General features: G+C 43.7%; 1 protein-coding gene across 1 annotated transcript; it reads right to left on the bottom strand.

Annotated features, from left to right (window-relative positions):
• Positions 1-79,945: 79,945 nt before the first annotated feature.
• On the bottom strand, positions 79,946-135,050 carry SEC16B (SEC16 homolog B, endoplasmic reticulum export factor). The gene is made up of 26 exons (XM_060142169.1): positions 135,029-135,050; positions 117,227-117,580; positions 115,809-115,921; positions 114,606-114,726; positions 113,738-113,846; positions 112,376-112,520; positions 111,569-111,720; positions 111,079-111,140; positions 109,524-109,659; positions 108,800-109,034; positions 103,431-103,524; positions 101,215-101,296; positions 97,145-97,262; positions 95,816-95,927; positions 94,097-94,202; positions 92,053-92,193; positions 90,742-90,864; positions 89,883-89,955; positions 88,042-88,341; positions 87,141-87,208; positions 84,502-84,657; positions 84,233-84,331; positions 83,765-83,873; positions 83,552-83,631; positions 81,875-81,973; positions 79,946-81,226 (listed from the first exon to the last, which is right to left on the bottom strand). Exons 2-26 carry the CDS (start codon positions 117,520-117,522, stop codon positions 81,158-81,160), a joined length of 3,198 nt encoding a protein of 1,065 aa, XP_059998152.1. The 5' UTR covers positions 117,523-117,580; positions 135,029-135,050; the 3' UTR covers positions 79,946-81,157.
• Between the last annotated feature and the right edge of the window lie 9,129 nt (positions 135,051-144,179).

Below are 144,179 nucleotides of genomic sequence, written 5' to 3'. Positions count from 1 at the left end.
ACAGATCACATCTTGGGTCACAAATCAAGCCTTGGTAAATTTAAGAAACCTGAAATCATATAAAGCATCTTTTCTGACCACAACACTATGAGATTAGAAAAAAATTATAAGAAAAAATGTAAAAAAACACAAACACATGGAGGCTAAACAATATATTACTAAATAACAAAGATATCACGGAAGAAATCAAAGAGGAAATCAAAAAATACCTAGAGACAAATGACAATGGAAACACGATGATCCAAAAACTATGGGATGCAACAAAACGGTTCTAAAAGGGAAGTTTACAGCAATACAAGCCTACCTCTAGAAACAAGAAAAATCTCAAATAAACAATCTAAACTTACACCTAAAGGAACTACAGAAAGAAGAACAAACAAAACCTAAGGTTAGTAGAAGGAAAGAAATCATAAAAATCAGAGCAGAAATAAATAAACTAGAAACAAAGAAAACAATAGCAAAGATCAATAAAACTAAAAGCTGGTTCTTTGAGAAGATAAACAAAATTGACAAACCATTAGCCAGACTCATCAAGAAAAAGGAGAGGACTAAAATCAATAAAATTAGAAATGAAAATGGACAAGTTACAACAGACACTGCAGAAATACAAGCATCATAAGAGACTATAGCAAGCAACTCTATGCCAATAAAATGGACAGACATGAAGAAATGGACAAATTCTTGGAAAGGTACAATTTTCCAAGACTAAACCAGGAAGACTTAGAAAATATAAACAGACCTGTCACAAGTAATGAAATTGAAACCATAACTAAAAATCTTCCAACAAACAAAAGTCCAGGACCAGATGGCTTCACAGGTAAAATTTAGCAAACATTTAGAGAAGAGCTAACACTCATTCTTCTCAAACTCGTCCAAAAAAATTGCAGAGGAAGGAACACTCCCAAACTCATCTATGAGGCTACCGTTGCCCTGATACCAAAACCAGACAAACATACTAAATAAAGAGAAAATTACAGACCAATATTACTGATGAATATAGATGTAACAATCCTCAACAAAATACTAGCAAGCAGAATCCAACAACACATTAAAAGGATCATACACCATGATCAAGTGGGATTTATCCCAGGGATGCAAGGATTCTTCAATATACTCGATACACCATATTAACAAATTGAAGAATAAAAACCATATGATCATCTCAATAGATGCAAAAAAAGCTTTTGACAAATTTCAACACCCATTTTTGATAAAACCTCTCCAGAAAGTGGGCATAGAGGGAACTGCCTCAACATAATAAAGGCCATATACAACAAACCCACAGCAAACATCATTCTCAATGGTGGAAAACTGAAAGCATTTTCTCTAAGATCAGGAACAAGACAAGGATGTCCCCTCTCGCCACTATTATTCAACATAGTTTTGGAAGTCCTAGCCCCAACAATCAGAGAAGAAGAAGAAATAAAAGGAATACAAATTGGAAAAGAAGAAGTAAAACTGTCACTGTTTGCAGATGACATGATACTTACACATAGAGAATCCTCAAGATAACACCAGAAAACTACTAGAGGTAATCAATGAATCTGGTAAAGTTGCAGGATACAAAATTAATGCAAAGAAATCTCTTGCATTCCTATACACTAATGATGAAAAATCTGAAGGAGAAATAAAGGAAACACTCCCATTTACCATTGCAACAAAAAGAATAAAATATCTAGGTATAAACCTACCTAGGGGAAAAAAGACCTGTATGCAGAAAACTATAAGACACTGATGAAAGAAAGTAATGATATAAACAGATGGAGAGATATACCATGTTCTTGAATTAGAAGAATCAATACTGTGAAAATGACTATACTACCCAAAGCAATCTACAGATTCAATGCAATCCCTATCAAATTACCAATGGCATTTTTTACAGAAATAGAACAAAAAAAATCTTAAAATTTGTATGGAGACACAAAAGACCCCGAATAGCCAAAACAGTCTTGAGGGAAAAAAACGGAGCTGGAGGAAACAAACTTCCTGACTTCAGACTACACTACAAAGTAATCAAGACAATATGGTACTAGCACAAAAACAGAAATATAGATCAATGTAACAGGAACAAAAGCCCAGAGGTAAACCCACGCATCTATGGTCAACTAATCTATGACAAAGGAGGCAAGGATATACAGTGGAGAAAAGACAGTCTCTTCAATAAGTGGTGCTGGGAAAACTGGACAGCTACATGTAAAAGAATGAAATTAGAACACTCCTTAACACCATACACAAAAATAAACTCAAAATGGATTAGAGACCTAAATGTAAGACCAGACACCATAAAACTCTTAGAGGATAACATAGGAAGAACACTCTTTGACATAAATCACAGCAAGATCTTTTTTGATCCACCTCCTAGAGTAATGGAAATAAAAACAAAAATAAACAAATGGGACCTAATGAAACTTAAAAGCCTTTGCAAATCAAAGGAATCTACAAACAAGATGAAAAGACCACCCTCAAAATGGGAGAAAATATTTGCAAATGAATCAACGGACAAAGGATTAGTCTCCAAAATATATAAACAACTCTTGTAGCTCAATATTAAAAAAACAAACAACCCAATCCAAAAATGGGCAGAAGACCTAAATAGACATTTCTCCAAAGAAGACATACAGATGGCCAAGAGGCACATGAAAAGCTGCTCAACATCACTAATTGCTAGAGAAATTCAAATCAAAATGGCAACTAGGTATCACCTCACAACAGTTAGAATGGGCATCATCAAAAATCTACAAAAACAAATGCTGGAGAGGGTGTGGAGAAATGGGAACCCTCTTGCACTGTTGGTGGGAATGTAAATTGATACAGCCATTGTGGAGAACAGTATGGAGGTTCCTTAAAAAACTAAAAATAGAATTACCATATGACCCAGCAATCCCACTACTGGGCATATACCCTGAGAAAACCATAATTCAAAAAGACACATGCACCCCAATGTTCATTGCAGCACTATTTACAATAGCCAGGTCATGGAAGCAACCTAAATGCCCATCGACAGATGAATGGATAAAGAAGATGTGGTACATACATAAAATGGAATATTACTCAGCCATAAAAAGGAACAAAATTGGGTCATTTGTAGAGATGTGGAGGGACCTAGGAACTGTCACACAGAGTGAAGTAAGTCAGAAAGAGAAAAACTAATATATTAATGCATATATGTCGAACCTAGAAAAATGGTACAGATGAACCGGTTTGCAGGGCAGAAATAAAGACACAGATGTAGAGAAAAAGTGTATGGACACCAAGGGGGGAAAGTGGCAGTGGGGGGTGGGGTTGGGGGGTGGTATGATGAATTGGGAGATTTTTATTGACATGTATACACTAATATGTATAAAATGGATAACTAATTAGAACCTGCTGTATAAAAAATAAATAAAATTAAATTTAAAAATTAAAAAAAAATAATAAAGCTTACAAATCCTCTAAGGACTCATCCCCACATTGCCTCTGTCAGGAACAAAAACTAAGAGCCTCCATCATCTGAAGCATCACTGGGCACCATGACAAGGGAAAGGATATGTAGCAACTTATACACTAGCTCTTACTGACTCTTATCCAGAGGTAATGCACATCATTTCCACTTACATTTCATTGGCTGAAGTCAGTCACATGGCCAGTCTTCTATAACACAGATCAGGAGATTCAATCCTACATGTGCCTAGAGGGAAGAAAACCAGAAATACCTGTGAACAGAACCAATATTTACTACCCCCAAAATCTTCATTTTTTTCTTAAGAATTAATTATATGTCAAACTGAAAGTCTTTCTTCATTAGTAGTCAAGATACGACATTATGCATCATTTGCATAACCCTAAACAACTTGGTTCTGCTTCTCAATTCAGTTTTTAGAACCTAAGCTATTTGGGACATGCCACCACTGCAGGCAAGAGGTTATTTGAAAAGGTAAAAGGCTATGGACATACCATCACTACACTAAAGAAGCACCCCTTCTTTCCAGTGTCTATGGAGTAGCCAGAGGAATGCCAGCATTTCTCAGCCACGATTCTGAACATAGAACAATCAAAATAAGCAATACTGGAATGTCTCCCACTTTCTAACAGTGTTGGAAAACAGGGCCCAGGCATATATCCAAGGTCCTTAACTTAACCCCCTAGGAACGTTTTTCTAGTCAGTATAATCTGCTCTCTTTTACAATCTGTATTATGCATACAAAAGATTAGAACACACCAATCCCAAAATATAACTATTAATGTTAAAAAGAAAGCACCATCACGTTCCCATGCACATTCAAACAGTTCATCACACTCACTTTATTAAGTACCATTTTAAATGTTTTTGTATTAACGAAAAACTAATATGACTTTATGAATGACAGGCAGCATTGTCTGAACATTAAATCGATTCCCATTTTTCATTGTAAAATAAAATATAACTTGAACCATGTTAAAAGTAAAAGTTAATTACATGAAGTGCTGGTTTGTAGCTTGCATTGATAGACCTCTCCTAAGGGATACAGGTAATTATAGAAAATCCTATCCAAGTCAGAACCCTCAGGGTTATCATAGAATCTTTTTCATCACCTACTATGTCTGACAGGTCTTCAAATCTTATGGATTCTAAACTTCCTAAATACCCATTTCATCTGATTCTCTCTCTCCATTCCCAATTGCTATATTCAGGACTTTATCATCTTTCACCTAGGCTACTTCAATCACCTATTCACTTGTCTTCTTCCTTCAGACTCCCCCCCCCACCCCCCGCCAAAACCACCTTCCACACTGCCACAAAAATATACCATCCTGTTACTTCTCTTAAAACCCGTCAGTGGCCCTCCCACCACCTAGGAGATAAAGTCCAAATTCCTTAGCAGAACATGGAAAGTTCCTCTCCTTAGGGCCCTAGGCTACCTCCCAAGCCTAACGTGGCCTTCTCAAAAATCTATTCAATAGAACAGCAATTCCACAGGTACACAGAGGGAAAGTGTGCTCCGCAGTCAAATAAATTGGGAAAAGAGACGTTCAACCTCTTTCTTTCCTTCAGGGATTGTCAGAGTTGAGAACTCAAGCGTGACTCTAAATGAATCTCATAGCTCAAGTACTTGGTTCTCTTTTCTTGACCTACCGTTGTATTCTGGGTGACCTCACTTAGTTTCCTAGCTTTAAACACTATGGACATGCTGACAACTCCTCAGTTTGCATCTCCAGCCCACACTTCCCCACTGAGCACCAGACTGCCTGCTCACAATCTCCAGCGAGATATCTAAGAGATATCTGAATTTTAATATTCCCTCAACCTCCTCCCTTGGGCTTCCTCAGCTCAGTTCATGGCAACTTCATTCTTCAGGTTACTCAGGACAAAAATCTTAATGCCATTCATGATTCCTCTATTTCTCCCACATCTCATATTTAGTCCATCAGCAAATTCAAATCAGCTCTACATCCAAAATATATTCAGAATTTGACCACTTCTCATAACCCCAACCCACCACCCTGATCCAGGCCACCATCATCCCTCACCTGAATTATTTAAAGGGCCACCTAACTGGTGTCCCTGCTCCTGTCCTTCCCCGATGCTATTCTCAACCCAACACCTAGGTTGAGTGCTACACTTACTTTAACAGGTCACAGCACCCCTTTCCTCAAAACCCTGCTGTGGACTCGCTCTTGTGAGAGTACCAGAATCACAATTAACTGCTGAACAATCATTGAAAGGAAGACACTGGAAGTCACTAAAAAAGGTACCCCACATCCAAAGACAAAGGAGAAGCCACAAAGAGATGGTAGGAGGGGTGCAATCACAATAAAAGCAAATCCCATAACTGCTGGGTGGGTGACTCACAAACTGGAGAACACTTATACCACAGAAGTCCATGCACTGGAGTGAAGGTTCTGAACCCCACGTCAGGCTTCCATCCTGGGGGTCCAGCAATGGGAGGAGGAATTCCTAGAGAATCAGATTTTGAAGGCTAACGGGATTTGATTGCAGGACTTTGACAGGACTGGGGAAAACAGAGACTCCACTCTTGGAGGGCACACACAAAGTAGTGTGAGCATTAGGACCCAGGAGAAGGAGCAGTGACCGCATGGGAGACTGAGCCAGACTTACCTGCTAGTGTTGGAGGGGCTCCTGCAGAGGCAGGGGGTGGCTGTGGCTCACTGTGGGGACAAGGACACTGGCAGCAGAAGTTCTTGGAAGTACTCCCTGGCATGAGCCCTCCAAGAGTCCACCATTAACCCCACCAAAGAGTTTGTAGCCTCCAGTTCTGGGCCACTTCAGGCCAAACAACCAACAGGGAGGGAACTCAACCCCACCCATCAGCAGACAAGCAAATTAAAGTTTTACTGAGTTCAGCCCACTAGAGCACACCCAGTTCTACCCACTGCCAGTCCCTCTCATCAGGAAGCTTGCACAGGCCTCTTAGCCTCACCACCAGAGGGCAGCCAGCAGAAACAAGAAGAACCAGAATCCTGCAGCCTATGGAAGGAAAAGCACATTAACAGAAATATAGACAAAATGAAAAGGCAGGGGACTATGTACCAGGTGAATGAACAAGATAAAACCCCAGAAAAACAACTAAATGAAGTGAAAATAGGCAACCTTCCAGAAAAAGAATTCAGAATAAAAATAGAGAAGATGGTCCAGGACCTTGGAAAAAGAATGAAGGCAAAGATTGAAAAGATGCAAGAAATCTTTAACAAAGACCTGAAAGAATTAAAGAACACCTAGAAGAATTAAAGAACAAACAGAGATGAACAATATAATGACGGAAATGAAAAATACACTAGAAGGAATCAATAGCAGAATAACTGAGGCAGAAGAATGGATAAGTGACCTGGAAGACAGAATGGTGGAACTCACTCCCATGGAACAGAATAAACAAAAGAGAATGAAAAGGAACTAGGACAGCCTAGGAGACCTCTGGGACAACATTAAATGCACCAACATTTGCAGTATACGGGTCCCAGAGGGAGAAGAGAGAGAGAAAGGGCCCGAGAAAATATTTGAAGGGATTATAGTCGAAAACTTCCCTAACATGGGAAATGAAACAGCTACCCAAGTCCAGGAAGCACACAGATTCACAGGCAGAATAAACCCAAGGAGAAACAGAGCAAGACACATAGTACTCAAATTGACAAAAATTAAAGACAAAGAAAAATTATTAAAAGCAATAAGGGAAAAATGACAAATAACATACAAAGGAACTCCCATAAGGTTAACAGCTGATTTCTCAGCAGAAACTCTACAAGCCAGAAGGGAGTGGCATGATATATTTAAAGTGATGAAAGGGAAGAACCTACAACCAAGATTACTCTACCTGGAAAGGATCTGATTCAGATTTCACAGAGAAATTAAAAACTTTACAGACAAGCAAAAGCTAAGAGAATTCAGCACCACCAAACCAGCTCTACAACAAATGCTAAAGGAACTTCTCTAAGTGGGAAACACAAAAGAAGAAAAAGACCTACAAAAACAAACCCATAACAATTAAGAAACTGGTAATAGGAACATACACATCGATAAATACCTTAAACGTGAATGGATTAAATACTCCAACCAAAAGACACAGGCCCTCTGAATGGATACAAAAACAAGACCCATATATATGCTGTCTACAAGAGACCCACTTCAGACCTAGGGACACATACAGACTGAAAGTGAGGGGATGGAAAAAGATATTCCATGCAAATGGAAATCAAGAAAGTTGCAGTAGCGATACTCATATCAGAAAAGATAGACTTTAAAATAAAGAATGTTACAAGAGACAAGGATGGACACTACATAATCATCAAGGGATCAATCCAAGAAGAACATATAACAATTATAAATATATATGCACCCAACATAGGAGCACCTCAATACATAAGGCAAATACTAAGATCTATAAAAGAGGAAATTCCACAGGTACACAGGGGGAAAGTGTGCTCCACAGTCAAATAAATTGGGAAAAGAGACGTTCAACCTCTTTCTTTCCTTCAGGGATTGTCAGAGTTGAGAACTCAAGCGTGACTCTAAATGAATCTCATAGCTCAAGTACTTGGTTCTCTTTTCTTGACCTACCGTTGTATTCTGGGTGACCTCACTTAGTTTCCTAGCTTTAAACACTATGGACATGCTGACAACTCCTTAGTTTGCATCTCCAGCCCACACCTCCCCACTGAGCACCAGACTACCTGCTCACAATCTCCAGCGAGATATCTAAGAGATATCTGAATTTTAATATTCCCTCAACCTCCTCCCTTGGGCTTCCTCAGCTCAGTTCATGGCAACTTCATTCTTCAGAATGGATCCTGTATGTATTGTAATGTATTGTATTGTAATGTATTGTAATGACAGTAACACAATAATAGGGGGGGACTTTTAACACCTCACTTACACCAATGGACAGATCATCCAAACAGAAAATTAATAAGGAAACACAAGCTTTAAATGACACAATAGACAGATTTAATTGATATTTATAGGATATTCCAACCAAACACAGATTCTACTTTCTTCTCAAGTGCACACGGAACATTCTCCAGGGTAGATCACATCTTCGGTCAAAAACCAAGCCTTGGTAAATTTAAGAAACCTGAAATCATATAAAGCAACTTTTCCGACCACAACGCTATGAGATTAGAAATCAATTACAGAAAAAAATGTAAAGAAACACAAACACATGGAGGCTAAACAATATATTATTAAATAACAAAGATATCATGGAAGGAATCAAAGAGGAAATCAAAAAATACCTAGAGAAAAATGGCAATGAAAACACAACAATCCAATACCTATGGGATGCAGCAAAAGCAACTCTAAGAGGGAAGTTTATAGCAATACAATCCAACCTCAAGAAATAAGAAAAATCTCAAATAAAAAATCAAAGCTTACACCTAAAGGAACTAGAGAAAGAAGAACAAACAAAACCCAAAGTTAGTAGAAGAAAAGAAATCATAAAGATCAGAGCAGAAATAAATGAAACAGAAACAAAGAAAACAAGAGCAAAGGTCAATAAAACAAAAGACTGGTTCTATAAGAAGATAAAGAAAATCGATAAACATTTAGCCAGACTCATCAAGAAACAGAGGGAAAGGACTCAAATCAATAAAATTAGAGATGAAAAAGGAGAATTTAAAACAGACACCACAGAAATACAGAGCATCATAAAAGATTACTACAAGCAACTCTATGCCAATAAAATGGACAACCTGGAAGAAACGGATAAATTCTTAGAATGGTATAACCTTCCAAGACTGAACCAGGAAGAAATAGAAAATATGAACAGACAAATCACAAGTAATGAAATTGAAACTTGGATTAAAAATCTTCCAACAGGGCTTCCCTGGTGGTGCAGTGGTTGACAGTCCGCCTGCCAATGCAGGGGACACAGGTTCGTAACCCGGTCCGGGAAGATCCCACATGCCGCGGAGTGGCTCGGCCCGTGAGCCATGGCCGCTGAGCCTGCGCGTCCAGAGCCTGTGCTCCACAATGGGAGAGGCCACAACAGTGAGAGGCCCGCGTACCACACAAAAACAAACAAACAAAAAAAAAAAAACAAAAAAAAAATCTTCCAACAAACAAAAGCCCAGGACCAGATGGCTTCACAGGTGAATTCTATCAAACATTTAGAGAAGAGCTAACACCCATCCTTCTCAAACTCTTCCAAAAAATTGCAGAGGAAGGAACACTCCCAAACTCATTCTATGATACCACCATCACCCTAATACCAAAACCAGACAAAGATAATACAAAAAAAGAAAATTACAGAACAATATTACTGATGAATATAGATGCAAAAATCCTCAACAAAATACTAGCAAACAGGACTTAGCAACAGCGAGAGAGAGGGGGAAGATGGCGGAAGAGTGAGAAGTGGAGATCACCTTCCTCCCCACAGATACATCAGAAATACATCTACACGTGGAACAACTCCTACAGAACACCTACTGAATGCTGGCAGAAGACCTCAGACCTCCCAAAAGGCAAGAAACTCCCCACTTACCTGGGTAGTGCAAAAGAAAAAAGAATAAACAGAGACAAAAGAATAGGGACGGGACCTGCACCAGTGGGAGGGAGCCGTGAAGGAGGAAAGGTTTCCACACACTAGAAGCCCCTTCGTGGGTGGAGACTGTGGGTGGTGGAGCGGGGGAGCTTTGGGGCCACGTTGGAGAGCACAGCAACAGGGGTGCGGAGGGCAAAGCGGAGAGATTCCCGCATGGAGGACTGGCGCCAAACAGCACTCACCAGCATGAGAGGCTTGTCTGCTCACCCGCCAGGGAGGGGGCGATGGGAGCTGAGGCTTGGGCTTTGGTCGGAGCGCAGGGAGAGGACTGGCGCCATGAACACAGCCTGAAGGGGCTAGTGCACCACGACTAGCCGGGAGGGAGTCCGGGAAAAACTCTGGACCTGCCGAAGAGGCAAGAGACTTTTTCTTCCCTCTTTGTATCCTGGTGCACGAAGAGAGGGGATTAAGAGCGCTGCTTAAAGGAGCCCCAGAGATAGGCGCGAGCCATGGCTAACAGCGCGGACCCCAGAGACGGGCATGAGACGCTAAGGCTGCTGCTGCCGCCACCAAGAAGCCTGTGTGCGAGCACAGGTCACTACCCACACCTCCCTTCTGGGGAGCCTGTGCAGCCCGCCACTGCCAGGGTCCTTGGATCCAGGGACAACTTTGCAGGGAGAACACACGGCGCACCTCAGGCTGGTGCAACGTCACGCTGGCCTCTGCCGCAACGTCACGCTGGCCTCTGCCGCCGCACGCTCGCCCTGCACTCCATACCCCTCCCTCCCCCGGCCTGAGTGAGCCAGAGGCCCTGAATCAGCGGCTCCTTTAACCCCGCCCTGTCTGAGCGAAGAACAGATGCCCTCCGGCGACCTACATGCAAAGGCGGGACCAAATCCAAAGCTGAACCCCAAGAGCTGTGCGAAAAAAGAAGGGAAAGGGAAATCTCTCCCAGCAGACACAGGAGCAGCGGAATAAATCTCCACAATCAACTTGATGTACCCTTCATATGTGGAATACCTAAATAGGCAACAAATCATCCCAAATTGAGGAGGTAGACTTTGAGAGCAAGATTTATTATTTTTTCCCCTTTTCCCCTTTTTGTAAGTGTGTATGTGATGCTTCTGTGTGAGATTTTGTCTGTATAGCTTTGCTTTCACCATTTGTCCTAGGGTTCTATCTATCCATTTTTATTTTACTTTAAAAAATTTTTTTTTCTTAATAATTATTTTAATAACTTTATTTTATTTTACCTTTATTTTATTTTATCCCCTTTCTTTCTTTCTTTCTTTCTTTCTTTCTTTCTTTCTTTCTTTCTTTCTTTCTTTCTTTCTTTCTTTCTTTCTTTCTTTCTTTCTTTCTTTCTTTCTTTCTTTCTTTCTTTCTACTTTTTCTCCCTTTTATTCTGAGACATGTGGAAGACAGGCTCTTGGTGCTCCAGCCACGACTCAGTGCTGTGCCTCTGAGGTGGGAGAGCCAACTTCAGGACACTGGTCCACAAGAGACCTCCCAGCTCCACGTAATATCAAACGGCAAAAATCTCCCAGAGATTTCCATCTCAACACCAGCACCGAGCTTCACTCAATGACCAGCAAGCTACAGTGCTGGACACCCTATGCCAAACAACTAGCAAGACAGGAACACAACCCCACCCATTAGCAGAGAGGCTGCCCAAAATCATAATAAGTCTGCAGACACCCCAAAACACACCACCAGACGTGGACCTGCCCACCAGAAAGACAAGATCCAGCCTCATACACCAGAACACAGGCACTAGTCACCTCCACCAGGAAGCTTACACAACCCACTGAACCAACTTTAGCAACTGCGGACAGACCCAAGAAACAAAGGGAACTACAAACCTGCAGCCTGCAAAAAGGAGACCCCAAACACAGTAAGGTAAGCAAAATGAGAAGAAAGAAAAACACACAGCAGATGAAGGAGCAAGATAAAATCTCACCAGACCTAACAAATGAAGAGGAAATAGGCAGTCTACCTGAAAAAGAATTCAGAGTAATGATAGTAAAGATGATCCAAAATCTTGGAAATAGAAGAAAAATGCAAGAAACGTTTAACAAGGACCTAGAAGAACTGAAGATGAAACAAGCAACGATGAACAACACAATAAATGAAATGAAAAATACTCTAGAAGGGATCAATAGCAGAATAACTGAGGCAAAAGAACGGATAAGTGACCTGGAAGATAAAGTAGTGGAAATAACTACTGCAGAGCAGAATAAAGAAAAAAGAATGAAAAGAACTGAGGACAGTCTCAGAGACCTCTGGGACAACATTAAATGCACCAACATTCGAATTATAGGGTTTCCAGAAGAAGAAGAGAAAAAGAAAGGGACTGACAAAATATTTGAAGAGATTATAGTTAAAAACTTCCCTAATATGGGAAAGGAAATAGTTAATCAAGTCCAGGAAGCACAGAGAGTCCCACACAGGATAAATCCATGGAGGAACACGTCAAGACACATATTAATCAAATTGTCAAAAATTAAATACAAAGAAAACATATTAAAAGCAGCAGGGAAAAACAACAAATAACAAACAAGGGAATCCCCATAAGGTTAACAGCTGATCTTTCAGCAGAAACTCTGCAAGCCAGAAGGGAGTGGCAGGACATATTTAAAGTGATGAAGGAAAAAACCTGCAACCAAGATTACTCTACCCAGCAAGGATCTCATTCAGATTTGATGGAGAAATTAAAACCTTTACAAACAAGCAAAAGCTGAGAGAATTTAGCACCACCAAACCAGCTTTACAACAAATGTTAAAGGATCTTCTCTAGGCAAGAAACACAAGAGAAGGAAAAGACCTATAATAACAAACCCAAAACAATTAAGAAAATGGGAATAGGAACATACATATCGATAATTACCTTAAACGTAAATGGATTAAATGTTCCCACTAAAAGTCACAGACTGGCTGAATGGATACAAAAACAAGACCCATATATATGCTGTCTACAAGAGAACCACTTCAGACCTAGGGACACATGCAGACTGAAAGTGAGGGGATAGAAAAAGATATTCCATGCAAATGGAAACCAAAAGAAAGCTGGAGTAGCAATCCTCATATCAGACAAAATAGACTTTACAATAAAGACTATTAGAAGAGACAAAGAAGGACACTACATAATGATCAAGGGATTGATCCAGGAAGAAGATATAACAGTTGTAAATATTTATGCACCCAACATAAGAGCACCTCAATACATAAGGCAAATACTAACAGCCATCAAAGGGGAAATCGACAGTAACACATTCATAGTAGGGGACTTTAACACCCCACTTTCACCAATGGACAGATCATCCAAAATGAAAATAAATAAGGAAACACAAGCTTTAAATGATACATTAAACAAGATGGACTTAATTGATATTAATAGGACATTCCATCCAAAAACAACAGAATATACATTTTTCTCAAGTGCTCATGGAGCATTCTCCAGGATAGATCATATCTTGGGTAACAAATCAAGCCATGGAAAATTTAAGAAAATTGAAATTGTATCAAGTATCTTTTCCGACCACAATGCTATGCGACTAGATATCAATTACAGGAAAAGATCTTTAAAAAATACAAACAAATGGAGGCTAAACAATACACTACTTAATAACGAAGTTATCACTGAAGAAATCAAAGAGGAAATTACAAAATACCTAGAAACAAATGACAATGGAGACACCACGACCCAAAACCTATGGGATGCAACAAAACCAGTTATAAGAGGGAAGTTTACAGCAATACAATCCTACCTTAAGAAACAGGAAATCATGTCGAATAAACAACCTAACCTTGCACCTAAAGCAATTAGAGAAAGAAGAACAAAAAAACCCCAAGTTTAGCAGAAGGAGAGAAATCATAAAGATCAGATTAGAAATAAATGAAAAAGAAATGAAGGAAATGATAGCAAAGAACAATAAAACTAAAAGCTGGTTCTTGGAGAAGATAAACAAAATTGATAAACCGTTAGCCAGACTCATCAAGAAAAAAAGGGAGAAGACTCAAATCAATAGAATTAGAAATGAAAAAGGAGAAGTAACAACTGACACTGCAGAAATACAAAAGATTATGAGAGATTACTACAAGCAAATCTATGCCAATAAAATGGACAACCTGGAAGAAATGGACTAATTCTTAGAAGTGCACAACCTGACAAGACTGAATCAGGGAGAAATAGAAAATATGAACAGACCAATCACAAGCACTGAAATTGAAACTGTGATTAAAAATCTTCCAACAAACAAAAGCCAGGACCAGATGGCTTCACAGGGGAATCCTATCAAACATTTAGAGAAGAGCTAACACCTATCCTTCTCAAACTCTTCCAAAATATAGCAGAGGGAGGAACACTCCCAAACTCATTCTCCGAGACCACCATCACCTTGATACCAAAAGCAGACAAGTATGTCACAAAGAAAGAAAACTACAGGCCAATATCACTGATAAACACAGATGCAAAAATCCTCAACAAAATACTAGCAAACAGAATCCAACAACACATTAAAAGGATCATACACCATGATCAAGTGGGGTTTATTCCAGGAATGCAAGGATTCTTCAATATATGCAAATCAATCAATGTGATACACCATATTAACAAATTGAAGGAGAAAAACCATATGGTCATCTCAATAGATGCAGAGAAATCTTTCGACACAATTCAACACCCATTTATGATAAAAACTCTCCAGAACGTAGGCGTAGAGGGAAGTTGCCTCAACATAATAAAGGCCATATATGACAAACCCACAGCAAACTTCATTCTCAATGGTGAAAAACTGAAAGCATTTCCTCTAAGATCAGAAACAAGACAAGGATGTCCACTCTCGCCACTATTATTCAACATAGTTTTGGAAGTCCTAGCCACGGCAGTCAGAGAAGAAAGAGAAATAAAAGGAATACAAATTGGAAAAGAAGAAGTAAAACTGTCACTGTTTGCAGGTGACATGATACTATACATAGAGAATCCTAACGATGCCACCAGAAAACTACTAGAGGTAATCAATGAATTTTGTAAATTTGAAGGATTCAAAATTAATGCACAGAAATCTCTTGCATTCTTATACATTAACAACAAAAGATCAGAAAGAGAAATTAAGGAAACAATCCCATTCACCATTGCAACAACAAGAATAAAATACCTAGGAATAAACCTACCTAGGAAGGTAAAAACCTGTATTCAGAAAACTATAAGACACTGCTGAAAGAAATCAAAGATGACACAAACAGTTGGAGAGGTATACCATGTTCTTGGATTGGAAGAATCAATATTGTGAAAATGACCCTACTACCTAAAGCAATCTACAGATTCAATGCAATCCCCATCAAACTACCAGTGGCATTTTTACAGAACTAGAACAAAAAATCTTAACATTTGTATGGAGACACAAAAGACCCTGAATAGCCAAAGCAATCTTGAGGGAATAAAACGGAGGTGGAGGATTCAGACTTCCTGACCTCCGAGTATACTACAAAGCTACAGTAATCAAGACAATATGGTACTGGCACAAAAACAGAAATATAGATCAATGGAACAGGATAGAAAGCCCAGAGTAAAACCCATGCACCTATGGTCAACTAATCTATGACAAAGGAGGCAAGGATATACAATGGATAAAACACAGTCTCTTCAATAAGTGGTGCTGGGAAAAATGGACAGCTACATGTAAAAGAATGAAATTAGAACATTCCCTCACACCATACACAAAAATAAACTCAAAATGGATTAGAGACCTAAAAGTAAGACTGGACACCATAAAACTCTTAGAGGAAAACATAGGAAGAGCACTCTTTGACATAAATCACAGCAAGATCTTTTTTGATCCACCTCCTAAAGAAATGGAAATAAAATCAAAAATAAACAAATGGGACCTAATGAAACTTAAAAGCTTTTGCACAGCAAAGGAAACTATAAACAAGACCAAAAGACAACACTCGGAATCAGAGAAAATATTTGCAGACGATCAACGGACAAAGGATTAATCTCCAAAATATATAAACAGCTCATGCAGCTCAATATTAAAAAAACAAACAACCGAATCAGAAAATGGTCACAAGACCTAAATAGACATCTTTCCAAAGAAGACATACAGATGGCCAAGAGGCACATGAAAAGCTGCTCAACACCACTAATTAGAGAAATGCAAATCAGAACTACAATGAGGTATCATCTCACACCAGTTAGAATGGGCATCATCAAAAATCTACAAACAACAAATGCTGGAGAGGGTGTGGAGAAAAGGGAACCCTCTTGCACTGTTGGTGGGAATGTAGATTGATACAGCAACTATGGAGAACAGTATGGAGGTTCCTTAAAAAACTAAAAATAGAACTACCATATGACCCAGCAATCCCACTACTGGCCATATACTCAGAGAAAACCATAATTCAAAAACACACATGCACCCCAATGTCTACTGTAGCACTGTATACAATAGCCAGGTCATGGAAGCAATGTACATGCGCTTTGAGAGACGAATGGATAAAGAATATGTGGTACATATATACAGTGGAATATTACTCAGGCATAAAAGGAACTAAATTGGGTCATTTGTAGAGATGTGGATGGACTTAGATACTGTCATACAAAGTGAAGCAAATCAGAAAGAGAAAAACAAATATCATACAGTAATGCATATATGTGGAATCTGGAAAAACGGTACAGATGAACCAGTTTACCAGGCAGAAATAGAGACACAGATGTAGAGAACAAACGTATGGACATCAAGGGGGGAAAGTAGGGGATTAGGGGGGTAGTGGTGGTGGGATAAATTGGGAGATTGGGATTGACATATATACAGTAATATGTATAAAATAGATAACTAATAAGAACCTGCTGTATAAAAAAATAAAATTAAAAAAAAAAAGGAAACAAAAACCCTGTCATGGCTTCCCATTTTACTTAGAATGAAGCCAGAATCCTTGCAACATCCCAAGCCCTAATGACTGTTCCTCCATGACTTCTCTACCCACATCTCTCACCTTCTCCCCCGCTTCCTGTACTACTGGTACAGATGGGTCCCTAGTGCCCACTCTTCGTATTGAGCCATCTGGGCCATCACATATGCATATGCAGGCTCACATAGTACTGCTATGTGTGGCACGTCAGCCGTCCCGTCTGTTAATGGACATGATCTTTCTGGACAGTCCATCAGTGTGTTGCTTCTGGTCATGCTGCCACCTTACTATGCTGTAGATGAAGTCACCCACCATGGTTCTAGTAATGCTCAGAGTATATAGGAGAGGAAGATATCAATGAGGTTCTGGCTACAGCCCTTCCTGTACAGCCCTTCCGGACACCCCCAACCCTGACCATGTTCTAATTACACCACCTTCCACAATCATGCATACCACACATACGAAACACCCACTGTTAAGTCAGGCATTGAGCTTGACTTATATATACTTTTTTTTTTTTTTTTTTGGCTGCGTTGGTTTCGTTGCTGCATGCGGGCTCTCTCTAGTTGTGGCAAGTGGGGGCTACTCTTCGCTGTGGTTCGCAGGCTTCTCATTGCGGTGGCTTCTCTTGTTGCAGAGCACGGGCTGTAGGCACACAGGCCTCAGTAGTTGTGGCACGTGGGCTCAGCAGCTGTGCCTTGCAGGGTCTAGAGCGCAGGCTCAGTAGTTGTGGCACACAGGCTTAGTTGCTCCGCGGCATGTGGGATCTTCCCAGACCAGGGCTCGAACCCGTGTCCCCTACATTGGTAGGCGGATTCCCAACCGGTCCAGTACTAAGTCCTAATCCTCTTTGGCCACGCCACTACCCACATAGCACTTAAAATTCCTTGGATTTGTGGAGCTTCGCAGCGTCAGTTTTCCATTCTACTTACTCGTGTATATGTCTATCTTCCTCACAAAGTCAGAAGCTTCCTGAAATCAGGAACCATGTTTGAGGCTTCTGTGCACCTATCAGGTATCTTGCATGATGTCTGGCACACAGTGAATGTTCCATAAACATTTGCTGAATTGAAAGTAATTGGGCAAAGGCGGTCAATCAGAGGTGGTGGCTGTTGACAACTGACTTCTCTAAAACTGTTCAATGCACATATAAGCCTCACAACTGAGCTGGACTGGGTTCCAAAATGGAGCACTGAATCCAAAGGAAATTGGGATTCCCAGACTTCCAATAGAGGGCAGCACATTTATTACATCAAGACATAATCTGATGCCTAATCACTGGTCTATGATTACAGAAAATGTGTCCCAGCCCAATAGACAGAGGGAAAACTGCAAAGAAAGCATTTACGGCTCGAAACAATTTTTCTTTGTTCCTCATCTGGGTCCTGAGGCCTGTGATTTGGCTCCAATTTTTTATTTGTGGTTGTTTGTTTCAGATAATAAAACTGTTCCTTTAAAATAATGGAGACTATATTGAACCTAAAAATAAATATCAAAAGACCAAAGTCCCTGAGTGGGAGCGATTATTGAAAAAGGACCAGCCAAGCTCAAAAGAGCTGTGAAGGGATCCAGGCCCAGGCAAGAGGAGCCAGCCTCCTGGCTGATCTGGAATCAATGTGACAAACTGAAAGAGACAAAATGTTAAAATACAGAAAACAAACACACATGCAGCAACAGTAAACATTACTCTTATTTGATCATATTGATCACTACCTCTCTGCAGTATTGTTAGGACACTTCACAAAATGGATAGAAAATGAGCATTTGACATGTGGGGGGAAAAGAGCAGAAGGAAGAGCTACCTGTGAATTTCCAAGAGAAATAACACTAGGGTGCAATTTTGCTGTTAGTGTATAATAAGTCCCAGTAAGTAAGCAAATAAGAAGTAAGCCAAGGTGATGTGGTTTGATTTCAATACTGTGTGTGTTTGTTCCCTGATGCATTTAGAGAAAAAAGTGGTAAAATCATTCAGTAAATTCCAAACAGTTGTTACCATAAGTCCGTGGCAATTTCAGAACTGCCTTCCTCCACAAGATCTGGGCCTAGACAATCCACAAACACAACCTGGACTTATTTTTCAGAAACCTCTGTGTAAAGACAACTCTCTTAGAAAGTACAACATCCAGATACACACATTTTCCCCCTCTTGAATGGATATTTCAACATTTATGTTGTTCAAGGGATGTGTTCCAACCAGTAATTATTTGATCAATTATTTTTAAGTGTATAATAGATTCTCATCATTTATGTATCCAGTAAACATTTATTGAGCACCTACTACCAAACACTCTACCAAATGATACCAGTAAAAGCATTAGTTTCTGTCCTCAAAAAGCTCAGAGTCTGGTGGAAGAGTTATAAGGAGAGATACATGGAAAATCAAACAAGGTAAGTCCTATGATTCATTAACACAGAGGACTGGCACTGAACCCAGCCTGGTGGGCAAGGGCTGGGATCAGAAAGGCTTTCTGGAGAAAACTGAAGATGGGGAGTAAAGGAGATATCCCTCAGCGAGGTGGATATGCTAGGACTGATGGAGAAGATAAGAGACTTGTTGTCATCTGCGTATCAATAGCAAAAACTGAAACTAATATTTGTCAAGAGCTTCCTCTACGCCAGGCATCGAACTAGTATTGTGAATATTAGATCTTGTGGAGGAGACATTTTTAATACATATGAAGCGATAGGATATCAACATAGGGTTGTTGTAAGAAGAATAATGGCCCCCGAAGATGTCCATGTTCTTATCCCTGGTGCTTGTGAATGTGTTAAACTGACACAAAATGGTTACATAGCAAAAGGGGCCTACTTAAATTTACTGAACATAAAATAGGGCTGTGGATTATCCTGGATTATCTGGGTGGGCCCAACATAATCACTTGGGCTCTGAAAAGGGAAACAGAGAGGCAGAAGAGGAGGTCAGAATGATCTGAGGTAAGAAGGACTCCACTGGCCATTACTGGCTTTGAAGGGGGCCACAAGCCAAGCAATGTGGGCAGCCTCTGGAAGCTGAGAACAACACCCCAGCCACCAACCAGCAAGGATATAGGGACCTCAGTCCTACAACCACATGGAATTCAATTCTGCCAACAGTCTGAATGAGCCTAGAAGCCTGCCAACACACCTTCTTTTCAGTCAGGCAGGCTGAGAAACCAGCCAAGCCCACTGGACTTCTGACCTACAGATCAATAACAAATTTGTATTGTTCTAAGTCCCTAAATCTGTGACAATTTGTTATGACAGCAATGGAAAACTGATAGAATGGCATTATCTAAGTGACAAAGTAAAACCAATGGGAACATTATTGCTACTGCACCTACTAAATGCCAAGAGCTTCTCAAATATCATCCCCTTTAGCCCTCATAAATATGCAAAGTCGATATTATTCTTCCCATTTCACAGATGACAAAACGGAAACACAGAGATAACTGAAGTCACAGCTAATAAACAGTAGGACTGGGGTTTGAGCCCAAGTCTGTCAGATATCAATGCTCCTGCTCTTTCCACTCTGCCATGCTGCCTCCAGGATATTACTCTTTTTCTTAAGCCCAGGTAATTACTCTTTACATGTGTATATGCTGGGTCAGAAGCACCTCTCTGTGCATTATCTTAATGGAACCCAGCATCAGTCTGTGAAGCAGGCAGGGTACAAATTATTTACCGCTTTTTCCAAATGAGGACACCCAATCTCAAAATAAATTGTGAGCTACATATGTCCCAGGGTAAGAACAAAGGCCTTTCAACTCCAGCACTCCCCTCCCCCCAACCCCCGCTCCCTGCTCCAGGTGCATTACTCCCCTTCACATGAACTCAGCCCAGTCAAGTTTGCCTCGAATATGCAGCCTGTTCTCACAAAGGAGTGGGAGAGGGCTGCTCCTAGGAGAGAAAATGCTGATGGGCCCTGGGTGGGAAATCAATACTTTAAGTGAAATTGAAACCTGTAGCTACATTGTGAGAGCTTTAGTAGGGTTCTTTGCTCCACTTAGGATGATAATTATCAATAAACACTGTAATAAGATTTCAATGCAGGGAGTCACATCTTCAGTGTCCTCCACAGCTGTGCTGGGGACCAGCGATGATGCTCTAAGTGTCTCATTTTTACTCAATTATCTAAGATATGAGTTCCTAGAGTCATTTTGTGCCCTGCACTTAAAAAAAAAAATCTCATTTTTGAGAAGGCCCCAAAGAAATCTGCTTTATCTGTAGCAGATTCCATTCACCCAAAGGTCTTTCTGGAATGCCTCTGTAGTCCAGGCAGGGTGCTAGGCAGCAGCAACACTGGTCCCTGCCCTCACGGGGCTTACATTCTATCAGCAAGACAAACAGTGAGCAAATGAGTAAGAGAACTATATTTGAAAGATACAGCAAAGGTAATCAATAGAACATGAGATGGATGGGAGGTGCCTATTTTAAGGGCACATGGAACAGAGGTTCTGACCATGGAGAAGAAAAGCCTGGAGCAATAGGGCTTCTGCATGCTTGACTCAGAGAGCTTCCTTACATGTTAATCTCTGTGAGCTATGCCCTGTGAGGGGCAGGGTCTAAAACAATAGAGAGATCCCCAATATTAGAGCCCTGTGCTGTGTGGAGGTGGGGGATAGAAGGTGTAAATGATTCAGTTCCTACAAAATACACCTGATCTGCTTCTCACCCCTTACCGTGTGAAGCTGGGCTGTTTACTTAACCTCTCTGGGCCTCAGTTTCTTCATAAGATTGTATCAATGCATATAAATCATTTGAGTCCATAGTAAGTGCTCAAGAAATACAAACAGGGCCTTGTAACATAGCTATCACTTGATAAATATTAGCTGTCTTAAGGGTATGTCTGTCCTGAAAAGTGAAGTGAAGAAAAGAGAACTATTCCCCCACTCACTGGGTCCAAGTAAACATATATATACACCTCTTAGTATCATTATTGCCCCCATAAAATGGTGCCTACTTTATGGGCGAAATTGTGTCCTCGAAAAACAATATGTTGAAGTCCTAAACTCTGCCCCCTCAATATCTCAGAATCTGACTTTATTTGGAAATAGAGTCATTGCAGATGTAATTAGTTAAGATGAGGTCACACTGGAGCAGGGTGGGTCCCGAATCCAACATGATTGATGTCTTTATAAAAAGAGGAAATTCGGACACAGCCATAGGCATGTGTAAAGGGAAGACAATGTGAAGACACTGGGAGAAGATGATCTTCAGCAAGCCTAGGAAAGGGGTCTGGAACAGACTCTTCCTCACAACGCTCAGAAGAAATCAATCCTGCCAGTACCTTGATCTGAATCCTGCCAGCACCTTGATCTCAAAGTTTCAGCTTCCAGAACTGTGAGATGATAAATTTCTATTGTTAAGCCACCCAGTTTGTGGTACTTGGTTACAGCAGCCCTGGCAAACTAATCCATATTCCTTAAGGGTAAGATGTATATAGTGTCTAACTCTGAGTGCCCAGAATCCAGCAGAGGGCCTGGCACATACCAGGTGCTCAATAAACATGTAGTAAGTGAATGAATAAATGAATAAATATCTAGTATGGTGACTCATATTCCCAGCAAGACATGCCAGAAGAGAGATGTTTAAGGCCTATAACCAGACGACTGCTAGGGTGAAGATGTGGCTGACAGTGGGGGGGTCAGCCAAATATGGGATTGGCTGTCTCTAACCAAGACACTAACAAGTGCTTGACACTATGGTGAAAAGGAAGTCCCTGGAGGTGCAAGTGGGCAGGGGACCCAGCTGTTCTCAGAAAGTCTGCAGGGCCACATGCCCAGATCTGTGAGGTGTGTGCCTGGGAGCAGGCCCCCTCCTCACGCTGGGCTAGGGGCAGGCCTCAGTCCCTTGTGAAGGAAGCTGGCAAGAACAGGCAGCAGCTGCATCAATGAAAGAGTCCAAGGAACCGAGAGGGTGTGCAAAGAGAGTCTCAGACGAGGGAAGTTCTAGAAACCTGTGCCCACAATCTCAGGGGCCAAGGGGGATGTGGGTACGCACCTGGGAAATGTGAGAATTCAGGGGGCGCTCAGCTCTGAGTCCACTCAATTGGGGGAGGATGAAGGTAAGCCTCTCCCGAGAGGCTTGGAGATGAGGGCTAGGCTGCCGTGGGACCCAAGACCCTAACTGGAGAGGAGGATGAGAAGGAGCTGCGACGCAGGGCAGGTGGGGCAGCGAGCGTCAAGGTGATGCTCTATAGAGCAAAGAAGATGGGAGAGAAAAGGAGTTTCGTAAGTGAACTATTCTAATTGAGTGCTGACTCTACGCTGTTCAGATCCACCAGGTAATTGCTCAGTCCTCCTCTGTGTTTCATCTGTGGAGCTGCAGCTGGAGCAGTTCCTTGGAGGGGGGCGGGGGGGGCGGGGGAGGTGGGTTTAAGAACTGATTAGGGGAAATCACTCCTTGCAGGCCTTAGCTTATTCTTGCTAAAAATCATGCCAGGAAAAATCATAATTAAAATAGGAACATGGTGAATAACAACCGCCCCTTTCCTTGAATGTGAAATAAATTTTAACAGCTATCTTAGCTAAAGAACCCAACACAGTCGACCTTCCAATAAGGGTAAGCAGAGTTTTCTATCAGAGTGAAATAGAAACTATAAATCAAACGTATCATATCTGAAGTCCAAGCCGGCTCTAGTGAGTAAAATGCCACCCTCCAGCAGTCGTATTTTTTTTTCCTACCGGCTGGCTACCACATTCCTTGACTCCGGAACTCTATGGATACTGTTTCTTCATCTTAAATCTGTGAAACTACCTTCAAGAGCTATAGTCTTGACTACTTGTGACATACTATCCAAGATAAAGAAGCTTGTCAGTAATAAATGCGCCTTTGTGCCATAGTCTATCAAGTGGGTACAGCGGAGATGGAATCGTTGGGGGTGGGTTGCAGAGAGATGCTGGAGAAGGCGGCAGGATGCAGACAGCAATGTGTGCACAAACGCATTTTGGAGAAGGGTTGATGTTGATAATCTAATTCTCCTGATTCAAGTACAGTGCAAATTTTCCTTCTCTGAGCCTACATTTTTCCTGGTCTCCCCAAACTCAGCAGGGGACCCAACAACATCCTTTGCTGAGGGTAAGCTTAGATCTCAAAGGAGACACACCGCCTCTAAAAACCAGGTATCTTTTCTGGGACGCTGTTTGCTAAATAAAGGAGCTCTCAGAGCTATCTGGCTGACTGACAGCCTGGTCCTGTTGAAAATACAAGCGGATGGGTTGTGTTTTCGCCCTCAGCAGTTTCATCCAGGGCAAGATGCATATGCTCCCATGGCCACAGACACACCCCACGAGCTCTCCAGAGGCCCCCAGAACTCTCCAGTGACTCTTTGATCATCTGAAAGTCCTGGGGTGCCATGCAGCCAGCACTGCTGTGGGAGCCGGGTCTCCAGGGAACTCTGCAGCCCTCGCAACAGGCCATGGAGCCTTCCGCTGACCCAGCCCAGCACCTTCAGTAAGACCAGGTCTAGGGCTGCCCTTCCCCTCCCTCACATCCTCCCTCTGGTACCTAGCCTCAGGCTGTGGGAAATCTCAAAATGACAGCAGTTGAAAGTTCAGTGCCTATTCCTATTCCTACAGCTCACCTCCTTTCTGCGGCCATCCTTCCAGTGCCCTCGCTGCCCCTGGGCCGGGATATCTTCATTTCAAGTTCAGAGAGGTCTCCTGGAAAATGACCCTGGAAACGTAAAGGGTGACTGACACTTCCACACTCCTTCAGGCAAGACTTGTGGTTCACCTCTGGCCAACTACATGCCAAGATTTTGGGCAGATACCACCAGCCCTCCTATCTACAGACACCCTTCTCCGGTGTTTATCACCCCTGAATCCTATAAAAATCAGCTGGGGAGGATTTGAAAAGATAATTGCCAGTGCCCAGGCTCCGCCCCCAGGGATTCTGATTTGATTGGTCTGGGCTGAGGCCCAGCCTGGCAGGCACATGTTTCAAAATCTCCCCAGGTGATTCTAAGGTACAGCCAGGGTGGGCTAGCAGATCACCCTCCAAGTCCTCTGGGGCGATCTTAGCAAGGATGGGTGACTGCTCCGAGGGAATGCCTGACAAAGGTGATCTCACTTATCACTTGATTTTCGGAATAACTTCTCAGAGAGTAAACTTAAATTTGGAATCTGAAGGTCATAGAGGTCCTCAATGTATGAACTAGACTATAAACCGTCTATTTATTCAGATTGAACAAATATTTTTTGGATGCCTACTAGGCACCGGACGGTTGCACTGCTGGGAACTAAAACAGGAGCACGTGCATCAAACAGTTTCTCCGTTTACCTGGTTCTCCCTTCTACCCCTTCATACTTGGAAACCTAGTTTCCTGTTTTGAATTCATTCTCCCTCTCTCTCATTCTCTCCCTCTCAACTTGTATACATAACATATACATAGACTCATTTACTTATAAATCTTACAGTTCATGCTCATCCATAAATAGCTAACCTCCAACATATTCCTAAGGTTCATGTAATTGGAATATGAGGAAACACCCACATCGAGGATGAACACACCTCACGCACTCTCCTTTTGTGACTCTTCCTCTCCTGATCAAGGTTCTATTATATTAGCCTAAGGATCTACCTAATGGTAAATATTCAGGAAGCCCAAATAAAAGACCTTTTCTACTCTCTCTGCTCTACCCTTTTTTTTAAACAAGCTGTCAGGAAAAACGCAATCATGAAACTCCCCCACCAGATTTCATAATTCTTACATGTGCCTGGAACCTTGAGGGAAAGGGAGGAAAATTGTGCTGCTGCTAACACTCATACCAGAGCCAAGAAGACGAAAGATCTAGGACCACAGGCAGAGTGGCCCTCGTGCCTCATTAGTCACTCTGCCTCTGTGCCTCCTGCCTGCTCTCACCACTCTCCCCGACTTCAGTTATGTCCACATCTGCCTTCCCCACTAGCCTGGAGCTGAGCCACAAGCTGTGACTTGTTCATTCCCGTCCTCCCATCCCCCAATGGAGACTATATAGAATAATAGTTCACCCGTATTGAGCACTTACTATGTGCCAGGCCCAGTCCTAGATGCCTCCTACATATTATATCATTTATCCTCCAACCTTATGTGTTTAGTACTTTTACTATCCCATTATACAGAGGAAAAACTGGAATACAGAGTTTAAGCACCTTGCTCACACGTACACAGGACCCAGGAAGCAGATGCTGAGTCATAGCCAGGCCTTCTAGCTGCTGATCCTTTTCTCTTGGCCACTGCTATACAATACTGGGACTTAGACAAATCAACACAGTTGTTTCCAAGGTCTTTGTTCAGTAGAGGCATCCGTAGTACTTAATAGATATGTGACCTTGAGAAAATTACTAAGCCTCTCTAAGCCTCAATTTCCTCCTACATAATGTGAATAAAAGCAACACAAAGCTGATGGGGTTCATCTGAGGATGAAATTAGATAACATATGTAAGGTGCTTAGCACAGTGCCAGGCATTTAGTAAATACTTTAAAAGCTACATGCTGCTGCTGCTTGTTATTTGGTACCTGGGTCTCTGTCATTAGAAACACCTCGGGTTACTCCCCAATCTGAGTGGTATTGCCTCTCCCTATAAGCACAGCGGGCAGTAGTCACGAATTTTTTTAACTTTATTTAGATGTTATTCACATCCATTCACCCATTTAAAGTGTACAATTCAATGGTTTTTAGTATATTCACAGTTGTACAACCATCATCACAATCAATTTTAAAGCCAGTTTAGAATTTAGAAACAAGCAGAATCAATTCCAGGGGATTTTTTCATCACCCAAAAATGAAACTCCGGGACCATTATCAGTCACTCTCCATTTCCCCCAAGCTCTCTCCCCACAGCCCCTGGCAACCACAAATCTATTTTCTCTACATTCAGGACATTTTGTATAAACAGAATTACACAATATGTGTTCCTTTGTGACTGACTTATTTTACTTAACATAATGTTTTCAAGGTTCATCCAGGCTCAGCATGTATCAATACTTCATTTCTCTTTACGGCCAAATAGATTCCATTATACGGATGGACCACATTTTATTTACCCATTCATTAGCCGATGGCTATTTGGGTTGTTTCTACTTTCTGGCTATTATAAATAATGCTGCTGTGAACATTGTTATACAAGTTTTTGTGTGGACATAACATTTTCACTTCTCTTAGGTGCATACTTAAGAATGGAATTGCTGAGTCATATGGTAACTTTATGTTTAACCTTTTGAGGAACTGCCAGACTGTTTTCTAAAGTAAATAGCCACTAATCTTGCACTTGCTTCTAGGTGACCTGAAATAAGTCACTTAACCTCACTAAGCTTTAATTTCCTTATCTGTAAAATGGGGATATTACAGTATCTCCCGGAGGAGCTATTGTAAGTACGGGGCCATCATTGCTTGATACCCAGTAGGTGCTTAGCAAAGGGCAGGTACTCTGTTGTCCCTGGCAAATGGTTCCCTGCCTGTTCCTCCCTCTCCAGGTTGGATTCAAAATGTAAAGCCTGTGCCACGTAAGGTTTGAAGGCAGCCTAATGAAGGTGTTAGGTAGAGAAAATCAGAATACAAAGTCATACCACCTCTCTGGATCATGTCCCCGGTCTCTAAAACAAAGAACAAATAAACAGACAACTAACTCTCAATCCAAGTGTGTGTATGTTCTCTTTGTTTCTATAAACTGGACTTTTGCCCAGAAACCACAACAAACAAAGAAGAAATCAATAATCCAAGTTTTATATGCTAATGTAATTTGGTGAAAAATGTACTACAGTGAGCTCGGTTAGAACAACATTCGCTAGATTGCTAGAGTTTCTTACAGGCCACGTCTCCAGAAGGACCTACAAAAACAAGACTCAGCAAAGCCGTTGTCCACGTGGGTCTGAGTGAAGTGGAGACGTTTGAGTCCTCGGTCCCATCATTGCTGAAGGCTTGATTAGCATTTCTGTTTCCCGCAGAGAAGACTGACAGTCCATCAGTCCCAAATAACAATAATATAGCTCTGCAAAAAGAAACTTCCGCTCTTAGGGGAGTTATTGTTATTCAGGGTAAAAAATAGCCCTTGGGCAGATTCATTCCACTGCAGAAGTTGGTTTCAGAGTTACTTTGCAAAACCTGGGGGGGGGGAGGAAAAAGAAAAAGGAAACCAGAAAAAGCTGTGCATGCAGTATTTCACATTGTGAGTAGATTTGCTTTGGGGACAACAGGCAGGCTGTTTGGAGAGACCTTTCCCAGCATATGAGAAAGTAGAAGGATTTCTATCTTTAGCTGCAAAGATAGTAAGAGGACAAGCGAGGCTGCCGCATTGTTGCCGGGTCCTGGTGGTGGTGAGGGTCACACACAGGATGAAGCCACCATCCCAGGCTTTCTTCCACTGGCTCCGGCTTCTGGCTCCCCCTGCAGTAATACTAATTATGGGGTAAGAAAAACGAATCTTTTCTTTTTCTAAAGACATTAATCAAACCTATCAAAGAAGTACTGAAAAAAAGAAGGAAAGACAAACTTCCAACTAGGGATTGCAATGAAAGATTTAAGAGAAAAAATTATACAGGATTTGCTTACTATTAGCCATGGGAAGACTAAGAGGAAACATGATAACTGAGTAAAAGCCACTTGGGATGTTCCTTATGCATCTTATACACCGAAAAAACCATGTAAACCGAGTATTATAGACTACTTCTAAGCACATACTTGTCACTGAGTAAAAAAATATGCCAGATAAAGACACTGACAGCTCTCAAATGTAATATTACTTGTTTTGAGGCTGACTTTTATATGAAGCAGGTGTGGCACAGAGCCCTTCAGTTACTAAAATGACCTCATACAGGAGTCCTGAGAGGCCTGGAACCCAGCAAACACCACCACAGGGGGGTTGGGGGAGGAGATGGCTCGTCTGATTTTCGAGCCAGAGAGTAAGTACAGTGGGCTTACTGAATGAAACTGGGGTATGGTGGAGGGAGGGGGATGAATTTTTTCCTAAAATATTGCAGCTATGGATCAAAAGAAAATAATGCAAAATTTAGTCTCTAAATGTAAAATGCTCTCTGTAGCCTCCGGGGCTTTATTTAGGTTGTTACCTCTGCCCTACCCCAGGCTAGCCTACTACTCATCCTGTGGTCCTTACACAGAGGCCACTTCCTGCAGCCTGCGTTCCCCAGCTCCCAAGGCTAAGTTATGTGACCCCGTGTACTTGTGCAGCTCCCTATAATTACCTCCTCATAGAAACTGCCTGTTTACTTCTCCATCACCCCAGCTATACTGTAAGCTCCTAGAAGAAACAGAAAAGCCACATCTTGTTCACAGGGTATACTCAGAGCCAATACAATGTGTGGCAGGTAAAAGGGCTCAATAATTTCACTGAAGTCTCTAGCTGAGTGCAAGAAAGGGAGCATCTGAACCCAGGAGTGAGGCAAACAGCCCACCAGCCAAGGTAAATCAAGTCGAGTACTGGGGGAGAGAGGAGCCCCAGAGGGATAGTTCTGGAGAAAAACATTCAAGGACAAGATTTTTTCCCCTTGCCAATTAGTGCCCATTGGATCTTCCTTTTCAAAATCTGTGGCTTCTTCTTACTGTGTCTTAGAGCAAAGAAGCATCTTGACTGTTACATTTAAAACCTCAAAAGCCCTTTGCAATTGTATTGTTATTAAATGTGGAGCATAGGTCCTGAATACAGATTAGTAGAACAAAGGTAGATGGACCTGAGTTCAAATCCTGACTTTGCTACCAACTAGCAAAGAGGTTAATCACTTAATCTCTCTATGCTTCAGGTTTCTTATCTGCAAAACAGTGATAATAGCTATGTTGCAGAATTGTGATGATTAGATTAAGTAATGAAAGGCATGTATTTGGCACTGTATTGAGTGATATTTGCTAGTGATGGATATGTGTGACAATGTGTTTCAGCAACATTTAAAGGTATGATTCCCAAATGTTTACTAAATTTGTCCATGTTATGTCAAGCACTATAAAAATACCCAAGCTATATTTCCTACCTTCAGGGAGGTCACAGTGTTCTGAGTTCAACAGACCCAGGACTGGCTGCAGCACAGACAGGTTAAGACACATGCCCAAGGCTCCCTTGTGGCAGAAGTGGGAAAAAAATACAGGCCTGGTAATACCCAGCTCTTTCCAATAGCTCACATTCCATGAAGAGGGGGAAAAAGCACATTTCTTTACTGCTGTGCCACCCCACATGCAAGATAAGTAAACGAAAAAGTAATACTATAGTCATCAGATGGTGCTTAAGTCCGTTCAGGCTGCCATAACAAAATACCATAGACTGGGCAGCTTGTAAACAACAGAAATTTATTTCTCACAGTTCTGAAAGCTGGGCAGTCCAAGATTAAGTTGCCAACAGATTCAGTATCTGGTGAGGGCCCACTTTCTGGTTCATAGACGGCTGTCTTTTGGCCGTGTCCCCATGTGGCAGAGAGATGAGGGATCACTCTGGGGTCTCTTGTAAAGGAGCACTAATCCCATTCATGAGGGCTCCACCTTCATGACCTAATCACCCCCCTAAGGCCCCGCCTCCAAATACCATCACCTTGGGGGTTAGGATTTCAACCTATGGATATTGAGGAGACAAAAATATTCAATTCACAGCAGATGGTAAATAGGGTGCTTCCTAGTAAGCATGCACTGAGCATTTTTACCAAAAAGATAAAAAATAAGTTCAAGAATTGCATTTAACCGTGTTGCTCCATGGGTCACCCAGAGCTGAAAGTCTGGACCAATGAAGGCCAAGGAGCTATTTTTTAGCAGTAGAAGGAAATGCAGATAGGCTTCCATTTTTCTAAGAATTAATTAATTTATTTATTTTTGGCTGTGTGGGGTCTTCGTTTCTGTGCGAGGGCTTTCTCTAGTTGCGGCACGCGGGGGCCACCCTTCATTGCGGTGCGTGGGCTTCTCACTATCGTGGCCTCTCTTGTTGCGGAGCACAGGCTCCAGATGTGCAGGCTCAGTAGTTGTGGTGCACGGGCTTAGTTTCTCCGCGGCATGTGGGATCTTCCCAGACCAGGGCTCGAACCTGTGTCCCCTGCATTGGCAGGCAGATTCTCAACCACTGCGCCACCAGGGAAGCCGCTAGGCTTCCTTTTTTTTTTCCCCTTTATCGCAATGACTCTTCTTGGGAAGGAAAAAAAAAAAAAAAAAAAAACTACCTGTTGCAAAAACTCTTCCACACTCTGACAGGGAAAACATTATGTGTGAAAGGAACAAAATTACTTATTAACATTCCCTCCCTATTCAACCTGCCACCCACTCAAAAGACTGATCCTGATAACCACAGGGTCCTCTGTTGAATGGTTAGAGCCGGGGTGCTCAGATATGGGTTTGGGGGGAATAAATTACTCTTCATAAGAAAGGAAGAACTATTGAGAGGGGTCTTGAGGAAAGTTCCCAGCCCACGATCCTCTTCATAAATACAGAGTGTCTACTTATTCTTAGGCATTGGCTCGATGGTGCTCCTTCCCTACAGGTCACAATATTCTAGGTGTCATTGATGTGTTTTGGTTTTTAAATGAGGAAGCATGCTGGGGGGGTGAGGTGAAACCACCACCTGTAAAGGCAATGGGGGAAATTAGTTTTTAGGGTGACAGAAGGCTTAGCGCAAAGCTCAGCAGAAATGGGAAAGGAGACTGATATGTTTTGATGAAGAATGGGGAGAATGCAGTGAAGTCAGGAAGGCCAGGCATCTGGGGAGCTGTATAAGGGCAGGAAGATGAGCTGAGAAAGGGCCCAGAAGAGGAAGAAGGGAGTTTTCTGGAGAGATAATAGGGCAGGCAGGTCTGGGCCTCCATCAGAATTTTACCAAAGGCAAACTGTGGGTGAGAAAGAGCCTGACCAGAATCAGAGGACATGAGCTTTCATCCTTGCTCGATTCCATGCTTGCTGTTGGACCTTAGTTGGAAAAGTCACCAAACCTCCTAGAGTTCTGTCATTTTCTCACCTGCAAAAATGGGTAATATTTGCTTCATAGCAATGATGAGTTAATATCACTGAAAGTGGCTTGAACACCATGCAGGGACCTTGGGAGCATGGCCTGGCATGACGCTTCCCAGTTTTCTCTCAACCACCATCTCCACTTTATCTGAGGCCCCACCCTCTTCAGGGGACATGATCTATATCTCAGGCTTTGTTTGCTCATGGTCCCATTATTTCATCTCTGTATTTAGAATCCTTTCAGAATTTGTATTTGAACACATTTATTGCCTTTCCTAGCTAAGAGAGATGCTGGGTAGAGAGGAGACCTGGCACTCGCACTGCAGAACTAATTGTCAAGTAACCCTTGTTCTAGCCCTGGTTTTGTGAAGTCATGGTCTCCTTTTGATTGAGTTTCCTTAACCTTAAATGAGAGGGTTGGAACTGAGAATCTTTAAGGTCGCTTCAGTCTCCAAAGTTCAATGGTCCCTTGGAAGACCCCTCCTGAGGCAGTCCTGCCAGCCCAGTGTTCCAGTACTTTCTATTGCCCAATTAGCAGCATTTATCCAACTTTTTTGTTAGGTATGTGCTTCTATTCCAGGCATTCTGAACCAATTCTGCAAATCAGACTTCTTGGAAGACTCAAACGCTTTAACCATCTTCAAACAAATGACATCAAACATGCCATTTTCCCTTCATCCACCAACTTTGTACTTTTATCCATTAAAAAAAAAAAGGTACTGCGTCCATCTGGCATGATTTGCCTTGAATAAAAGCCCATCTGCTTGTTATTTCTAATTTCATTGTCCTCTAGAATGTTTACAGAAGTTTCTTTCAATATTTATTGTGCTGTGTTTCTAATTACTGACCCAGACCATCCACTCAGACTTGGTTCCACGCTAGGATGGTAGGTGCCTTTGTCCTTTTCATCTCCACAGTTCTTTACTCTGGAGGCATAATGTGGCCCTCGGCCATCATTACACCGCCCTGGTGTAATGCTGCAGAGGCGGATTCTGACAATCAGGCCCTGGGGCTTGCAAGGCCGCCTCTGATGAATTTTTGCCTGCCTCAACACCATTACTGTCATAGGAAGGATGGAGATAATTACCTGGTTTATTATCCTGAGGCTGGCTTCATCCAGCCATGATCACTAGAAGCAGAAGTCTCACCTCTGTCTTCAGGAGTCCTGAAGAGATGGGTAAAAGATTCATATTTCCCAAATGACAATGGCTCTGAAAGGCAAGGATGGTCTCTGCAATGGAAGCATTTCCAACCAGAGCCTTTTCAAAATACTCTTAAAACTCCAAAATGCTAAAACTGTTTAAAATTAATCTTTTTCTCCCCAATGAGCTCCCATTTCTGATTTCCCCAGTTCATTCTCATCTCATGGCACTACCACTCCCCACAATCCAGCAAGTGCTGTTACTCCTTCTTTGCAGCATCGTAATGCCTCCCCATCTGTCCCTGACTTCCCATTCCCACTCCACTGTCTAATTTCAGCCCCATATCCCACCGTCTCCATTCCTACAGGACCTGCTATCTCTCAGTCTCTCCCCCACCCAACACACCATGCACCTGACTCCAGAATAATCCACATAAAATGTTGATGTTATCACTCTCCAACTCAACAATACGCTATGAGAGCCCTTTGCCTTCAGTATTCCATGCAGTCGAGCCTAACAGCCCCCAGCCAGCTGGCTGTGCATCCCACTGCTGCCCCATGAATCTAGCCTCACAGGGAGTGCTGGGCTCTGCGCGCTCAGCTTTTGCTCATACACTGACTTCCCAGGCATGGGAAAAAGTCAAAAAAGGACAAAGACAGAGGTGAATTCTGACTGTAGACACCTAGGGATTAAAAAAGAATTTGACGGTGCTTTTTATGGGGCATGTCATGAGACTCCCAGTTCTGATACTGCCCCAGATCCAGGGAAAATATTCCAGCTGCATAGACAGGCCACAACTCTCCTTCCATGATCCAGGAGGAAGTTCTGGAATGAAAGAGAGTTGGGGGGGGGGGGAGAAAGAAAGAAGGGAGGAAGGAAAGAAAGAGTGAAAAAAAAGGAAGGAAGAAAGAAAGAAAGGAAGAGGAAAAGAAAAGAATAGAAAAAGAGAATGAAAGAAAAGAATGCAGGCATTATATAAGAAAGGCAGTGAATATGGGTCAAAAAGATGGGCTTTGGAATCAAGTAGAACTGGATTCAAATCTCAGCTCAGAGACTAATGCTGCAACTTGGGTACATCATTTAACCTTCCTGAGACTGTTTTATCCACCTTGCAGGGTCAGTTTGAGAATTAGGGTCAATGTATGTAGATTCCCAGCCCAGATCTTGGCACTTAGCCCCCCAATTATGGATGAATTACTCCACTACCATCTCCAGCCCTAGCAGGTTCCACTGCAAGGGTGCTCACAGGGTGGGTTCACTCTACCAGCCCCCTGCAGACTTCTGACCAGGACTAGAGGGTGCAGTGGGAGGCTATCATCTGGCCAGTGATTACAGCTCTTCCTCCACAGATCACAGCTCTGCATACGCTCCCGTTGAGACTTCCCCACAGGCTGCAGCTCAGCTGCCCTGGTCCCCAAAAGCCCACAAGGTGGGGCTCCCTGCATCTCCTCAAAGATCAATACCCCCTTGTCATTCCTAGCAACCATCTGCAGACCTGGTCTCCCAGAAGTGAGCAGTACTGGCTCTGGCCCACGACAGCACATGAAGGGCAGGATAAAATAGTTGAGGCAGGTTAGCCTGGACCTGGGCTCCTGAGTCATGCTGCCTGGGATTGCTCCTGCCCTTGACATTTCTTAGCTGATTGATCTCGAACATATCACTTCAATTCTGTGAGCCATGGTTTCCCCATCTCTAAAATGAAGACAATGAGAGTACCTGCTTCCTGGGCTTGTTGTGAAGATTAAATGAGTTAATGCACAAAAATCACTTTGAATATTGCGTGGCACACAGTGGGTGATCGATAAAATATTAGCTGTTAGAAATAATAAAGTCCTCCATCATCAAGGTCTCAAGTGCCTTACAGTCAGGCTGATTGAGAAGGCTCCCTGTTCGCCCTGGGGCTTCTTCAAAACATCCTGCTTGTTGTCATGACCACCATGTGCCCACGTGTGGTACACACATACACACACACACACACACACACACACACGCACACACACACACACACACACACACACAGAGCCCTCAGCAGTACCTACCCCCAAGGCAAGAGAATACTGATTCCCTGGAGCCTTCAATAACAAGCACTGCTCTCCACCCTCTTCTGACAAAGCTAAGTCAGCCCTCAGCGGTATCCTAGATCTGTTTCACTCAGCGGCCTGCCTTTAATTCTACCAGGTTAGCAGGGGAGAGGTCAGAGGTCAAATGGAATCATCTGGTCTAATCCTTTGTTGAGAGATCATAAAAATTGGTGTCTTTTGGCCTAAAATGTCTGAATGGTCAGTATCACCTCAACTTCCCAGATGTTTCTCAACTTCACACTTTTCTTCGGCCTTACTCAGAAAGTTTACAAATTTGAATTCAACCTTTCAGAAAACATTTACTGAACATCAATTTTATGCCACACTGTGCTGGGGGCTGCAGATGTAGGGATGAATCAGAGACAGACTTTAGGTTCCAAGCTCCAGTCAAGAGAGGAAGACAGGCATCTGGACAGATCACTTCAATGCAGTGTGATATGTGCTAAGAGAGAGAATTGCACAGGCAGCTTACAGAGAACACAGAAGAGGCATGCAGCACAGACAGGTAGATCAGGAAAGGCTGCCAGGAGAGGGTGACTCCAGAGATGCCTTTTGTTTTTTTGCCACACCATGCAGCATGAGAGATCTTAGTTCCCCAACCAGGGATTGAACCCAAGCCCACTGAAGTGGAAGCGCAGAGTCTTAACCACTGGACCACCAGGGAAGTCCCCAAAGATGCATCATGAAGGATGAGTAGTCATTAACAAAGGAACAGCATTTTTTTTAAAAAAAAAGCATATAGGCATGAAAAAATGCAGTATGATTTTTGTAACTATGGTCATTTGGCACCACTAGAGGGCACAGGGTAAGGAGGAGGGGTAGGAAATGAGACAGGGAAGGTGAGCAGGTACTAGACCATGAAAGGACTAAAGTCTTTTAAATACTATCCTGGAACAAAAGAGGAAATATTGAAAGGTTCTAGCAGGGCAGTAACATGGTAAAAGTTGAATTTGGGTAGAAGTGAGAGGGTTTTCCCCAGGGTGGGGTGGGGGTGGGTAGGGGGAAGGAGGTGTCTAGAAGCAGAGACCGTTTAGTGATTATTTGTAATAAGCCAAGTGAGAGATGGTAAGAATCTGAACTAAGGACCTGTCAGTAGGATTGAAAGGAGTTTTGATTTCATTTCCAAACTATTTAGGAGGTTAGGTCATCAGGATATGGGACTGGTTAGGAAGAGAAGGGAGAGGAGACAGAGATGAATGAGTCCCAGATTTCTATCATAAATGAAATGTCAAGTTTCAATTTATGAGTTAGAAATCCTAAGAGTATTTGGATTCATACAATACTTTTTCTGTGCAATATTACAGATATCTTAATGCTAAAGAGAAGTTTTAAGCATACCAGCTAGATTACAAAGAAAACACTTCATTTCTGATCCTGAAGCCTCAAATGGACAATTTTTTCAGGTAGCAATAGATCTTGTAGCTAATTCAAGCATCTACTACTGAGGTTCAGTCCCCTGGAAATGACAGCCCGTACAAAGAAGACCAGATGGAAGAGGCAGGGAAACATACAGAAGTAAAGACGCAGGTACAGGACAAATGTCTGTGGTTCTGATAGAAGGACTGTGATCAGAACAACACCCGAGAGGTGATTTTAAGTTAGGAAACTGCAAAGGGAAAGATAAGTCCTGAGGATGCAACCTGAGGATGCTATTGTTAACAAACACCAACATCAGAGCAACAAGAATAAGCCTTGGTGTCAACCCCACTGGAAACTCTTCATTAAAATCTTCAGCCACAAAAGACTTCAACATTAATTCATTTCCCATCTTGATCATTCTGGATCATTCAAGTTTCTTTTGTTAGGCTCTATTAACTAGAACTGGAAAAGTCCACGTAAGAAAATGGAAGATGGGGGTTGGAATTGAGTTTTGAAGGGAAGGCAAATGTCAAGCCTGGGAATGTGGTCTACATTTATAAGCCATAGGGAGTCATTGAAGGCTTCAGAGCAGAGCCATGATGCAAGGAAAGCACATTTTTTTTTAACATCTTTATTGGAGTATAACTACTTTGCACTGTTGTGTTAGTTTCGGCTGTATAACAAAGTGAATCAGCTATATGCATACGTATATCCTCATATCCCCTCCTTCTTGTGTCTCCCTTCCAGCCTCCTTATCCCACCCCTCTAGGTGGTCACAAAGCACCGAGCTGATCTCCCTGTGCTATGCAGCTGCTTCCCACTAGCTATCTGTTTTACATTTGGTAGTGTATATATGTCAATGCTACTCTCTTACTTCATCCCAGCTTACCCTTCCCCCTCCCTCTGTCCTCAAGTCCATTCTCTACATCTGTGTCTTTATTCCTGTTTTAACCCTAGGTTCATCAGAACCATTTATTTTTTTTTAGATTCCATATATATGTGTTAGCATATGGTATTTGTTTTTCTCTTTCTGACTCACATGAATGGATAAAGAAGATGTGGCACATATATACAATGGAATGTTACTCAGCCATAAAAAGAAATGAAATTGAGTTATTTGTAGTGAGGTGGGTGGACCTAGAGTCTGTCATACAGAGTGAAAGCAAATTTTTAAGAATAGTCTGGGGGAGTTCCCTGGTGGCCTAGTGGTTACGATTTCGGGCTTTCACTGCCATGGCCCTGGGTTCAATCTCTGGTCAGGGATTTGAGATTCCCACAAGCTGCATGGCACGGCCCAAAAAAAAGAAAAAGAAAAAGAAAGAATAATCTGGAAGTCCTGTGCAAAATGGATTAACTTGACTGAAATCCACTCAAATACTAAAATATTGCTGCCATTCTTATCAAATCTTTCCATTTCTTCATTAGTTCCATCTTCAAACTCTGCTCCCTCTAAACCCCCTGGCAATATCATTTCCTAAGGGTTCCTAGCTCTCTGTCTCTGTGATGTTCAACCAGAGGAGATGCCAAATATCCTCAACACACCAGAAGTCCCGTACAACAAAGACTTGTCCTGTTCAAAATGCCTGCAGTGCCCCAGATGAGAAGCATGGTCCTTGATCTCTTTTGCTGCTCCTACTTTTGTCTTCTGTAAATTTTCTTCTTCCGTGTATCACCAGGCATCCCGCCAGTCACCTGAATAGCCGGTTAAATGGTCACTCAACTGTCATCGAACTCCTTCTCTCTTTCAGGAGCAACTGGAGGCAAGCCAACGTCCATACTGACCTAGTTCCACAGCACTTAAGGTTTCCACAGTGCTTTGCAATGGTTTCTACTAGCTAGTTCTCATGTCAACACATGCTTTGAGCTAGTTTTGTTATTAGTGATTTGTAAGTGGAGAGACTCCAATACAGATGTGGAAACCTGTTCATGTCTCTTCCATTTAATTCACAGAGTCAGATTGTGGGAAGCTATTTTCAAAGTCACAATAATTCTTTCAAACCTCTAGAAAATTCACGTAGTAGGGTGTCATTTGTGAAGAAATCTTAATATAAACATCCCTTGCTTTTGGAATTTAAATACTCTGGTGGCCTAGTGATGAAAAGTGAATCTCCCTCTCCACTGGTTTTTATTATATTATTGAAGATATATTCCTGTTTTTATAATCTCTTTAAAGAGCTGAATGCTTTATTGCCTTCTCTTTGGACCTCTCTTTTGATGTCTCTTACATTTTACCTTGTATTATTGGCCCTCTTTGGGGGACTGCTATATCTTCCTAATAAACTGAAAGTGTTTTGAGGGTAAACTGTCTTATTCTTTGTACTCCTCCAGCCACTATGACAGTGCTTGGCCTATGGTAATGACTTAGTAAATATTTGCTGATGAATTGGTGCTCAAGTTGATGGTTGTACCTATTGGGAATTTACTCTTTGAAAAAAATCTTCACAAAGCATTACTGTAGGGCTTCCCTGGTGGCACAGTGGTTGAGAGTCCGCCTGCTGATGCAGGGGACACGGGTTTGTGCCCCGGTCCGGGAAGATCCCACATACCGCGGAGCGGCTGGGCCCATAAGCCATGGCCGCTGAGCCTGCACGTCTGGAGCCTGTGCTCCACAACAGGAGAGGCCACAACAGTGAGAATCCCACAGACAGCAACAACAACAACAACAACAACAAAAAAGCATTACTGTATTTTTCAGTAGTCTGCCCCATGTTGCCCCTGTTGCAATTAAAAAAAATTAAAAGTTTCATTTCACCACACCCATCTCTAAGTCATGGATATTTTTCTCATGACTAAGTAGCCCCTGACTCCCCACCTGTCTTCCAACCAGAAATTTACTATGCTAAATACAGCTTATAACTTATCCAGTGGAAGTGTAGTGGATAGATCATCACAACAGTCACACTGGACAAAAATGGTGACAATTTTCCACTCATTACTATGTCCATAGCCTTTGCAATGTAACTTTGCCCCTACTCCTATCAAGATGTGCGGTCTATTTTCCCATCCCCTTGAATCAGGAATAGAAAAAGAAATTTCTTAAGTAGATAAAGGAGGAAGAAGATCTACTAAAAGACCCACGGGAGGGGCTTCTCTGGTGGTGCAGTGGTTGGGAGTCCGTCTGCCAATGAAGGGGACGTGGGTTCGAGCCCTGGTCCAGGAAGACCCCACATGCCGCGGAGCAACTAAGCCCAGGTGCCACACCTACTGAGCCTGCACTCTAGAGCCTGTGAGCCACAACTACTGAGCCCACGCATCACAACTACTGAAGCCCAAGCCCGCAGGCCTAGAGCCCATGCTCTGCAACAAGAGAAGCCACCGCAATGAGACACCCGCGTACCGCAACGAAGAGTAACCCCCACTCACTGCAACTAGAGAAAGCACGCACGCAGCAACAAAGACCCAACACAGCCAAAAGTAAATAAATAAATAATAAAATAAAAGACCCCCAGGAAACCTCACATGTAGTCAGTGCATTTTAAATGCATCCCCTTTTACACCAGAATAAGACAAAGATGCTCACTATTACTGCAACTGCTTTATATAGCCCTCAATGTCTTGGCCAATGCAATAGGACATGAAGATTGCAAGGGAAGAGCAAAACTGTCATGGTTTGAAAATAACAAAGAATACACAAGAATTTTACGGAGAAAATCTTAAAGCCCACTAAATCATATAAGTTCTGATTAATGGAGAAAAACCCAATGCTCCTGGATGAGATTATTTAACACTGTAAGGATGTAAATTCTCCCCCCAAATTAATTTATAAATTTAATGATATTACCAAAAAAAATTTCAGTAGGATTTTTTAACATCTCATCAAACTGTCTAAAATGAGGATGGAAGAATAAATGTCCATGAATAAAAGACAATTTTAAAAAATAAGGAACAGAAGCAGTTACTGCATTAGTTTCCTAGGACTGCAGTAACAAAATAGCACAAACTGGATGGCTTAAAACAACAGAAATATATTCTGTCAGTTTTGGAAGCTGGAAATCCAAAATCAATGTGTTGTCAGAGCCACATTCTCTCTGGGAACTCTAAGGTAGAATATGTTCCTTGCCTCTTCTAGCTTCTGTTGGTTGCTGGCAGTCCTTGGCTTTCTTGACCTATAGCTGTATCAGTGCAATCTGTCTTTGCCTTCACATCAACATTCTTTTCTGTATGTCTGTGTCTTTCCTTCTTCTGTTGCTTGCCATTAGATTTAGGACCTAGCCAGGTAATCAGGCTAATTTCATTTCAAATACCTTCATTTAATGACATATGTAATGACTTTTTTTCCAAATAAAGTGACATTCACGGGTTCTAGGGATTTGGATGTGGACAAATCTTTGTGGAGGCCACCATTCAACCCACAACATTTACCCTACCAGATATGAATGCATACTATAATGCCATAGTATAACTCTATTATGAACTGGCACAGTAACAGACTAATCGACCAATGGAACAAAATAGAGCCCAGAAAGAGTTCCCAGCTGGAAATTGGATATATGGCCAGCTGACATAATAAATCAGTGGGGGAAGGATCAGTTCAAGAAAGGAAGTTTAAAAAAAAAATAAGGATAAAATTTTAATTTAGACCCTACTTCACACCTTATATAAAGGTAAAATCTGGATGGATTAAAAACCTAAAGATTAAAGATGAATATTATATTGGTGTATGTGTGTATGTGTGTGTGTGTGTGTGTGTGTGTGTGTGAAGAAAGTATAAAAGAATATCTTTGTGGCCTTTGGGATAGGAGACAAGACCTCAAAGGCACAAGCCATATGGTGAAAATTTGGCAATTTTGATAACATTAAAATTAAGGATTTATTCTTCCTTATAGAATTCTAAATAGTATATGTAGATACTCCCTTGTCCAGAAGGCGAAGTTTGATTCCTCTCCCCTGTGGGCTGAACCTAGTGACTCATTTCCAAGAATAGAGGATGGAGAGGAAAATAATTTAACTTGACAGTGGAGAAAAGTGCCTGATATCACCTTAATCAAGTATTTAAGATTAAGTTAACATCACCAGTGATAAGTCATCTTGATATTATGTATCCCTTGACTTGATATGATAGGAAACATATTTTACCTCTGTGGTCTTCTTACAAAAAATGTATAAAGCGCAGTCTAATCATAAGAATACAGCAGTCAAACCCAATTTGAGAGACATTCTACAAAATACTTCTCAATACTGAGAAGGTCATGAAAAACAAGGAAAGACTAAGAAACTAGCATGGATCAAAAGAGACTAAGGACATGGCAACTAAATGCAATGCAGGATCCTGGAACAGTAAAAGGACATCAGTGGGAAAAAATGGTGAAATCTGAATAAACCTGTGATTTAGTTAATATTATTAAGCCAATGTTAATTTTTTGGTTTTGACATATGTGCCAAATTATGTAAGATGTTAACATTGGGGAGAAGGTAATATGGAAACAGTCTGTAGTATCTTTACAACTTTTCTGTAATCTCAAATTCTTCCAAAATAAAATATTTGTCATATAAAAAATAATTTCTCTTCAACAAAAGGTATCAGAAGAAAATTGCATCAACGAAAACTGACAAAAATTAATGTCTAAAATATACATGGAATTCCAACAAATTAATGAGAAAGACAAGAAACCCAATAGTAAAATGGACGAGGGCATGACTAGACAATTCCCAGAAGGGGAAATCCAAATGACTAATAAATATATGAAGAGATGTTCTACACCATTAATACCCAGAAATATGCTAATTTACATGGATGAGAATGTGGGGATATAGGAAGTCTAGTTCACTCCTACAGAAAAGGAAAATGGAACAGTCATCTGGGGAGTAAGTTGGCAGTAATATGTGAGATGAAACGTACAATTACCCTATAACCTATAATCTGACTCTAGGGCTATCACCCCAGGAACACTCACCCAGGACCATACAGGGGCACAGAAAAAGATGGACTTCATAGCATTGTATGTGGCAGCAATGCATTGAGCCAACAGCGGCGTCTGTAACTGGGACTGTAAGCAAACCATGGTGGACATATGCTCTGGAAGACAATGCAGTGGAAGAATTAACCACATGCACATTCACCAACATGGATAAATCCTGAAAAATTATGCTGAGTGGAAACAGTAAAAAAGAAAAGAAAAGACATATACCGAAGTACCATCATATAAATTTAAATGTCATACATTTCAGTAACATATCCTAAACACATTAGTATGCATGTTGCATGTTTACTAGATATGAAGGAGATAACAGGCATAGAGATAGGCATGAAGGCAGAAAATACTAAAACAAACTCATTGTGGCTCATTGTGAGCCACAGTGAGCAGGTAGATGCCATGAGCATCTTAGGATGATGACTTCAACTCTTTGCACCTGTGGTCGAATCTAAATCAAAAAGGGCAGAGGGTAGTTCTGGATGAGGGCTTGAGGAGATCACCTTTGAGCTAAGAGTATGAGTTTTAGTGTGGATAGATGTGGGAACATCTATATTGTCTTCTCAGCAGCGCTTTTTCTTTACTTATTGATTACAAAATAAATTATTTCTTAATGTCCAGATAAGTCATCCACAGACGAGAAAAGCATTGCTATACTCGGTTTCATTACAATAAGACAATAAGATATACCGACGGTACAGCCTGACACTCATGAGTAATTCTTTACAATATCTTTATGAATCCCCCCAATTCACAAAGAACCACTATATCACGTCATTTTCCTCATAATATGTATATACAATGAGTGAAAAACATTTTTTCTTTGAGTGGCAGAGGGCAGAGTGTTAGACCAGCAATGTAATCCACGGCTATGACCCAGCATCCCATCCAGCTAGTGCAACTCTAATTCATGTTTCAATAAGAATACAAATTATAATATATTTAGAACCTGGAGGGTCATTTGCAAATAATGGAAAATGCAAATTCTAAATCAATGAAAGTCCAGGGAGTACTATACCATGATGACTACTCCAGAGCCCTAGAAGAGTTACTGCAGCTTTTTTAAGTGTTTAATATAATCTCTGAAACAACAGAGGCCATGAGCAAACCCTGCTCATTGTGACTGACAATTCGACCTGTGGCTCAGACCACTGCAGCACGGACTCTAAGCAAATCACAGAAGATTGAAATCTAAAAGAAGCTGTATATTTCAAAGCTATTAATGATTCAAATTTTCAATCAGCAGATTTTTTTTCCCAGTTCATTACCCACAGGTTCTGTGGATCAACAGAATATGTGTGCAGCCCACCTCCTCCTTCATTCCTCCAGTAATACAATCCTGTCCATCACTTTACCTGGTCCTGGAAAATAAAGCCAAAATATACATGTTCATTTTACCTTCGTTTACTTTGGCAAGATTCCAAAAGCATGTGAAACAAAGTAAAAAATCCCAGCATCTCAGAAAGCTTCTAAAATGAAGCCAATCAAGCCGATGATGCCTTAACACAACTGATCTGACGGGAAATTGAACATGAGCTGGCAGCTCAGGCTGTGATGAACGAGAGATGCATGTGAATAAAGATGGGAAGAGGAGAGCATCTTCAGCCTCGGGTCGGGACTGTGTCCATCTCACAGTGTCATTCCACCTCGGGGGGTCTGGAGATGAAAATAACTTGGCTTTGAAACACACAGGCTATTCAAGGGAGTAGCCGACAATTACAAGTATGAAGGGGGATCTGGGAATAGGTTTCTACTGTGTAAAATTGCATGTTATTGAATTGATTGAGTTGTAATTCAGCAAAGGTGATTTTAGAAATGAAGTTAGCAAGGAAATAAATAAAGCAGAAATTCAGGTAAAATGCATTCAAGTCTTGCCACTGGTATCTGTGAAACTAAAGGATTGCAGCTTGTGAAGGTAATGTTATTAAACAAAGATGCTGAAGGTCATTCCTTGTCACCCTTTTCTATAAATTACCCAGTGTGGCTCATTGGCTGTCACTCAGCAGAGCCACTGGCTCCCAGACTCACCTGGAGCCAGGGCCAGCCAGGCCTTATTGATATTAAGAAATCCCCATGCTGTCTTAAAGCTCTCCTAGAACCCATTTCCCAAGTTCTGACCCCAACCATGACCCAGCCTCACCTCCAGCCTCCTCAGTGCCCATATTAAGCCATCAGTTCTTGTGGTTGACAGTGGACGTTCAGAGATTTAGGGAAAAAAAAAAACCCAGCTTTAAGGCATCTGGTGAGCTAGTCAACAGTAGCACTTACATAGTCTCTAAAGGTACGCGGCAAACTCACGTTTCATTAGGGTTACCTTGAGAGCCGAGGGGAGTTGACTCTGGACTGTGTCTTCCTGTCTGTTGTAGGTGCTCTATAAAAATGTCTTCAATGAATGAAGGAATAATGAACAACTGGCAGTTCCAGCAATAGAGAAAAAAACCCCAACAATCAGCATGCAATTCTGGCAGGTCTGTGCAGAGGAACAAAACCCCAGCTGAACCTTATGATCCAGCAATCCCACTCCTGGGTATATGTCCAGAGAAAACCGTAAATCAAAAAGATACATGCACCCCCGTGTTCACTGCAGCACTATTTACAATAGCCAGGACATGGAAGCAACCTAAATGTCCATCAACAGAGGAATGGATAAAGAAGATGTGGTACATATATATACAGTGGAATATTACTCAGCCATAAAATGAATGAAATAATGCCATTTGCAGCAACGTGGATGGACCTAGAGATTGTCATACTGAGTGAAGTAAGTCAGACAGAGAAAGACAAATACCATATGATATCGCTTAAATGTAGAATCTAAAAAAATGGTACAAATGAACTTATTTACAAAACAGAAGTAGAGTTACAGATGTAGAAAACAAACTTATGGTTACCAGTGGGGAAAGAGGGGAGGGATAAATTGGGAGATTGGGGTTGACATATACATGCTACTATATATAAAATAGATAACTAATAGTGACCTACCGTTTAGCATAGGGAACTCTACTCAATACTCTGTAATGACCTATATGGGAAAATAATCTTAAAAAATGTGGGTATATGTATATGTATAACTGAATCACTTTGCTGTACACCTGAAACTAACACATTATCAATCAACTATACTCCAATACAAATTTTTAAAAAAGGAAAAGAAACCAGCTGAGGGTAGAAGCAAAAGGGACACAGAGTAGCCTCCTGGGACAGAGAACCAGCAAGGAAGTAGCAAGTTTCCAGAACTTTAGCCAAGGAGACTGGGGATCAGAACAGGGCTCTAATCCCAGCAGGGAACACAAGTGTGGAATGGGATCAACTCGGCAAAGCTTAAAGGAAGTGTGTGCACACTCACCAGTCAGCTTGGGCAGGAACATCCCTGAAGCAGGCAGAGGCCACTGCAGAGAAGGAGATCTCTGGGCCTACCCCAGCTGATCAGGGCCCAGGAAGACTGCTGACCCAACTCTCTCATCCACATCTCCACCTTTCAAAACTGGCTCTCAGGATGGTATGAATTTAGGTCAAGAACTTCCTCTATAGGGTGTTTAATGAAAGAGCCTGCTCTTGTTGAAAGTGCACTAAGGAGGCATCCTCAGAAGCACCAGATTCCAGTCCAGGCTCTGCCATGACCCACATGTGCCCTTGGACAAGTCACTGAACTTCTCCAAGTCATGGGTCCTTCCTCATAATCGGAGGAAATGATTCATCTTACTGGAGTGTTGGAGGACAAAGAAGATTCCACGTGTGGAAGTGCTCGGTAAAGAACATAGCACTATAAATGTTGGCTATTTGTGCATTCCATGATACTTTATGTTGAATCCAATGTTGAACTTGTCAAATTGAATTTTCTGTAATTATAGAAATAGAGCTTTGATTTCAAGAAATTTTAAGCATCAAGCAGGCAAAATGCATTTTGGAGGGAGCCTGAGAGGCCGTCCCCAGGCCCCTGAAATCACATTGCAATTGGTGTCTACCCAATGCATCTCCACTTAATGCAGGCTCTGCTTGAAGCTGTGATCGGCAGCCCCATATGAAGTACATTTAAGTGTCTGCCAGAGGGCATGTAAATAAAACCTTCACCGAGGTAAACAGTTGTTCAGTTTTACAGCGTGTTTGCACGTAACTTTTATGGTCCATTATGATATATGGCTTCTGTGCGTTTTGAAGCGCTGGAACGTCATTCCATGTGGCATCCTCTAAGTGACTGGCTAATAAACGATTATTTACTCTCTAGTTTTCACAGCCCATGGAAGCCTTTAAACTGGAACGCTGTCCCTAACTACCCATTAGTGATTGTGGTAATTCTTCCTAACGGCATGTGAGCCAGTCATCCTGACGGCCTTAGTGGTGCAGGGAGGAAGGTTGGGTGAGCTAAGGAGGAGCCCACACTCGACCCAGAGGGCTCCACCTAAACGAAAGGTCGTGCCTGCCATTGGTTGTCGCATTGTGACTAAACATGGCACGCGTGCACTCTTAACACATGGTGCATGTCACAAACATGAAAAGATTCCAGGAAAGAACTTGGGTGCTATAAACAGCACCTGTTACTGAGTCAAGTGACTGAACCTGCACCTTCTGTTGGTTTCACACCCAAGTGACTGTTCAGTTGCTTCACATGATCTGAAGGCATAGACAAGAGAGTCAAGTATGTTTGTTCCACTTCCTGGTGACACCTGTGAATGCTTCTGGGATAGAAGACAGGTCACTTCTCTACGCTGGGAGAAGAAACAGCCTCAGCTCGAAAACGAAAAGGATCTGAATTTTGCCTGAAAGATTGCTGGCTGGAATTTACGAAGTATTTTTAATAACAGTATAAATAAGAGTTTGAAAATGTTACCATGGTTGTTATAATAACAATAGTCACCAAGTAAGGAGTAGTGCTTATTGCTCATCAGAAACTCTCCTGGGCGTTTTACACATAACAGTCATGCAATATTCACAGTAAGCCAGTGAGACAGGGTTTATCACTTCCATTTCACAGATGAGAATAGTAAGGCTCAGAGAGGCTAAGTAACTTGCCTGCGCTCTTGACCATTCCTCCACAGCTGGTGGAAACCCTTGTGCTCTTCATACTTTCCATATTTCCCAAGTCTAAAAAGAAACTATTTTAACTGTACAATCAGGAAGACATTTTTTCATTAGTTTTCTAGGCTAGACCTCAAAAATCAATGTTAGCTATACACAGCTGTTTTATGAGAACATGAGTCTGAGCAGGGGTCCAAGTGAAAGATGCTAAAGAAGAAGATAGAAAATGAGGAACCAGGGGTAGAGGAAGAATTCAAAGCCAGAGGAGAAAAGGGGCAAGCCAATGGAAACAGAAGAGAAGAGGTCTTCATGGAAGAGGATGATGGCATATAAAGACGAAGGGGGAGGACATTCCAGGCAAAGGGGACGGTTTGAGCACAAACATAGAGGAGAAAGCCTAAGGGTGGAGAACGTGGAAAGGAGCAGTGGCAGGAGGTTGGAGCTGGATGGTGAGAGGCTTTGAGTGTCAGATTAAGAACTTTGGACTCTGTTCCATCTCGGGAACCAGTGCCAGTTTTTATCTCATCTGGATTTTGTAACATAAAAATGTAATGAATATTCAAACTGCTATCTGTCAACTGGAAAAAGAAAGAAGCAATTGTTGACACCTGCAAGATCAAAATTTTTAATAAAGCATGAAATTACTTAAGTGTCATATTTATAATAAGCATCATCTTCTCCTTTGAAGTAATGAAAAAGGCGATTTTCACATTTTCAAAATACTAATGATAATTCAACACATTAAATTACTACAAACAGTCAAATGTATGTGATCACGGGCCAGTTCTTCTGGTGTGTTTATTTTTTATCTTTTACACCATCCTCCGCACCCTGACACTGTCTCAGGCACTCAGTAAACAGCGGGTACTGGAGTTTCTGGGCAGAACTCCAGTCTCAGCAGGTAACTGGAATATTAAGCAGGGAAACTGAGGCAGAAGTCCAATTATGAACTAACTCAGTGGTATTCAGAGACTGCTGCCTGGAGCCTTCTCAGGTGTTCAGGGCCCAATCCACCAGAAGAAAAACTGAATACCAGACATCCCTCCCAGCACAGCAGAAACACACACTCATTGAGCAGACTGGGTACCAGGCACTCAAGAACTCAGTCTCACAGCAGTTCCTTCACAGTCAGGAGTAACCCAGGGACCAGTGGAGCAGAGCTTGGAGGTGGAGGGAATACGTGAGTCCTCAGTCCAGAGGCTGGTGAGGGTAGAGGGGAGGCGACAGGTGCAGGGGTCTGGGCAGAGACCCTCCTAGACAAGATGCACAGGGTCTTCACCAGCTCTCTGAAACTGTGCAATGTGGCAGCCTCCTCTCCACACCTGTCGTTGGGAGAAAAGACAGGATGTTTGTTTTAGTTTTTATTTGTTTTGGCCATTGTGCCAGGGACACGTGTGGTCATGTTCCAGCCCAGGAGGGGCCTGACCTAACTCTTGGACTTCATCTCCGTCCTTGCTGCCACCATCTTGGACATTTTTCTGTTCCTCAAAAGCACCACATTCTCTCCACTTTGGATATTTTGGAGTCTTCTCCTTCTGACAGGCACATCCTTCTCTCCTTGTTCTCCTCTCCCCCTTCATCTAGTTTACTCAGTTCGGCACTCACCTATTGGCTTTGTTACCGAGTCCAAGCTCATACTGCTCACTGCACGACAGGTCAATATATCAAGAGACGAGCTATTGAGGCAAGGAATAGTGACTTCATTTGGAAAGCCAGCAGACCAAGAAGATGGTGGACTAGTTTCCCAAAGAACCATCTTCCCCAAGTTAGAATTCAGGCTCCTTTTATAGTAAAAGGGGAGGGGGTGAGGTTGGTTGTTGTAAACTTTTAGTGTCAGAATCCTTTGCTCCTACAGCTGTCCACATAGGTCAGGTCATGATGCCCCTGCCAACCTCTGAAAAGACAAATGTTATTCTCTGTTCTGCAACTTTTTTTCTCTATATGAATTGGAAAGTGTTATACCTTTAAAGGTCAGAGCCTTGAGAATGGGCTATCCTGTATATTTCAGGCTACAGGCAACAGTTCTTAACATGTAGCAAGCAATAGAGGATGGTGTAAAAGATAAAAAATAAACACACCAGAAGAACTGGCCCGTGATCACATACAGTTGAGTGTTTGTAGTAATTTAATGTGTTGAATTATCATTAGTATTTTGAAAATGTGAAAATCGTCTTTTTCATTACTTCAGAGAAGAAGATGATACTTATTATAAATATGACACTTAAGTAATTTCATGCTTTATTAATACAAAGGTTAAAGTAAAAGGAACATCCAATATGGAGTCAGATTTGTTCTTCCCTCTTACAGCTTAAACAGTACTACCCAAGGAAAGCCCTCTCTCCCAGATTAGATGAATATCTTCATACTCCCATAGCACCTGTTGCCCCCTTTTTATAATTCTTATCACACTGGTAATTATTTGTTTGTTGTTTCCCACACCTCTAGACCATGAACTTTATAAAGCAAGGCTTGAATCTGTCTTGTTTCCCACTGTATCATTAGCATCAAGAACAGGACCAGGCACACAACAGATGATCAGTAAATATTTGTTAAATGAGTGAGCAAGCGTCACATCTCTATGGAAGATCACATTTCTGGAAATTTGCATTAGTCCATTGTGAGTTCCTAGAGGCTGGGAGCAGGCCTGATTTGTCTTGCAGCTGTGGTACCTTGCATTGCTGCTGAAACATTGCAGGGAGTGAACTTTAAAAAGAGGACAGGGGACAGGAGAGCATGAGATGGGATTTCCTCACACCAGGCCCTTCCCCGCTCTCCAACCCCGGAAGACCGGCTTGAATTTCACCTATTCCAGGAGATCTTTCCTCTCACCCAGCCCCGCATCAGTTTCCTCTTCTCAACTCCTACAGGCCTTCATGGCTATGCCATTCCTTTGGCACTTGTTACCCCCTGTCTTTTTATGTCTCTCTCATGAGTTCCTTAAAAAGAGAAGCTGCCTTCTCTTTCCTTTAATCTCTTTGCTTCTAAATAATTCCTTGCACAGGATCAGTGCTCTATATAGGTCCATTGAGGGCTGATGAGAACCTGAATTTGTTTCCAAAAAGATTTTTATAAACTCCTTCCCTGGCAGACTTTGAAAAATAGGGTAGATTTTCAGGTGTGTGGGAAAGCTGAATGAAAGCCTTTCTGGAAACAGAAAAGTAAACTACGTGAGCCTCTCTCCTAACCTTCGATTCTATGAAAATAAGTGTCATGTTGACACTGTAAAAATGCGGAAATGCTCTTTTTGTCTTCCTTCATTTTAGACAAAGCCCGACTGTGTCAGATACGCTCTGGTTTCAGAGGGCTCTGGAAGAATGGGAAGCATTCTTCACTCTGACTTCAAGTAACACTGCAGGCCCTTGTACTACTAAAGACAGAATGAGCAGTTTGCTCAGGAAAGCTGAGGATGGATTCCCAGCATTAGCCCAGAAAGGATCAGCAGCACCACAGAGGTGACCTTGTCACATCATAGATGAGGCCTGGCTTCCAGAATGGACATCCCCACACTTACTGGCACGTTGCCCTGGCCGACAGATAATGCAAGAAATCTTGCTCTGTCTTTGCACCGGGATCCCTCTTGCAGGAGCTCTGCTAACCCTCTCTACACCTTACCTCATGGGCAGAGACAGGAAAGGCTGCCTCAGAGAGACCCCTGGGTGTGTCACTAATCCATGCGCCTGCTTCTGTGTCACATTACTCACTCAATACAGAGTTACCTGTACTGCAACTCCAGACTCATGAGATGCCGCAAAGCCTTCAAATTGGGGATTACAAAGTACAGCATGTCGGGCTTCCCTGGTGGCGCAGTGGTTGAGAGTCCGCCTGCCGATGCAGGAGACATGGGTTCGTGCCCCGGTCCGGGAAGATCCCCCGTGCCGCGTAGCGGCTGGGCCCATGAGCCATGGCCGCTGAGCCTGCGTGTCCGGAGCCTGTGCTCCGCAATGGGAGAGGCCACAGCAGTGAGAGGCCCGCGTACCACAAAAGAAAAAAAAAAAAAAAAAAAAAAAACAGCATGTTTCACCAAGGTCAGTTTGGATTGTTCTAAAGCTCTGATTACTACACGATCACCTTCTTTTTAACCTGAAACCCTTTATTTCTCATTTTTCAAAAGGGAAAATCTATAGCATGTTTTGGAAGAGGCAAATGGTTTTGCTTGGTTGTTTAACTACATGAAAGCCTTAGTGATCAATATCTAAACCCTCAGAGCTGCACTGAAGATACCTCTCTCTCTGTAATCTTCCCAATGGGGTATGGTAACTTTTGCCTTGAGGGAATAAGAAATTACCACCCCTTGATGACATTTTGCAGGGAAATAATGTAAGAGGCTGGATAGATGTTGCTTTGAATGTATCTGCATTCTTACCTAATTTAATGATCAAAGAGACCCTGTGCAACCCTTTTATCCCAATTCCTTATCATGCTGGTCTCACAAAGGTAGCAGGACTTTGCATCTCACCATATTTGCTGTGTCCAGGAAATTGGGGTCACAGAGAGCTTCCTGGACTCTGACTATACATTCCCTATGCCTGCGCTATAGCTGCTAGCCATACGTGGCATTCGAGCGGTTGAAACATGGTTGGCCTGAATTGAGATGTATTGCAAGTGTAAAATACACACCAGACTTTAAAACTTAGAAATTTAAAAAATATCAAATTAATGATTTTTTAATATTTGATTACATATTGAAATGAAATGTTCGGGATATACTGAGTTGAATCAGGATTTTTCAACCTCAGTACCATGGACATTTGGGGCTACATAGTTTTTTGTTGTGGGAAGCTGTCCCCTGTGCACTGTAGGATGTTTAGCTGCATCTCTGGCTTCCACCCATTAAATACCACTAGCACACTCCCAGTTATAACAACCAAAAATTGCCTAATGACATTGCCAAGTAACCTTGTTAGACACTGTCAAATGCCCCCAGGTGCAAAATCTCCCCTGGTTGAGAACCATTGGGATGAATAAAATATATTATTAGAATTAATAACACTGTTTCATTTTACTTTTTTTAATGTGGTTACTAGAGAACTTAAAACTACACATGTGGCTTGCATTGTATTTCTGCTGGACAGCGCTGCCCTAGACTGAGCATCCTGAGATCAAGGATATGCCTTTTCATTGTTGCGTCACCAATGCTGAGAACAGGGACCCTTGGGCCTGGCAATGAGCAGGAGAGAAGGGGCAGAACCACAGCAGGTAATGTTTGCAGGTAAGGTTGGTAGGTACCAGCCCATTGAAGACATTCGGGAGACTAATAGGAAGGAAATGGGACAAACACCAAAAGGTCACAGATCAGGCCCACAGGTGCTAGAAGAACACAGTTGCAACAGTCTTGGAGTCTGAGGAAAAGAGAGTTCTTAGTAATTATTGTGAAATCACTGGCTGCCCCCGATGGCATACAAACCACTGGATAAAGGAACCCATGTTGCCTTTTAACTGAGAATAGCTTTACTGGTGTCAAAACAATAGTAAATAAATGTCATTTGGGGACACACAATGTCTCAATCAGCACACAAGCTCCCAAGTCCCTTTGACATTTGTTTATTTTCTACTTCCAGTTCCAATCCCCTTAGCCTGCCTTTCCTCAGCCGTTCTTTCCAATCCTGGGCTCACCTTCCCACACATCAGACCACACAATCATCAAAATTTGCTATTCTTAAGGCACCCAGCATACCTTTCCACCCATCACATGCTCCCAACCTATTCTAATATGGTCACATCTCCCAGGTTGGGAACTCTTTACTCACACCCTGATTTGCTCACTACCTCCAGCCCTTCCTAAATTGGTCCTTTCCGAATCTTCTCCTGATAGACCTTGATGAAGGTTCATGGTTCATGGCTGAGTGCAATCTCTAATGCCAGGCATCTCCCATTGCCCTCAGTAAGGCTCAGGGATCCTGTCCCATAACCTACCCCATGTCCCCATGACAGAAAAGAAATTTTAACATCATCACTTTATCCACTAAGTTAACTTTGACTGAAAGTAACAGAGAACTCCAACTCAAAATGGCTTAACAAATACAAGGTAGGCAACTCCACAGTTAATTTTGTGACCCAAGGACATCATTAGGGACCCAGGTGCCTTACATCATTTTTACTTAGTCATTCTCAGAGCATCTGCTTTGTCTTCAGCGTTGCTCCCTTCACAGTACCAGAATACCTGCAGCAGTCCCAGGGGCTCTACCCAGAGACACTGTCCAGAGGTAGAAAAGGAGCCACCTCTTCCCTGTGTCTCTATTGAAGAGTGAGAAACCCTTTCCCATAAGCCCCCAGCACTTATCACATCTCATTGGGCAGAGCTGCTTCATGTATCTGTATCTAACCGGTAACTGGCAAGGAGGATGGGACCACCAGGAGTGGCTCAGACAGTGGCTGTCAAAGCGTATGGTCTTCAGACCAAAGTATCAGCATCACCTGATACATATTCTCTGACACCACCCAGACCAACTAAATTCGTGCGGGAGCCCAGCAACTGGAGTTTTAACAAGCCGTCCCGGTGATTCTGATGCATATGAAAGTTTAGGAACCATTGGCTTAGACCAATCTAGGCCTGCTTCTGGGTTAAAGCCCTTGAAACATGTGGTCATGATAACGGTAGGTATGTAACAAAATCAGGGTTCTTTTATTGGGTTGGCCAGCACAAACTTTTTGGCCAACCCAATACAAAGGAGAAAGGAGTGACGTAAGAACAGATGTTGAATAGATAGCCAACATTATCTGTTATAATCACCAAGTCAGCTTTTTTTCCTTTTTGACTGGAAAAGTAGCCTTCCTATAATATACGCTTTTATTGCACATGCCCGGCAATCACTTTACAATAGTTCAAAGAATGCTTTCGGATATTCTTTAAAAAAGTTTAACTAACTCTATTTCTATGCAATAGCCAACAAAAGCAACAACCTTTCAGTAATACAGTCTTTAAAACTACTTCCCATAAAAGGTTTCATATTATCCTCAGGATAATTTTATAAAGTAGAAAGAGCAGTTGTTATTTTAATTTTCATTTTATGGAAGGGAAAACTGAAGATCAGAAAGGGCAGAATCACACAGCTAGCAAATTTTAGAGCCAGGACTCACTCTGTAGATCTTCCGGCTTCAACTCTTTCACTCCTTCCGTGATGATACCAGGCTGCCTCCTGGGTAAACATTGCTGGGCAGAGGCCGCTGTGATCAACGCATCCTATGTCAGAACTCTGTGGGGGATTGGCCTCCTGCAATGAAGTATATTAGGAAGAAAGCTATGACTATTCCATGACTTTCACCTGCATGGCCTGCTCTGAGATGAAACACTGGCATGCCAACTACAGGAAAATCTGACAGCTAGAAGAACTGGCAGAGATTTCTCCACCACTGTTAATTGTACCGCAGAGAGATTCTGCATGCTGCTGCCCGAGAAAATGAGCATTTCCATTAACACCATAGATTTAATGATTGACCTAAAGTTCAGCAAAATAGATGCGACCTTGATCACATTGAAATTACCTAAGAAGATATTTTTCTCTAGAAAACCCAAAAGATTTTTATTTTATTTTTGTGAGCTAGAAATATGGATGATTTTTTAATCCCAAATTTAAAAAATGCACACACAATACCCATTAAAATAAATTTCAACAGTACTTTTCAACTATGGGACCCAGGCTTTAGTGTTCTTGAACAGCCATCAAACCAGGGGCTCAAACCCTAAAGATCACATGGGGTTCCTGGGGCAGCAGAACCCAAGAAACAGGGCCGTTACGTTCCCCAACCCCAGTCTCCTTGTAATCTATCCGATCTCCAGCTCAGCCAGGAATTCCCTTCAGATCCTGGGAGCACTACTTACTAGAACAGCGTTGCCTGAGATGGGAAACCTATGAGCTCTACCACAGCCTGAGTCAACCCTATGAGATCCTGAACAGGCATCTAGAGACCCAGGGAACATAAAATGGCATATACTTGAAGATTCCCTGGAGAAAAGGACTTTTTCTGAAAAAACGATGTCAGCAGACTTTAGTGGAAACCCTGATTGTAGAACAAGGGCAACATTATCCTTGCTCTAGGGTTCTCCAAAGGAACGGTCATCTCCAGATTCTCTACCCTTGGCCCTGCTGCTGACTTTTCTCCTGCCTCTTGTGGCCTCAGTGTACCCCAAATGATGATGGGTGAGCCCTGAAGTTCTACGAATTGGTGCTGGACCAGCTCTGGATTCTAGCATCATTCCAACTTGACTTGGCTTAGATCTAATGCACCTGCTCACCAAGATGCTGTCACCATGGAGAACTTTCTTCTCGATCAAAAGAAATCCCTGATGCAGCTCCACTGGGTCCTGATGCAGCTGCCAAGTCTTGTCCCTGACCAAAGTCAAACACCTTCCTGCCAAAACCCAGGTGGAAGGGAGCACATTCCCCACCTCAGTGCTGCAGGAGCACTGCAGTTCAAAGCCCCAGGAAGAACTCCGCCTAAGCTGGGTTCATGAATCCTTTATTTTTGTTCTACTGAGCAGACCAGAACAAGGTTTCTAAGCCGTGGTGATGGGTGTTTGCAGGAAACCCATGGGAGTTATTAATATTCATGTTCCCATCACACTTTTGCAAGTAATGGAAGCTTGTTTTCTGTAACACATCATTAGGTGAGGAAGACAAGTGACCGCCTAGGGTTTTGATGTACAAAGTGTGGTCACCCAAGACTCAGAAGGGACTATGGGGAGAACAGACAAGGTGAGAGGGGTGACAGTGTTAAACTCTTCTTTTGGAGACTCCCAAAAGACCCTTTTGGTGAGGGCAGACCTTCGTGGACCCTGCCCAGAGTCAGCAGTGGTGGAATCTGGGCCGGTCACAGTCTCTCCCCTCCTGCAGAGGATAGCGGGACCCAATGTGGAGTGTCTGAAGTCACAGCTTTGAGAGCACAGAGTGGGGAATTGGGACGTCCGGGCTGAGCCTCCCTGCTTTAGAGCACGGGAAGGGCCTGCAGACTCAGGAGCATAAGAACAGGGAGTCATGAGGGTCAGAAGGAGAGCATTTGCTGAGAGCTCAGGGGAGACCAGGTCTAGAGCAGCAAGGATTGAAGTGAGGGAGGTAGAAGTGTCCAGCAACTATAAGAACCGGTCAATGGGGATGGGGGCAGGAGAGTGATTATTATCCATAAGCCTCTCAGAGCTGCCCACCTGGCCCTCTCCACTCTAAGCAAGTGACCAGTTACAATGTAAGCTGTTTTCACACACCCCATTCACACCTCAGAATGTGTGGCCTCTTTGTACCTCTGTTTCCTCATCTACAAATTGGGCATAAGAGTCATACCTACCTTATTTTTTGTAAGAATTAGAAGAGTTAATAATGCATAAACATGCTTAGAACAGCACCTGGCCTGTAGTATGTTCCATTAAATGCAAGCCATCATCAGTATCACCATTAATATTATTTGGGGGTCCATTTCCCTCAACAGACTGAGTCCTCTAGAAGCAGAAACCATGTCTCATTACATTTGTTACCCCAAAGCCTAGCAGCACTATGCCAGGCACAATTTAATTGCACAGTAAATACCTAGTGAACGAATGAATCAATCAATGAATGGTACATTCCCTGATCCTGCCATTGTAGGAAAGGTCTCACTCCACCCTTAGGCTACACAGAGTCATTTCTTCCTAATAGCATCATGTCATTGATTCAGTCAACAAATATTTATTGATCACCTGCTCTGGGCCAGGTACTGTTCTGGGTGCTGAGAATACAGCAGGGAAACCTAAATGGCAAGACTCCCAGGCCTCCTAGAGCTCACCTTTTGTGGGGGGAAGGAGGAGACAAAGAAGAAAGAAGTAAAATGCGTTCTGTTTGATGACAATCTTTGCTACAGAGAAAAGTTCAACGACAAGAATGCCAGGGAGCAGGGGTACTCCGTGTAACTACAGTGCTGAGGGAGACTTGCTGGAGAAGGGGGTCCTGCAGGAAGTTGAGGAGGTTGGGGCACTGGCCAGGAGGATGGAGGGGAAGAACCTTCCAGTTAGAGGAAACCAAAGGTGCAAAGATCGGTTAATGTTCACTGTGCTCTGACCAGCGACACCTCAGTGACAGCTGTTACAGCCTTCCTAAGACGGAGAGAGTTTCCTTTGGCACCTGAGCAGACAAGGTCAGCTTCAAGGCACAATCAAGGAGCAACAGCCCTTTGTTAACTAATGTGTGTTTGTAGAGTGAAACTGGATCTCTCAATCTGATCAGGAAGGGACACTGCTGACAATTCCAGATCTGTTTCTATCTACATGTCAGAAACTGTTTCGTTCTGAATATACCAGTTAAATGAGATATGAGATATAAAATGCCTAGTTCTATACCTGGCACACTGCAATTGCTTTAAATTGTTATTCCTGTTATTCCAGTTTTAAATGGTTATTCCTGTTATTCCAGTCGTACTCCCCCACCCTCCCCAATTCCACCCTCCCAAAATGCCACAAAGGAGGAAAAATACTGGAGGCGGTTGTTGCTCTGTTGTCACTCGGGAAGCATGGATGGGGCAGGGGAGGAACAGGGTAACTATTAACGGACTTTTTTCTGCACCAGACTGTGAGCTGCTTGAAAGCAGCAATCTCCAGCTTTGTAACTTTGCACAATGCCCAGCAGACAACCTTCCACATAGTAGGTATCCATAACTGCTTGATGAAAAAATAAGTTGAAATACAGTGCAGCCCCAGGAGGTGGGCCCTGGGACTGTGATATGCTCATTTCCATGAGTCCTGCCTGCTTCTCAGCCAGCCTGAGCTGGCAACACCTACAGAGTGAGGCTGGACCAAGACCTAAAACCTCAGGAACTTTACTCTCTTCCCACGTGTACACTCCCTCAAATGCCACCTCGTATTTGGGGTGGTGAGTGGGTAGCAGCCCACAAAGGGAGTTTGGGTGATTTTGCTGCCTTTAGCTTTGTTGGCATTTAGATAAATCATTCCTTTCTGTAGTTTTAAACCTTAGCTCGGTGTTCTCAGAGAAGATATAAATTATTAAACAAAGGAAAGCAACTCTGGCTTCAGATCAGATGGCAATTAGCATCACCTAGCACTAGAAGAAAGTCCGTTCATGTGGTCCATGTGTCAGCCTAAGGAGCTCACATCTTGGCAATGATGCTCAAGTTCTGGCTGATATTAATCTCAGATGTGCCTGGAATCCAGATGGACTAATTGAAGTGATTCGGACATTCACTCCTACTACAAGAAAAAAGGAAATTAAAAGGAGAAGAAAAAAAGGAAAAGAAAATGTAAATCTTGGTATAAGAATAGAGGGAATTTACGTGAACTGCTCATTTTCTATGAACCATGTATGGTACATATATGATCTCACTTTAATTTTTACATCATGAGGTAGGTGCTACTGTCTCTGTTTTGCAGATGATCAAATTGAGGTTCAGAGAAGTTGAGTAACTCACCCCAAGGCACACAGCAGGTGGAGGAGCAGGGAGTGGAACCTGGATCTGCCTCGCACTAAGCTGCCTCCTCTCAGAAGAGGGCATAGGACCCCACAGGCAGCCACAAAGTACATCCCAAAGGGCTCATGGGCCATAAGCAACAATGCTCTGGGTAGAATTTAAGTGTGGACCACCCCCTTTGAACACACACCCTCAGGGGAGGGATGAATCTTCACACATTTCAGTGACATCAGAATTATTTCCTCCCTGTAAGAAAAAAAAAAGTTTCTTTATAACAAACTGAGCAAAAGTCATGAGGTCCTAAGCACTGTTTCTCAACTTTTTCTTCAGTATGGTCCCCCACTTTTGCATATGCTGTGTCCCCCCTAGTTAGAGTATAATGTACACCATATGTGTAGATAGATAGAAATGTATTATATATTTTATATTCCCCTTCAACGCTAGAACTGGGTTTTGCCCCAGCAGACACTTAGTAAATATTTGTTGAATGAATATTCGTGTGTAAACTCTATCACAGGAAATAAAAGATTATAACTGATCCAACTCAATAGGGTTCAAAAAAGAGAGACCTTTGAGCACTGATTTTTTTTTCTGATTGCAAAAGTAAATTCTCCTCTTGGAATTCAGAAAGTGACAGGAGTCATTGACACTGGAATATAGGGAGAGGGGAGGTTTAATTAATCAGGCAGCAAAACAAAAGTCTTTATTTACCTAAGAGTCCCTCTGCCCCTCCCAGACACCTCTTACCATCAAGAGTTTTCACTGCTCAAGGATGAGCCTCATAGAAATGGGGGGAAATGTAGTTTAAAAAGGTAAATAAAAAAGTTAAAAGGATACCATCAGAAAGGCATGTAGGATTCCCAGGTCACAGTTCTAACTGGTCAGACAAATATTAATAGGAGGGAGAAAAGAGCAGAAGGATGTACTGAAAAGATCCTCAAACCACCAAGACAAAAATGAAATTCTGAACAATGAAAGCCAGGAAAGTTGAAAAGAAAATACTGCTTCAGGGATTCCTAGTATGACCCTTTTTACCCATCTGGAGAGACACACACACACACACACACACACACACACACACACACACACACACACACACACACACACAACCAATGAGAATGTTCCCGGGCCTTGGTAACCTTCCAACAACCATTGCTGCCAATTACTGTCCCTTTGGTCCCGGACCACCTGCTTGGTGTGACACAAGCCAGAGATTCCAGCTGAGCATCCCAGGACCATTGAAGTTCACATTAGCAGGTGACTTCTGAGTCTGAGGGAAGAGCCAGCTCAAACATTTCACTTGGGATCATGCCAAAAGGCAGCTGCCTAAATATCAGCCCCATAACCAGCTCCAATAATGGTCGTCCCTCTGGATAAGAAGAGTCATGTTTGCTCCCAGGATATGGGCTGCATATTCAGGTAAAATATTCAGGTAAAAGAGACTGACAGCGTGATAAAAATCTAAATCTTTCTTCCTCAGAAATTTTAAACCTTTTTAGAACAAAGACCTAGAGACATCCTCTGACACACGACTCTCTGACATTCTATAGCTAACCCACACTTATAAAATAGCTAGAACATATCCAACATTCACTATGTGCCCAGCACTGTTATAAGTATTTACAAGTATTAACTCATTTAGTTAATTCAAAAAATTCTGAGGTGAGAAATATCATTACTCCCATTTTATGGATAAGGAAACTGAGGCCCTGGAAGGTTAACTTGTCCAAGATCACACAGCTCCAGAGCCCTCACTCTTACCCACTACACTATACTATGTCTTATACTAGGATTGCAGGAGAACCTTAGATTTCTATCACACTTGCTGTCATTGACACAGAGAAACCCCTAAGTCTTTCCGTTGGGAATACATGTGCATTCCTGAGGATTTATCCAATTTGGCAAATCCAATGAAAACTTATTCAGCACCTGCTAGGTGAAAATCAGGGCCAGATGCAGGGGCAGGCTCCATCTCGTGGTGGAATCAGGCTCTCCTCATTGCAGCTCATTGCCAAGGAGGAGGTGCACTGGTGTGGGACACTGCTTAGAGCACTACTGGACCATGATGCAGCACAGGAGATTCTGTGCAATAAGCAACAGGTCAAATGTTCTTGCATCTCTGCCTGGCTCTCTCCCCTCCTATCTAGTCCCTCAATTTCCAGACTATGTCCCTATATTTGGTTAGTGTGATAAGTTAAGCCTTCAACTTCCTACCACCCCCATCTCCCAATGCCTCAGAGGTTAACTTAGACCAGCTCTGCTCTAAGCTGTATTTCCCTGGACCGTCTCCCTATTAGATTCAATTGTCCTTGCCCTCTTGCCTTCACACACAGTGTTCAAGCCTTGGGTGTGAGAAAGGGACCAAGGAAGCCAGTTTTTAGTCTAATCCTTGAGCTCCTCAGGAGGCAAAGAAGAAACTGTGACTCACACCTGGTGAAGCGAGCTCCCTGGGCTATGGGTTCCACATGCGGGTTTTGGCCAACAACGTGTAGTCATCAATAGTGTACTCTTGTCTGGCCATGTCTTCATGCATTTCTACCTCAAAACCAGTAGTGGTAAACTGACAGACTGAGGATTCTGATTTTCAGGATCACACCCCTTTCTGTCTCCATCTTGGAGACATCTTCGAGATATAAGGACCAATGAACCATGGTCCTTCCCTACTCTCAAGGAACTCACAATTTAGTAGAGATATAGACAAACACAAGTAGTCAGATATAAGGTAGACGGAGAACACACCATCTGTCTACCTGGGAGCACAGAGGAGGGGATGATGGATTTCAACTAAAGCAATCAGAAGAGGCTCACAGGCCTTGAAGGATGAATAGGATTTTGGTGGCAAGGGAGGGATGCATACTCCAGGTGGAGGGAGCAACACAAGTAGAGACAATGAAGCATGAAAGGGCAAGGGGTTTTGAAAAATATCAGTGATTGAAACCTTGGGTGTAGGAGCTCAACGAGAGATGAGGCTAAAACCAACCCATAGAAAATCCTAGATGTCGTATTAAAGGGCTTCTCCTTCGTCCTTTAACAAGTAAGCAGGCTTTATAGGTTTTGAGTATTTATTTTCTGAAGATTTTCCCTACCTCTCCTATGAACCATAGACTAGCAAATCCAGCTGCATAGCTTAACACATCTCCACTTGTAATTCTCAAATCCTAATATGTCCATACCACACTCTCCATCTTCTTCCCACATCTCTCTCTTCCTGCAGTTTTTCCCCACTTTCCTGCTGCTAAAACCAAAAACCTAAGAGTCAAATTTTACTCCTATCTTTCTCTCACACCCCACAGCCAATTCATCAGCAAATTCTAACAGCTCAACCTTGAAAATATATCCAGAAATCCACCACTTCCCACCACCTTGATCCAACCACCATGACCTATTGCCTAGATTATTGCAAGAGCCTCCTGTCTCCACCCAGAAGCCAGAGAGGTCCTGGAAACATGCAAGTCAGATCATGTCAGTCATTCCTCTGCTCAAAATCCAACTGTAGTTTCCCTCTCACTTAGAGTACAGGTCAAAGTCCTGACCTTGGCCCATAATCCTATATGACCTTGCCCCCCCAACCCACCCCACCACCACACCCTTCAGCGAGCTCTTCTCCTACTGCCCCCTCCTCCTGCATCCCCCACAGCGTGCTGACCTCATGGCTGTTACTGTTCCCTTGGTCTGGATTTTGAGATGGGGAGATTATCCTGGATTATCCAGGTGGATCCAATGTAATCAAAAGGCTCCTTATAAGAGGGAGGAAGAGGGAGATTTGATAGAGAAGAGAAGGCCATGTGATGATGGGAGCAGAGATTGCAGTGATGTGGCAACAAGCCAAGGAATGTGGGCAGCCACCAGAGCTGAAAGAGGCAAAGAACAGAGTCTCCCCCGGATCCAGAAGGAACCAGCCCTGCGAACACCTTCATTTTAGCCCCTTAAGACTCTTTCAGACTTGTAGCTTCCAGAACTGCAAAATAATAAATCTGTGTTGCTTTAAGCCACTAGGATTGTGGTAATTTGTTACAGAAGCAATAGGAGACATACCACTGGGGATCCACCGATGCCTGTGACAAGTGGAAAGGACACTGAACAAGGATTTTTGGATCTCCAAGAATCCTTTCACTCTTGAAATTCTAAAAAAACTGTAGGGACTTTAAAAAATCATTGCAGTCTCTCCTGCTTCTGGGTCCTTCCATGGCAAGATGTTCAAGACTGAGGCCAGCTCTGTCTACTCAGCTTGGCCTCTTTTGTAGTAGAAGCTTTTAGGAAACACTATTTCTCTTCCTAAAGAGAAGCCTTCATGCCCTGAAGTAGAAATAGTTACCTTCAGGACTTCAAGACCGCATTCCCACTGCTTATGACATTCTGATCAAAGTCAGTCATGAATTAAGAACAAACTGTAGCCTTCTGTTCACTGTTTCTTTAAATAATCTTTCTGCCTCTCCTCTTCAAGGAAAAAAAACTTGAAAACCGAAGACTAGTATTAACCATAATGATAATGTTTCACGTTTATATTCTCAAAGAGCATTAGCATCATTACGCAGTTAATGCATATAGCACTTCGCTCCATGAGGCAGGTCAGTGCTGTTACTCCCTCTTAGTGACAGGGATCCAGGTGCTGTGAGAGTCAGTGCTCACTCATACACTGGTCATCCACCAGTCACAGAGCCAGGGCTGGAAACCAGGTCGACAGAATCTCTGATCTCCCTGACATATGTAGAACCGTGAGCGGCCAACAGCCTCCAAAAAAGATTGTGTTGACAAAAAGAAAATTTATCAATTAATAAGAGGATTCAAATAGAGTGTTCCCATTCTTTAGGGGAGATAAGACTTGTGAATAATAAACAGAGCACAGAAGACAATGTAAAAACCAAGGGCTATGCTGTGTGGCATAGATAGTAGGAGCTGAGGGGATTCGGAGAAAGGAGACGTGATTGTGCAGATGTGTCTATGCGGAGTCTTTTTTTTCCCACACCAACTAGAATTCTCATAGCTCAGAGAGGGGCTCTGTATTTACACAGTCGGAGCATATATATGTTTCACCTAAAGACAAAGCAGCAACTACGTCTGCAACAGAAGAAAATGTATGAGACATCAATGTATTGGCTTCTGTACTCCTGTTACAGGGACTGACCTGGATTTAGGAAATCTCCTATAGCCTAGTCATGGCATTACTGCAAGACTCATGTGGCCCAGCCTGGATCCCTGCTCTGAAGAGACAAGACAGAGAGGTGCCTGTAGGGCTTGAGGCATCTTATCATTGGCTGAAATGAGCTAATTCTTTTAAGCAGCCCAGTGTCTCACTTAAAACCAATAGGGTGATTTCAGTGAATTTTTTTCAAAAGACATAGATGAGTTAAACCATGGCTCCGGATTTTGGGATTTCACAGACTAATTAAACTTCCCCTCCCCAACCTCCCCAAATGTGGGGGACTTAGGATCTTTTCGTTTTGCCAAGGAAAGGCTAGCATCCACTATTACCATCATTTTATAAAAGAAAGGATGTTTTAATGCCAAATAAAGTAGAAAGACCTAATCTAAGAATTCTAGCAGAGAATTCATGTAGATCCATGAACACTCACTGTATTTTTAATTTTCTCATCTCACTGCAAACTGGTGAAAACTTTGCATTGTTCTGGCCCCAGCTGCAGACCTGTGTTTGGAAATCTCCAGGTTAAATGCTCTGTAAGTTCTCTGCTGGCTCTTAATTCAGAGATCTCATTTGCCATTTTACCATTTGTATGCAAATTCAAGGAAAACCATGCCTCATACCTATTTTGTTCCTTGAAGCCACAATGACAGGTAGACTGTGCCTGCAGAGGTTCGTCTCTGAGGAAACAAACACGTTCATCCATCCACCTACCCACTCATTCATTAAATATTTATGGAGTACCTATTAAACGCCAGGGACTATTTTAGAAAATGGAGAAGGAAAGAAGAATTTTCAAGCCCTATTGACACATAAATCATGAAACAATATTCATTGCAGCATTATTTACAATAGCCAAGACATGAAAGCAACCTAAGTATCCATCAATAGATGAATGGATAAAGAAGATGTGATATAGATATAGATATGTAATGGAATATTACTCACCATAAAAAAGAATGAAGTCTTGCCATTTGCAGCAACCTGGGTGGACCTAGAGGGCATTTTGCTAAGTGAGATAAGTCACACAGGGAAAGACAATTATGGATACCATCTGATTTCACTTTATGTGGAATCTAAAAAAGAAAACAAAGCAAAACAGAAACATACACAGAGAACAAACCAGTGATTGCCAGGGGGAGAGGAGGGGGGATGAGTGAAAATAGGTGAAGGAGTTTAAGAGGTACAGACTTCCAGTTATAAAATAAATAACTGGGATGTAAAGTACAGCATAGGAAAGATAGTCAATAATATCGGACTAACTTTGTATGGTGACAGGTGGTAACTAGACTTATCATGGTGATCATTTTATAATGTATAAAAATATTGAATCACTATTTTACACCTGAAACTAATATAATAAGACCATTCTACTTTGATTAAAATAAAAGAAAAAATGAAACAAAAAGACAAAGTTGCAAAATGCAGCAAGACCTGCAAATAACAGTGCCAGGGCCAATGCAGGTATGATCAGAGATGAGGGGGTTGAGGGCACCGGGAAGGAGAGGTCACGTGCATATGGTTCATCCACCAAAATTTCCATCTTCCGTGGTGCACACCCTGGTAATGATGCTGACAGCAGGCATATCTTGAGATAAGGCAGACAATGATACATCCCACTGTTCTAATTCTGGAATTGCTATGCCACCTCATTAATATGTGAAAATGTGTTAAAAGGCTGCTGATAAACAGCTGCACAGAGGCAGAAATAGTGGCTCCCATCACATTTGCAAGCTTTATCGGATCTCGAACATGGCAAGAGAAACGACGCTTCGCCTGCATGTATAAACTGGGTAATTTGCTGTAATACTCCACTTTATTGGTAGACATTTTGCCATATCATGTCTCCCCAACCACAGCGTAAGGACACTTCTGATTTACACAGCTCTGTAAACTGCCTCTTCCTTAGAAAGAACTGTCATGTTGGCGGGCATCGTTGTTTTAACATGCTGATTTATCAATAAAACGGAAGATTGAGTCGCTCTCATGCGCTGCACAATTTCTAATAACTGCATTCCTATTCAGTCAGAGAGCATTTGATTAAGGAATTAGATACAAGTTATATATAAATCAGTGCAAGCCTTGAGTCGGCTGAAGCATTGGAAAGTGCATTTCTCAGGCAAGGGGAGTAAAATTTTATCCCAATCCAAGACCAGATCAGGAGTAAGAAAAGAGGCTTGTCTGAAATGCGATAGAGCAGATTTTCATCTCTCCCAGGCACCACTCCCCAAGGCCAGGGGCAAGAGCCCCCATTTACCTTACCTTGGGGATGGCTCTGCTCCATATTTCTCTAGCGACACTTCCAGCTGGAGGAAAAGTCCCCAGTGATGCTCATTTCCAATTGCCTCCTATCTCCCCGCTCCTCTCCCCTTTCCGGTGACAGATTGATGGCCTCCTCAGGTGCCTCCTGAATGCACCCCGTGACAGGAGACAGCAACACTGAGCTCGCTGAATTGATTCCCATTATGTCCCTATTTAGACCCAGACCTTGGAGGTGATTCCCATCCCTGACCTCCCCTCAGCCGCCCCACCCCACAGAGGAATTACGGCCTGTTGGGGGACCTTCTATTCTGGATAAATATTAAACCGTTTTCTGCTTGGTACCAGCTGGCAGCTGCTCCTTCCCTTCTGGGTTGGGGATTATGTATTTGTGTAATTTTTATATTGTATTTGTTTTCTTGGCAGATGGCTTCCTTCTCGTTATTGGGGTGGCATGGTGGGGAGAGGAAAGGTGACTCTAGGGGCATGTTCTGCTTGATGAAAGGCAGATAATAAAAAGGTGGCTTTTTTGTAAAACCCACAGAGAGCAAAACTATACAATTTAACTAAACGCGAACAGCCTCGGATCCTGCAATTATCCAAGCAGCCTCCATCCAAGCAGCGCTTGGAGCAGGGTAACTTAGAGGTGGGTTTTTCTTTCTAGAAGCATTGAGATTATTCTCCTGACACACGTCTCCTTTTGCCTGGCTCCCCGGATCCTGTCCCCACCCCACCCCTCCTTGTGGAAGAATGCAAAAACAAGCTCTGGGTCAGCACGTCCCACATCTAGAAAATGTGTTTCCTGGCAGTGCCAAGAGTAGGGGTCTTAGAATTGCAAATGCAGCGTTAAGTTAAAGCCCTTGGTATAAAATTTGACATAATTAAGACACTACCAGGGCAAAGCATTCCAACAGCAATTACACAGGTTGTAAAGGGGTGAAGTACCTTCTAAAACCAAGAAATGCTTCTGCCAGAAATAAGCACCCCTGAGGGTCAAATGAGGAGCTGTCAGTGCAGAATATCACTGGCCTTGACTTCAAGCGGGCGCCTCCCTTCCATCAGCTGCCACGAAGGCTGCCTGCTGGGGGTCTCTGCAAGGAGCCTAGGCTCCCTCTCCCAGAGATTGCTATCACCTCTCCCATGGACAGTTTCCCAAAAGCTGCAATGATTCTCATTTGCACCTCTTGCCTCCCTTACTAAGCCATTCATTCATTCATGGATTTTTTTTTAATGTTTTCTATATACCAAGACCTGTCTCAAATTCTAAAGATGCAGAGATGGATCAAACCGTAGGATGACCCCACATGGCAATCTCTAGGCCAGAAATAATTAGCGGATATTTTCTTGCAAACAGTTTTCAAGTTCTCCTGATGGGAAATTATTCATTCAGGTCTGTTTTGAATACTGAGCCCTTATTAGGCATAAGACACTGTACAAGGTGCTGGAAATATAAAGATGAGTAAATTGTATCACCCCTGTCCCTGAGAAGTCACAAGTCTAATGGAAAAAATAGACATATGCATAAACACTTAAGATAATAAGTAATATTCCTCAGTTACAGAGGAGCAGAGAAGCAGAGGAGCAGAGATTCACCTTAGCTGAGATGGCAGTGTCAAACTGGAAATAAGTTTCAGTGGTCTTGCTTGGGTTTGCAGAACAGATTCAACTGCTTTAAACTAAGAGAACAGAAGGTAAGGGTCTAGGTTCTGGGGCCAGACTGCTTAGGTTCAAATCCCAGCTCCCCTAATTACTGTGTGATCTTGGGAAAGTTACTTAAACTCTCTGTGCCTTCATTTTCTCATCTGTGAAGTGAGGCTAATAAAGCTACCTGTTTGAGTTATTTTAAGGATTAAAGAAGACAACATATGTGAAGCACCAAGCACGATGCTTTCCCGGCTCCATCATTAGCTGTGCAATGCTATGCAAGTTATTTGAACTCTGTGCTTAATTTCTTCAAAATATCTACTTCATTGTATGTGAAGAGAGTTTAATGACTAAACACATGCAAACTCTGGGAACAATGCCTAGCACAAAATCTTAGTTATTATTATTGATGTTTTTTATTACTACAGACACACTCTCAACATAATAGTAAAAAGGCTTTACATTTTAAATTATGTTCTCATATTCAAAGGAAAAGACCATCAGCCTGGAAGCCAAAACTTTAATTAAGGGAATTTAGGAAAATTGACTAACCTGTCCGGTCCATGGTTTTTTCATCCATAAATTTACCTCCTCCAGAAACTTCCAATCACCTCCTTCCCTGGTAGGCAGCATCAGGGGCCTCTGGAGCACATCACTAGCTCCTTGGACCAACAGCTATCTTGGAATACACTTGGTCACCTGGTCTCTCATCTCATCTGTGAGCTCTTTGAGAGCTAGTCCTTATTTTCACCTGTCTATCATGGGAGGTCCTAACTCATTTGTTGAATGAGCAAATCCAAGTTTTTAGCTGAGAAGTTTGGGGACACAGAGAAATTCAATTAACTTACTTAAAGTCACCAGTTTAGCTCGTGGGAGATGTGAGCCTAGAAGTGGAAGTCTTCTCGCTCTTACTACAGTGCCTTCCCTGAGACTGCAAAGACAGCCTCTACAAAGTAAGAGATACATTTGGGGTGATTGTTTTCTTTGCAAATCATTTTTTTAATTTTAGGGGCTTAACATCAATTACCTTCAAATTGCAAGCCACTCCAGTTCATTTTAAAACTAATTTGATTTAGCAAATGTCAATGTATCTGCAGCTTGTCGTTCGAATACCTGTCGCACAAAGCAAGTGCAACTGGATCCCGACTTGAGATGTTAACTGAGGTGCATTATCAGGATGACTAACACCATCTGTGAGGTTGGGGGTCAGTTTGTTGTTGTCTTCAAGGAGAAGACACTGAAAATTTACATAAAGAAGTCATGAGTGTAAGGCTGTGATTTGTTCTCAATTCATGGGTAATTCATCCAAATACTCAGAGAAGTAGAAATAAAATCTAATAGCCCAAAACTCAAATTATTTCTCCTCCAGGACAAAGAGGTCTCCTCGTGATGTCAAATCATGATTGTAGAACACAAGGACAGTGAAAAAGAAACAGTCAGTGATCATCCTTTACATTGGCTCTTAGAACTCAAAGACATGTTTTAAAAGCCCAGGCCATTGATTTCTAAGAACCGAGACTGATGGAACATAATACCTGGCTAAAATTTTCTAGCCAAAAGTTCAGATTGATTGACCTACGATATGTCATACCCTGTTCTGGTAAATGGGACTCCATGGAGAGCTACACACTATCAGCCACAATACCAGCTTAATGGAGAGGCTGTCTTCCAGATAAAAAGTAACTGGGAAAAAGAAGAAATAAAGGTCTAGAAAAGTGAAAAGCTGAAAAGAGACCCATTGAGAATGGGTCCTCATGGGATGGCGTACATGTATGTGCAAACCCACATAATTCACACACACTCCTCACCTTGTAGCCTTCCCTCAGAGAGTTCCACTGCAATATTCAAACTTTTTCTGCCTCAGGATCTTGGACAAGGCAGAAGGAGCAAGCAGGGACTCTGTGATGGCAGGTTGGCATATGTAAATCAGATCATCCTCTTTGCCAAGGCCACGGCTCCATGCAATTTTCACCAAAATGCTCCATGCCCTTGTCATCACAATGCTTCACACACTTGTCATCAAAATGCTGCATGACCCTTGTCATCACAATGCTCCATGACCACTGTCATCACAATGCTCCATGCCCCTTGTCATCACAATGCTCCATGACATTGTCATCACAATGCTTCAGGCCCCTTCTGATCACAATGATCCATGACACTTGTCATCACAACGTTCCATGACGCTTGTCATCACAATGCTCCATGCCCTTGTCATCACAATGCTCCATGCCCTTGTCATCACAATCATCCATGCCCTTGTCATCACGATGCTCGATGACCCTTCCCATCACCATGCTCCATGCCCCTTTTCATCACCATGCTCCATGTCATTGTCATCACAATGCTCCATGACACTTGTCATCACAAGGCTCCCTGCCCTTGGGATCACAATGCTCCATGACTTTTGTCATGAAAATGCTCCATGCCCTTGTCATCACAATGCTCCATGACGCTTGTCATCACAATGCTCCATAATACATGTCATCACAATGAGCCATGACACTTGTCATCACAAGGCTCCATAATACATGTCATCACAATGAGCCATGACACTTGTCATCACACTTCTCCATGACCCTTGTCATCAAAATGCTCCATGACCCTTGTCATCACAATGCTCCATGACCGTTGTCATTACAATGTTCCATGACACTTGTCATCAAAATGCTCCATGCCTTTTTCATCACAATGCTCCATCCCCTTTTCATGACAATGCTCTATTCCCCTTGTCATCACAATGCTCCATGCCCTTGTCATCACCATTCTCCATGTCCTTGTCATCACAATGCTCCATGACACTTGTCATCAAAATGCTCCATTACCTTTTTCACAACAAGACTCCATGCCCTTATCATCACAATGCTCCATGGCGCTTATCACCACAATGCTCCATGCCCTTTTCATCACAATGCTTCATGACCCTTTTGATCAGAATGCTCCATAACCCCTGTCATCACAATGCTCCATTACCTTTTTCACAACAAGGCTCCATGCCCTTGTCATCACAATGCTCCATGACACTTGTCATCACAATGCTCCATGCCCTTTTCATTACAATGCTCCATGATCCTTCTCATCACAATGCTCCATGACCCTTGTCATCACAATGCTCCATGGCCTTTCTCATCACAAGGCTCCATGACCCTTCTCATCTCAATGCTCCATGACGCATGTCATCACAATGATCCAAGCCCCATTTTAACACAATGTTCAATGACGCTTGTCATCACAATGCTCCATGCCCTTGTCATCACCATGCTCCATGCCCCTTGTCATCACAATGCTGCATGACACTTCTCATCTCAATGCTCCATGACCCCTGTCATCACAAAATTCCATGCCCTATGTCATCACAATGCTCCATGCCACTTGTCATCACAATGCTCCATGGCCCTTATCATCACAATGCTCCATGCCCTTGCCATCACAATGCTCTATGACCCTTGTCATCACCATGCTCCATGCCCTTGCCATCACAATGCTCTATGACCCTTGTCATCACCATGATCCATGTCCTTGTCATCACAATGCTCCATGACGCTTTTCATCACAATGCTCCCGGCCCTTGGCATCACAATGCTCCATGACTTTTGTCATGCCAATGCTCCATGCCCTTGACAACACAATGCGCCATGACGCTTGTCATCACAATGCTCCATGACCCTTGTCATCACAAAGCTCCAGGACCCTTCTCATCACAATGCTCCATGACCATTCTCATCACAATGCTACATGCCCCTTATCATCACAATGCTCCATGACACTTGTCATCACAATACTCCATAACCCCTGTCATCAAAATGCTCCATGACCTTTTTCATTACAATGCTCCATGCCCTTGTCATCACAATGCTCCATGGCCCTTATCATCACAATGCTCCATGCCCTTGTCATCACAATGCTCCATTATCTTTGTCATCAGCAAGCTCCATGTCCTTGTCATCACAATGCTCCATGACCCTTGTCATAACAATGCTCCCTGCCCTTGGCAACACAATGCTCCATGACTTTTGTCATGATAATGCTCCTTGCCCTTGTCTTCACAATGCTCCATGATGCTTGTCATCACAATGCTGCATGATCCTTGTCATCACAATGCTGCATGATCCTTGTCATCACAATGAGCCATGACACTTTTCCTCACAGTTATCCATGATCCTTGTCAACACAATGCTCCATGACCCTTGTCATCACAATGCTCCATGACCCTAGTCACTACAAAGCTCCATGACCCTTGTCATCACAATGCTCCATGCACTTTTCATCAAAATGCTCCATGACCCTTGTCATCACAATTCTCCATGCCCTTTTCATCACAATGCTCCATCATCCTTTTGATCTCAATGCTCCATAAACCCTGTCAACACAATGCTCCATTACCTTTTTCATAACAATGCTCCATGCCCTTATCATCACAATGCTACATGGCCCTTATCATTACAATGCTTCATGCCCTTGTCATCACAATGCTCCATGACCCTTGTCATCACCATGGTCCATGCCATTGTCATCAAAATGCTCCATGGCCCTTCTCATCACAATGCTCCGTGACCCTTGTCTTCACAATGCTCCGTGACACTTGTCATCACAATGCTCCATGACCTTTTTCATCACAATGCTCCATGCCCTTTTCATCACAATGCTCCATGACCCTTGTCATCACAATGCTCCATGACCTTTTTCATCACAATGCTCCATGCCCTTTTCATCACAATGCTCCATGACCCTTGTCATCACAATACTCCATGACTCTTGTCATCACAATGATCCATGACTCTTGTCATTACAAGGCTCCATGACCCTTGTCATCACAAGGCTTCACAACCCTTGTCATCACAATGCTCCATGACCCTTGTCATCACAGTGCTACATGACCACTGTCTCCACAATGCTCCATGCCCTTTCCATCACAATGGTCCATGACCCTTGTCATAAAAATGTTCCATGATCCTTGTCATAAAAATATTCCATGATCCTTGTCATCACAATGCTCCATGAGAATTGTCATCACAATGCTCCATTCCCTTTTCATCACAATGCTCCAAGACCCTTGTCATCGCAATGCTCCATGACCCTTGTCATCGCAATGTTCCATGACACCTGTCATCACAATGCTCCAGGACCCTTGTCATCACAAAGCTCCATGGCCCTTGTCATCACAATGCTCCATGACACTTGTCATCAAAATGCTCCATGGCCTTGTCATCACCATGCTCCATGCCCCTTTTCATCACAATGCTACATGCCCCTTTTCACCACAATGCTGCATGACACTTCTCATCTCAATGCTCCATGACCCCTGTCATCACAATACTCCATGCCCTATGTCATCACAATGCTCCATGCCCTTGTCATCACAATGCTCAATGGCCCTTATCATCACAATGCTCCAGGCCCTTGTCATCACAATGCTCTATGACTCTTGTCATCACCATGTTCCATGTCCTTGTCATCACAATGCTCCATGATGCTTTTCATCACAACACTCCCTGCCCTTGGCATCACAATGCTCCATGACACTTCTCATCTCAGTGCTTCATGACCCCTGTCATCACACTGCTCCATGCCCCATGGCATCACAATGCTCCATAACCCCTGTCATCAAAATGCTCCATGAACTTTTTCATCACAATGCTCCATGATGCTTTTCATTACAATGCTCCCTGCCCTTGGCATCACAATGCTCCATGACTTTTGTCATGCCAATGCTCCATGCCCTTCACATCACAATGAGCCATGACGCTTGTCATCACAAAGCTCCATGACCCGTCATCACAATGCTCCAGGACCCTTGTCATCACAATGCTCCAGGACCCTTGTCATCACAATGCTCCATGACCCTTGTCATCACAACGCTCCAGGACCCTTGTCATCACAATGCTCCATGACCCTTGTCATCACAATGCTCCATGACCCTTGTCATCACAACGCTCCATGACCCTTGTCATCACAATGCTCCATGACCCTTGTTCCTTCAGTCTTCATGCTCACCCTCCACAACTTAATGCCTCTTTAAACTTTGGCTCGAATGTTTAAATTTGCTTTCCTACCCACTAGCAACAAACTTCACCTTGATTGTAACTAGCAGTATGTGGTATAATTTGAACATATTATATATTAGCCTGCAAATTATATAAATATATGACATCCCTACATTAGGAAGGATATCATGGTAACTAAGTTTTTTGAATATATTTTTAAGTACAACAGTTCTCACATTAGGCAGTAATTTCTGTGTTCATTTGTCTGTCTCCCTCACTAGACTTTGAGTGTTTTAAGTGTGAAGACCACCTTGTTGAGAAAGTTGTGCAATGCCTGACACATCATTGAATTAATATTTGATGAATTAGTGAACCAATAAATGTACATACGTCCAGGGACAATGTAGCTGAAAGCGGAGATTCTGAGGCCAGACTACCTGGATTCTAATCCCAGCTCCATCCTTACGAGCTGTGTGACCTTGCACAAATTTTTAATCTATCTCTTGAATTTTCAGATTCCTCATCTATAAACGTTGCAATAAGACTATATACTTCATAGAATGTATATCACAGCACCTGACACAAAGTAAGTGTTATCAAACACAAGTCCATGTGCCGGACGCACAGTGAGGCCAAACAATACCATAACGTCAGAGTTTGGAGCAGAGAAAGGTTTATTGCAGGGCCATGCAAGGAGACAGGTGACTCATGCATTAAAAACCCTGAACTCCCCAAAAGCTTTCAGCAAGCCCTTTATAGGAAAGGTGAGGGAGTGGCATGATTAGTTGTTGCAGACTTCTTGGTGTCAGATTCTTTGTTCTTGGGGTCAGGTCATGGTCAGGTCACCATGTTCCTGTAAACCTCCACCAAAATAAACATTATTCTTTCTTCTGACAAGAAAGGACAAGGTCCCAAGGCTCAACTCTCCCCCTCCGAGGTCCAGGCCTGGCTAAGAGGAGGGGTCCCTGCACAGGCCGGTTACCCTCCCGGGGAGCATTCATCCAGCACCCAGTCTGGGTCCTCCCACCAGTGCCCAGCCCCGGCTGAGGAGGCAGATGTCAGCTGGTGGCACCCTCAGGGCCAGACCCTGCCCAGCCATCATCACTGAGGAAGCCAGGCTCCCAGGACCCAGCTGGCCCTCAGGCTTTTCTTTTTTTTTTTTTTTTTTAAATATTTATGTATTTATTTAGGCTGCGCTGGGTCTTAGTTGCGGCACGCAGGATCCTCGTTGTGGCACGCGGACTCAGCTGCGGCATGCATGAGGGATCTAGCTCCCCGATCAGGGATTGAACCCAGGCCCCCTGCACTGGGAGCACAGAGTCTTACCCACTGGACCACCAGGGAAGTCCCTCAGGCTTTTCATTTAAACTGGAAAGAATCATTTGCTTAGGATCAATAGGAATATGTGTAGCAAATACCAGTAAGGTTAACTCCCAGCTCACAACTGCCCCTCTTTGGGAATAGCGCCAACCACAGAGGTGGACCCAAAGTAATAATGTGCAATGTCCTTGCAACTTAGCCCTGACCTCTGGCCCCCTCCTAGGGGTAGACAACTGATCCCAGCTGGACCAATTTTTGAAACTTGAACAGAGAGACTGAAGCTGGTTGAAGCTGTTACCTTAGTGGCAGTGTCCATATATTCCAGTTGCTGAAGCCTCCACGGACTGTGACCCATGGAGATGCCACCACCATTAGGTCGCAGAGGTGGGGATGTGGGAGAGGTTCGCTGCTGCTCTCTGGCCTGCTGCTTCCAGGCCTGGGCCTGGCCAGTGGGCGGCCGTGGAGAGGGCTCTAGAGCTCTGCGGGACACAGCCCTCAGCCTGTCCCCGGGCCTCCCATTTCACCCGCCAGGCCCGAAGCCAGAGGCCCTGGAGGGCCCGAGGGAGAAGGACGCGATCCGCCTCTCACCGCACCCTCTGCCTGGAGGACCACTGCGAGGCTGACTGCCGGCCGCGCTCGGGGTCTCGCGATAACTGTCTGGCTCTAACATCCGCGCTCGCACGGCCCCTATCACATAAGTACTCAATAAATATATTTCTATTGTTACTGCAATTCACAATGTCTGGTCACCATAGCTACCAAAAGATTCCAAGCATTTAGCTGGTTTAATCCCCAACTTTAGTCAAGAAAACCCCATTTTGCAAGCCTTCATTTCACAAGCTGAGACATGATTTAATGGGCTTACAGAACGTTGGAAGAGCTCCAGGCACAGGTGGTGGGGAGCTGCTGTTTTCCGTCTCTGCTGAGGACCAGGTGAGAGTCGTAAAGAGCCACATGAGTGATTTGGGTGGAAAGTACTAGGAATAGCTTCTTAATAATGTGTGAGAGTGTGAAACCCTAGCCTGAAACCTCAGGGGAATCCATGGACTCCTTCTCTCTTGAGATTCTTTAAAAATGGGATACTTAATCGGCTCTAAATTGGATAAACACCAGGAAGGCATCTCACATTAAAAGAACAACATTTGCATGGGTCAGTCAAGTCTGAGTTGCACTGCTGTTGACCTAGTTCCTGCAAAGTACCATTACCTGGAGACACATATAAAAAGGAAGAGAGTATGGGAAGCAGATTCCTCTACTTAGTGAGATTGCAATGAAAACAGTTTAATATGCTCTAAATCCTTATTCAAAATAACTTTAAATCTCATTAAGAAACGATTTCTGAAGGATCTGAATGAATGGTGCCTGGTATAAGTACTTCATTGAGAGCAGGCAGTGTTGAAGGCCGTGTTTGAGGCAAACCCAGGTAAGTACCTAATACCCTATTACGTACAGACCATGCCATATGCAATTTCCAGTTTAAGATGACAAAAACAAGAGGGGAAAAGGCACTTCCATGCCACTCTCTTGGTGGGGGAAGTGTCAGAGAAACCTCTGTGAGTGGAGAGACCCAAATTACACACCTATTATTCTTTTCACGTGCGAGAGTGCTTTGCATATTTCCTGTGGGAAGAAAATATTCTGATTTTAGTGAAGAGGTGGATGCAGTCTCCTGCCCTTCTTGGTTGCTCAGAGGAAGAAACCAAAGAGAAAGGAGATTTCTAGGGTAAAGAAAAAAGCTAGCAGAGACTTTGATCCTGAGCAACCTGAAGCTTGAGTTAGGGCTGAAAGAGGAGTATGTATAGGTGACTGAGGAAGCAGGCTTGTTTGCAGTTTTATAGCCATATAAGGGGATTAGACAGAAGGCAGGAATGGCGATATGTGATGAAGACACTTACATGGAATTTAACAGTTTATTCTCTTCCAAATTACGGAACATTAGGTTTAAATGTTTCCATATAAATATTAAATTATATGTATATAGCAGGATCGCAAATTTGCACATTACCACTCAGTTTTTTAAGAAAAATGTAGCTTCTTTATTTCCTATAACTATTCTTCCTCCAAGCTCATACCCCATTGAGGAGTAGGGGCACAAACAAACTTGCCAATTAACAATATATCAGTTTCTTCCCTTTTAAACAGTGTCTTTGGGTCATTCCTTTTTTAAAAGAGAGAGAATTTTGTTTATCTCCTCTCCCTAAAATGGCCTGTGGTGATGGGAAAGAAGGCCTATGGCTGACACGGTCATCCTTACGCCTTGCAGGTAGCTGGTCTGGCCCGACGCTGACCTGGCATCTGCAGGGGACAACTGGTCCCTTGTGGCCTTTTGGGACACTGTGCAATCATTGCCTGCAAGAGTCCACATACACCAGACTGCAGGGAGCTGGAGGCTCTGCCTCAGACCATGATCAAACCCAAGGCCAAGATGCTATGGCTCCCAAGCCAAAGCCAGCTTCTCCTTGGCCTGCAGAGGCTTGCAGCCTCTCGGGAGCTATAGATGAGGAAAGGGCCCAGTGTTCTCAGGCTCCCCGTTCCCAGCAGCATATTTCTAGCACAACCTGTTCTACTCCCCAAGCTTCCACCTTGTAAAGGAGGAACAGAGTATTTTCTTCTTACAGCTGCATTTGCTTTGTTTCACCACAACTGGTTTTAACCCCTAAAGCTCTAAAACAGTCATGACCTTTAGCAAACTCACCACCATCACGACCACTAAGAAAAGCTGATAAACAACTAAGAACTCTGAGAGACCCCAGTTCATCATACCCTTACTAGGCCCAACTGAGGGCTCTTTCCCGAGCCCTCAGGAAATGAACAACACGACTTGTTTTAACCAACCATGCTCCACGTTAATGGATGCATTCTGACTTTGCCAGAGTACAAGCTTCCAATCATGCATTAGCATAAGTACCATGGCCTCCTCCCTTTCTAGTGCATAAAACCCTCTGATTTTCCCCTCATAAAATGTGTCCACTGCTGCACATATTACTTCCTGTGCCTGGGAAGTAACTAATCTCAGTACCTGCTTTGCTGACACTGTAGTCACTCGTTTTCCATGAATAATCCCAACAGGAGGCAGAAGTGAGGACACAGGCATCCGATGTCTTTACCTTCCTCTTTGGTCCTCACTCTCCTCCTCTAAAGTGCTTCTTTTTATGGGGTAGGACTTCCCCTATGTCATTTTTCCTGGGGGCACTAAGCCACATGACCTAACATTGGTGGCAGGTGGGATTCAGGGAGAGAAACTGGCTTAGTCATAAGAACACCTATTGAGAAGTAATTTTAAATTATTCTTCCCATTACACACCTGTATCAAGAAAGAAAAATCTCATACAGATGACCAACAGGCACATGAAAAGATGCTCAACATTGCTAATTATTAGAGAAATGCAAATCAAAACTACAATGAGGTACCACCTCACACTGGTCAGAATGCTCAACATTAAAATGTCTACAAATAACAAATGCTGGAGAGGGTGTGGAGAAAAAGGAACCCTGCTACACTGTTGGTGAGAATGTAAATTGGTACAGCCACTATGGAGAACAGCACGGAGGTTCCTCAAAAAACTAAAAATAGAGTTGTGATTCCTGCAATCCTACTCCTGGGCATATATCCAGAGAAAACCATAATTTGAAAAGTTAAATGCACTCCAATATTCAGAGCAGCACTATTTACAATAGTCAAGACATAGAAGCAACCTACATGTCCATCAACAGATGAACGGATAAAGAAGATGTGGTACATATATACAATGGAATACTACTCAGCCATAAAAAAGAATTAAGTAATGCCATTTGCAGCAACATGGATGGACCTAGAGGTTACCATACTATGTGAAATAATTCAGAAAGACAAATACCATATATCACGTATACGTGGAATCTAAAATATGACGCAAATGAACTTATTTACGAAACAGAAACAGACTCACAGACACAGAAAACAGACTTGTGGTTGCCAAGGCGGAGGGGGAGTGGGGGAGGCATGGGTTGGGAATTTGGGATTAGCAGATGCAAACTATTATATACAGAATGGATAAACAACAAGGTCCTACTGTATAGCACAGGGAACTATATTCAATAGCCTGTGATAAACCACAATGGGAGAGAATATTAAAAAAGAATGTGTATATGTATAACTGAATCACTTTGCTGTGCAATAGGAATTAATCAACTATACTTCAAAAATATAATTTTTAAAAAAAAGAATGAAAAATCCACAGTTTAATATCATAGGCAACAAGATAAGGCAATTTTACTTATTAGATTATATACTAATAATTTTTTTAAAACACACACATAAAATGCTTAGCATGTACTAGGTACTTTTTTAAGAGCTTGACTCCTTTAATTCTTGCACTGTCCCTATATGGTAGGTACTATTGTAATTATCATCCTCATTTTATAGATGAGGGAACTAAAGCACAGGACAGTTAGATAACCCTGTCCAAGACTACAAGATGAACTGTGGATGAGCCAGGATTCAAGTCTAAACAATTTGGTGCCTATGAAACTCACAAACTACTGACATGGTACCGCCACTGGGTGTCAGCATACCAAACTGAAGGGGCTGCAGTCTTTTTTAGGGAAAAAGGGAACAGCACTTACTGAGGGCCTTCTAGATGCAAAACACTGGTGCACACATTTCCCAATTTAATCTGAGAGATGAATAAACTTTTTAGAGAACAGAATATGCAATATTTAGTTAACAGAGTAACCAATTTGCATCAGAGGAGTTTTTGTCCATATTTTTTTAACTGAAAAAATAGCGGTAGACTTAGAAGTTAAGAGGATCATTCCCTAGATTCTTCATTAACAAAGGGCTTTTACCAGCTGTTCGCACCTATCACACAATGAAACCATTATTAGAAAGACTTCAGGGAAGAGACCACTCAGTGTGCTCTCTCCCTCTGCAAAAACCAGCCAGAGACAAGCATCTGCTATAAAATTATGTGGTTTAATCGCTATCAACATCAGAACCATATTACGTTAAAGTACAAAACCTGTATGTACAATTACACATACAAAGAATGTTCTTTGTGAGGAACAATTTTCAGCAAATCTGACAAACAGCAAGAGTTACTCCTATTGTGGGTTTGAAAGGAGAAATGGAAATTTCCAAGATGTCCCCCTCCTCCCTCCGGCTCCTCTGACCCTCCGAACATCCATTTGCAAAGGCCCAAGGCAGGAAGGGAGGTATTAACAAACTTGGGCACTCATTCCTCCTCTCTTATGGAAGGAGTGAATTTTTAGGGAACATTTTCCATCCTTTATTACACTGATGTTCCATCCATCTGCATCATTAGGTTCAGTAGTTACCATGACAATATGATGCCTACAGCAATCTAACTTGATAGCCAGATGCCAGAATGTGGAAAAATAGGACCAGCTAAGAAAGTGAGAGAAATATAATTAATCTGAACCACATAAAAAATGTGCACAAAACTAAAACCAAGAGGGAAACTGCCAAAATGTCACCCAAGAGGGAATGATGACGGGAAACAATGATAAGTTTCCGAGATTCAAAACTCTTTTGCTAACTAGAGCCATGAATTGGTCTGTAACTAAGGCTGAGGAAGAAGTCAAAGTTAGTCTAGGGCTTCCCTGGTGGCGCAGTGGTTGACAGTCCGCCTGCCGATGCAGGGGACACGGGTTCGTGTCCCGGTCCGGGAAGATCCCACATGCCGTGGAGCGGCTGGGCCCGTGAGCCATGGCCGCTGAGCCTGCGCGTCCGGAGCCTGTGCAAGTTAGTCTAGAATATTGCCCTGAGTGCCTCTCCCCCAGTCATTTCCTGCTGCTGAGCCCAGTGGTGTCATCACTGATTCCAGCAGTGGGATTCTTAGGCCCTGAATCTCCCGAGGATCTCAAGCGACATTCTAAGTGCTGCCGCCACAGCATTCTGCTCACCTCCAGTCTGCTGTTATGCCCAGTTTTTCCATCCAATGAAGCCATCTGCACCATCATTCTGAAGCTAATCTTAAGACACTGAACTGAGCTATGTCCTGGGAGACCCTGTCCCCTTGCGTTCTCTATGTCCCATGGAGGCAACAGGCTAGCACAACCCTCTTGGGGGCCCTGATGTGGCAGAGGGGCTGGGAGATTAAGAAATGAGAACAACATAAAAGTTGTGCTTCAGGGAGACCAGCCTGGGATGGGTGGTCCTTCTCGTCACTGCTGGGTTGGATAGCGGCGCTGAGCTAGGCGATTTGGCCGGTTCAGGCTGGTAGCCATGGAGAGCTGGAAAACAACAAGCGTGGCACTAGATTATAGCCCCAAGCATGACTCCGACCAGGGCTGACTGGCTGGATTGAGCTTGGGCATCCTGAGGGTCTAGAAACCCTTCTGCTGTATTTGGCTTCCCATGGTGGTGTTCTCAGTATTTGCTTTCACCCAACACCTTCACCTCTTAAATAAGGAGAAAGAAATTCAACTTTATATAGAAGGGAGGCCAGTAATGCATCAGAACAAGCAGTCTGCCTCAGATCATGCAGAAGCAAGGAGTTTAGCTTCAATTAAACTTTGCAATGATCCCCTCGCCCCCAGGACACAGCCCTGGTGCAACCACACCATTGACACCAACACCAATTGTCTCTCCTGAGTCTCAAGACTTACGAAAGGTCAAGTGAAATATTAATAATAGTGACATTGACTGAGCATTTTCTGAGTGCCAGGCCCTTCACATACATGCTCCGGTTTAATCCTCACAACTACCCGCTGAGGTAGCTACTACTAACCCCATTTTACAGATGCAGAAACTGAGGCTTAGAGAGGTTAGTCATTGCTCAAGAACTCAGGCACAGTAATTTGTTATAAGTAAGATATAAACCTTGGTCTCCTTAATCCAGAACCCATGCTCCTAACCCCTCTCCCTCAGGGCCTCCTTACCTGGGGGACCTGGGATGGGTTGTAGAGAGGGACAGCCCCTTTCAAGGTGGGTGGGGGAAGCAGAACACCAGGGTTGAAGTAGAGCCCAGAGGAAACACCCTGTGATGGAAAATAATGGAAAATCCTCTTAGTCACCACTCCCCAGATTCCAGAACATCAAGGGCTTCCCTGAGCATCAACTTTGGTCAAGAGATGCAGATGTCATAGAGCTCAGGGAATCATGAACAAACAAACGGGGTTCAAGTGGGCACAGCCAACCCCTGGGTCAAGGGTGGCATTGCAGAGCCTTGGTGCTGCTGCATGAGAAGAAAAGGCCATAATAAATGTATTAATAGCATCATAAAAAGTAACCTCATATTCTTTGAAAGACCTGGAATACTACAAGAGTGCTGTAACCAGGCCACAAGAAATAAACATGTTTTCCTAGCAGTTGGCATGAAATCCATCCTGGTGTGGACAATTCATCAAGAGTTTATCACAGCCCTTGCCAAGGATACTGGTGAACTCTGGCTCCTACTGGGACAGGGACAGAGGCTGTTCTCTTTTTTTTTTTTTTTTTTTGGCCATGCCACATGGCATGCAGGATCTTAGTTTCCCAACCAGGGACTGAACCCACGACCCCTGCAGTGGAAGCACATAGTCTTAACCACTGGACCACCAGGGAAGTCCCAAGGCTGTTCTCTAGACATCACCTAAGGAAGCAGTTATGGGCTAACTCCTGTTCCCCGCAAACTTCATATGTTGAAGTCCTAACCCCAGCACCTCAGAATGTATTTGGAGACAGGGTCTTTACAGAGGTGATTAAGGGCTTCCCTGGTGGCGCAGTGTTTGAGAGTCCACCTGCTGATGCAGCGGACACGGGTTCATGCCCTGGTCCGGGAGGATCCCACATGCCGCGGAGCGGCTGGGCCCGTGAGCCATGGCTGCTGAGCCTGCGCGTCCGGAGCCTGTGCACTGCAGCGGGAGAGGCCACAGCTGTGAGAAGCCCGCGTACCGCAAAAAAAATAAATAATAATAAATAAATATTTAAAATAAATAAATAAAATTTTAAAAAGAGGTGATTAAAGGGGCTTCCCTGGTGGCGCGGTGGCTGAGAGTTCACCTGCCAATGCAGGGAACACGGGTTCGTGCCCCAGTCTGAGAAGATCTCACATGCCGTGGAGCGGCTGGGCCCGTGAGCCATGGCCGCTGAGCCTGCGTGTCTGGAGCCTCTGCTCCGCAGCGGGAGAGGCCACGGCGGTGAGAGGCCCACTTACCGCAAAAAAAAAAAAAAAAAAAGTTAAAGAGGTGATTAAGGTAACATGAAGCCATTAGAGTGGCCCTAACCCATTATGATTGGTGTTCTTATAAGAAGAGAAAATTTGGACATAGACACACACTGAGGTAAGACCATGTAAAGACTCAGGGAGAAGATGGCCAGCTGCAAGCCAAGGAGAGAAGCTGCGGGGGAAACCCACACGGCCAGCACCTTCATCTCAGATCTCCAGCCTCCAGAACCGGGAGGAAGTAAGTTTCTGGTGTTTAAATGGCACAGTCTCTGATACCTCGTTCTGGCAGCCCTAGCAAACTAATACAGAAGCTTTCTCCATATCCTCCACGAGTCAGGCCCTCACAGGGCGGCACCTGCAGCCCACGTGAAAGTTCAGTCCGCACAGAGGCGGCTGGTGGGCTGCTCACCTGAGGTCCCAACAAGCCTCCATTCCCCGTGCCCTTGGCTCTCCCCGCCCCGGACGCTGATCCTCGGGCTTCACTGCCACCTAGGAAGCAATGAGTCAGGGGTGTTCCCGCTGCTCGAGACAGAGGAGTCCCCACTCCCAGAAGGCACCCCCACGCCCCCGGGGAGTGCAGAGAGGACCACCGACAGCCCAGAGGACATGAGGTTGGCGGTACCTGTGTCCCTGGAGAAGGCGCCGGCGTCCGGCAGAGACTGGGGAGCTGGGGGCGGCGTCGGGGAGAGGCCTGGGCTGGGCCTGGGAGGAGCAGATGCTCGGGGGGCTTCCTGCTTAGTGCAGAAAGGAAGGTGTCGCTGACGGTAAATAAACCGGTGCTGCCTGCTTGTACTCCTGCAGGGCCCACATGGCGGCCAGATGCTGGCCTTCTCTCCCCCAAGTTCCATTTTCTTTATGCCGGTCCTCTGCTCTATGATCCAAGTTAACTCCTGGCCCTCGAAAGTTAAAATTCTTCATCCTGACTTCTAAGGCCTTTCATCATCTGCCTTTCTCCTCACTGGACCAATTTGTTTCCCACAATCTTCCATCACTAAACCTGTTTCACCTGGCCCAGGGTAGCGATGCCAGCTCCAGACCCTCCTAGGGCCCCTGGAAGGGGGAACTTCCGCGCCCTCCCTGCCCAGGTTACCTCAGAGTCAGGACTGTCAGATGCGTCCTCATCTCCAGAGGGGGGCGCGTCGCCGGTGGGCTTCGGGCGAAACCAGCTAAGCCAGCCAAACCCCAAGCCCTGGAGGGAGGAGGGCGAGTTCTGTAGCCTGCAGGGTTGCTTCTCCCTCTGAATGAGATTAGCCAGCCTCCCCCACCTGTGATGCTGGTGAGACAGGAGGGGCAGGGGCACCACCAAAGCCCAGATTCCCAGCTCTGCTCCGCCATCTGGGAACAGAAGAATCCCTCCACCTTTGTATTCTCCTTCGCGTCTCCGAGCTTTCCTCTCTGGGCGGTGTTTTCAGAAGACTTTTTCTTCTCTGCCTCATCGGAGGACTCCCCGTCATCCTCCTTGACTGATACAGTGGAACTCTCAGAAATATTTCGTGCTCTGGGAATCAGTGGCACCTGGGATTAAAGAAAACAGAAGTAGCATTTTTTTTTTTTTTTTTTTTTTTGCGGTACACGGGCCTCTCACTGTTGTGGCCTCTCCCGTTGCAGAGCACAGGCTCCGGACGCGCAGGCTCAGCGGCCATGGCTCACGGGCCCAGCCACTCCGCGGCATGTGGGATCTTCCCGGACCGGGGCACAAACCCATGTCCCCTGCATCGGCAGGCGGACTCTCAACCACTGCGCCACCAGGGAAGCCCAGAAGTAGCATTTTTATAGCACTTGACAGGTTGCAAAGGCACATTTACACATACTCCCTCACCTGACCTGCTCAGTAAAGCAGTGGGGAGAGCCCGTGCTCCGCAACAAGAGAAGCCACCGCTCGAAGCAACCAGAGAAAGCCCAAGTGCAGCAACGAAGACCCAACGCAGCCAAAAATAAATAAATTTATAAAAAAAAGAAAGGTTAAGCAACCTAAGGTCACATAACTAGTAAACGGCAGAGCAAGGATTTAAACTTAAGCAGTCTGACTCTCTTCTAGGAATTTCTCCTATTTGAATAAATTTGAGGAACAGACAAGGGCTTATATACTAGAATGTCCATCATTGTGTTTTACATAGGAGGGCAAGAGAAGGGAGGAGTAGTGAGAAAGAGTAGGAAAGAAAAGAGACACACCTGAAGTGTTTTAACAATAGGGGAAAGATGAATTAAAATCTGAGCTCCTTCCAGGGCCTACCAGGCCCTCCATGACCCAGTCTCTCTCTGCCTCTCTGGTCTTGCTTCTTAGCCCTCTCCCCTGTTGCTCCCCACTTTCTAGATACAGTGACTCCATGCTCTTCCTCGATTGCTCCAAGTCAGTCCCATTATAGGCCCTTTGCTCTCCCTATTCCCTCTGCCTGGAACACTTGTTCCCTGAATACTCACCCAGCTTCCGTCCACCCTCCATGCTGACCTCAGAGATGCCTTCCCTTCCACTCCGTGTAAGGTAACATCTCTCATGCACACAGTGGTTTATTTGCAGTCACCTCCACAGAACAGAAGCCCCAGGAGGGCAGGCTTTGTCTGCTTCCCTGGGTACCCCCAGCCCCTGTAACAGTGCCAGGTATGCTGTAGGAGCTCAGTATTTGTGAATGAATAAATGCATGAGTGATGGTATTTCCATACAATGGATTTTATCACACCAATATTAAAAATCCTATTTGGGAATGACATGGAAAATCTCAATTTTATCGTATTAAATAAATAGAAAATAAAGTTTCACCTACATATGTTCTTAACCATTTAAAAACACATGTGTGTATGTATACACATTTATAGACACACGTATATACACAGACAGGTCTCCCCCACTTTTTGAAAGTTGGCATTATGCCACTTCGCTTTTACCAAAGACCTACATTACTACCTGTTTTCCCTAACCAAAAAAGAGTCCAAAGAGGATTTTCACTTTTACAAAAAAAAGGCAGAAAGTGAAAAAAGCATTCAGCGTTTGTTTTGTAGGAGCCGTTATAGAGGCAGAGCGTACCCCAAGCAGCGAGAGTGGCCTGCCAAGCTCCTTCCCAGAAACTACGCTCAGCATCTCCGCATCAAGATGCCATAGCTTTGAGCTGTATCTGTGAGCACCTGTACTTCTTTTCGATTTATTTTGTGCGTTGTTGGCAAGATGTGTACTGAGGTAACTGCTTCTTCCCTTCATGCCATTGAGACGTACAAAAGGTTTCATGGAAAGGCTCTACATTCGGATAGCAGGAGAAACCCGTACATAGAAAAAATTTTAGAAGGAAATAACGAAAATATTTGACTATGGGCTTCTGAGTGATGTCTGTTTGACTCTTTATATGACACTTTTTCTGCATCTTTCAAGTTTTCTATAACAATAACGTACTAATTTTTCAGTTAGGAAAAAAAAAAAAGTAAAGTATAAAAGTGTTTTAAGCCTTGCAGCCCGGTTACGACTTGAGGAAGTTCGCCTCCAGCCAGGCACATTTGGGACCAGCAATGCCTGCTGTTGGAGGGAAGGGATTCATTCATTCAACAGCTGGCTGGATGATTACTTAGACGTGGTTCCCTCCAAGACTTGACGGCACACCTGGGCAGAAAAGATACAACTGCGGTAGGTCCTTCTTGGGAATAAAGGTAAAAATTAAAAGGTAAAAATTAAAAGGAAGAAAGAAATATCAAGAGTCTTCCATGGTGGGGCAGATCACAGCAAGTGTTCGGTGCAACAGTAAGAAGAGAGCAACAGAGGGAGCAGATGTGTGAGCTCAAAGCTACACCCAGCCCTGCCAGCCCTGCCCCCATGGATACAGGTTGGCAGGACTGAACATGAACCGGAACAAGCCTCCTCTCCACCTCGCAGGATCTGGTGTAGAAAGAAACAAGGTGAAACATGGAAGAGAGGGCTGGTGCAAGGCACAGGAAGGCATCTGTGAAACCATGGCAACTGAAGGAAACCCACAGCTCAGAGTGGGCACCGCATCTGCTGGGCTCTGTCCTCTCACCTGCGGTTTGGAAACAACCTTCTGCCCAACAGGATGCTGGAAGGTTTCTGGAGACACTGTGTTCTCTCCTATGGCACAAAACACAACAGAAATCGTGATGTGAAGTGGGGCCTTTCCTATCTATCCTGAGGAAGGGTAATGGGGACACAGTTGGCTTTCCTAACTGCAAAGCAGCCGGAGCTCTGAGCCCATAGCCCCAAGTGCATCGCAGTAAATGCAAAGTCCATTTGCACAAGCCTCTGAATTCCAGCCACCCCAGGACATGCTGCTCACCCAACCTTCACCCTGAACCAAGGTCATTCCTCAGGAACCCCGGAAATCAGGGCCACATCAAGCTGGATCGCAGGGATCCTCCCTGACCTTCCCCTCCATGTGAGTCTCCCATCTTGGACAGGACCTTGTCTTAGAAGCTCTAAGATCGGATCCTTCTGCATGGTTTCCCACACTTCCCTGGCATCACTCAGCAATGCTCACCCATACTCGGCCCCTGTTGTCCAAGGTCTGATGGGAGAAGACAGAAGCACGAGCCTCTGCCCACGGTCCCTGACACTGACGACTTCAGAAAGAGGACTTGGCCTAAACTACAGCTGCAGGCACAGGTGGCGTTTCCTTGCCTTCTCCAACTGAGATCCTAGAAACTACAGAATCCAAGGGGATGGCAGGAGTGGCTGCGGTTGGCTGTGCTATGCTTGTCCCAGTAGACACGTGGGCTGGACTGGGAGAGAGCCGTCTCCCTCAGAAGAACGTGAAGTACCAGGCCCTCAGTCGTGTGCACACCCACCACTCAGGGCTTTACCAGCTCCCACCCTACACCCTGCACTGGTCCCTGCACCTCCCTCTTCTGCTTGCTCCCCTAGGCACCTCGTCACCCAAGGTTCGCTGCCTCACTGGCAGGTCTTACCAGGGGGCGGGTGCATCTGCTGGGCTTCCTCCCAGGCCCTTCCTCCAGGAGTCCCTGTCACCGCCACGCTGCCACCAGTCCCTGGCAGATGGGCCTCAGGAACTGAGTAAAGAGGCACCGGGACCCCCGTCTGCCCGGAACCTCCTCCTGCTGGGTAGGAGCTGGGCTGGAGGGGAAAGGGCTGCTGTGGGCTGGGCTGGGCCGGGCCCATCGGCTCCAGTGTTGGCCACAGGGCTGAGCGGTCCCCAAGGGCTTCTGAGTTGCCTTGATGTCCAGAAAGATCCTGGTAGAAAGCGTCATCTAAGGACATAGGGCAAAGAGGAGGAAGTGAGACCTGTAACGTGGCACTTGTGTGGACTAATCACACCAGGAACAATCCCGCCCTTTGGAAAGCAGTGACAAGGACAGGCCACTTGGTGTGGCTGCCATCGATGTGATGACAAGTACAACACAGCAGTAATTGTAACACCTCTCACCGCTGATGACTCAGAGTTTACAAAACCATTTCCCTCACTACCTTGTATGATCTCTGAGCCTTAAGCCAGCGGGTTGGGAGGGCAGAAATTACCATCTCATTTAACTCCACAATTTTTTGCATTTGGATAAACGTTCTCTTTTAAGGATCTCCTAAGGGACTAGGTACTTGAAACTTAGAACGTTGCCAGTTAAAACCCAAATCAGACTACAGAAATGATGGCTTTGCTTTAAAGAAGCAGAACCTTGGCCCAGGAAGGGACCTTGGTGGTATTCATTCTGGCTCTGCCGTGTTGCTGAAGAGACAGACCAAGGTGTGGACGGGGACAATGGCTGCCCCAAGGTTATGGAACTGGTGTGGTCATCTGACCCACCTGCTCCATTGGGTGACAGGAGATACAGCTGCTTCCCAGCGGAAGTGGCCACTCAGAAACACCCAGCCTGCTCTCTTGCAGCCCTTCACCCTCCCAGATTCTGGGACACAGCAGCAAAGCTGGGAAACAGAAACCAAGGCCTGCCCTTCCTTGCTGCCCCCTCGCTTATCCCTGAAGGAAGCGAAAAAGGCTGGGAAACAGCCGGAAGTAAAAAGATGAGGCCCCGTCCTGACCTCACCAGGGAGTGCTGTTTGGGGAAAGGGCACAGAATTAACTGGGGTAACAACGTCTGCCCAACCCAACACTCAGAGGCATCCTGAAGGGAGAGGAGGGGTCTGTTGAAAACACTTTGAAACCTATTTCATGCGTGCGGCAACTGATGCTCAAACACCGTTCCTATGCGCTTCCTATGTCCCCACCGCTAACATGAAATACAGATAACCCACCACCTCAAAGAATGTATTCAGCTAGGGAGACAGTACTGACACAAGTGAAGCAATTAGATAACAACACAACATAACAAGATTAAAACCTGAATGTGAAGCAAAACCTCTAATAATGCAGAAACAGAAGTGTCAGGGACGGGGGCTTCCCTGGAGGCACAGTGGTTGAGAATCTGCCTGCCAATGCAGGGGACACGGGTTCAAGCCCTGGTCTGGGAAGATCCCACGTGCCGCGGAGCAGCTAAGCCCGTGTGCCACAACTACAGAGCCCACGTGCCACAACTACTGAAGCCCACGCACAACAACAAAGACCCAACGCAGTCAAAAATAAATCAATTAATTAATTTAAAAAAGGAAAAAGAAAGTGTCAGGGATGCCTGTGGTCAGCAGAGCTGTGTGGAGAGGGGGGGCCCAGACCACTGAGTCAGATCGACACAGGCAAGGAAGGCACTCCAGGAAGGGAAGGGGGAGAGTCTTTTAGGTTGCGTTATCTCGTCTAATCAGATCCTGAGAGTCAGCTATTACACATTCAGTTCATTGGTTTGGGTACCTGTTGTTTTTCTGGCTCCCAAAATATCCGAGTGAGCAGAGCAAGGATCCCCAATGTCTCCTGCTACCTTTTGCTATTAAGATAAAGTAAACACCTCTTAAGCAACACAAAGAAAAACAAAAACACTGAACCACGGTTTAAAATTAAGTCAGAAAAGAAACTTCAGGAGTGATAAGGTAAGGGAGTCGCAGGTGAATGCAGGGGCTGGAGGGGGAGAGGGAGGGGGAAGGGCAGCCTCAGCCCTTCCTACCTCCCAGCTCTGCCCAGAGCAGTCAGGGACCAGGGCAGCATCCTCTCCCAGGGGAAGGGGCAAGAGGAGGGAATGAAACCGTGGGCCCCAGAGCCCACAGCACATGTAGGAAGCAAGGGCCGTGTGTGCCTAAAAAAATCCCCCTGCCCTTTCTCAGCGACAGAGGGAGAGACAACATGGAGGAGGCCCTGTTCCAATTACTGTATAACAGTTACTACCTGCCGCTTTTGCAATTGTCAGAACAAAAAAAGGAAAGGCCCGGAAGTCTTTTAAGCAATTGCCCTACATTACATGAAAGTGACAAGGGCCACTGCGAGCCATTGTTCCTCACAGAGAGATGGAAGCTTTGATGGTCAGAAAATGTATTTTCTGGGACCACAGAGAAGGGTGGCTGGGTGCTTTGGAAGAGGGCCCCACTGTCTCCCACCAAACACAGGAAAATGTTTCCACCCGGGCGCAGCGGGGAAGCTGAGTGCCACCCCTTTCCCAATCAGGCTGTGCCTCATGGGTGACAGGAGACCCCCAGAGCCCTCCATGCCTACCTACTCTGGGTCTAGGGCAGACAAGAGGGAAACAGAGGCCCACCCCACTGACCTGCCCCCCACTTACCTGCAGCTCCTTGTGATGCCCCCGAAGGTGTACCAGCCAGTCCGGCTCCAGGTCCCTGTCTCCTCGGTGACGGCGGTGGCGTTCTAAAACCAGAGGATCTGACAGCTTCAGTCTCTCTGCAAGCTGTGCCAGGTTTCCAGACGGTAAGAGAGGGAAAAGGAGAGAGAGAAGTGAGTGAAATGGACAGACACGGGGAGAGGCAGTAAGAAGAAAGAAGGGAGCCTTGACTCGTAAACCAGATTACAAAGAATTGCCAAACAGCAAATTCAGCAGATATCTTCCCCGAATTGCAACATAAACCAACAGTTAACCCCTCCTGTTGCTAGACACTAAATAAACTAGCAACAGGGGAGGAGGAGAGCAACAGGGAAGAAACTGTCACTCTGCTTTATGTCTCTGCAAGGCTGCCCTCAGGAGCAGCGCTTCTCAAGCTTCAAGCCCGGTAGGAACCACCTGGGACCTTTGCTAAAATGCTGGTTCTGATCCCAGAAATCTGCGGGACCTGAGATCCTGCATTTCTAACAAGCTCCCTACAAGGAGACGCCTGTGCTGCTGGTCGAGGGACTGCCTGTATCGTAAGGCTATTCCATCATTAAGTTCCCAGACTTCCCTACTCCTCCATTCTGGGTCCTGAGCTGCCTACAACCATCATCCTGTTGGCAGAAATTCGCCATGAAGGGGGCTCAGTCCCGCAGATTTTATTGATTACAGAATCCAACACTGGGCCTGATCTAAAGCGAAGAAAAAATTGATGGTAGGCTGCCTTTTTACTCTCAGCTAATGGATTTTTCTTCAATTAATTGGAACAATTATTTGCCTGATGGTTTTCTTTCTCAGGAACTAAAGGTTGATATGTTTTTGTTTTCTCTTTTTGAATGTATCTCCCATGTGATAAAATATTCCATGCATTTAAAAGCATTTTAATAAGGATCATTTCCTGTTTTAACCCCTAAAATATATTTTCTAAGCCCAGCTTTTATCATTAGAACAGTTCACCGTAACAGGCAGTTTTACTGGACCAAAAAAGCAGATGCAAGAATGAATGTCCTGCATAGCACATGCCTGGTTTTCAGTCCCCCAATTTCACTGCATCCCTCCCCGCCGCCATCCCCGCCCATAGCATCCTTCTTTGTGCAGTGTCAGGCCTCTGCTTATCACATCTGGACATGCATATGTGGTCAAAGACAGCCACGGGCTCCAATTTTACAGCATGTGCAAAGAAGATGAAATGGGGTGTCTGAGCCACTTTACAATAGCTTCCTCTGAACGCTGAAGATAACACACCTGCAGAGAACCCTCTGAGAAGCTCACCTTGATGAGTTCCACTAATAGCACAGGGTGACTGTTCTCTCCCTGGCTCAGGAGGGCTGTGCCAATGGCTTCGCAGTAATGCAAGGCCTGGGATGCAAGGCCGTAATCTGCCAGACGGGAAGCATAAAGGAGCTTATACACCTGTGAAGAGGAGCAGGGCCAGTGATGAGCCCATCCAGGCAGGGACAGAAGGAGAGAAGTGGAGATAAGACTTCTTGGAAGTCAGCTGACTGCCAACTTCCTCTAACTCTGGATCCAAATATTAAAGAGGGCCTTGTGCCATTTGGGGCGTTCTATCTGTGTATGGGCACAATTCCAAATCCAGCCTGCAGTTCCGTCCTCATAGAGGAAGGGCTGGAAGGCACATCAGCTGAATCTCCCTAGGCTCCGGTCAACATGGAAATGCACTGGACTCTTATCAGGCAGCCCACATCTCTGGGAAGCCTGGTGTATGTGGGGCACAGGACCAGGCACCAGGAGGACGGATAAAAGAAGAAAAAATGACTGAGGTGCAAGGGACTTCAAGCCCAAGGGAGTGTACAGACAGAGACAGGTAAGGGCTCAGAGAAGCATGAGTGACAGAACTAAATGGAGCTTGAGGGCTGGAAATCAGACAGACCCAAGTTCAAATCCCAACTCCATGCTGGGTGTGGCACATTGAGCTAGTTACCCCACCTCCTCTCTGTGCCTTGGTTTCCTCACTATAATATGGGGATGATAATACGATCTACCCCTTGGCTGTTGTAAAGATTCAGTGAGATAATCCATGTAAAGTCCTTAGAACAAATGGTACCCAAGAGATGTGAGCCAATAGCACGTAACTCCTTGGAACCTGTCTTGTTAAAGGGGGGTAATCATGCCCGGATTACCACAGGATTAGAAATCATACAGTCAAAGCACCATAACACAGTTCCAGGCGTGTAGAACTCATTCCCTAAAAACAGCTAATCTCACTGCTATCAGCCCAAAGACAGCTGAGAGGTGGGATGACTACAGAACAGAAAGAAAGAGACTGAAGACCTGCATGGACCCAAAGGAGCTGTTCAGGCAGGGCTCTGCTGGAGAAGGTGGGTCTTTGGTAAAACTCTTAAAGAAGATACTAACTGGGTCATTGCCCTATAGGCAGTAATTCATTCATTTCCAAGCCTTTGTTTTGTGTTTGGTGGTGGTGGTGTGCATGTGTGTGTGTGTTGCTGCCACCGAGTGCACTCTCAATACAGGCACAGAAGGAGTCATTATGGATTTAAGGGGACAACAGGGCATCCAGTAGAGAGGTTGAGAAGAGAGGTTAGAACCTGTGTGGACACCACCTGCACAGCTGCAGCCCTGGGGGGAAGAGAGGAGGATGGGGGCCAAGGACAAAGCAGGGAGGAATTTCCAGAGTTAAAAACAGAGTCATCCAGGGCTTCCCTGGTGGCGCAGTGGTTGAGAGTCCGCCTGCCGATGCAGGGGACGCGGGTTCGTGCCCCGGTCCGGGAAGATCCCACATGCCGCGGAGCGGCTGGGCCCGTGAGCCATGGCCGCTGAGCCTGCGCGTCTTGTGCTCCGCAACGGGAGAGGCCGCAACAATGAGGCCCGCGTACCGCAATAATAAAAAACAAAACAGAGTCATCCAAAAGAGATGGGAGCGGCAGGTCAGAGGAGAGGAGGAAGGGTGAAGAGCCCCCAGTCGGGTCTTCTTGCTCCCGCTCCCAGCAGGATGACCGTGGGACTGAGGAGAAGTGGAGCGATCTGGAGACAGAAGAACAGAAGGAGCTACAGACAGCGGGGGAGCCCCAGGGCTGCTGGCACGATTCTCATTGTCAGCAGTGAGGCAGGAGCCCCCAGCACAGAGGCTGCTGCAGCGTTTGCTCTCCTATCTTAAAATGCAAACCTTTAGGGGACCTAGAAAGACATCCTAACCCTTCCCACATTCCAGCTAATGAGGAAAAGTCCAGTGGATGACTTAGCCCAGCCACTACGTGCCAGAGAGCAAGGCGGAAAACCCGGCGGCCCACAGCCATGTGACGCAGCTAAGGTGGTGGCCTCGTGAGGGTTCAGTTACCTGGAAAGAAGGGATGAAGGATTTGGGGCGGCCCAGCATCTGACAGTACTCGAAGATTTCCGTCCTCTGGATAGCCTCAGTTGTTGCAAATTTCAAAAACTCTTGACTAAAAACCAGGAAATAAGAATAAAAGGGATTGAGGTGGGGACAGATTTAAATCCTAGTAGATGGCCAAACACCAGCTGCATCCATTCATGGTAGAGTCTCTGTCCTGGGCTGATCCTTGGGGCAGCTCCAAGAATGGAAAGAGAATCTGCACCTCCAGAGGCTCTGGGGGAAGGCGAGGGGGAGAGACTGGGGGGAGGGGGAGATCGCTGCCATCTTTACTGGAGGGTCACGTAAGGCAAGCTGCTCTCACACCCAGCTCAGTGGGGCACTGGGTCCTCCCCGTAAGCACGCTGAGAGCCAGCCTTAGTGCCCTGAGAACCCAGAGCGGGCGTCTGTGAGAGGCCACCATAGCCTGAGCAGAAGAGCAGAAAAGAGGGAGTGATGTGATGTTCGGAAGCACTGAAGAAAGAAGGCCCGGCAGAGAGAGGGTAGCACTGTGGAGCCCCAAATCAGAAGACGGTCCCTGTGCTGGAGGTTCATTCCAGTGAGGAAGCAGGCTGGGTGAACGTGATCTGAGGGGCCCTCAGAGTCCTCACGGGTCCCAAAACAGCTGCTGTGAGGTTTGAAATCATAATCACAGGGGCTATGCCTGGGGTCAGGACTGTATCTCCAGAAACATCCTCGTACAATATAAACATAGGAGGGGGACACATTAAACTGTTTCACTTACTGTCCCATTTGGCCCAGACAGGCCTCTTTGACAAGCCAACTAGGTGCTATCAGAGACCATGACCTTGACAGACAGGCTATGAGAGGATGCGTTTCTACAAAGAAAAGCCTAACAGTCTGGATTCCAAGTCCAACCTGACCCCACACTAGCTGTCATCTTAGACAAGTTACTTAACCTCTCTGTGCCTTGGTTTCCCTCCTCTATAAAGTGAAGATTAAAAGCGTACCTTCTTCACAGGGTAAATGTGTAATGATTAAAGGAAATAGTGCAAATAAAACGGCTGGCACAATGTAAGAGCTTAGGAAATCTTAACTATTACAGGGAAAGAGAAAGAGAGATCTAGAATGTGGAGGGCAGCTAGAGAGCAAGCCGGTCTTTTTGTCCGTTTATTCATTGTCTGGGGGATTATTAAGGTCCTTCTGTGTGAAAAGCCTAATACTACGGCCAGCAGGGAATAAGTGACAGGCGGGACTCTGAGTAGCTTGTGCCCCAAGTCAGTGTAGGGTGTGGTGGCTAGACAAACGTCTTCCACTTTCGGGTTTTGCCCAAGGCAGGCTCTGAGAACTGGTCCAGAGCTGCCTGACGCAGAGGCTCAAGCCGCCGCGCTCCCGCTAAGCATTTTCTGAAGAGTCACTCTCTGATCACGGGGCCAGGGCGCCACCGAGTGGCCATAGGGGTACAATGCAACCCACAGGCACCAGTTCACAGCTTCCCCGGAGCAGGGCCTGGACCTGAGGCCCCCTGGCGGTGTGATGCGGCACCCACCCGGCATCTCCTCCGCCAGAGCCTACCTGTGCGGAAAACCATCCCAGAGGAGGGGACCAGCAGTGGCCGAAATTCACACAAGACAATGGAAAATGGAGCCATGAAGCCCAGCAAGGGCTAAACCAATCCCCTGGAAGATGTCCTTCCCACTCCCTTTCCCCCAAAAGATCGCATACCTGTGGCTACTGCCCAGCAAGGCCAGGTGGTCTGTCTTCACGGTATAGGAACCGAAGGGCACGTGAGCCATGAGGTAGCAGAAGTGAGCTGCTTCCACCAGCCCCTTCCCAGCTGCAGGAGGAGAACAAGCCCCGGTCACGGAACACGCCCACGTGAGGACCCACCATCTGGGAGGGATGGGAGAGGGCTGGAGAGGGGCTTGGGGGTCGGAGCGGAGAGCCTCATGGGGATAAAGGAACGAGCTTTTCACACTACGAGTCACAGACCCCAAACCCCACTCCCTCTCCTACCGCATTTTTGGCCTCCGACATTATTTCACTTCTCTTCAGCCAGAATAAGGCACTATTTCACGTTCCCCCAATGGATTTTCAATGAGGACGTTTCTAAGCATTTTAGTCCTTCTGGAGAGGGAGAAATGGGTAGAAATGCCTACACCCGAGCAGAGAAGCTGGCCGTTGGGAGTAGCAGTTTTTAAACTAGGCTTCTTGGGGCACTAATGCCTCCCCTGCTGAAGTCAAACAATAGAAGACCTTTCCCAGTGATCATAAAAATTACATTCATTACCAAATTGTTCCCAGTTTTAAAACGTTCTCCCATACATTTTCCATTACCTCAACATTGAATTAATTCAAATAGATAAAGTAACTAGCACGGGGCCCGGCACCCAAGAAGGTCCGGCAAAAGTTAGTTCTCTTTCTACCCCGGTGCTGAACAACCTGCCATTTGACTGGGCACAACCTTACGCGTAGCTATTTTAGGTTTAGCAGAGCGGTATTTCACAAAGTGCCACAAAGCAATGATTTCTAGACGTTCTGGCCCTTGACCAAATCTGAGAACCACTTATCTGGAACATTTAACAGCCCCTAAGTGTTTATGAGGCCACATTCACAGAGAGGTGATAGAAATAAAGATTATACGATTACCCAGGGTAGTTCAGGCAAAAATAGAATTTCCTATCTGGTTGAGCTGGGTCACCACGGGACTAACAACAACAGTAGGCGAGATGCCCCCATGTGTTAACTCCATCTGCACGGGAATCTGACCCAGGCATAGGAATCACCTACTCAGGGGAGCCTCCTACAGTGGCAGACCCCAGAGTCTCAGGGGCCTGGCCTGCACTGGCTCGCAGCGGAAAACAGAAACAGAAAGGCAAGAAGGACACCTCTCTCCCTGGAGTTTCTGTCCCCAAAGCACTGAGGCTCCTGGGTCAAAGGAAAGCCTGAGGCATAGACTCGGGCCCAACACAGAACCTAAGAATCTAAGCACAGAGTGGTTAAAGCTGGCCTGGAAATAGAGGAGAGGAGGGGATGGAACTGGTGTCTGCTTACCCAGGGTGTCCCCCATGGTGACAATCGTGCGCTGATACAGCTCCGGGTCCCCACCTTGATTCGACAGAATCACAGCCAAGTGCGGCCTCCAGTCTCCCCACTGCTCGTCCCCACAACACTGAAAAGCAGCAGAAAAATTGAAAATTGACTGAGCAATGTAGCCCTGACCAGAATATAGGTAAGTAAGGAAGGTTGTTGTCTATTTCCTGGTTTTCCGGGAACGCCCATTATGCTGCCGGCAATGTGGCCACTCATTGATTTTGCGTTCTCTTTTTAAAAAAGCAAAACTCTTAGAAGGATGAATAGGCAGGCAGACAGACACATTACACACATACATACACACACACACACAGGGATGTTGGGAGTAGATAAATGGAATGACACTCTTGGTCCATAATTTTCAGATTTCCTCCTGGTGCCCCTAACCCCAAAAGCTAGGGACAAAATAAAAAAAAAACCAACTGATGTTTCAGTGGGAGGCAGAGGATCAAATACCCTTGGTTCATGGGAAGAGTTAGAAGCCAGTTAGAAGACAGGGGAACACTGGGCTCCTTGATACCTATTACCAAATGGCTAATGTTTTCTGGTTTTACAAAGCCAAAGCCGTCTCTCACACATCACCTTCTTTAATCTTCACAACAACCCTGTGAACTCTAATTCCTATCGCCTCTTGAGGAGTGAGAAAACCAGGCCAAGTGGCCCAGCCAGCACTGTGTCCCCCTTCCTCTGGTGACCATGCAGAGGCAGCAGAGCTCCACGAGGGGGCGGTAGAGTATAATCAGAGAAGTGGGAGCAGGCAGAAGCCCCTCACGAATGATGGGCTGCGCTTCTCCTGAATGAAGGGGAATTTCAGAACAGGGAATATCAATAAGGAAACAACACAATGTCACAGAAATGACACGGGCCCTGGATTCACCTGGGGTCCTGCCTCTTGAGCAAGTTTCTTTATGTCTTTGAACCTTTGTTTCTTTATCTCTTAAATGGAGATCATGATGTCTACCTGCCAGGATTTTTTTTTTTTTACATCTTTATTGGAGTGTAATTGCTTTACAGTGTTGTGTTACTTTCTGCTGTATAACAAAGTGAGTCAGCTATATGTATACATATATCCCCATATCCCCTCCCTCTTGCGTCTCCCTCACTCCCACCCTCCCTATCCCACCCCTCTAGGTGGTCACAAAGCACCGAGCTGATCTCCCTGTGCTATGCAGCTGCTTCCCACTAGCCATCCATTTTACATTTGGTAGTGTATATATGTCCATGCTACTCTCTCACTTCATCCCAGGATAACTGTTGATAATAATATAGTTAGATGAAGCCCATAGCATAGTGCCTTACACTTGGTTTGCACATTATAAATTACATGTATATAAATACACACACACACACACACAGAAGCACAGCAAAGGAAAGAGGTGACTTGCAGACCCGTCTCTCCTCCAATTTGTTATACTGAAAAGATAGAGCAGGAGATTGACAGTAATAGCTAAGATCTGGAGGTCAAAACAATTCACAGTTATTTGGTATTGTCTTTGTAATTATCCCATAGAACAAAGGATGCTTTATCCAACTCCATTTTATAGTGACTCTGTTTATCTGGGCAATGCAGTGTGAATGAGGACGAGGATGACAATAAATCACAATAATAACAGCAGTTCTCACTTACTGCACCCTGACCCTGGGCCACGGCCTGTGCTAATAAGCACGTCTCCTAAGAACAGTCACGTGCATTAGGTGCTATTATTATCCCCATTTTAACATGTGAGCCAGGCTCTTTCTTGCTGAAACTAAAGGGACTAGCAAAAGAAAAGCCCTTGCTAAAAGAACAAAAACTTAGAAATAATTCTTCTGTCTCCTCCCCCCGGCGATTTGGAAAAAAAATCACCGTAAAGCAGCTCTATGGAGGGAGAAGAGAGAGAGAGAACGCTTATTAACTAACTTGAGTGGGCCAAGCATGGTGGTTGATATGTTCAGATATTCTCTCCCCTTTAATTTTTACAGTAGCTCTGTTAGGCATCAAAATGCCCACAAAGAAGAAAAGCTGAGGCTCTGAGATTAAGTAGCAGGGTCCAGTTCCCACAACAGTGAGGAGTAGAGTCGAGGTTAAGCCTCTGACAGAAGCCCACGTCTGTGTTTACCAGCTGCCATGCTTTTTCCACTACTCCTCTTATTATAAGTACCAAAGTCTAGCCTTTTACTGGATGCTACGATGCTAGGAAACTCTCAAACACTAGGCTCAAATACTGCAAATATCACCTCTGGCTCCTCGGTTTTCTCACCCAAGAGTAGGGAACATTTAGCAAACTCTACCAGTGTAATGAGACCCAATGGACTGTATGCTGATTACATCTTTTCCTGCATTTAGTGCTTTGTGACATGGTGCAATTTCATTGCAGAGCACAGGCCCTCAGCAGAATTGTGAGGTGCACCCCATGTTCCAGTATAGCCAGCTGGTTTGACGAGGTGGCATGAAAGTCATCATTTCTCTTTTCTTTTCTTGAAATTGTCCACAGCAATAAGAGAGGCAAAAAAGCAAAAGCGTGAAGTACATTTTCATTGAAACTAGGTGTCAGCAAAAATCCAAGCCTCTAAACACAAGAAAAGGCTTCCAAAAGTAATGGAGATTGAACAGAGGTGGGTTTAGGAGGCAGAGAGAATACCAGAAGGAGGGGATCCCACAGCCATCTCCACTGGCTGAGGAGAAGCAAAAATGGTCACAGAAAATACCAGGTCATGCGGAAATGCCAGCTGCCCTGGAATATGGCCCTGGCACCTCCCCAGCTCAAACCTCCCATAAATAACCCATCCAGGGAAGACCTGAAGCCTATGAAGGAACAAGTACAGAATCGCTACAAATATACCATCAAGATAAAAGGAGGGGGGAAGGTAGAGAGAACATTCACCAGAAAAATGTTTCCACAAAACAAAGAATTGTCACCAAACATTTCATCATGAATTTAAGTAAAATAATGAAACAATTTGTTCTATGAAGCAAGGGTCTAAAGCTAAGTTACAGGAGCAGAGGAAAGAGATGGTGGAGAACAGGAGGAGGTAAATGTGACCTGCAGAGCTCAGGAGAGAAGTGGGAGAAAAATCAAAGAAATAAAGACAAAAATGGAAAACGCACAGAAGCCAAGAGACACTGATGAAAACACAGTAAGGGACACACAGGATGGACACACAGCAAAAAAGAAGAAAGAAAGAATTGAAACCAAAAAAATTTTTTTTAATTAAAGAAAAAATTATATATATATAATTCACATGTATATATGTATACAGTTCATATATATATATATATATGAACTATATATATTTTGTGTATAGAGGGTGTTCCTGAAAAGAAAACCAAAATAAGAGAACAAAATAAACACTGAAGGATACAATTCAAGAAATTTCTCTGGAACTGTAAGATACGGATGCACATATTAAAAGAGCGTGCTGTATCCCCAAATAACTGACACAGACAGTCAACAACAAGATATATCTCAGTAAAGTTATTGGACTTCGAGGATAGGGAAGGAATACCTTGGGACAAAAAGATCAACGCTCTTATAATGGGAAAACTATCAAGCTGGCCTCAGGGTTCTCCCGAGCCACATCCCACACTGATGACGTAGAATCTAACACGTCCAGCTTTGAAGGGTCACGTGCAGTGGTGGGGAAGAAAGCAAGCCTGGTTGTGGGAAGCGTGGAGAGCAGCCTCGGGTTCTCTCGCTATTTGCCACACAGCGGGTAGCCGTGGATTGTGGAAAGGGCACAGTCTTTGGAATCAGACAGACCTGGGCCCATCCTGACTCCACTACTCTTAGCTCTGTGATCTTGGTCATTTTACACCTTTGGGACTCAGTCGTCACGTCTGCAAAACAGGGATAATCATTCCTACCTCCGTGCGTTAAACGAAATAACATGCATCACAGCGCTTAGCACGGGGCCAGGCACATGGGAGGTGATTAACCAACAGTAATTACTTATTTTTCATCTCTAAAGCCATCGCCTCATTCCCGAGCAGTCCCTACCCCCTAAACCCTTAGGGTGCTGGGGTGTTGAGGGGGTCCTGTCACAGAGGGTACCGTGGCTGCCTGTGGGATCCTTCCCGACATGAGCTGGAAGAGGGTCTGCAGTGGGTCGTTGAGCGCCAGCGTGCTGGTGAAGCTGCAGAGAGAGGAGACCGTCTGTCAGTGGGAATCCAGCCAAGAGAGCCTCTAACCCCTTGCCTGTGAGGCACAGGCCTCATCTACTTGTATTTGGTTGCAGCAGCTTCCTTCGGAACTTGAGTCTCTCTTTTCAGTTGTGCCTCTGCTCCATCCCACGTTCGGATCTCCATCCCACCACACACGCCAAATAGATCTCATTACTGGGGAAGATCTTCGGCATTTTAGCACTGACTCCCTAACTCTTGAGTAACTATTTTGTTGGCCTCCGTCCATCACGGAGGTGAGCCACAAATACTTCAAAGACCCCTGAGAGCCCAACGGTGGGCACCTCCTCCCCAGGCACCCTCCACGTCCACTGCCCCACAGCAGCCCTCCTCCCCAAGCCCACAGCTCTCAGTGCTGTTTTCCGGGCTCATCGCTAGCCTGGGTCTCTACTGCTTTTTGCTCACAAGCACTATATCGTCATTTTCAGTAACCCAAGAGGCGTAGAGCAGGGACCAGAAATGATCATACTGATGACCAACCATGGGATCTGCTTAACAAGGATATAATAAGCTCTATGGCTGATTTGAGGTTTAAGCATACTCACTAAGAGATTTTTCATGATTCTCTGGGTCCCATCAGATAGCAATGGCCCAAGGCAAAAATCTGTAGCCGAGATATATGCTACAATGTGGAGTTGTGGGACGTTCGTTTCCAAAACCCAAAGGAAACTCATCCCTCGGAACACCATCTTTTTTTTTTTTTTTGCGGTACGCGGGCCTCTCACTGTTGTGGCCTTTCCCACTGAGGCGCACAGGCTCCGGACACGCAGGCTCAGCGGCCATGGCTCACGGGCCCAGCCCGCTCCGCGGCACGTGGGATCTTCCCGGACCGGGGCACAAACCCGCGTCCCCTGCATCGGCAGGCGGACTCTCAACCACTGCGCCACCAGGGAAGCCCAACACCACCTTTCTTTTAACAGCACCTTTCCTCCGGAGCTCAGAGTGCTTCTCCTAATAGAAGTTCAGTGCTTCTCACCATTCCGGTCTCTGAACATAATGAAGTACGTGGTGGTGTCGCTAGTCCCCGGGAAAACCGAGGGTCAGAGCAATAAAGAGATTTCATGGAAGCCATGGTGAAGAATGGGCTCCCAGGTAGTGACAGACGTTAGCCCCACAGACTGAGCTTAAAGTGTGGGTGTCCATCTTCTCATCCAGCTCTCTGCCCAATGGGATGTACGGGGGATTGAAATATAAGATAAGCAGAGACGGTAGCCTCACGGCTTTAACCAACATGAGAAGATAAACTTTGAGGTACCATCCTTTTCTCCGTCTAACCCAAGGCTGCTCCTTATAGGAGGGCTCCCACCCCAGCCCACCCCTGCCACACATCTGTCCCCGACAGTCCATGGATGCTAACTGCAGCCTGAAGGGCTGACCCCTTACAGCACCCCATACACCTCCACCTCCACTTGGTTCTGAGTCTCTTCAGCTGTTTCATTGCCCTTGTTCTAAACTCCTGGCTAGGTACTCACACCTCCATTCCTATTCCGTCCTGGTTTGGGTATTATTTCCGGTCCCCCTGGCACCCGGGTCCTGGTGGCCCAGTGTAACCTGAAGGGATGCCTTCAGTCTTGACATCTCCCAGTAGATGAAGACTGCTGGATCTAATCCCCAGTCCTATAAACCCCTTTCTACCACAGCTTGCAGTCCTGCTACCCTGTATCCCTCCCTACTTCCCAGCACCCACACCCGTGCTGCAGGACGAAGCAGGAAGTTACTAACTCTCAGTCGTCAGGCTCTGTCAGTTTCCCTTAAGTGATCGACCCCCTCACTGATGGAACTCTCTGGAGCAGACCCTCCCAAAGAGAGAAGGCTACTGCAATGTAGAAACCTACTTAATTTTTGGAAACTTTGACCCTGGGAAACATTAGTAAAATGTTTTATTCAATTTACCAGCTAGAAAGAATATGTCTGTGTCTAGTTTATTAGGATCTGGAGAAGAGAAATGCTACGTCCAACTTAGAATTGGAAAGATGCTTGGAGGGTGGGGCCTGTCAGTGCATCTTGCATTTCTCCCCACCCTCACCTCCACCTTTGGAGGGGAGGCCGCTCTGCTCCATTGGTCTTCTTGGCACGTCCCCAACTCACCCACTCATGACCCAGCTGTAGGTCCTTGGGTCCATCTTGCTGGCAAGGAACAAAGCATGACCCCACAAATGGTTCTTCATGGCCCACTCCAAGGCTTCCTGAAAACACAGACATCACCTTCAGTACCACCTTGCTCACCTGCCTCTAAGAGCGACAGCAAACGACTGTGCTTGGGGACTGCCCCACCCCCACCCCCGAGCAGCAGAGGCCGAGCTTCCAGGAAGACTCTTAGAGCCTCCCCTGCGAACGTGAGAAAGGAACGGGAGAGAAATGGCTTTAACTGGCAGGTACTTCTCTCTAAGCTGCCCCTTTCTCCAGGCTTCACCTTATCAAACCCCTTATGTGATTGCATTAGCTCCCCCTCAGGCATAGTTTCCAGTTAGCTTTATCTCTTTAGCCAAAGTCACACAATACTTTTATGAACCTAAGCACCAAAAAATATGAGAAGCATCTCACCCCCAGCACTGGGTTTCAAAAGACGAGTTGCGAGATGGTGTTCATGGGGGCGTGGTAGAGGAACCATTTCTTTCTTTCTTTCTTTCTTTTAATTAGTTTTTATTGGAGTATGATTGCTTTACAATGTTGTGTTAGCCTCCACTGCACAACCAAATGAATAAGCCATACACATAAAGATACCCCCTCTTGAGGCATCATTTCTTTTTTTTTTTTTTTTTTTTTTTTGCGGTACACGGGCCTCTCACTGTTGTGGCCTCTCCCGTTGCGGAGCACAGGCTCCGGACGCGCAGGCTCAGCGGCCATGGCTCACGGGCCCAGCCGCTCCGCGGCATGTGGGATCTTCCCGGACCGGGGCACGAACCCGTGTCCCCTGCATCGGCAGGTGGACTCTTAACCACTGCGCCACCAGGGAAGCCCCAAGGAACCATTTCTTTATTAACAACTGTGGCAGAGACTGCTAGCTCCTCACCCAAATCCAAGTTCCCCTTCCTAGGCCAAGAGCCGGACTGCATTTCCCACCTCCCTGGCACTGAGGTGTGGCACTGAGATGGGAAGGGAAGCGATGTGTGAAGCTTCCAGGTCTGGCCCATAGAACCCCTCCCCGTGCTCAACCCTCCACGGCCTCTTCCCCCTCGGGCTGGAACGAAGATGACTCCCGGAAACTTTAGAGACTCTGCATTGAAGATGGTGGAGCCTCCTACAGCTGAGTCCCCGGGTGAGTACATGGAGGAGGGCTGCCCCATCTTCTGTTCACCTGCCCGTTACTCTCGCATGAAAAAAAAGAGGCTGCTATTATGGTCTGGGGGGGGGGAGGGTCGTTGGTTGGTTGGTTTGTTTTTGGCTGCACCACGCGGCATGCAGGATCTTAGTTCCCTGACCAGGGATCAAACCCATGCCCCCTGCTTTGGAAGCGTGGAGTCCTAACCACTGGACCGCCAGGGAAATCCCGAGGCTGCTGTTATGTTTAAGCCAGTATACATAATAGTTAACCTACCCCCAGCTAATACTATAACTAACTGCTTACTATCAAGTGCTTGTTAACTATCAACTTCATAGGTCAAATTAATGACACCGTTAACTTGGTGACATGGGTTTGAAGCTGCAAATTTTAAAACATACACACACACATACTCACCTCTTCATTTAATTTTCAAACCTATTTAGTAAGAACTTAATTTATATGTGAGGTTGACCTGGTATTAATAATTTCCTTAGTGCCCCCCAAATAATGTGATTTTTGGACAGGAGGTCACTAATGAGGTATTTCCACCTCCAAACGAAAATTTATCTGATTATCCCAACATCTCCCATGTTATCTTCTTTGAAGAGAGAATAAATTTAAACAATCACAGTTAAGAAATTCAGCCTCATATCCAGTGGAAGTAAAAATGACATTAAGATTGCTCTTTTTGAAACGACAAGGTCCTACTGTATAGCACAGAGGACTATATTCAATATTCTGCGATAAACCATAATGGAAAAGAATATTTAGAAAAAGAACGTATATATATGTATAACTGAATCACTTTGCTGTACAGCAGAAATTAACGTAACATTGTAAATCAACTATACTTAAATTTTTAAAAAAAGAAAAACAAGTGAAATCTTTAAAAAAATGCTCTTTTTGTATGTTAAACTATTTCATAATAGTATTTTTTAAAGGAATTACTAATGATTGGTTGAGAATTACTAGTTTACTCAAAAATCTGCATCTCCAAAAATATAATTTAAGAATAAGTGAAGAAATTGAGAACTTATATCAAGGATGTCAATCTCACACAATGCCAGAAATAAGACCCCAGTCAAGTGTTAAAGGTTTTAAAGATATTGTGGTGTCCAGCTCCTCATAGATCACTGTGAACTCCCATAGTGCTCTACCTACCCACCGCTTACCTTTGGGTCAGTGTATGACAGGAGATGTGGTGGGTGATTACAAGCCCAAGCTCAGGCACCAGGCTGCCTAAATCTAAACCCTGGCTTTATTATTTACTAACTTTCCTCCTTGGTAAATACATAAAACAAGAATAGGACCTACTACGAAGATAAATGAGATAATGCATGTAAGGTGTTAAGTGAGTATCTGGCACATAGAAAGTATTTTTCAAATATTCGCTTTATTGCTGTTGTTATGGTCATTATTTATCATTCTTAAGGAAAGAGATTATCACTGATTTATTTCTGTATCCCCTGACTGGGTTCAATGTCTTAGAAGTAGCAGCTGCTTAATAAATGTTTATTGAATAAATGAATCACTGGTGAAATAGCAAGTCCCTACTATATAATGAATACACACACACACACACACACACACACACACACACACACACACACACATATACATACATATAGATGCTATAAGTTGATCCCATTAATTTTCACTGAGTATATCTTGCACTCATTTAAAAGATAGCATCACATACAAATACATACACACAATTAAAGATTTAAATGTAAAGGTGAAGTCACAAAAGTACTTCAACTTTATTTTCATAAATCAATTTTGAAGCAGGAAAAATCTTTCTAAATATGACCCCAAAAAAGTGATTTTGGACAGAAAATCCTAAAAAAGTAAAGCGCTTCTACAAATCAATAAGTGGGTATCAAAAATCCAACAGAAAAATGTGGAAAATCCATGACAAAAAATAATCACAGATTAAAGGATATTCAACTTCATTTATAATGAGAAATGCAAATAACTACTATACATTTTTTCACCTCTCAGATTGGCACATATCCAAAAGTCTGGAAACACACTGGGCTGGTGACAGAGTGGGGAGACAGGCACTCTCATACATTGCTGGTAGAGTAATCGGTACAACCTCTAAAAGAACAATTTGTCGATATCTATCAAAATTACAAACCATATACCCTTTGACCCAAAGCTTCCACTTCTACAAACTTTCCTTACATATATTCTCTCCACAGGGCAAAATGACAATGTTATTCATTGCAGCATTATTTGTAACAGCAAAAGACTAGAAATAATCTAAATGTCAATCTATAGAGGTTTAGTTGAATCAATTATAATTTATCTATAGAAACCTATGCAGCCGTAAGAAATAATGAGGAAGGTATTTATATACTATAAGGAACAGAAGACAGCAAAATGTGGCCTGAAGACCAAATTCAGTCCACTGCCTGTTTTGGTACAGCCCCACAAGCTAAGAATAGTTTTTACATTTTTAAATTATTGGAAAAAATCAAAAGAAGAATAATGTTTCATCACATGAAAGTGATATATATTTCAAATTTCTATGTCGATAAATGAAGTTTTATTGAAACACAGCCACACCCATTTATTTACAGATTGTCTGTGGCTGCTTTCAGGGGACAACAGCACAGTTGAGTAGAGACCCCATGGCCTGCAAAGCCTAAAATATTTACTGTCTGTCCCTTTACAGAAAAAAATTGCCAACCCCAACATAGAGTGTTTCCTAAAGTATTTTGCTAAATGACAAAAGGAAGGTAAAGAAATGGTACATAGTATGCTATAAGGGAACAAAGGAGAAAATAATTATATATGCAGAAAATATCTCTGGATATTTCAATGAGAGAAATTGCATGGCTGCGAGGGGGTGGGGGACAGCATCATTTCTCCCATTATATCCCTTTCATCTTTTGATTTTTTTAATTAGATTGATTCAAATTGATTTCAGTCATATATTCAAATATTTAAGACTTTTGTAAAATGTAAGTTCAACTTCAAAACTAAACAAGGCATAGAATAATAGGGAAACACGTGAGGTGATGGATGTGTTAATTATCTAAATGGGAGGAATCCTTTCACAATGTATATGTATATCAAACCATCACACTGTACACTTTAAATATCTTACAATTTTGTCAAATATACCTCAATTTAAAATTTTTAATTAATAAATTCTAATTTACATATCAAAAAATAAACAAGGCATCACTTCATCAGTGGAATTAAAGTATTCAGTATTGATAGGTATATTTTAGATATAACTGATGGGGATATCATTTGTAAACAAATTTTCTGGAAACTGACTTAGTGTATATGTGAAGAACCTTTTAAAAGTGCATAGCCTTGGGACTTCCCTGGTGGCACAGTGGTTAAGAACCCGCCTGCCAATGCAGGGGACATGAGTTCGAGCCCTGGCCCGGGAAGATCCCACATGCCACAGAGCAACTAAGCCCGTGCACCACAACTACTGAGCCCACACTCTAGAGCCTGCAAGCCACAACTACTGAAGCCTGTATGCCTAGAGCCACAACTACTGAAGCCCACGAGCCTAGAGCCCGTGCTCCGCAACAAGAGAAGCCACCGTGATGAGAAGCCCGCGCACCACAACAAAGAGTAGCCCCCACTCGCCACAACTAGAGAAAGCCCGCACGCAGTAACAAAGACCCAACGCAGCCAGAAGTAAATAAAATTAAAAAAAAAAAAATGGTGCATAGCCTTTAACTGAGTAGTTCTACTTCTAGGAATGTATCTTAAAAAATCAGCCAAAGGTTTATACAACAAGATGTTCGAATGGTATAATTTATAATGGGTGACAAATCTGTACATAGCCTATATATTCAACAACAGTGAACTGGTTAAATAAAATGTGATACATTCATATAATAGAATACAGTCCATTTTTTAAATGGTACGTTTTAATGCTATGAGAGTATTTCACCATATACTCTTAAGGGGAAAAGAAAGAAGTAATTGTATATGTAATTTAATTTGATTTTTAATATATACGCATTGAAAATGCTAGAAATAAATATATCAAAATGTTAACAGGCATTATCTTTTAGTGATAGGATTATGGGTGTTCTTCTTTTTCTTTGTACCTTTCTGAACTTAAGTGCTATAAAATGAGTATATGTCACTCATACAATTGGGAGGGGTGAGCGTTGGGGATGCTGGTTACTTTTTTAAGCAGAAGCGGGCACAGCACTTGCCTTTTTCCTTCCATAGTAGAGCAACTTAGTGAATTTCTCCACGATCTGCGCAGGCGTCTCCACGCTGGGGGGAACCTCCCCAGTGAGCAGGTTCCGGGTCCCCAAGCTCAGTACTGGCCAGTCCTCATCCGTCAGGTTGATGAGGTTGGCCACAGGCGGCTGCCGCTTGTACTTCTCCAGCTTCTTGCAGTCCTGCACCAGCAGCTCCGCGATGTCAGACCCCACCACGGACTGCAAGGGAAAGAGGGCCATCCTGGGAGAGAATCCTATTCATCCTCATGCTGGCAGCCCAGGCTGAAGAAGGAAGGCACCAGAGCACCTGCCCTCTTCAGGAAGAGGCTGACGTGCAAACACAAGACAGCCCCTTCTTAGATTGTTGTAATTCAAACTCCAGCTTCACTCTCATGCTTGCTTTCTGCCTGTCAGGAGCCACAACGATGACCAGAAATATGCACACTCTCCCAGGTGTATCATCTGCTTAGCGCAGTAACCCAAGAACCGGGCGATAACCCCAGGCTAGTGGAGAAGGGCAGGGGAAAGGTTAGCATTAGCAAACTGGCATTGACATCTGAGCAGTTTTTCCCCTTGAGGCCATTTGTTGCTTCTTTAATGTTACCTTTTATAATCAATCATGCCACAAGCCAAATCTTCTCTCTCCCAGGAAGACTTCAGTTCCAACCCAGCCTGCACCTGCCCACCTGCCAGCGCAGTGATACTGACCCCGTTCTGCCGACAAAGGAGAACCAACAGTTGCCACAGTAGAGCCGAGTCTCTGCTCCCTGGTGTCTCAGATTTGCGACTCTGAGCTGCTTTCTGCTGGCAAAACGTCACGATGTCCACCTTGTGTACATCTTCCCTATGGAGAGATTTCAGGGAGCAAAGAGTGAGGGACAGATTCCTCCCCCGGGTAGGACCACAGTCCCCTCCTACAGTGTGAGGGTGTTGCTGGGGCTGGAGATGGGATAGAAGCCTGACAATCCAGGACGGGGGTAGTGAGTCTATAGCTACAGAATAGTTGTTTCCTTATAGAACAGGCAGGGACCTCAGAGATTCTCTCGTCCACCCTCTCCATTTTACAGAGGAGGAAACTGAGGCCCAGAGACCTGAAATGACTGTTTGGTATCAAGGAAAAGCACAGACTTTGGGCTCAGACAACCCTGCGTTTAAATCTAGCCAGCCACTTCTCAGCTTACACAAGTTTCTTATCTCCTCTGAGCCTCTGCTCTTTTCGCTAAAATAGGAATAGTTAAAAAGTCTACCTCCAACTCAGTATCTTGTAATAACCTATAACGGAAAAGAATTGGAAAAAGAATAGATATATATATACCTATGTATATATATCTATATGAATTACTCTGCTGTACACCTGAAACTAACACAACATTGTAAATCAACTATATTTCAAACTAAAAATTTTTTTAAAGTCTACCTCCGTACAAAAAGGAATTAGCCAATTGTGTAGTGTATATAAGTGCTCAATAAACAGGAATTATTATTTGCTTGAGATCATTCAATGAAATCAATCAAACTGGGACCAGTACCCTAGTGTCCAAATACCCAGCTCAGTGCTCTACCCCACATCTGTACACCCGTGTGTAAGAAATGGAGACAACACTCATTTTTACTTGAAGGAACTGTCAAAATACTATGGGGATTTTCTTGGAGGGGGAAGCTTCAGGATAAGAACACATTTACACAGGAGTGATGATATTTTAAGGGCTTTGGGGTGCATTATCTCACCTCTGACACCAGCCAGGACTCCTCTCTCCACGACAAAGGGCATCCTGAATATTTATCAGTAACATGACTAGCAATGTAAAAGCAGTTCTAGCTCAATCCTGCAGAGGGCAGACTTGCACACTGTCCAGTAACTCAAATGCTGGCCATGTTACTTATCTCTCCAGAAAAAATTTTTCCATATGATCCACTTGCCTATGATTTCCCAGGCTGTGTTCCACTCTTCTACCAGTTTAAGTACTATTAAGTACACAGAACGCTAAAACCCCTTACCATGTAGGCTTTGTAAAATAGAACTGATTTCAGATTTTTAAACCTTTTTAAGTTAATTTTTCTTTCTGCCTTTCAACACTCAAATTGCTTGTCAAAATGGCTCAGGCCACATTTGGCTCCAACTTGTAGCATGGAAATTCCACTCCAACGGGGAGAGACATTTTCTTTCAAGGAAGTCAAGAACAAATCCCCAAAATGCTGATCTGGGCAGGAAGATTTTATAGGTTTCAAAAGCCCTTATTTTGCAGCTCTCATGGTAATTTACCTAATCAGGGGTCCTGAGAAAGTCCTCATCTTTTCTTGTTCCTCAGAATCATTAAGAATAACCTGGAACAAAAAATCAAGTTTGGTCTTTAAGACTATGTCCCCCCAGTGCCCCATTGCTCAGTTAAGTCCAGCATCAGAACCCAGAGCCATGATCCTAGGATGTGGCTCAGTGCCTCATGGAGAAAGCAGAGGACAGAAATGAGCTCTCTAGTTGCTGAATATGACCCAATAGCATCTCATGAAAAACAGAAGTCTAGCATTACTTCTCTCACAGAAGAGCCCCAGCCATTCCTTCATACACACACACACACACACACACACACACACACACACACACACACACACACACACACACACACACCCCAATCCATAGGGTGCCTGGCCCAGTCCCCTCCAAGAGCACCCTATTCCTGGAGATGCCCAGGGCTCAGGCAAAGGGAATCAGGGAGCAGGGTGCTGACATTCCGAGGACACAGAATCTTGTTTACCTCCATGCTGTGCAGTTCAACAAGGGCCGTCTGTCCATCACTGAGAGATCTGGGACCCACACACACCAGCTGACCTCCTGGCCCAAAACTCACAGGCACGTGAGGGATGTAGAACTTCATGGGTGTCTTGGGACCAGCTGCCGAGATGTCCTCTAACCAACAGACACAGATGGACACTGTTAGCATTACTGCCACTGCTTTGCTTTACTTTAGAAATACTCCACAGACACACTTCTTTCCAAATTCCACCTGGGACCAAGATAAGATTCTGGATGGGCTACATAACTAGAAGAAGCCCATGCTCCAATAAGAGCTGAACCTCTGAGAATATGTCAGAATATAATGCAAGGAGTTGATGGTTTGGCACAAATGATAATGTACCAGGGCCAGACTCCCAGCAATGGTGACACGCTGGGAACTCTGGTTCTCATAGCCCCAGTACTCAGGGCAAGTCTCCTACATCCAGACCTTTGTGACCTGCCTTCACTTTCCCAAACTGACTCTGGTCTTTATTTTCTTCACCTATTACCTAACAGTACCTCTGAGTTCCGCCTCTCCCAGCCTGGTGATGGCTAGGGGCAGTGTTCCCTTCCAAGAATCAGCTATGATGCAATCTCCAGTACCAGAGAAAAGGGGGGAAATGGAGCCAAAGTTGGCCACTCTGCTCAGGAGACCTACCTACAAAAATGAGGCAGACAAATGGTCTGCTCTTGGAAATACAGGGCAAAGGTGACTTTCCAAGACATGTGCCACCCAGCCCTCTTCTCAACAGACTCAGCCAACTCCTTTGATCACTTCAGTACCCACCAGCCTGAACTGGACTCCAACCCGCTGCAGCCATGGGATCATACAGCTCAGAGGCATCTGTCATGTACTGACTGAGCTCATAGCTGCTGGAGGTGAGACCAGACTCGTGCTGCCGGAGAAGGTTGGACTCCTCGGTCAGTGATGGCTGAAATTGAAAACAACAAAACACATGGGAAGAATCGGAAGCACTTTCAGAGAGACGGTCCTCCCAAGTGTTTCTTCAAAGCAACAAAATTCAAACTTTCAAATAAATATAATGAATGTGGATGTGCTGAAAGGAAAAGAAGGGATCATTCAATCGACAGGTGTTTGCTAAAGGATTCACTGTGGCCTAGTGGGAAGCATGCAGGTCCTGGGGTCAGGGAGGGTGAATTCAATCCCAGCTTTGTCAATACCAAGTGCTGTGAACTTGAACAAGTGACTTAGACTCGCTGAGCTCAGGACCTTTATCAGCAATGTAGATAATCATACCTACCCTATATAGTTCAAGTACTTACTCTTGCATTCATTCACCAACTGTTTAATGAGCACTTACTATGCTCCAGGTGCTATGCTTTCCCTAAGGATACAGGTGTACAAGAAATTCACGGAATTTACATCCTGAGGACTGTAAAACAATGGATGCAAACAATGGATACAAAAGCTCTTTGTCCACACTGTAAAGTGCTGTACGTGTGTACAGCTGCTGTTATTGTGTTGTTGTTACTGTTAGTCATGATAGGTGCCCCGCCCTGTGAAGCATCAGGTGTACAGAAGAAACTGGCCCCACAAATCATATAAATCTCATCAGGGATACAAAATTAATACAAGACTGTCAAAAATGAAGAGCTTTTCTCTGTAGTGTGTTTGTAACTTTTCCATAAATCTAAAATTATTCCAAAATTTAAAGTTTATTGTAAAAAAAATTCAAGAGCTCCATTTTGTAACCCAGCTGGTACACACAGTAAGATTTTAGAAAAGAGAGGTGGAAGAGTCAAGAAAAGTTCTGCTTTTCAGACCTGAATTAAAAGATTCTAGCAACTTCCCACTTCCTGGGTAAACCGAATTGCTAATCCACTGGGATACCGGTGACAGCCTCGTCTCTTTCCTACCTTGAAGTGACTTGGGTGACATTTCCTGATCCAGCCAACTTGGCAAAAAAAATGCAAAAGGGCCAGATCAGGGCCCCAGATCCAGAAGACTGAAACAGGGAGCAGGGAAAGGAAGAGGTGGGTAGAAGCTCTGCCAATTGAGGAGGAATGGGACCCCTCAGACTGCTGGCCACTGGGGACCCCGCCCCACGGGGCCCTGCTCTGCCCCTACTGACGAGGACAGGTGTGATGCACTGTCACAGACCACCAGCCCCATGTCACTTCAGGTTACCTTGTTTTTCTGGGCCCCAGTTAGCGGACTCTCCACAGATAAGTCCCCAGGCCTCTCCTGTCCAGAGTTAGAAGCAGGACTGTCTTTATAAGGGTTCCAACGCTTAGATCTGCGGCAAAATGACAGGAGCAGGTGAGAGGGGGTCCAGGGCAGGCCAGCAAGGCTGAGCTGCTCTCTGCTGGAGGCTGTTCTGCTGCAAAGCGTGGGCAGGTGTCGGGTTGGCCCGTGTGTCGCAGGGAAAAGCCTTGTCCTCCATTTCTCTGCCTCAGTCTATTGGACCAGAAAAACAGGAGCTCCTGGGGTTCACAGTACAGTTACTAGAAGTGGCCCCAAACCCTGCAGAGGAGGCTCAGTCTCTGTAGCCTGACGTCCTGGAATAAGTTAAATCAGAGCAGCTGGGCTGGTGAGTTCCAGGCAGGGTTAAGGCACCAGGTCTAAGGGCACCAGACGGGTGCTTGAACAAAATGCTGTTCCTTGCTCACCTTATCCCACGGGAGAGCCCATTCTCAGGGCACAGGAGGGGGCAGAGGAGAAGCACCCCAGCCCCAGGCAGGACCCAATCAGGAGAACTTCTGCAAGGCCACATCTGTTCCGAGGCCAACATAGAATTAACGCCCTCCTCTAAGATGGACCTCAAGTAATCTCACAGGTTTTGGGAACCACCTCTCAGAATTAAGAATCCCTCCTCCTAGTGTCCATGGGAACAGCTGATCCCAGCCAACCCAGGCTACTCTCACACCCCTGTGGCCAGAACAAAAGCAGACGGGCTTCTGAAGATGAGGGACCAGCACCAGATGACATAAGGTTTGCCTAACATAGCCTGCGTTTGGCTGAATCATGTTGAACCGGCCTCTCCTTTCACACTTACTGGAACTGGGTCTCACTATTTGTTCCAAACGGACTATTCTGGTTTTCATGTTGGTGTTCATTCAGGTACTTTTGATCTCGATAATCTTCATGCCAGATATAAGGACTCCCTTGCCTTGCCACTGCACCCTCAGAAAAAAACAAAATAAAGACAGGTCACTTCCTATTCCTAAAAGTTCAGAAAGACACTAGCAAGCCATGAAGCTGAGTTACTGGAGCACAGCAGGTATAAAAACATACAATCATCCCTCCGTATCCATGGGGGGGATTGGTTTCAGGACCTGGGGAAGTTGAAGTCCCTTATATAAAATGGTGTAGTGTTTGCATATAGCCTATGCACATCCTCCATATACTTTAAATCATCTCTAGATGAATTATAATGCCTAATACAATGTAAATGCTATGTAAATAGTTGCAAATACAATGTAGATGCTCATGCAAATAGTTGCCTACAAGCAGCAAATTCAAGTTTTGCTTTTTGGAATTTTCTTTTCTTCGAATATTTTCAATCATCAGTTAGAGGCAGACCCGCAGATTCGGAGGGCTGACCGTATTTGCCAAATTGAGTAAAGTAAAGTTGATAAGTAAAAGCCAACAGTGAAAGTCCATAAGATGCATCTCTCTGAACCAATGAGCACAGCTCTATACAATGGAGATCTTATGTGTGTGCACAGATGTTTGTGTTTTCAACGTTGAAACAGGTTTCTCTTTGCTAGCAGGTCAGAAGATGCCTTTAGTACCTACCTAAAGCCTTACTATTGGTGTAAGGTTTAAATTCTCTTTTTGTACATATCTGCCTCCCTCAGGGTAAATGATGGTCAGACTCATTACAGCCCAGCCACGCACTTGATGACTTCACTGTTAAGAACTGGCTTCACTGTTACTTGGTCAGAGACTATAATCTTAGAAGAAAAATATGGATGAAGTACAAACTACCCATAATACTAGTAATGTAGTAACAGTGTCAGTGCCGTCATCTACACGTACAAAGAAAAATGACTCTTTTCTATCTCTTCTTCTCAAGACATTTAGCAGTAGTGTCATTGCTGTGGCCTCATCTGGCCAAGCAAGAAGCAGGTGAGGCTGGGGCTCTACCTCAGCCCAGCAGGAGGCCCAGGGTGAGGCTCCGAGCACGGCCCCTTTGCCCTCTGCCCTATCCGACCAGCTGCGCCATCCCAAAGGCTTCTTGGAGATTATTCCGTACCTCCTTCTTCCCGCAGCTGCTGCGGGTGTCCATGGTAGTAATAACTTCCATAAGCATATTCTTCCCTTAGGGCTGGAGAGTGATAGCTTTGATAGAGATCCTCAATGCCCGGCCTAAAGGATCACAAAGAAGACCAGTCATTCCAGGATGAGCATGGTAAAGAGAAAAACCAACGGAGGACCTGACAAATGAAACAACTTCAGAGGACAGAACTGTGACCCCTGTCTAGAATCTGCTCTAACGCCACGGTTCATTCTGGATCCCATAACCAAAAAATCCAGAATCAGAGCAGGAGTGGGACCGTTGTGTCAGAACAAGGCTGCGATTTTTATAGCAAAACCATAGCCAAGTGTCTCATTCTCCCTCCCCGTGGTCCCTCTTGCTCCTCCAATACACACACAACCAACAACACAAAATATTATCTGAGAAAACCCTGCTCTGACATCACCTTAGGAAACCCCTTCCCAAGAAGACTGTGTGAGTGCCTCACATACCACTGCAATTCCCATGCATATTATAGATGGCAATGAGATGAAAAAGTCAAGTTGGACCATCTTAAATCTGATTGCTTTTATTGCCTCTGTCCTTAACATACCTTCCTTCAAGAATTCAACAAAGGAACGTCATGTTGTTAGTATCGTTATCAATTAATAATTCTTTACTATTTCATAGGGGCAGAATTCTTTACAATAATTGTCATAATTTCAACCCTAAATCTGGAGGCAGGAAAACATCACCCCACCTGAAAAAGTTAAAGTAGAAAATAGATGGCTTGCAACATTAAATATGAAGTCCAGGAGGAGGAACTCCAGATTCTCCAGATTCTCCTAGAATTACCTCACTGAGACCTCTTCATTCTGAATTTGGAGCCTACAAGCTTGTATTTGCTTTCTCTGATTTTTTTTTAAGTTCCCATTCATTCACTCAATACATTGTTTATTTCTGTACCCATCACACTCTAGGTGATGTTCTAGGCACTAGGGCTCTTCTTGGTGCTGGTGGGTCAGTGCTAACCCTGGGTCAGAGTCTTCCAAAGAGGATAAGGAACTTTTTATAGAGGTCCATAGGAAAAGCTTTTCCAGAGTCTACAAACATTGCCTTTTGTGATCCCAGAGTAAGAGGGTCTCATCTGCTGTCTTGAATTTCATCATTCTTTCTACCCTCTCCCCGCATCACCCAATCACATTGTGATGGCTTCTTTAAGAAGCTCCCCTAGGGGATAAAGAAAGGAAAATATTATATTTTCAGTCACCAAAATCCAATTTGGGAGAGGAAAGGGTATAGCTAAGTCAGTGTAGTAGGGTGGAGAAGGAAAAAGAAGAAAAAGAGGAGAAATAAAAGGAAAAGGAACAAGGAAAAGAGCAATCTGTTTGTAAGCATTTAGGAGAGCTGGGTCAATTCCAGCTCTAAACCCATACCTTGAATACAACTGACTGGGATAACCACCTTTATAATAGTCATCCCTGGACACAGGCGGATGCCATTCCCCAGGCCTGGACGCGTAGTGAGGCTGCTGGTGGTCTGCCCCAGGGTCCTGCTGTGGTTGGGGGCTCCTGCCCATGTCTTGTTCTTGTTGGACCCTCTCTCCATTGTGCCAAGAGTGACGAATAGGCCGATAGTATCTGTCTCTCTGAAGCCCTCGGTCTGGATCCCTTGATGGTGCTGGGGGCCTCCCCTCTGGCTGAGGCGGCCACTGGGGAACCCAAGGCTTCATCCCTGACCTTCTGAATTTCTCTCGTGTTTTGAGTCAGTTGTGTAGTTATTTTATCTTCCTACAGACAAAACAGAAAGAAAAAAATTATCATCATTTTAGGCCTATATCCAAACATGAAGGTTAATTAGGTTTTGTGAAAGAAGCACCTACGGTCCTCAAAATCTTCTATCTAAAACAAACCACACAGGCACTGATACAGAGATAGCTGAAAAAAATCTTAAGGAGATATTTGAAATAAATAACAGGCTAGACAACTATACTGATGTTGCTATAAAAATTAAAAAGTATATTTGGAGCAACAATAGATGTGGGAGGCATGGGAGAGAGAACAGTAATAGATGAAGCTCCAAAACACTATCAAAGTATCCCAATTAAATACATGTGTGCTGGACTTCCCTGGTGGCACAGTGGTTAAGAATCTGTCTGCCAAGGCAGGGGACATGTGTTCGATCCCTGGTCCGGGAAGATCCCACATGCCGTGGAGCAACTAAGCTCATGCACCACAGCTACTGAGCGCGCGTGCTGCAACTACTGAAGCCCATGCACCTACAGACTGTACTCTGCAACAAGAGAAGCCACCGTAATGAGAAGCCCACACACCACAACGAAGAGTAGCCCCTGATCGCCACAACTAGAGAAAGCTCGCGCGCAGCAACGAAGACCCAACACAGCCAAAAATAAAATAAAAATTTAAAAATACATGTGTGTTCACATATTCCACCAGTAAATGTTTATTCAACATTTACTATGGAGGCCGTATGCTGTCATAGAAATAGAGTGGGCCTTAGACAGAGCTAGACCACAGTTCAAATCCTAACTCTGCCACTTATTAGCTAGTTAAATTTTTCAAGCCTTAATTTCCTTACCCATAAAATGAGGACCATAATGAGCTGACAGGGTCACTGTCAGAGTCAGAGATCCTTACACTCTGGCTGGTATATAGTAATTGTTCAATAAATAACAGTTAGTGTTATCAGAGATAAAGATTAGGGTAGTGTGAGCAGCTGAAGACATTTCCTAAATAAAAAGGAGCTTAAAGTGACCTCAAGAGACATCTTTTCTGAATCCTTGAAGTCTTAGAAGAACTAGGCCCTATAATCTGGCCATTCCTGCCCCTGCTCCAGGGGAGGCGATGAGACGCAAGTTTGGGATTGCTTCCCTGACAAACTAGAGAGCCGTGTCTGGAGATTTTAAAACCTGGAAGTCTCCCCAGCATCAAACTGATTTTCCCCACTTATGCTTCAAAATGGGAAATAGCTCCAGAGGACAAGATACCTTCCAAGCTTCTCTGCTTGTATCACAGAGCAGCACCCGTGTCCAGCTGCCCCCAAAGAAAAAGCACACATCACACCTTACTGCTGCTCAGGAGTCTCTCGTGTCAGAATACACAGCTCAGTCACACCCCGTGTTTCTTCTCCCTTGGGAACTATTTTACGTTGAAAAGTTCTGATCGGATCCAGTCAACTTGCTCCCACTCCTGAAACTCCCAGCCCAATATAAAAATGAATATCAGAACAAAAGGTCAAAGGGTGTGTGTTGAAATCAAGACGTCACACTGCTTGAACGCGGCGGAGCCAGGGTCCACAGCTATGAGCCGAGAGCTGTAAGCAGAACATACCAGAAGAACAAAGCACAGAAGTGCCTTCCACCTCGAGAGCAATCCAGCTCAGGAAAACCTGCACCTTCCTTCCCGTGTCAGCCCACTTGCTTGAAAAAGTCAGGTGCGATGAGAGCCTTTTCCAGCAAATCCCAGCAGAGGCCAAATGCCCCGGACACGGTGAAAGGCTAAATGGGTTTTTCCTGAAGGCCCACGGAACTTGATAGCATTTGGACACAAGCAATTTCAACAAGAAGAAAGCTTCTTCCACCTTGTTCCAGATATTTTCACTAGACAGCCCTCCTCCGACTGCAAAGGCGCAATACCCAGTCCCTTTGCCAAAGTCAACTATAATTGATTTTCATTGCCAAGATATCAACTCCAGCAGGTTAGACCTCAGGTTACAATTAAGGACCCCAAATGAAAATCACCTAAGATTCTGCAAATGAAGGCATTACATCTACGGTGACAAGTCATACTCACACATCACATAAATGACCTTCCCTGGTCCCACTAAAGTCAGTATTGCCTTTCCTAATTTGACAGCACAGCAAGTACAGCCAAGACAAAGCAAGCAAGGGCGCTAGCATTCCCACACACCTGCTCTGACGGCTCTCCACCACCTTCCCTCAGCGCAGCTCCAGGAGTGTCTGCTCTCCTCCTGGACACTGTCAAAGTCCAGGTGCCACATCTACCAAGACTTACCTGGCCCTCAGATCTACAGCCTGTCAGCTACCTTTGCCACGGCCTCCATGGAGCCGATTCACGAGGGCAAAGTACAGTGCAGCTCCCCCAGTCGGCCAGACCCGGCTTGTATTTGCTCACAACCCTGTCAGAGGCTGCTGCTTCTGTTTGCCTGGTCGCGGGCTGAGCCAGGTTCACTCACATGTGACATGTGACAAAGCATCCAGACCCCCACAGCAAACAAGGAGCAGAGACCCGAGGGAGAGGAAGTGCAGAAAGCCTTGAGGCAGCCTGACCCGGGGAGAAGAGCGTGGCCTATGGGCTGTGAACTCCTGGCTTGGCCACGAGTGGCTCTATCGCTCAGCCTCTCAGCTTCTTCTCTAAAAGGACAATAACAGTACTTAGCTTATGAGGGTCATCGTGAGGAGTACAGGCAGACCTCAGAGATATTGCCAGTTCAGTTCCAGACCACTCCAACAAAGCGAGTCACACGAATGTGCTGGTTTCCCAGGGCGTATAAAAGTTACGTCTACACTGTACTGTAGTCTATTAAAGTGTGCAATAGCATTATGTCTAAAAAACAATGTACCTTAATTTTAAAACATTTTGTTGCAAAAAAAAAATGCCAAAACAATTACAATAACATCAAAGATCACTGATCACAGATCACCAAAACAAATGTAATAATAATGAAAAAGTTTTACATATTGTAATAAATACCAAAATGAGACGCAGAGACACAAAGCAAGTGTTATTGGAAAAACGGCACCGACAGACTTGTTTGACGCAGGGTTGCCACAAACCTTCAGTTCGTAAAAAACACAGTAAAGTGAAGCGATATAAAACGAGGTATGCCTGTAAATGTTGGCAAGGTGGCACATGATATATAATGATGTATGCTCTTTAAATAAGTATTATCTGTTCCTTTCAAAAGAGATGAGCTAATTCTACTGGTTGAGGCAGGCAGAGTACTCACTGGTGGGTAGTAAATGCCCAGTTTGGGTTTTTCTCATTCATGTTTCTCTTCATTGGATTCTGGTTGTGCATCAGTTGTGCTATCTAGATGGAAGGCAAATTTAAATTCCCAATATTGAACTGAAGGCACTGAGAAGTTTTCTACTACAAGAAAGTAATTTCTTTGTTTGAAAAATACATTTCTTTAGGTAAGTACAGAGTAGCTCATGTCCACTTTTGAATTAATATTTTAAAAGTCAGCAAATCATCATGCTGTACACCTTAAACTTATATGTTATATGTCAATTATATCTAAATAAAGCTGGGGGTAAATATAAATAAAACTCAGAATTTGCTCTAAAAAGGCTCAAATCGTTTATTCTTTCTTTCAACAAACACTAAGTCCTTATTATGTATCAGGATTTGACACACACAGACATGAAGGACACAGTCCTTGGTTCTAAAAAGCTTCGAGCAAATTAACTTCTCATGTTGTTATTAGTCCAGGGAAGACCGCCACAGTTGGTCTCATGGTCAGATAGGGTAAGGTACCGAAGCTATAAGACTTTGTCACGGCTCTACAACTGACTCCTAGGACCTGACAACTGAGTGTAGAATTCTCTGACTCTGGGTCATTGTTTCTTACCCCACTGGTGAGGTTTGACTCACTAATGGCTGCACTGCCATTTTTAATCCTCCTGGGAAGAGGTACTGGAGAAGGACACACACATTGACAGCCGGAGTCAGAACATGGTTGATTATGACACAGACTCAGATATCAAAATATCTGTCCCAATATCTCACAATAACATTCAGAAAAATCTGATGTAACTCTTTTGGCTTATAACATGACGTTAGTCCTGCCCTATAACACCAGCTACATTACTGAAATGTTGACTTTGGAAGATACCTTACAGGTTATTTTAGCAACTTCACTTCGTTGGTAATAAAACTAAGATCCAGAGAGATTAAGTGATTTACCCAACGTCACAAAGCTAACTAGAAACTCAGTTAAGATTATATTGATGTACTGGACCTGTCTTGCATTGGGCTTACAAGAGCTGATTATTAAATATTCAGGAATTATGTGAGCCAGTAGTTAGACCATTGATCATTTGAAATCCACCACAGTGAGAGTATTTACACCACAGAAATTGGCAAGTGCTACAAAGCCAGGTTGTTGTTGTTTTCCAATAATCAGTTTATCGGCATAATGATTACAACTCCAAACTCCTAACTCCTATTCCAGTGTTCTTTCAACCACAGAATTGTCATTCTTTTACAAGCCTTCATTGCACGTCTCTGGTTTAAACATCTAGCTCAGTTACTCCAAATGCTCCTTTTGTGACATCCCAAAGCGTCCCTAATTATCTCAAGAGTTATTATGAAACTCTTCAAATACTCACCAACCAAAATTAATTTTAATTAGTTTTAATTATTTTATATAGACATATGGCATACCACAGTTATATGGGTCATGGAATGAAATAGATCGCGTGGGATCTCACCACTCCAAAAGTTTGGGATTTACCAGTCCCTGCCTTCCCCAGCCCCATATATCAACAGTTACTAAGTCTTTCAACCTGGCAACTCAAGTCTTCCTGATTCCTAACAAAATTCACTCAGTTTGAGAATACATTAGCAGCTCATCCCCAACAGGAGTTGGGCTAAAATTGGTCTTGTCACCTCAAGTCCTGGCTGCAGTGCCCTGGCATGATCCCACAGGCTCCCACATGCTAGAACAGTTATAGTCTTCACATTATCTCTTCCCCAAGTGTCCTGTCCTCTTGCCTGATTCCTGCTCTGCATTCCAACTATCCACTGGAATTGGAGCCCTGGCCAGTTGCTAATTGTTGTGAATTTCCCTTCCCAGTCCCTGCCACCCTTTCCAAATGTCAGACCACTAAGAGGATCTTGCTTCAACCAGGAATAACTACCCTAGTTTGACATCTATCTAACGAAAGCATCATCACTGCTAATGATGCTGCTAATCTCTTCCCACCAGAATAGTGCTGATAGATGTGAACACCCACCTAGATCTAGGTCAGGTTTGCCATGAATCCGTGAGCACTATGATTTAATGACTGTTGACTCTTGCAAGGGACAGCTCAGCAGCTGAGACATGCCCCAGGCTTGACCCCATTTCTTTACTAAAAGTAAAAACTTAGGAAACAAACTGAGAGGCCCTATGTCAACAGATGAACAGTAATTATCTGTCTGGGTAATGGGATTGCAGGTGATTTTATTTTTCTCTTCTTGTTTGTCCATATTTTCTAACTTTTCTACAATAAACTTACATTATTTTAAAAGACAAAATCAACTGGCATTATTTTTGATTAATACTGTATCCAAGGCAAGATTTCTAGGTCAGAGGTTATATTTTTGTTAATTTTTATAAATTTCTTTCTAAGAATATTATAGCAATTTACACCCACACCAGCAATGCATGAGAATACCTTTCTTTTTTTTTTAAGTTATTTTTTAAACATCTTTATTGGAGTATAATTGTTTTACAGTGTTGTGTTAGTTTCTGCTGTATAACAAAGTGAATCAGCTATATGTATCCATAAATCCCCATATCCCCTCCCTCTTGAGTCTCCCTCCCACCCTCCTTTTCCCACCCCTCTAGGTGGTCACAAAGCACCAAGCTGATCTCCCTGTGCTATGTGGCTGCTTCCCACTAGCTATCTATTTTACATTTGGTAGAGTATATATGTCAATGCTACTCTCTCACTTCATCCCAGCTTCCCCTTCCCCTTCCCCATGTCCTCAAGTCTATTCTCTACGTGAGAAGAACTTTCTGAACATTCTTATCCACACTGGATATTCTTTTTAATATTTCCCAATTAAAGGATGAAAAATAGCAACAACAAAAAATACTATATCCAGGGCTTCCCTGGTGGCGCAGTGGTTGAGAGTCCGCCTGCCGATGCAGGGGACGCGGGTTCGTGCCCCGGTCTGGAAAGATCCCACATGCCGCAGAGCGGCTGGGCGTCCGGAGCCTGTGCTCCGCAATGGGAGAGGCCACAACAGTGAGAGGCCCGCGTACCGCAAAAAAATAAAATAAAATAAAAATACTATATCCAAATGTGGTGTTGTCATATCAGTAACTAATTATGCACTCATGTTGCTAAAATGGAGCAGTGACTCCCCAAAGCATCCAAGATTGATCGATTGTGCTCAGTCTGCTCTTCTGGAAAGATGACTCTGGAAGTCATTTATTCACTAAGCAACTGTTTTTTGAACACCCATTATATGCCCAGCATTGTCACTTGCACTGGGGATACTGAGATAAATGGCATATAATCCTTGCCCTAGCTTTCAGTCTGGTGGAGCAGTAGAAATTCAAATATGCAATCAATATGCAATGCAATCATTATTCTAATGGGTATAATCACTACTTTTTCAAATAGGAGGAAGCACGGGGGCAGGTGCAAAACTAGAAACAGGGAGATGTGCTGTTCAAGGTTACCCCACAAACAGGCAAGACCAATGAATACCTCAACTAGAGCAACTGCAAAGAGGTTGGAAGAGAAGGAACAGATATATGAATATAAAGTAGAATCAACATGAATTGACACTCTGTTGAATGTAGAAAATGAAGGAGAAGGAAAAGTCAAGGACAATCTCAAGTTTTCAGGCTATAAAGACAGGACCACACTGCCCCTTTTTGGGATAATAATCTTGGAAGAGGAGCCAGTTTGGTGGGAGAAGATGACAGCTTCAGCTCTGAACATGCTAATTGTGAGGGGCCTCTGGACAGAGGTAAGTGTGGTCAGTGAGAAGTCAGTTTTAAGAGTGTAGAGCTTAAGAAAGGGGTCTAAGGAGAGAGACGTGGTGATTGAAGCCACAGGTATGGGTAGTATTGCCTAGGAAAAGCTTGAAGTTAGAAGAGAAGTCCTAGGGAGAAGTTCTGAGGAAGAGCAACATTGAAGAGCTGGACACAGAAAGAGGAGCCTGTGAAAGACATCAGTGAAGTGCCGGAAGGTGGGCAGAAAGCCAGGAGAGGATGGTGTCCTAGAAGGCAGGGGAGGTGATGGCTTCAGAAATGGGAGTGTGGTCAACAATACTGACAATAGGAGAGATACTTAGAGAGGCTACAGTGAAAGTGTTCACACACTGGGTTAACCACCGAGGAGGTCTGATGATCATAACATGAACAATCTCAGTAAAACTATGGTCAAGGGAGTGAGGAATTAGACACAGAAATCACTTACACAGCGAATGGAAAGTAAGGCAAAGGAGAAAGCAAGTAGAATTACTCTTTCGAGAAGCCTGGATGTGAAGAAAAGGGGACGATAGCCGGGACTACTATGAGGCACTTGGGATTGAAGAATTGGTTTAGGGTGGACAAGATGAAAGGGAGTTACATGCTGATTCATACGGAGATTGGAGATACAGAAAGCAAATACAATTACTGGAGGAATAAATCTCAAAAGAGGCTGATCACATTGGATCCAGAGCATAGGAGCAAAAGTTAAGCCTAGCTAAGAGGAAGGGCATCTCTTCCTCTGAGAAAGAGATAAAGGGGGTGAAGACGGGCATGGATGGAGGCAAGTTTGTACAAAAAGGGACTGGATACTGAGACCTCTCTGTGTAGTAGACTGCTAGAGATCAGGGTGAGCATTTAGAGAGAGACCTGAGAAACGTGATGCATGTTTGGATTGGCCCGTGTGGAAACTGGGAGTGGGCTTTAACCAGGAACATGTCCTCAGAGGAACAAGTAGGCAGGAAGTGCAGCTGTTATTGGACCCTTAGACAGATTTGAAACTCCATGGGGACACTGAGTATCTGTGTTTGGTCCAGGCTATGACCACAGTGCCTAGACGGTGCCCAGTGTGTGATAAGAGCGCAATAAAGATTTTATTTATAAATGAATGGACATCTGAAATTTATAGCAGCAACAGCCTTACTGCAGATCGTATCCAGTAGTTTTTACAGCCTGAGTATAGAATTAAACTCTAACAGGGAGTTCCTAGAGAAAGTAAAAGGGAATGTTGAGGCAGTGAGTTAAGAGGACTGACCAGAGAGTGGTTAAAGGTATGCCATGTGGGTCATAAATGAAACAGAAATACAAATTCTCTGCATACCTTGTTAAACTGAGGTCCCTAAAAATACTTAAGAGACCCTCTCCAATAGGACAGTGAAAGAAAAACATTCAATCACAATTCAAACTAAAAAACCTTAGTTGAAGTGGGACTGACAGGATAATGCCTATACCCGCCTTTCCAAAAATATCTGATACACTGAGATGCTTTTTAGTCAGCCAGCATCTCATAGCTGTGACTCCAGGAAGGAGACCTGGGGAAGGTTTAGCGTCGAGCAGCCTCTTGACTCCAGCAAAGCCAGACCCTGAAGCCAGCCTTGGAGATCCGAAGCTCATGGCCTTGGCCAGGGATTGGCCACCAAGGCTTCAACCCCTTCCTTCCGGTAAGCTGGGTGGCAGGCGAGAGGCAGAGCAGCATGTGCCTGTCAGCAGTTCCATTATCAGGAAGGACGAGTGCCAGGAAAACATGGTCTAAGGGCCAGAGACAATTAGCCTGGCACAGGCATCACAAGCTACTCATGCCAATCCTGGGACTGTTGCTCTCACCACAGTCCTAGAAGTGAAGGTTTGGTTACTTTATTGGTTTCCTACAGGACCAAGGAACTCTGTATGTGAGCCCTGACAAAAGGGGTCCTTTAAATGCCACCCCTGTGGCTGCCTGCACACCTGACCCCCCGATTCCGCCTCTGCTACCAGGTGCTAGAGAAGGAGGGTACCACTCACGAAGACAAAGGCCTCCATTCTTCCTTATCAGCCCTGGGCTGGCAGAGGGGGCCTCACTTTCTCCGCTCTTTGCCCCTCCCATTTTATTGATGCCCCCTGAACCAAGATGAGTGGGGTGGCAGTTGGATGCTGCTGTGACTTTTAACCCCACGTCAAGCTCCATCAGGCAAAGGTGACTCATGCACCTGCTAAATGAAATAAAAGGCTATAAATGCTGGGAGTGTCCTCCGAGGCCGCAAAGCCAATAGGAAGGAAGCAGAATAAGGCTACCTGAGTGTGAATCTCAGCCCCTCTGTCTGCTGGCTGCAAGAAGTTGAGCAAGTTATCCTGTAGCTCCTTTTCTTCCTCTATAAAATGGGGATGACAATAATAGAACTTTTCTCAGAGAGTTATTGTTTAAGAGTAAAATTAGGTTAAAAAACTACAAACTACCTGACATATAGTAAATGCTCAATAAAAGTTAACTGTTACCATTTCCCTGAAAATGCTATAAAGTGCTTAGGAAGCGTTCTGTACAAGTCATCAGTCAGGAATTAATTGATTATCCATTACTGCTCTGAAATCCACAACTCCTCCTTCACATTTAACCCAGTGTCCCCACTGAACTATGAGATCAAGGGAAAACTGAGAAACTATGTCTCATAACTACATACGACAAAAAAGAATGGGTTAACGTAAAAACATCAGAATTAGAAACGTCATGAAAATGCAGTCCTATGCTTCTCACTCTGGACTATTGTAGCCCCAGGGACAGTGCAGGATGCCATAGGATCAGCGCTAATTTTATTTTATAAGCTATTTAAAATATTATTTTAATTTTTAACAAACACAAATATTGTACTATTGAATATTATGGAATAAAATTCAAATTTGTATTAATTTTTACAACGATGAGTAACTTCAAAAAATTTTTGTACTTGCAACGGACAGGTACACACCACGCACATACACACACACACACACACACATTCACATATACATCCCCTGCACCCCCAGGAATCACTCCCTGCCATTTGATGGAAATGTTTGAGAGACACATTCCGAACAAGAGCAGACATTCAGACATGTAACTGATGACCTGGAAAAAAATCTCTGGAAAGAATCCATCCCTGCAGGTGAAGCAGTGTCTAAGCCAGGGAAACTCAGGCCAAGGCATAGAGCTCTTTGATTTACAGACCTGTAGCACTCCAAGCTCTCCACTGCTGGATAAAAATCCTCTATTATATAAGATTCTACAGGGTACCCAGGAGGCCAGTGACTCTCCCAGTTTAGCTGGGACAGGAAGCGTGTGGTCTCCAGTTAAGGTACATTATCAGACTCCTAATAGAAACACACCCCAATATTTTAGAGTCAAGATACTCTTCCTTGATGGTAACACACATGCATGACTCAGACCCATTTAAACTCTTTGAATAGGGGAAAACGTCATGCCACTCAGCCTCCTTCTCCTCTCCAGGTTACATAGTCCCAATTCCGTTTATGTTTCCTTGTACAACTTCCTTTCCTCAATCATTTTGAAGAGTAGCAAAGGCCCAGGGGAAAGGAAACAGGAATTGAAACCTGGATTTAGTTTTAACACCGCCATTTCCCAGCCATGTGCCTTTGTAAAACCATCATTCAGTCTCTATGAGCCCCAGTCTCCTCCTCTTTAAAATGCAGTCTAAAAAGTATGCCACAGGGCTGTGATGTGGATGAAATGAAATGTTACATGGAAAAACACCAAAGTGCCTGTTAAATAGAGGTTTGCAATAAATCTCTTTGCCTCTTCCTCTTCTGGGTTCCTTACCTGCTGTTAAAGGGGTAACAATCTAAACTGTATACAAAGCTCATGAGTGTGGTACAGTATAAGGGTTAGGAGCTCAGGTTTTGCAGTCCAAATTGGATGAGTCCCAGAGCCTCCCCTGACTAGCTGTGAGACTTCAAGCAGGTTCCTTAACCTCTCAGGCTAAGTGTTCTTATTTGTTAAGTGATTGTATACTAATGGATATCTTCAGAAGGTTGTTGTGGGATAAATGAGACAAAGTACTGTTCACGGCATGTAGGAGGTGTGCAATGAATATTTGATTCTAGATGAATGCACGAGCTAGGAAAAGCACGTGGCACAGCGCCTGCACATAGGAAGTGTTCACCAAGCGCTGGTCGCGCCTGCACGTAGGAAATGTTCACCACGTGCTTGTCGCCAGTGTTGTTGTGTAAAAGAATATAGCAGGAGAGTTCCCTTCTGGGCTGTTCAGGGTATATGTTCTTATGTTCTTTTATCATAGCTGTTCATATTTAATTTTGATCTTAGCTATTCTTTATTACTGACTTAGAATCTAATCTTAGGTTATTGTTTTTAATTTTTCTCCTGCCTTCTCTCTCATCATCATAATCCACTGCATTCATAGCTTGTCTTCCCCAGTGGTGGGCATCCTTGGCTCTTTATTTACATTACCCAGTGGTATCAACAGAGTTTGTCCATTTAGAGAGCAATGAAAGTGAGACCAGAAAGGGTAAGGGCTTTCACTAAACTCACGCAGTGTCAGTATCAGTCATCAATTGGAGGAAAATCAATTACAGGACTTCTAGTCAAAGCTTTGTTCAGAAAAACATACTGGTTAGTAATAGCCATGTGATATATTTAATACAAAAATGCAATTATTTAAAAATCTATTCCATAATCTTCAAAGCTATCAGTTACTGTAAATAGGTTCATTCAATTTGACATATAAATAGGAATATATATATTCATAAAAACAGAAACTCAAAGCTTAATTTCTGTATTTCCTCCTTGTCCCATTTGTCAGTCAGTAAAGGCGCATATCACTTTGCTGGTCCTACTCCTCTGCCTGATATTCCACGTACAGAAATAGCCCCTGTGTGCACAGCGTGAGTGCATACACGTAGTTTAGTGGCACTCACATTCTTGTTCTCTCAGCCTGGAATAAGTGACTGCAGATATAGCCAAGATCCCCAGGAGTGCTGCTCTATTGCTGAATTTAGCACATCAGGGCAATTTCCATAGAAGCCACTTATGATGCCAAAAAACAAAGCTCAAACTTCAGTTTCTGGAGGACACTGAAGGGCACGACAAGCCGATGGAGAAGTTTCTTTTCTAAGCATAAATGTCTGCAGTCATCACAAGGGAGATGGCCAAAGTTCATTATTTTCTGGGAGCAGCCCATAAATGAATATTATAGAGTCTCTGCATGCTGAGTAAATACTTACTGCCTTTCCCAACATTGTTTCTGTGACATTTCTGTACAAGCTTCCTAAGAATACTTCCTTTTTCACTAAAGATGCGATACTTTCTATGCTCCACGACATCGTGACACTATGACACCATGTCTTAGTGCTGGTCCAAACGTCGTTCATTGGATGGATGAGGTCACTGAATGAATCTGACTGGGGTATATAGCCTTGCCCCTGGGAGAATTTTTCAAATTATTTCCTTCATTCAATAAATAATATTTTGGACAAATATTAATTTATTATTTATTGTAATAAGAATATTTTCTCCTGTATGAGCTGGCTCTCCACACTCTCCCTAAAAAAGCTGCTAAGGGAACTTCCCTGGTGGTGCAGTGGTTAAGACTCCATGCTCTCAATGCAGGGGGACCAGGTTTGATCCCTGGTCAGGGAACTAGATCCCACATGCATGCCACAACTAAGGAGCCGGCAAGCCGCAACTAAGGAGCCCTCCTGAAACAACTAAGACCCAGCACAACCAAATAGAGATTAATTAATTATTTTTTTTAAAAAAAGAAAGAAATACTACAAGACTCACTCTTCTTTGAAGAAAAAAAAAAAAAGCTGCTAAGCCCCAGGACTATGTAGAAGGAAACCAAAAGAATCCTGGTTCCTATTTAATAACCAAGAAATGGGTGAGAAACTGAGTACTTCACTCATCATGTATTTATTGAGTGTCTACTATGTGCCAAGCATTGTCTTAGGTGTTAAGTGCAGGCCACAGGAAGTGACCAAGGTGAGATTGTTCCTTATCCTCTTGGAGTTAGTTTACTGCAGACAAAGTAACAGGCAATACCAATGATCAGTGCTAAGAGGATGGCTGTAAGAAACAGATGAAACACACAGCAGAGTTGCCAAACCTAGTCAGAGAAGGCTTTCCAGCAAGGAAAGATGTCTCAAAGGAGACCTGAAGGATATGAGTTCATTAGCCTGGAAGGAGGGAAGGGAGAGCAAGACAGAAGGTGATCCCAGGAAGAGGATGGATATGATAAGGGCTCAGAGGTGAAGGAGGGCCTGTGCACTCAGCACATCATCAGTGGGTTTTATAGTCAGTGTAGTTGGAGCCTAGAATGCAAAAAAAATTACTATAGACTGAATATTTGTGTCCTCCCAAAATTTATATGTTGAAACCTAATCCCCAATCTGATGGTATTTGTGGAGACTTTGGAGGGTGATTAGGTCATGAGGGCAGAATCCTCATGAATGGGATTAGTGCCCTTATAAAAGAGACCCCAGAGAAATCCCGTGCCCCTCCTTCCATGTGAGGACACAGTGAGAAGATGGTCGTCTATGAACCAGGAAGCAGGCCCTCACCAGACACCCAGTCTGCCAGCACCTTGATCTTAGACTTGCCAGTCTCCAAAACTGTGAGAAACAAATTTCTGTTGTTTATAAGCCAGCCAGTCTATGGTACCACGTCATAGCAGCTTGAATGGATAAAGACAGAAGTGATGAGGGCTGAGACTGAAGAGACTGTCCTAGCTGCCTCCGCCAGCAAGTAGAGCAGAGTGTAGCCCCAGCTGTCCCTAGTACCCAGACTGTTTGTACACAGTGTGGCAAACATGTGCTATTTCTGCCTGCCCTGCATCCTATCCTCCAGCTTCTGGTAATAAATCATTAGTTTTCCGTTGATGAGCTTCCCTGCCCCCTCTCAGTTTATACAGCATGTATGTGACTGACCCTACCCCTTGTTCTATGAATGGATGCAAAATTCATACCTGACAGTAAGAGTCCTGCAGCTCCCTGGCCAAAGTGATTAATCTGGCAGTTAGCAGATGTCCAGGGACATGTCCAAGAAGCATGCTCCCAGAACTTATACTTGAACTACTGGGAAAGAAGTGTGCTTCCCATTGGGTTGACTGAAGTGATAGAATATCAACCTGGAGCTGGAGGCAGCCATCTGTCCCCCATTCATTCACCCACCAATAGTTTCTTGAATAAATACTATGTGCCTCATGCTGTTGTAGACATTAGGGACACAGAAATAAAGGACATAATTCTGTTGTTTAGGTTTTCACCATCAACTGGAAAGGCAAATAAATTATCACTAAAAGTGATAAATGTTACATAGATTATTATATGATCACAGAAGGGCAGCCAACTCAAGCAAATCCTCCTAGGGGGGAAAACGCTCATTAAACCTTGTTAGATAATTAGGACTTCGTCAAGTGAACTGAGGCATGGGGGTGGTTCCAGAAGAGCAATCAGTAAGTTCAAAGGCATGGAGGGGAGGCCCAGCTGGACAAGCTCTGATGACCTACCATATTCAATCAGTCTGGAAGATAATGCCCTTTCAGGGGAGCGGGAGAAAGGAGGCCAGATGGCCAAACTGGCACTGAATGGTGAAGGCCTTGGATTTTTGCTGAAGACTTCAAGCGGCTTCTAAAAGACCCAAAGCAGAAGTGACATCATTAAGTTGGTATTTTAGAAAACCAGACAAGTCACAATGTAGAGAACAGCTTGGGGAGTGCCAGACTGCGGGCAGGGTGAGCCTTAAGAGGCAGTCACCACCATCCTCCGTTTTAAAGTCAATGCAAACTTAACTAAAGCACTGGTGGAAGGGGAAAAGCGAGCAGGAGGTAGGTGTCGGATTCAAGAGAAAACAAGGAAGCAGAATAAATGGGGTCTAGAGGTTCACTGTATTTACACAGCTCTGGTCTTGTGATGGTAGATGGCGATGTCCCTGATCAAGATTGAAGTGCATTTTACTGGAAGAAGCAGATATTCTGAGGAAATGTAAGTTCTGGGTGGACCATAGCAAGTTGAACTGCTGTCCGCAGGACAATATACTTAAGGGTGTCTCAGGCAGTGAATATGAGTCAGGAGCTCCTGACAAAAGTCTGCAGGGACACACATGTGGTGGGTGGTGTTCATTTGTTTATACGTTGCTTCTTTCCTGAAGATTTGTATGTGCTTTGATTTACATGTTATCAGCACACAAGTCACAATTAAAATCATGGATATGAATGAGATTGGCAAGGAATAGCACAGGCTTCAAAATTTTTAAAAACTAATAATAATTAAGGCTAAAATGCAGAGAATGAGAAGTTCATGAAGACTAAGAAGGCAGAGTCATAACAGCATCAAGGAAGCCAAGGGGTCAAGACAGAGAAAGAGTAAAGAGAACAAAAACAGTAAGAGATCAAGTTACATAAGAACTTGACAGTAGGGAGGGACCATGAGTGGTTGTTCACTGGCTGGTTGGTTGGTTGGTTGGTATAAAATGGGAGACACTTGAACATGTTTTTACCTATGGTGGAAAGACAGTGTAGAGGAGAAACTAAAGAGAGACAGTGTAGAGGAGAAACTAAAGAGATGGGAGAATAAGAGACATGAGTGATGGATGTGGTGGGCGGGGACTTCCCTGGTGGTCCAGTGGTTAAGACTCCACGCTTCCACTGCAAGGGGCACGAGTTTGATCCCTGGTCAGGGGAACTAAGATCCCACAGGCCATGCCCTGTGGTGTGGCCAAAAAAATAAACAAATTTAAAAAACAATTTTTTTAATGCACACACACACGAAAAAGAGAGAAGGCCAAGGGGGATGGAGCTCATAGCCCAAGAGAAGAGATTACTCAGGGGTCAAAAAGTACACTTTTGCCATTGAGAAGGGAGGGAGGCAGCAAGGAATGTATGAATGCCCATGTGGATAATTTTGTGAGCTAGGCTAGGCAAGGCTGATAGAAAAAATATACATACTAATTATGCTAAAGAAATTGACTTTTCCTTCATTCTATTAAAACATGTTAATGAGACACCCACAGTTTCCAAAGCTAAAATTGACTGAGCTGATTTTGCTGGGTTTCAGGAAGCTGAGGATGTATCACACAGTCCCCAGTGGTGGGTATTTTCTATTATTTTTCTTTTCTTTTTTTTTTTTGTATTTTCTATTCTATTGGAAACCACAGTCTGGCTTATTTTTGACTCAGTTTAATTCCTCTGAAGCTGTAGCCTGTGGGTCACACTTATTTTAAGAAATTTCATTTTCCTTAGTGTCAGGCTCTTGTGTCTTTGCTCCTCAAAAATCAGCAGCAGTTGGAAAAGTACCTGTTCCGATCCATAACCATTTGAAAATAGATATTTAAGGTGAGTCTGTGTGAAATTGCTACCTTTAAGACATCTTTCTCAGATACAATCTTTCCTCCTATTAATATCATATCATATGTGGGCCCGTCCAGGAAGGATCCTTCAAGTTTCTGTTACAGAAAAATCACCATTTGATAGAGCCTGGTGGGTGACATGTGAGATCTATTTTATAAATAAAACACCCGTTCCCAAATTGGATGTGGAGCAAATTCAGTGCTATGTAAAAAGCTGTTCAGCAAGGGAAAAACTCACACTAGATGAGGAATCAATTACTGATGGGGTTATCCTTCCCACCCATTCATTTTATAGCACATAAGCTGAAGCCCAGAGTGCCATATGGTTAATGGATCAATGCCAGGACCCAAATCCAGGTCTCCTGACTCCCCATCCACTGTTCATCCCTCCTCTCATAACATCTGTTTTTCTTGCTGGGCAGCAAACTCCACTGGGCCAGGGACCCCTTCCATCTTGTTCGCTTAGGTGTCCCAGCATAGAGGTAACAATCAAAAATATCTGTTAGTAAGTTAACCACACTCAGGGTGGACCACTGTTGGTCTTTGTGAGGTTTTATGAAGAGCTGAGCATCAGAGTAAAAGGTCTCAACAGAAAGAAAAAAAAAAAATCACCAACCCCTAAACACATGGTTTAGAAACTCTGAAAATACCAGACACTGAAGACATGATTTCCAGGGTGGGAGCCTTGGGAACAGCAGCTCAACCTAAGGATCCGTGCCAGGGCTTCATTTGTCATTGGGTTGGCAGGCACCATGCCCCTAGTCATCTATATACCTCGAGAACAGAAGTTTCCACCATTGCCTCTAAGTCAGCTTTAACCAGCTTGAATCCACCTTAAAATATTTAACAGGCTCTCTCCTCTCCCCCAAACACTGTAACTGCTAAGCCTCCTTTCATCTTCCCATAACAGGTACTTCAAGGAGTTAGGACTTGAAAGTGGCATTAGCCACATTTGAAGTTTGTTTGTTTGTTTGTTTTTTCAGGCAAGACCCTGTGAGTTTCTTCCTTTTGCTGAAAACCATGTGCTGGCTTGAAACTTTCTACTCTGGTTAAGACAAAATGTTTCTCAAATGAATCTGGTAGAAGGGTCTCTAGTGGGAATTGTATTCCCTCAGTATTCTTCAGTTTGAGTTTGGTTTAGGTTAATTGGTTAATGGTGAAAATAAGTACTTACATCTTTTGCCCCTAAATCAGGAGTTGCTGCTGCTGCTTCGGCTATATCCCAACATGACAGCCTGCTGTTACTCACAACTGGCAGACACTGTAAAGCGTGATGCCACGTCAGCTGCCCAGAACCTTTCTGCTTCAGCAACAGTTTCCCAACGGAATGATTTGTGTGTAGATCCTGAGGCTGGAAACATGATCTGACCACCATATTGAGAAGGTCTCAGTAAAAGAGCTCACTACCTCTTTTATTACAGAATTACAGAAAGAAGGCACATACCCCTTCATGTATCTAGATGAGAATTCCAAAAGGAACCTAAATAATATGTTGACTTTCTAAACAATCATGACAGCAAGTTGATAACTGACCAAAAAAAAAATCAGGATTAGAAAGTGAAAAAGTAAAATTTAGAGACTTGTAGTCAGCATTACAGATTTTAGTTCATCAAAAAATTATGAGCTTGAGCTGAAACAAAATTATGAGCTTGGAGTGACAGAAAACTGAAAGTGAATTCTCATGAACAGGAATATTTTTTAATAGATTATGAGACATTTATGTTGTGGAATATTCAGATATCTAATGACAAATAATGAATTAGAGCTACATCAGTTAACTTGAAGGGGTTTCTACGGAACATTAATGAGCCAAAAAAGGTATAATATTATTCTGTTTGGGGTTTCTATGACATGTTATTGAGTGAAAAAGTATAATATTATCCCACATGCTATTATATATGCATAGATATATATGATTATATGTGGTTATATATGACTATGTATCTATATAGATAAAAGTATACAAAAGATATGTACCTGGCAGTTAATAATACTTCCTTTATTTGAGGGGGAGGATGTACAAGGGCAATGACTAGGGATGGAAGTAACTTTTTTAAAGCCTTCACAATAAACAGCATTTATTACATCCCATTCCTATAAAATTATCTGCATGTATAAAGAGAAGTATGTGTAAGTTTACAAAAGTGTTAATTAGATATCTTATGGTGGTGGGCTTCCACATGATTTTTATTTTATTCTCTGTAATTTTATGTGTGTTTCAATCTTTTTCAAAGAAAAAGTTTTATTTATATAATCAGAACAAACAATAAAGCTGTTTCTATGAACGTTCTTTTTTTTTTTTTTTACTTTTTGGCCTCTCACTGTTGTGGCCTCTCCCACTGCGGAGCGCAGGCTCCGGACGCACAGGCTCAGTGACCATGGCTCACGGGCCCAGCCGCTCCACGGCATGTGGGATCTTCCCGGACCGGGGCACGAACCCGTGTCCTCTGCATCGGCAGGCAGACTCTCAACCACTGCGCCACCAGGGAAGCCCAAAGCTGTTTCTATTATGTAAAATGTATTGACAAGTGGTAACTTGCCTGAACTCTTATGCTTCTGAGGCCCTCTGCTGAATTTTAAACAGATTTGGGTTTTTTCCTTTGTGTTCCAAATACACTCCAGAATTCTTGAAGATGTTCTTGTGCTTATCTGGAACAGACAAGCCATGCCAAAGCAAAATGTAAAACACTCTTCTAGCCCAGACCTCACACGGCTCTCCTCTCCTTTGAGATAGATGGCAGAGGTGCGTCACATCTTCACACCTTCCCATGAAGTGTGGTGCAGAGGGAGGGCCCCATGGCACCTTCACACATAGAGAAGTTGTGATGGGGCTGTAACCCATACTGCCTCAGATTATGCCTCTAGAGGTGACTCAGGAATCATTTGGGAAAATGCCAATTGAGGAAAAGGGAGTTGGAATTGACCAGTCAATTCTGCTTTCAGCAACAGAGCCAGAAATTGGGAAATAAGCTCTTATTGATCAATGACCAAATAACCAACACATTTTACATAATTAAAATATGGGCAAGGTCACTATGTATTCACTGGCCACATTTTCTGAATTAAAATGAAGTGAGGTATATGAATGTACTTGGATGTAAAATTATTTATATGGAAACACCACAGAGTTTTTTTAAATTGGTGCAATCATAGAAAATTCAAGATGTCCCATCACCATAAAGACTGTGAATTAAGTAGATATTTGTATGAACCAGAAGGCATATATCATATGTATATATTCATTACTCAGGAATGGGTGAAGCTCTCAATTTTAAACTTAAATGAGAAGAAGACCTGATTTAGATAAAATTTCTAAATTATAGAACTGTTTTAGAAATAACCTTTTAAAAATAAATGTTGTTCTTTTACTTTAAACTACAAAAAATAATTCAAAGTAAAGGCAAAAATTTTTTATCCTAAAAGGATCTTGAATTCAACCCATCATTTTAGATAGAAATAATTAGAGATTCAGAGAGGTTAAATAACTTGCCCAAGGTCACACAGTAGAACTTAGGGCTCTGGCTCTCAGAGATCATCTCACAACATTGTGCTGTAAGTATTAAGAATAGATCCTACCTAACCTGACTTGTCATAACTAGAGAAGGCACTTATAATTATCATATTCTTGCTTTATATGCAAAGAGCACCTCCTTAGCTTTATGCAAAGAATATTTAAATATGACCTGCATTTACCATCTTGTCTTATGATTAGTCTAGTCTCTATTACCTTGTTAATAATCACTCAACTAGATGAAATGAAGAATACAAATAGAAATCCATAAAAAGCAGAATGTAAATAAATGCCAAGTGTGTGATGTCAGCTACGAGAAATCAGGAGAGGAAGATAAACTCAAGGTAATTTCAAGGGTGGTGAGAAAAGGAATCAATGCAAAAAAAAGATAGGAAAGAATATTCAAAATACAACGTTTCTTCTTCGAGAACACTTCTACTGCTCAGGCTATTATTGACCATACTGGGCCTTAGTTTACATGAGACTTGTGACCCTGATCCGAAGACCATCTAGCGGTCTCATTTTCCACACATTTCCCTCACTTAAAAAGAGACACATTAGGAAAATGTGCAAAAAGCATACATCCATATTTTCATAAACCTGCAATTTCCTTGGCTCAGACATCTCAGGTAAATTGAGAAAGTTATAGACCTGTCTGTATGTAACTAAACAGTTAAATAAAAAGGAGAAAATGCAATGACTGCTATGCTCCGAGGTACATACCTTTTGGGTCGCATAGGCACATACTTTGCAGTATCATCAGCAGATTCAAGAAATTAGCTCAGACTTTGCTAAACCAAAACCACAGCAGGAAACAACAAGCACAAATGTTGCTTCTTGAAAGAATTTTAAGCTCCAACCCTTAAACTAAATTACTTATAATAACAAACCAAAAATCTCATGTTTACCCACCACAAGACTAAGTCAAAAGACGGGAAGACATCTTGAACTCCCCAGGAGAGATTACACAAAAGGTTTTTGAGCAGAGGAAGTATACCACAATGGTTATGTGTGTGGGCTCTGAAGCCACACTGTCAGGCTGAGGTCCTGGCTCATCTGCCACTCTCTAGCCCCACTGATGTCAGGTAAGTAATTGAATCTCTCTGGGCCTCAGTTTTCTTATCTGTAAAATGAGGTTAAAGCAGAGAAATTGAATTGTTACAGAAAAAAGCACTTATATTAATTTTATGTAATCCACACAGCAGCATATGGAGTAGCTCTTGTTACTGCTCTTCTTTTTTCGTATTTTTGCCCATGTTAAGCTTTATTTTTCTTTTTATTATGATTTGTAGGAGTTCTAATTCTGGATCCAAGTCCTTTGTCAGAGATATCTATTGGGAATATTTTCTCCCAGTCTGTGGCTTGCCTTTTCAATTCTTAACTGTCTTTTTTTTTTTTAACGATTTTTTTATTATTGAAGTATAGTTGATTTACAATGTTGTGTTAGTTTCTGAGTTCAGCAAAGTAATTCAGATATATATATATATATATATATATATATATATAAAATTCCGAACTCCTAATTTATCCCTCCCCACTTTTAACTGCCTTTTAATAAGCAGAAAATTTTAATTTTGATAAAGTCCAATTTATCAATTCTTTTTTCTTTTAAAGTTAATGCTTTGGGGATCTTATGAAAGAAATCTTTGCCTGCCCCAAGGTTATGAATATATGCTCCAATCTTTCTTCTAGAAGCTTTATAGTTTCAGCTTTCACATTTAGGTCTGTGATCTATCTCGAATTATTTTGGGGTGTGAATTCAGGAACAGCCAGATGGGAGAGTCGCACAGAACAAGGTATGTGGGAAGGTGCCAGGAGCTTCCAAATCCTCTCCCAGCATGCTACTCTCCCCATATCTTTGTGTGTTCACCAACCCAGAAGATTCTCCCCTTTCTTTATAAATGAGAAAACTGAAACTTGCAGACAATGAGTAATTTGCTCAAAGTCCCACAGCTAGCAAGGATAACCCAGATTTTGAATACAGGGCTATGAATCTTTCATCACTGTTTATATTGCCTCTCAAGACAGCAGTTCAAAAACAGACAACACACAGATGTAGAAAAAAAAACTTATGGTTGCCAGGGGATAAGGGGGGAGGGAGGGATAAATTGGGAGATTGGGATTAATATATTCACACTGGCTTGGGTTCGGGGGAAGATGGCGGAAGAGTAAGAAGCAGAGATCACCTTCCTCCCCACAGATACATCAGAAAGACATCTACACGTGGAACAACTCCTACAGAACACCTACTGAATGCTGGCAGAAGACCTCAGACCTCCCAAAACGCAAGAAACTCCCCACGTACCTGAGTAAGGCAAAAGAAAAAAGAATAAACAGAGACAAAAGAATAGGGACGGGACCTGCACAGTGGGAGGGAGCTGTGAAGGAGGAAAGGTTTCCACACACTAGGAAGCCCCTTCGCGGGCGGAGACTGCGGGTGGCGGAGGGGGGAAGCCTCGGAGCCGCGGAGGAAAGCACAGCAACAGGGGTGCGGAGGGCAAAGCGGGGAGATTCCCGCACAGAGGATCGGTGCCGAGCGGCACTCACCAGACCGAGAGGCTTGTCTGCTCACCCGCCCGGGCGGGCGGGGCTGGGAGCTGAGGTTTGGGCTTCCATCGGAGCACAGGGAGAGGACTGGTATTGGCGGCGTGAACACAGCCTGAAGGGGCTAGTGTGCCACAGCTAGCCGGGAGGGAGTCCGGGGAAAAGTCTGGACCTGCCGAAGAGGCAAGAGACTTTTTCTTCCTTCTTTGTTTCCTGGTGCGCGAGGAGAGGGGATTAAGAGCGCTGCTTAAAGGAGCTCCAGAGACGGGCGCGAGCCGCGCTAAAAGTGCAGACCCCAGAGACAGACATGAGACGCTAAGGCTGCTGCTGCCACCACCAAGAAGCCTGTGTGCGAGCACCGGTCACTATCCACACCCTCCTTCCGGGGAGCCTGTGCAGCCTGCCACTGCCAGGGTCCCAGGATCCAGGGACAACATCCCTGGGAGAACACACAGCGCGCCTCAGGCTGGTGCAACGTAACACCGGGCTCTGCCGCTACAGGCTCGCCCCGCACTCCGTGCCCCGCCCTCCCCCCGGCCTGAGTGAGCCAGAGCCCCCGAATCAGCGGCTCCTTTAACCCCTTCCTGTCTGAGCGAAGAACAGATGCCCTTCGGCGACCTACATGCAGAGGCAGGGCCAAATCCAAAGCTGAGCCCCTGGGAGCTGTGAGAACAAAGAAGAGAAAGGGAAATCTCTCCCAGCAGCCTCAGAAGCAGCAGATTAAAGCTCCACACTCAACTTGATGTACCTGCATCTGTGGAATACATGAATAGACAACGAATCATCCCAAATTGAGGAGGTGGACTTTGAGAACAAGATGTATTATTTATTCCCCTTTTCCTCTTTTTGTGAGTGTGTATGTGTATGCTTCTGTGTGAGATTTTGTCTGTATAGCTTTGCTTTCACCATTTGTTCTAGGGTTCTACCCGTCTGTTTTTTCTTTTTTACGTTAAAAATTTTTTTCTTAACAATTATTTTTTATTTTAATAACTTTATTTTATTTTTTCTTACTTGATTTTATTTTCTTTTATCCTCTTTCTTTCTTTCTTCCTACTTTTTCTCACTTTTATTCTGAGCCGTGTGGATGAAAGGCTCTTGGTGCTCCAGCCAGGACTCAGTGCTGTGCCTCTGAGGTGGGAGAGCCAACTTCATGACACTGGTCCACAAGAGATCTCCCAGCTCCACGTAATATCAAACGGCGAAAATCTCCCAGAGATCTCCATCTCAACACCAACACCCAGCTTCACTCAACGACCAGCAAGCTACAGTGAAGGACACCCTATGCCAAACAACTAGCAAGACAGGAACACAACCCCACCCATTAGCAGAGAGGCTGCCTAAAATCATAAAAAGTCCACAGACACCCCAAAACACACCACCAGACGTGGACCTTCCCACCAGAAAGACAAGATCCAGCCTCATCCACGAGAACACAGGCACTAGTCCCCTCCACCAGGAAGCATACACAACCCACCAAACCAACTTTAGTCACTGGGGACAGAACCAAAAACAACCGGAACTACGAACCTGCAGCCTGCAAAAAGGAGACCCCAAACACAGTAAGATAAGCAAAATGAGAAGACAGAAAAACACAGCAGATGAAGGCGCAAGATAAAAACCCACCAGACCTAACAAATGAAGAGGAAATAGGCAGTCTACCTGAAAAAGAATTCAGAATAATGATAGTAAAGATGATCCAAAATCTTGGAAATAGAATAGAGAAAACGCAAGAAACATTTAACAAGAACTTAGAAGAACTAAAGAGGAAACAAGCAACGATGAACAGCACAATAAATGAAATTGAAAATACTCTAGCAGGGATCAATAGCAGAATAACTGAGGCAAAAGAACGGATACGTGACCTGGAAGATAAAATAGTGGCAGTAACTACTGCAGAGCAGAATAAAGAAAAAAGAATGAAAAGAACTGAGGACAGTCTCAGAGACCTCTGGGACAACATTAAATGCACCAACATTCGAATTATAGGGTTTCCAGAAGAAGAAGAGAAAAAGAAAGGGACTGAGAAAACATTTGAAGAGATTATAGTTGAAAACTTCCCTAATATGGGAAAGGAAATAGTTAATCAAGTCCAGGAAGCACAGAGAGTCCCATACAGGATAAATCCGCAGAGAAACATGCCAAGACACATATTAATCAAACTGTCAAAAATTAAATACAAAGAAAACATATTAAAAGCAGCAAGGGAAAAACAACAAATAACACACAGGGGAATCCCCGTAAGCTTAACGGCTGATCTTTCAGCAGAAACTCTGCAAGCCAGAAGGGACTGGCAGGACATATTTAAAGTGATGAAGGAGAAAAACCTGCAACCAAGATTACTCTACCCAGCAAGGATCTCATTCAGATTTGATGGAGAAATTAAAACCTTTACAGACAAGCAAAAGCTGAGAGAGTTCAGCACCACCAAACCACATTTACAACAAATGCTAAAGGATCTTCTCTAGGCAAGAAACACAAGAGAAGGAAAAGACCTACAATAACAAACCCAAAACAATTAAGAAAATGGGAATAGGAACATACATATCGATAATTACCTTAAATGTAAATGGATTAAATGCTCCCACCAAAAGACACAGACTGGCTGAATGGATACAAAAACAAGACCCATATATATGCTGTCTACAAGAGACCCACTTCAGACCTAGAGACACATACAGACTGAAAGTAAGGGGATGGAAAAAGATATTCCATGCAAATGGAAACCAAAAGAAAACTGGAGTAGCAATTCTCATATCAGACAAAATAGACTTTAAAATAAAGACTATTACAAGAGACAAAGAAGGACACTACATAATGATCAAGGGATCGATCCAAGAAGAAGATATAACAATTGTAAATATTTATGTACCCAACATAGGAGCACCTCAATACATAAGGCAAATACTAACAGCCATAAAAGGGGAAATCAACAGTAACACATTCATAGTAGGGGACTTTAACACCCACTTTCATCAATGGACAGATCATCCAAAATGAAAGTAAATAAGGAAACACAAGCTTTTAATGATACATTAAACAAGATGGACTTAATTGATATTTATAGGACATTTCATCCAAAAACAACAGAATACACATTTTTCTCAAGTGCTCATGGAACATTCTCCAGGATAGATCATATCTTGGGTCACAAATCAAGCCTTGGTAAATTTAAGAAAATTGAAATTGTATCAAGTATCTTTTCCGACCACAACGCTATGCGACTAGATATCAATTACAGGAAAAGATCTGTAAAAAATACAAACACATGGAGGCTAAACAATACACTACTTAATAACGAAGTTATCACTGAAGAAATCAAAGAGGAAATAAAAAAATACCTAGAAACAAATGACAATGGAGACACGATGACCCAAAACCTATGGGATGCAGCAAAACCAGTTCTAAGAGGGAAGCTTATAGCAATACTGTCCTACCTTAAGAAACAGGAAACATCTTGAATAAACAACCTAACCTTGCACCTAAAGCAATTAGAGAAAGAAGAACAAAAAAAAACCCAAAGTTAGCAGAAGGAAAGAAGTCATAAAAATCAGATCAGAAATAAATGAAAAAGAAATGAAGGAAACGAAAGCAAAGATCAATAAAACTAAAAGCTGGTTCTTCGAGAAGATAAACAAAATTGATAAACCATTAGCCAGACTCATCAAGAAAAAAGGGAGAAGACTCAATAGAATTAGAAATGAAAAAGGAGAAGTAACAACTGACACTGCAGACATACAAAAGATCATGAGAGATTACTACAAGCAACTCTATGCCAATAAAATGGACAACCTGGAAGAAATGGACAAATTCTTAGAAATGCACAACGTGCCAATACTGAATCAGGAAGAAATAGAAAATATGAACAGACCAATCACAAGCACTGAAATTGAAACTGTGATTAAAAACCTTCCAACAAACAAAAGCCCGGGACAATAGCTTCACAGGCGAATTCTATTAAACATTTAGAGAAGAGCTAACACCTATCCTTCTCAAACTCTTCCAAAATATAGCAGAGGGAGGAACACTCCCAAATTCATTCTAACAGGCCACCATCACCCTGATACCAAAACCAGACAAGGATGTCACAAAGAAAGAAAACTACAGGCCAATATCACTGATGAACATAGATGCAAAAATCCTCAATAAAATACTAGCAAACAGAATCCAACAGCACATTAAAAGGATCATACACCATGATCAAGTGGGGTTTATTCCAGGAATGCAAAGATTCTTCAATATATGCAAATCAATCAATGTGACACACCATATT

This window comes from Lagenorhynchus albirostris, chromosome 2 (assembly GCF_949774975.1).
Source record: "Lagenorhynchus albirostris chromosome 2, mLagAlb1.1, whole genome shotgun sequence".
In the NCBI taxonomy this organism is placed as follows: domain Eukaryota; kingdom Metazoa; phylum Chordata; class Mammalia; order Artiodactyla; family Delphinidae; genus Lagenorhynchus; species Lagenorhynchus albirostris.
This window is presented reverse-complemented; position numbering and strand designations above follow the sequence as displayed.

Excerpts from the sequence above, each read along its gene's own strand:
- SEC16B (XM_060142169.1), bottom strand. The coding sequence starts at position 117,522 with ATGAAGCCTTGGGTTCCCCAGTGGCCGCCTCAGCCAGAGGGGAGGCCC. Across the intron at positions 114,727-115,808 it reads GCAGCTGCGGGAAGAAGGAG|TGGCAAGGCAAGGGAGTCCT; the intron begins GTACGGAATAAT and ends CTGAGGGTGCAG. Across the intron at positions 89,956-90,741 it reads GGCATCACAAGGAGCTGCAG|CAAAAGGTAGCAGGAGACAT; the intron begins GTAAGTGGGGGG and ends TTATCTTAATAG.